The 105,129-nt window shown below is 35.5% G+C and overlaps 5 protein-coding genes across 14 annotated transcripts; 1 reads left to right on the top strand and 4 right to left on the bottom strand.

The window, feature by feature from the left end:
* Window positions 1-5,825: 5,825 nt before the first annotated feature.
* LOC128241737 (uncharacterized) lies at window positions 5,826-14,595 on the bottom strand. 6 transcript variants are annotated; one of them, XM_052958797.1, is made up of 5 exons: window positions 14,507-14,575; window positions 9,814-9,870; window positions 8,974-9,084; window positions 8,379-8,455; window positions 5,826-7,370 (listed from the first exon to the last, which is right to left on the bottom strand). In XM_052958797.1, exon 5 carries the CDS (start codon window positions 7,359-7,361, stop codon window positions 6,117-6,119), a length of 1,245 nt encoding a protein of 414 aa, XP_052814757.1. In that variant the 5' UTR covers window positions 7,362-7,370; window positions 8,379-8,455; window positions 8,974-9,084; window positions 9,814-9,870; window positions 14,507-14,575; the 3' UTR covers window positions 5,826-6,116. The 6 variants fall into 6 exon arrangements, with proteins under 6 accessions (XP_052814757.1, XP_052814756.1, XP_052814761.1 ...); XM_052958796.1 differs by lacking the exon at window positions 9,814-9,870 and having other exon boundaries at window positions 14,507-14,595; XM_052958801.1 differs by lacking the exon at window positions 8,379-8,455.
* Window positions 14,596-16,146: 1,551 nt separating this feature from the next.
* LOC128240566 (DNA-binding protein Ikaros-like) lies at window positions 16,147-44,598 on the top strand. 3 transcript variants are annotated; one of them, XM_052957254.1, is made up of 7 exons: window positions 16,147-16,245; window positions 22,966-23,181; window positions 24,087-24,198; window positions 24,883-25,308; window positions 26,472-26,735; window positions 30,116-31,136; window positions 33,238-44,598. In XM_052957254.1, the coding sequence occupies exons 2-7, from the start codon at window positions 23,026-23,028 to the stop codon at window positions 33,491-33,493; spliced, it is 2,235 nt and encodes a 744-aa protein (XP_052813214.1). In that variant the 5' UTR covers window positions 16,147-16,245; window positions 22,966-23,025; the 3' UTR covers window positions 33,494-44,598. The 3 variants fall into 3 exon arrangements, with proteins under 3 accessions (XP_052813214.1, XP_052813215.1, XP_052813213.1); XM_052957255.1 differs by having other exon boundaries at window positions 24,075-24,198; window positions 26,493-26,735; XM_052957253.1 differs by having other exon boundaries at window positions 24,075-24,198.
* Window positions 44,599-47,245: 2,647 nt separating this feature from the next.
* LOC128240890 (uncharacterized) lies at window positions 47,246-55,912 on the bottom strand. The gene is made up of 6 exons (XM_052957876.1): window positions 55,877-55,912; window positions 53,985-54,089; window positions 52,992-53,148; window positions 52,316-52,411; window positions 50,437-50,553; window positions 47,246-49,963 (listed from the first exon to the last, which is right to left on the bottom strand). Exons 2-6 carry the CDS (start codon window positions 54,057-54,059, stop codon window positions 48,228-48,230), a joined length of 2,181 nt encoding a protein of 726 aa, XP_052813836.1. The 5' UTR covers window positions 54,060-54,089; window positions 55,877-55,912; the 3' UTR covers window positions 47,246-48,227.
* A 4,112-nt stretch (window positions 55,913-60,024) lies between these two features.
* Window positions 60,025-84,902, bottom strand: LOC128240856 (uncharacterized). Of its 3 annotated transcripts, none has more exons than XM_052957804.1 (9): window positions 84,742-84,902; window positions 81,872-81,963; window positions 81,382-81,538; window positions 79,427-79,780; window positions 78,676-78,792; window positions 76,670-76,762; window positions 76,329-76,502; window positions 74,976-75,011; window positions 60,025-67,255 (listed from the first exon to the last, which is right to left on the bottom strand). In XM_052957804.1, exons 2-9 carry the CDS (start codon window positions 81,956-81,958, stop codon window positions 66,153-66,155), a joined length of 2,121 nt encoding a protein of 706 aa, XP_052813764.1. In that variant the 5' UTR covers window positions 81,959-81,963; window positions 84,742-84,902; the 3' UTR covers window positions 60,025-66,152. The 3 variants fall into 3 exon arrangements, with proteins under 3 accessions (XP_052813764.1, XP_052813765.1, XP_052813766.1); XM_052957806.1 differs by lacking the exon at window positions 60,025-67,255 and adding an exon at window positions 71,309-72,395; XM_052957805.1 differs by lacking the exon at window positions 76,670-76,762.
* A 3,409-nt stretch (window positions 84,903-88,311) lies between these two features.
* On the bottom strand, window positions 88,312-94,338 carry LOC128241897 (uncharacterized). Its single transcript, XM_052959018.1, has 3 exons — window positions 93,958-94,338; window positions 91,257-91,400; window positions 88,312-88,670 (listed from the first exon to the last, which is right to left on the bottom strand). Exons 1-3 carry the CDS (start codon window positions 94,019-94,021, stop codon window positions 88,465-88,467), a joined length of 414 nt encoding a protein of 137 aa, XP_052814978.1. The 5' UTR covers window positions 94,022-94,338; the 3' UTR covers window positions 88,312-88,464.
* Window positions 94,339-105,129: the final 10,791 nt, after the last annotated feature.

Raw genomic sequence — 105,129 nt, 5'->3', positions numbered from 1 at the left:
AGTGAATTGAATGACGGGTATAGGATTTATAAGTATAAAATGTTAACTTGTTATATATTTTTAACTGGACGTCGACACAAACGCCGGGGAGAGTAGTAAAGCCTCTATCCTTTGAATAGTAGAGCTTAAAATGGTTAAGGGGGATAACTTAATTAAGGTGGTAAAAGTAAGGTAGTGGAAACATTCATAACATAAAAGATATAGGCAGGTCTCCGAATTTAAGTTTAAACTTGATTTCAAGAAATGAAATAAAAAACGCAAATTGAAGTTCACAAATATTAAAAAAATCAGATAGGGGGAGTTTCAGGGGAGATAACTAGTTTGAAGGGCAGAATTATTTTTCTTGTGCGCTGCACTTCTCTCATTGCTATCTTTCAATATTTTACGATTCGCTCACCTGAGTAAAAGTGCTTGTCCTTTGTAATCAATATATGTTGTTCTCAAAGCTGTAAATATGGTCCAAATTTGAAACCTTAGCTTAAAAAAATAAAAAGTAGGTCAAAAGGTCACCTGACAATGTCAATATTGATATTTGTTTTCAAAACTGTACACCTGCCCGAAATTTCATAACAGAAACTTCAAAAATAAGAAAGTAGGTCAAAATGTTACAATAATGGTCATCCGAGGATAACAATAATATTTGTTTTAATACTGAAAGTAGGTCAAAAGATCACAGTCAATGTCATCCAATGACATTGATACACGTTTTCAAAAATCTACACATGACTAAGATTCCATTGCTGTAGCTTCAAAAATATGAAAGTAGGTCAATAACACAGTCAAAGTCATCCATGCACAACATTTATATTTGTTTTCAAAATAATAAGCAAGGTGCAAATTACTTTGCTGTAGATTTAAAAAAAGTAGGTCAAAAGGTCACGGTCAAGGTAAATTAAGGATAGCATTGATATTTGTTTTGAAAACAGCACACATGGTCCAAATTTCATTGCTGCACCTTAATGATAAACGAAGTAGGTCAAACGGTCACAGTCAATGTCATCAAAGGACAACATTGGTGTCGGTTTACAAAACTGTACGCATGATCAAAAAAAAAATGCTGTAGCTTTTAAGATAAGAAACTAAGTCAAAAGTTCACAGAAAAGGTCACCATAGGACATTGATATTTGTTTTCAAAAATCTACACAAAGTTTAAATATCATTTCTGTAGCTTAAATATATAGGAAATTATGTCAAAAGATTAGTCAAGATCATCCAAGCACAACATCGATATATGTTTAACAAACTGTACACAAGGTCCAAATTGCATTGCTTTAGCTTCAAAAAACAAGAAAGTATGTCATAAGGTCACAGTCAAGGTCATCCGAGGAAAGCATTGATGTGTTTTCAATACTCTACACATGGACCAAATTGCATTGCTGTAGCTCAAAAATCAAGAAAAACAGGTCAAAAGGATACAGTCAAGGTCATCCAAGGACATCATTGATATTTCATTTCAAAACTCGACTCATGGTCCAAACTTCATTACTGTAGCTTCAACAATAAGAAAGCAGGTCAAAAGTCACAGTCAAGGTCATCAGGGACGTGATTGACCTGGCAACTGGAGGGCTGAAACCATTTCCGCCATGGGTGCTTATGGGTACTATTGGGGTCAAAATCACACTGCCGTATTTAAGTAAAACTGGCTTTTTAGAAGCTCTTTTGTGGGTTCTTCTGATTTCACATTCGAAGCAAACTGGAACATCAATACTTACACAAGGGGCAGACGCAGCACAATATAGGGAGAGGACCACTATGTGATGCTTGTTACAAATTATTAAAGGTCTGGGCCTAGTGGTTTCAGACAAGAAGATAATCAAGAATTCCCTATATAAGTCCACAAAAAAAAACTCGGGGCGTGGCTAGTTTTGACCCGAAAGGCATAAATTGATGTTCACAAGCAATTGTGTTAAGAACAGACACACGAACGCCGGACAGTGCAACATTAAAAAGAATCAATAAATTCCCTTAATCTCTGAGGATAAGGTAGATATACACACCGATTTGTCACAAATAACAATGTCTCTGCTTCCAACTAACAAAACACATTGTTTCCTTTAATATACATCAATAAATTATTATGTATAAATGTATTTACTATCCACGCAAATTATAAAATTGTAGCTTACAATTGTCTAAATGTACTTCAATGGAAGTCTGATTATTGAATTCATTATTGAGTAATAAAGAAATTATGCCCTCCCTGAGCGTCAAAAATATTTGGACAATTGAATGAAAAATGCATGGACCGAAATGACAGCTGATTTGTCATAGGTTGCCTTTGAGGCAGTTTTAAGACTATGACCATTCACAGTGCGAGGATAGTAGGTACAGTTTTTTTTATTATGTTCAGATGATGACTGTATTTGCAGATAAACATGTATCCTCTTAGCAGCAGGGAATAAGTAAATATTAAGTAATTGTAATGACAAATATGAGTTGTGACTTTCACCTTTGACTAAATGTCCTCAAATCCAATAGTGGTAATTCTCTGGGCACTCCAAAACTAAATGTCAAGTTTTTGCGTTCAGGGTCACTGAAACCTTGACCTGATGACCCCTACAATTAATCGGGGTATTCTACTGGTCAGGCACAACTTCCAAGTCAAGATTGAGGGTCATGGGTGCAGGCATGGTCGAGTACTCATTCGGACAACCTCTTCGCATTCAAGGTCATGGTTACCTTGACCTTTGACCTCTTATATCAAAAGGGGTCATCTACTGGCCAGGCCAGCCTCCATGTAGCATTTGATGACCAAAGGTCTATGCATTCTTGAGTTATCACTAGAATAACCTTTGTGAACCGTTTCGCATCAAATGTCACTGTGACCTTATTCTTGACACGATGATCCCTATAAACAATAGAGGCCCAAATTTGATAAACGAAGGTCCAGGAATTGTCAAGTTTGCGTTCAAGGTCACTGTGACCTTGACCTTTGACCCTAAAATGAATAGGGGTCTTCTCCTGGTCAGGCCCAACCTCCAAGTCAAGTTTGAGGGCCACGGGTGCAGGCTTGGTCAAGTTATCACTCGGACAACCTTTTAGCATTCAAGGTCACCGTGACCTTAACCTTTGACCCGATGACCCCTTAAATCAATAGGGGTCATCTTCTGGTCAGACCAAGCCTCAAAGTCAAGTTTGATGACCGTATTGTTGAGTTAGCACTCGTACAAGCTTTGATTACCATTTTCCATTAAAAGTCACTGTGACATTGACCTTTGACCCCTTAAACAATCAGGGTCATCTACTGTTAGAAAGGCCCAACTTTTAGGTCAAATAATTGTCGAGTTATCACTTGGACAAGCTTTGGTCTACCAACGGACCAACATGTGCAAAGCACTATACCCCCTCTTCTTCAAATGGGGAAATAATAATTACTTTAACCTATCAAAAAAAATATGTTAGAAGAGACTATGCTGAAAAATCATTAAAAGTATAAAATATATTTCCCTGTATCTAAAAATTTCAATCTTCAACAGTATACGAGACAATGTAGCAAGACTTGCTGCCCTTGCTTCAAGAATCTTGAAGTATCAGATTTAAACAAAATATGTTTATAGTGAACTTGTGACCAACAGGGTGAGGCCAATTTTGACCCCAGGGGACTAATATGAATCAACTTGGTAGAAAACCACCAGACAAATATCTAATCTGTAGGCCTCATGGTATTTGTCAAGAAGTTTTGTAGTTTTTCCTTAAGGTAACCATGGCAACCAGAGTCCTTCATAGAGTTAATTTCTTTGAACAATTTTGAAAGAGCACCAACAAAGGAACATTCCAATAAAGTTTCATCAAAATTGTCTAAGCAGTTAAGATGTTTATTAGCAATTTTGATGCCGGACTACGAACAATGGACGCTAAAAAATGTAAGCTACTGAAAAGAGAAAGAAACAAGAAACGCCGCAATGCCACGAAACCAGGTTTTCAATGATTGACAGACAAACTTCATCCTGTGTCTGTTTTTCTATTTTAGTAACAGTGATCTTGACCATAGGGACCCCAAACGCAATCAAATAAAAGGTATCCATAAACTCTTCCTTTAAACCAAGTAAGGTCAAGATATGTCAACCCTAACTTAAGTTATTCAGTTTCAACTGTTTTTCTATTTTTAGTTACAGTGACCTTGATCCTAGGGACCCAAAACACAATCCCATGACAGGTCTCCATAAACTCATCATTTATACCAAGTTTGGTCAAGATATGTTGACCCTAACTAAAGTTATTCAGTTTCAACCATTTTTCTATTTTTAGTAAAAGTGACCTTGACCTTGACGCTAGGGACCCCAAGCGCAATTCCATGAAAGGTATCCTTAAACTCTTCCTATAGACCAAGTTTGGTCAAGATATGTCAAGCCTTACTAAAGTTATTCAGATTCAACCGTTTTCTACTTTTTAGTAACAGTAACCTTGACCCTAGGGATCCCAAACGCAATCCCATTAAAGGTATCCATAAACTATTCCTACAGACCAAGTTGGGTCAAGATATGTCAACCCTAACTAAAGTTATTTAGTTTCAACCGTTTTTCTTTTTTTAATAACAGTGACCTTGACCCTAGGGACCCCAAACACAATCCCATGAAAGGTATCCATACACTGTTCCTAGAGACCAAGTTTGGTCAAGATATGTCAACCCTAACTAAAGTTATTCAGTTTCAACTGTTTATCTATTTTTAGTAATAGTGACCTTGACCTTGACCCTAGGGATCCCAAACGCAATCACATTAAAGGTATCCATAAACTCTTTCTACAGACCATGTTGGTCAAGATATGTCAACCCTAACTAAAGTTATTCATTTTCAACTGTTTTTCTATTTTTAGTAACAGCGACCTTGACCCTAGGGCCTAAAAAAAATACATTTGGTTCGGGTTACCCGACCCTACCGTTTTTATAGTCAATTTAAAAAAAAAAAAAAATCTCGTTTTTTTTTAAATTGCTTTTTAATATTAAGTTTAAACCTTAAATGCTTATACAGAAGATAGCTTTAACACCATTCTCCAATGAGGAAAATTATTTTCTTATATAAAACCTAATAAAAAAAAAAAAAAAAAAAAAAAAAAGCCTACTTACCCTACCTATTTTTTTTAAGGATGTAACCCTAACCAAACAATTATTTTTTTTAGGCCTAGGGACCCCAAACGCAATCCCATAAAAGGTATCCATAAACTCTTTCTATAGACCATGTTGGTCAAGATATGTCAACCCTAACTAAAGTTATTCAGTTTCAACCGTTTTTCTATTTTTAGTAACAGCGACCTTGACCCTAGGGACCCCAAATGCAATCCCATAAAAGCTATCCATAAACTCTTTCTATAGACCATGTTGGTCAAGATATGTCAACTCTAACTAAAGTTATTCATTCTCAACCGTTTTTCTATTTTTAGTAACAGTGACCTTGACCCTAGGGACCCCAAATGCAATCCCATGAAAGGTATCCATAAACTCTTCCTATAGACCATGTTTGGGCAAGATATCTTAACACTTACTAAAGTTACTCAGTTTCATAGGTGAGTTTTGCGCTGCCCGGCCGCCCGCTCGAACAACGACGTCCCGTCATTCTAATAACCAGGTTTCACTTTGTAAATATTGAAATACACTTTATTAAAATTTTGACTTATAAAGAACATTCATACTGAGACTGTTATTAAACATGAAAGTAAAACATTTCAAAATAACTAAACTTTTCTTCGATCATTTAGGGTCTTCAGTCAGTTTTTCATAAAATGTTTAAAGCTGCGCTCTCACAGACTGATCGTTTCAACAACACTTTTTTGCCTTGGAATGAGCAATTTTTTGCAGGTTTGTGTGGAAATAAGAAATATAAGACTACTGAGAGATAAAAGATAAAATCACTGTTTTTAATATTAAAGATACAAAATTGATGTCAGTGTTCCAAACAATTAAGATAGTTTTACTGTGAGCTACCGGTATCTTACATGACTGAATTGAAGGCATTGTGCCAAAATAGCTGATTCTGAGATATTTAAAAAAATCAAAACTGTCAATGAAAGTGCACCATGAAACACACCAATGCAAATTTACAATATCAATAGATATTAACATCTTTACACCGTGTCATAAATCCTGTATTGTCTGTGGGATACAGATACATCCTCAATGTTTACATGTAATCTGGGCGCTTTTCCCATTCGAACAACTCTACACTTTCATCCCCAAGTCTTATAAGAAACTGACGCCACATAGACCAGTTTGACTCTACAAGCATTGCAAACAGGTCACTTGGTTCTTGCTGGAGTAAAGAATTTACTAACATGAAACCAGTATTTTGGTCTGTGATAAGAGGATATGGGTCAAGATTTTGCCTGGCTTTAACGAGAGCATCTATGTAGTCCTTCTCAGAAGATTTACTAAACACATTGTATATTGGTGTCATAAATGGTGAAAATGACAACATGCTGTAGCTTGCCAAAAGTCTCGCAAGACGACCATTGCCATCTGCAAAAGGATGAAGCTGTAGGAATGTAAACAGAAAACTACTTGCACATTTGAATAACATTTTAAGACGTTCTTCTTCAGAAATATTTGCCTTTTGTATTTCATCACGCATTGAGTTGTATCTATCAATTAAGTATTGTACAGTTTTTTCTGCAATGGATTCAGTTTGAAATTGAGGATATTCATGACCTTCACCATGATGTCTGGTTATGCGTCTCTGAGTGCTGTAGTGTCCAGGTAATGTTGTGTGTTCGCCCATTACCCCATCCATTAAAAGTTTATGTAATCCTTCTAACATTTCCCTTTGAAACAAACCGATATCAGATTCAAATTCCTGTTTAGTTGTTTGGTGTTTGGTTTCATTTATTTCAAAAGCTATCTCTCCAAAAGCCTCACACAAGTTTTCTGTTTCAGCTACTCTTTTTTTCAAACCTTCCTCTTCAGCATTAGATGTATGATCATCCTCTAAGCTTTGAAAAGGCCCTAAAATAGGTGGCGAGTATTCTTCTGTTTCAATATTCATTTCCATGCTTTCAGTGTCAGAGTTATCAAAAACATCAAAAAACAAATCATCATAATCGCAGAATGGTATTTCAAATTCACAAATTGTTTTATAGAGGGGTTTTAAAATCTCGAGTGTTTTTCCTTCATCTTTCACACCAATATCTTCCTCCTGCTGCACGTTTACTAAATACTTAAGCAGCAAATCCCTATTAGCGGTCTTGATCTTACTACGAAGATCCACTAACTTCTGATGGATGCCCTTAGCATGATCTTTTAATATGTTAAACCGTTCTGAATAGCTTAGAATGTCTGTTAGCATTACAGAAACTGTAGGACCAACGAAATTCTGCCTCCATTTAGGTTGCTCTGGGTATCCATACTTCAACACTTTCAGCTTGCCTTCCATATTAAATTCCTAGAAAAAGAAATGAAGTTGGAAACATTTATAAATAAAATTTTAAAAGTCATAAACTTACCAGTTGAATGTTCAATATCATTACAGATGCTCCACTAAGGCCAAACAAAAAAATACCTGTTTCAGTTAACCCAAACTGACCATATTATTTTCATGCCTATTTGCTGGCCTTAAAAACAAGAGCTGTCACAGACACAGCGTGCTCGACTATTCCACCACTTTTTAGTGTAAGGATTGAAAAGTTTTGGCAAACCTGCATGGATAAATGTATTAAGTCTCAATTCAATAATTCAAGTAGTTGGTGAGATATTAACCTATATGTGCTTACATGCAAACCCTTGACCAGAATTTCTAAGTCAAATAATAAAGGGGCAAAATTTATATTATATGCAAAATAGAGTTATCTAACTTGATTAATTAAGAAGGTTGGGTGGTTGAGAACCATTGTATAAAGTCTCATGCAATGAATCAAGTAGTTGCCGAGATATTAACCTATGTAAGCTAACAATCAAAACCTTAACCAGAATTTCTAAGTCAAATAATAAAGGGGCAACAATTATATAATATGCAAAATAAAGTTAAATCTTACTTGATTAATTAAGAAGGTTGAATGATTGGGTGCCTGTGTATAAATTTTAAATGCAATACATGATGTACCCAAAATTTCTATGTCAAATAAAAAAGGGTCATTATTTGAATTAAATGCAAAATAGAGTTATCTTACTTGGTTATTTAAGTAGAATGAATGGTTGAGTACCATTGTATAAAATTGCAATACAATACATCAAGTAGTTGGTGAGATATTAACCTACATGTATGTATGCTTACATGCAAAACCTTAACCAGAATTTCTAAGTCAAATAATAAAGACCCATTAATTTGCATTATATTCAAATAAGTGTTATCTAATTTCATTAAATGAGTATGTTAGATAGTTTGGAATACATATCCAAAGTTTCAATGCAATAAATGATGTATTTACTGAGATAATGACTTAAAGGTGCTTACATGCAAAACCTTAACCAAGGTGTGACGCCGACCCCAGGGTGAGTAATATAGTTTTCCTTATTCTTCGAATAGTCGAGCTAAAAATGTAAAAATAAATAAAATGTTTAAATATGTGCTGATTGTTAGTTTATATATATGACACATATAAGACCCAATCAAAATGTAAGTCTCTATTTTTCATAATTATAAGTTTGAATTAATGTCTTAAAGGTTGATTGTGAAGAAAGCTGGCAGCTTAAAGAATCATGCTTGAGTCCGTTTCCTGGGTAGAAACCAGTACTGATGCCGTGAGAAAGTATCTCTGGTGGAAATCGAACCCACAATCTCTTGGGTGAGAGACGGCCACCTATACCACTAGACCACTTTCACCCTTCATATACCGCACATTTAATGGTTTCTATGACAATATTTTCATGAAACATGATTCTAAGGATAAAAATTTATTGGCGATTTAATGCGATTCCTTTACGATCTTTTTACAGACTTGATCAAAATCAAAGGTGAGCAGTGTCAGCCTATAAGCAGATTTGTGTGGAAAGAACTACATACAAACTTGGTATCACATTGCAATTTGAGGTAAGCCAAATACACTTACCTGAACAGTCAACTGAGGAAGAGAACTCAAGAGACTGCATAACAGAAACTTCTGATGAAGAAAATTTTGAAAGCAGAGGTTTACAGGCAGGTTTTAACACCGAGCTGACACCTACAAGAAATTCAAAAATGGAGAAATTGATGCTTCCTGTGATTTTCAAAAAATACAGACAAATAACATGTGACCTGACAAATAAACAAGGTCACTATCAAGATTGACATATACTGTGCTCAGCAACGTGAATAGGCTATATCGAGAACAGCTTATGCTGGTCTGAGTGGCTCAAGGGTTAATTTAAATTTGTCACATTTTTTTTTGTTTACTTTCGAAATGTCGTATTCAGTCGAGTGTAGCTGTCGGAATGCATACCATGGTACCTATGATTTTAACACGCTAAAAAATAATCTTAACATATGCGATAAGCATTGCCAGGTTCTAAATGTCATTTCAAAATGTTTTAAACTCATATTCAAGTATTTATTAACAAATTAAAGACCAAGGAGTGAATAAATTAAAAAAAAAATGTTAATAACATTATAAATCATGGTCCGTAAGTTTCTGAAGATAGTCTGTAACGTCCCTAAATATGGTCCGTAATGTCCCTAAATCCGGGCCATAATGTCTGGTCCGTAATGTCCATGGTCCGTAATGTCCGTGACCCCTTGAGCCTGTGTGATGTAGCCATCATACGATGCCGCTTTGAAATGAAGATATAATCTTATTTTTGTGAGATTTGAATTTCCAGAAAATAAATCATTTAATGTCGCATAAATGTAAAAAATAATAATAGCAAGTTTTAAACATATAAGGTAAAACTTTTTTGAAACCAGAACTACGGACCACATACAGTATCCCGGAACAACCTATTTTTGACCACAACCTATTTTCGACCGCCTCCTGAAATGGGTAAAACACTTCTATTTTGCATCACTTCCTGTAAAAATAAGCTCCAATTGTTAACCATAACAGTAGAACTGTCAGAAAACTTCATTTGAAAAAGAATGGGAATGGTAGTGTGCCAAAATTTAATAAATGCCAAATTAGACCCTTCGTTTAAAATGATTACACATGTAAAATACTTCTTTAAAATCGCGTTGTTTTTGTTTGCCAGATCTTACATATCTACCAACATACATGCCATATTCCCCGGAGGGGGGAAAAATCCTCCGGAATTTCGACCCATCCCCCGGTCTCCCGGAGGGGGATGAAAATCCCCCGGAATTAAAAAAAGTGTGTTAAAAATTACGCAAATTTATCACAGGGTTTAATTATATATGCCTGTTTACAGTTATAATGCCCTTCCTGTCCTGAAGCTTAATTGGATTATCAACTGATGGTGTGTTTTAACAACACCTATTGGGTGACACTTAATAAATCAGCAGGGTTTTGATTGAAACTGACAGAATTTGCGTAAGAAATGTCAATTAGACTGGTCAGATAAATGGTCGATTTTCATTGGTTAAAACTATAATTTTTATCCAATCAGAGAGGATGTAACAAATTAAAGCGTTCTTCAAAACATGTGTCATTGTCATCAAAAGGATTAATAATTTAAAGGTGACAGTAAATTATTCAGTAAAGAAAGGGATTAAAATAACTAATAGACAATGCTGTTCTTTGTTATGCCTCACTAATATGTTTACATACATGACATTGACCTTCATCACAAATATCGGAAAATAACAGAACTTCCAGAAGAGAAACTGAAAGTAGACAATTCGGATGAAATTATTTATATTAATTTATTATGGTGGTGATGTTGTTTTTTTCGATAAATGCCAAAAGAAGATATGTTTATGAACTTAAACAATAAATTATGCATTTGCTTTTTATCACAAGCAAACAAATCTGACTATTTGGGAATTGAAATGAAAAATATGGATAATTCATTCCATTCTCTCTATTAGTCTGAAAGTAATCATTTATGATCATACAACATGTAAGCAGCAGATTTCATATCCAATTTTAGAGGAAGGTAAGCCCATTAAATTGTCTCTGAAACATATTTTTCTGTGAAGTATTCTATTTTGCAAGTGAGTGCTTTTCTTATGCAATATGGCTGTGTCTCATAAAAATATAGATGAAGTGCTGGAAATAGGGGTAAACAAGGTGAATTGGCATGTGTGTCATGCCGGTAATGCTACATGGCAATGATGAAAATCTCCTGGTATGTGACCCAAATCCCCTTAAATTCTGGACATAATCCCCTCAGGAGCCTTTCAAAATTATGGCAATTTGTTTTTTTGTACTTGCGTCTTAAAATACTTTGAAATTTTGCCGAATTAGATCTGCTAAAAAATCCCCCTGAATACTCCCAAAATCCCCCTGAATTTTCAGACATTTGAACAAATCCCCCTGAATGGTCTCCAGAAAATATGGCATGTATGTGCCAAAGCCTAAAACCTATGCCCTATTGTTTTCTAAGTATAGTGCACAACATTCAAAGCGCATCAAAAATGGTATGTTGCTTATTCTAAAATGAATGAAATTTATCTACAGGTAACTATTTTGAATTGCATTTGGGCGCTCAGTTACCATAAAATTATACATATTGCAGCCTAAGCAGGTCATATGAGGCTCATTCAGAGTTCACTCGCGGACCAGTGATAACAGGGTTCATGATGGGTGAATTTATCATTTTGTACTCATGTGAAAGCCATTAGAAGGGATGATGCCTCTCTTGTGGTGACGAGTACAGTACACTCAACGAGTTAGACCCACTTTCCTCGATCACTCCGAGGGATAAAGTCGTTGATCGCGGGTTTCCTCCGAGGGTAAAACTGTTGCCCTCGCTAAAATCCCCCCCGAGTTGCTGGTTTACCGCCGAGTTTAATATGAACGATAGCGTTGAATCCGATTTCATGATCCCGCGGCGGAACTCCGAGTTGAATCAGATAAGCAAAAAATCATTCTTGTTTAGAAGTTATTTATTTTTATGCTTATGCAAATTGTTAAGCATAAAAGATTCTTACATGTACCAACGTTTAATTTGTATTTATGTCCGTAAACGCCAATTGAATATTGTCTTGAATTATAAACATTGAATCATTTAAGTATATCCACTAAGTTATTGCATCTTTTATGACGCTAATTTCGGTGTCGGACTAACTACAACCCGAAGACGGCACAGTGAAGATTGCTAGAGGGGGTCGTCCCTGTGAATAAGATGACAAGTACCCAAATCAGACTTCCGATATTTATTGTCCAAGGTTAAATGACCAATTATAATAAACTAAATATTAAAGTATAAGCATAATTATGTAAATGCATGAATATGTGACAATTAAGAATATAAACAATATTTGGGGAATATTGATAATAACAACGCTTAGCAATGTGAAAGGTACCAATAAATACATGTATGAAAAATAGAGAAACAACTTGTATGACTAATATAAAGTACAAGTGAATTATAAAGTCAACAGTATGTATTTGCAACATAATTGTAACAACAATATACATAACTTATTTTAAACTATTTAAAGAACTTAATTTAATTCCAAGTTTTAAGTAAAAAATATAATAACAATCTAATAACAGAGTAAAACCACATACCTGTGAATAAGATGACAAGTACCCAAATCAGACTTCCGATATTTATTGTCCAAGGTTAAATGACAACCTGGACTGGGAAGTCATGGGTTTAAATACTAAATTTGAGGCTGAGATGCCAACAACTGACATTGTCATCTTAAAGAGTTTTACTCAGCTTAGAATTAAGAGTTTCCTTTAGATAATCTTTGTTTCTTTGATCTAATATATGCTTATCACAACATGTCTGGCTTGCATAGGTGTTTAAGCCTAATTCTTATGATTAGCAAAACCATAGAACAAAGAAGGTGCTAAAATGTAGTGACAACAGTAAAAAATAAGAATTAAGTCTTTGCTTAAGAAATTACTGAAGTTATGCAAGTTGCAAATATGATAACAAAAATACAAAATATAATATATAATGTTTATAATATCAAGTTATGATATTGTAAGTTATCTGAGTCAATTCTATATCAATAGACAATCATTTCTATACTAAATATGATAGGTCAATTTTAAGTTTAAATGTTTATTGTACTTAAAACATTATTATTTAATATTTTGCAACAAAATATAATGCAAAAAGAATGATCATAATACATCATAAAGCAGCAGACTATTAACACGATTCTGAACCATGACCTCTGATGTCAAGCGCGTGACCATTACAATGTAGAATATACTATTTATAATTGGTGGTCAAAAATAGCCAGGGCTTTTTCACCTTCTTTGCTAGGGGCCGAAACTAGGCTACTTCACAATTGGAAAAAATGGCATATTTTCCCAATTTCCAGATATTTTTTCACAATTCCCAGATATTTTTCCCAAAAAGGAAGATCTTACTTCAAAAATTTCCCATTTAGAGATGTTTACGCATTTAAATTTCCCAATTTGCAGAATTTCACATGTTTAAATTTCCCAAAATGAAAAGGCTAGGCCTCTTCACAATATTTGGTGAAAAAGCCCTGATAGCTATGACGTTTCATGGAATTTTCCACAGAAAATGAGACAAGAAGGCCTTCAAAACCATGCGCTGTGAACTTTGAACACGTGTTTGACCTTCTGATTTTCCGAAAATGTGTAACCTAGAATTTCTCGGAAGAAATGTGTTTATCAGTCATTAGCAAAAACATGTTTATAAGATGCATGTGCAGCAAGTGAAATACGACTGCATTCTTGTGGTAAGCCAACTTCATGCAAAATGGGCAGAGGAAAAAGAATAATAGCAATTTACTGGAGCCGTTGTAATCGGTTGAAAACAAATATAACTTTAGCGTAGATTCTTATCTAGTGTCCACAGAGTTTCGCGGAGTTAACCCCTCCAAGGAACGCTGAGTTCGTTATTCGGTCGACTGATCACCCTCCGAGGGCCTTAAATTTGAACTCCGAGGAACGCGGACAGTCGATAAAATCATTGTGTTGGCCGCGATAGCAAAAATCCGCGGAGGGAAATGGAAAGTGGGTCTAACTCGTTGGGTGTACTGTAACTAAAAAGTGACTGTATGGCAAACATGTAAATATTTAATTACTTTTTTTTTAAAACAAAATACATTTAACAGTTTAAACAAGTTATACAAATTAAAATATAAAATATTATGCACAAACTTTTGTTGCGAAGTATAGTTAAAGGTCATGGTCGAAAGCATGTTGTATCTAGGTCAAATACAACATGTGACAGCCGCCATTTTGGATTCAAAATGTAAACAACAGAGGCGAACAACAGACGATTGAAACAAATTTTATTTTTTTGTTTTTTGAAAGATGAATTATTGCTTTAAATGGAACACACAAACATTTATTTTTCATTATCATTTATTTATGATTAAAATGTAAATAATCCTTAGGCGTTCGAAAACCCGTTGTTCCGGGATACATTACAATCCACTTTCTGACCAAAATTCTTCACAAAAATGATAAAATTTCGACAACACACGTTACATAATATTGTGAAGCAAACATTTAAACTAACTAGTGCCAATAGATTAGAAATATTAGTTTTTACCACAAAAACTTAAAATAATGAATCGCTGGCTATTTCTCAACTTCCTCAAATATTTAAAATGGCAGTTCCGAAATGGTGCGTAACTCTTTCCGGGGGCGAGACAAATCGGCCACATACCAAATCGGCCACATACCAAATCGGCCGGTACGTGAAATCCACTCGAAAAGTGAAATCCACTCAGAACAGATTCATTTTAATTAATAAATAAAAGTTATTGTATACATATTGGAATATGATTCATAAAGAGTTTATATTTCAAATTTTATTGAAATTGATCAAAAATGAAAAAGTTATAGCAATTTTTCGAAAATTGATTAGAAATCGAAGTGAAATCAACTGTATGAGAATAGAAATCCACTAATAACTTTTTTAAACCTGCGCTGGCGGTCATTTTACCGTCTCCGTGGCCTAGTGGTTAAGCGTCCGACTACGGAGCTGGAGGTCGTGGGTTCGATCCCTGGCCGCGTCATACCAAAATACGTTAAAAATTGGTACAAGTAGCTCCCTTGCCTGGCGCTAGGCATTTAAAGGGTAGTGCTTGGAAAAGTGGTGTACTCAGTACTGGTTTAACCCAGGTAATTTGTACCCCGTGTATCGGTGCTTTACACCGAGCACGTAAAAGAACCAAGGGGTCTCTTCGAAAAAAAAAGCTAGGGTATCACACCCGGACTTCCTTGTATCCCGCCACTGTCTCTTCAGCGTGCTGTCCTCTCTGCAAAAACAAAGGGCCCCGTTGGAAATAAGTGCTTGCACTTTCACGGGTTATCCTTGACCGCAAGGTCTTAAGAAATACACATACATACATTTATTGACGATTTTCATTTAACGGCAGTGTTAACTCGCCGAACGTTTCAATGCCATTTTTTCTTATGATGGTTTTTGTTATCAAATTAAAGGTAATTTCTTCAGCTTTATATCGGTGTATATTTTGATAAAAACGAGATTTTTGTTAATAAAGAAATGAAGATTTTCGTGAAGGTACATCTGTATTCACTCAATACCGCTCCGCTGTAAATCATAAAGCGCGTTTATATCGATCAAATCATTGTTATCAGTGAACAAATCAACCGACGACAGCATATTTCGACTGACTCCTGTTTTATCGCTTGGTTTAGCGGAATCGTGTGCGTGTGTATTTTTTGTACAGCAGGGAAATGCTATCACTGTTTTTAGTGCTTTAATCCATCTTAATTTTTGTAATTGTATGCATGAACATATTAAGAAAAGGCTTTTGTGAATACTTGTTCCAATATTTGTACCTATTTAAAACTATATGTTTTAATTTCCAGGTCACAAGCTCATTGTTATGTTGTGATATGTTATGGATGTTCATGTCGGAAAAAGCTCAATGAGCCAAAAAATTGTTATCATATTTCCGACTTCTTCTATCATGTATCTACAATGTTTAAGTGTCGAGTCTATAATTGACTATCAGCCTATCCCTGTACTATAGAATAACTGCCCCTAATCCTCAAGTATTCGGACCTTGGACAAACAACGATATCAGTTCTACTCGCAATCAGAACGATAAAGCCCTACCACCGATTTTTTATTAAGACGAATTGACTGATAAATTTACTGTAGTGTAACCTTTTTACAGTTATTACATACGATTGATTTATTGCACCGGCTATAATTAACCGGAAATGAGGCGCCGTCTAGCGTAATTTTCTCGGAAATACGCGAAACTCACAAAGGACTAAATGGGGCAAATTTATCACATATTTCTCAGAGCTATGGTAAATTCTTATAGATAAACAACTTTTGCACCATATGTATGGGTTGTCAAAACCGAGCCAAATTCCTTTCCCCTCATGAAACACTGCAAATCTACCGGTGTTTTTGTTTGCAAGAACTGTTTAGTTGTCAACGTCAAAATAAAAAAAATGATGCACGGGAATGTTTCCACCTATGATTGAGTTGTTATAACTTATTTCATGAACTTTTATTTTGTTAGTACTAGTATGATGTTAATAATATTAGTTTATCGAAGAAAGTATACATAAATGTGCACCGAGACTTGCTTGTTCAGATACCTAGACGATTTTTTTTAAAGGTTTTTGATATGGCAAAACATTCACGTAAGAATTAATTTTTACCAATAGTGGGTAGTTACTCCGATCCTGATTCAGGGTAAAAGCATATTGCAGCTATAAACTAACATAAAAACAAGATATATTATCAGATAATGTTATTTTATATTAGTTCCGTTCACAAAAAATAAATATCCAACGAATAATTATGAGTTTGTTGTGTTTTTTTGTCACTTCATACTGTCAAAACATAACCATATAAACATGAAGGGCACCTGCAAGGCTGCGGTTCACAGTTTTACAAGAATTTGAACACCTTGGCCATGGCGAAGTTGTTACGATTGTATTAACTAGGCCTATCTCGGAGCTTGCCGGAGATGGCCGAGTTGTTACGATTGGCTGAGTTGTTACAATTGGCATAAATGTTGTCTATGTCTGTAAAGTTTAGTTTTATTGGAAAGGTAAATCCTGTGTTTAAGGGTATTTAATGCTTGTTTTGTGCAAAATATCTTTGCACTTACATGGTAAAATATGAATGTAAACCTATATTATCTATTTCAAACATAAATACTTAATACTTGTCTTAATACAATTTCAATATTTTTCAAACCCCCCCCCCCCCCCCCCCCCCGTTTATGCACAATTACGTTTAGATGTTAGAGATTAAAAGAATCCCATATGTTATTTATTTAGACTACGAGACTTACCACCCATGTGGTACATGATAGAATAGGCTTGTCCTCTGCTTTGGATATTAGTACTTACGTTCTGAAGTTAATTTTTCGCTCGACTTCAAACAATCAGGAGGGCTATTGTGTTCACCCTAGTATCTGATTCTTTTTGAAATTATTTTTCTGCCTGTTCCTTTTCAATTGGGAAAATGAGTGGATTCATGTAATAAAGTGGAGTCCAAAAATTGAGAAAATAAGAACATGTTCTTCACCTTATATAAATATATGAGCCGCATCGCGCGATTTTGGGCCTTCGGACATAATTTTTACAAATGAAATAATCATTAATAAAAAATGCCAAAAATAATGAGTTTTTCTATGTAAATCAATTTCTTCCCGATCTTCTTTCTTTGTAAGGTTTGTCATTGGTGCATCATTTTCTCGACAATTTATGACTATTGGTTTTCTCATGTTTCCATAGCAACCATGGATTTCGTCCCGACATATTTTGACTGGATTGATAGTCTGTGTTTAAAACGGCCAAATGTATTAAAAATACAAAAATGATTCATTATTTTTATCTTTATTTATGTTCCTTAAAGATTCTGTGATAAAGAAATAATTTAAATTATCAGCTAGTTTTAATATTGATACGATAATTTTGCACGTCATTTGAATAATGCACTTTCGTTACGACATCATTTGAATGACGTCAAATTTAGTATTCAAAATGCGCAATACATGGTCTCACTTGTAAACACGTAACTTACGCAATTTTAGTGATATCATCGTGAAATTTTCAGAATATCTTCCTAAAATATCATGTCATTCAAATACCTTAACACATTGTAATAGCAAAAATATGTCCGAAGGCCCAAAATCGTGCGACACGGCTCATATAAGGTTTAATTTAATTTTTATATATTATATTTGTAAAAAAAGACCATTGCAAGACAGCCAGGCTGTCCTTCTTTTCCTACTTTTTTGTTAGGCTCCTACTTTTCCCTACTTTTTATTGAAAAAGCCCTACTATCAGTACTTTTTTGTAAAAATTGTTCAAAAAATAATAAAAAAAAAACTTTTAATTAAATGCATGAATTGAAATAATCTAAGTCTTGATTTTAATAAGGAGCCATTTCTAGTATTTTTGAAGGATTAGTTTGATTCATAAGGTCTCCAGTGCTGCAAGAGAGGTTCTATGATGAGAATGAGTGGTGCATGTTGAAGTTAGAGACACCCATTTCAGGTTCATCTCCTCATCCTGGGAATAAATCCATCTTGAAGCACTGGTTTCTAAGCAAAGATAACTACTTGCATATTACAATTGATGAATCGGTTTAGTCGTCATTTATTTGCATCCAAAAAAATAAGTTTAAAAGAGCCCTACTATCCCTACTTTTCGCTCCTAATATCCCTATTTTACCCTACTTTTTCCAAAAGAACCTCCTACTTTTATCCCTACTTTTTTGTTATTGGTCACTTGAAAGCCTGGACAGCCATTGACAAACTTGTCAAGCTTTTTTGTTTGTGAATTAAAGAAAAAACTCACAACAACATGGGTACCCGGACATCATTTAAAGAAAGGTTGTCTCTGTTGTGTACTTGTATTTGAAGATGAGTTTTGCACTCAAAATCTGATTTAGTCATAATATAGAACCTGGGACCAATAACAAAGGGACTGGTAACGAGTCGTTACGGCTGAAAATGTTGTCCTGCACATGCACATTTTTTGCTCCATTGATGAATTGTAAAAACATTTGAAACGTATCGTGGTCATGATTCCATCCTAATGCCTCAGCATAGAATGTTTTAATTCATTAACATTCATCAAGTGTTTATGTTTATTTTTTTTAAAGTAGCTATCAAGTTTTTATTTGGTAATTAAACCATTTTTAGGAGGTCTAAGGCCAAGTCTTTAGATGGGTGATATTGACTGACGGCTTTTGCCAACCTTTCTGAGTTGGAACAGCTAGTTTGTAATTTTTTTTGTTCTTAAAGCTGCACTCTCACAGATTTACCATTTTTACAACTTCTTTATTTTTTGTCTTGGAAAGAGCAAATTTTTGCGTATATATCTGAAACCAATAATATAAGGTTGCTGACAAAACATCAGATCCAGGGTTCCGGCTGGCGATCGCCATTGTCGCCATTTGCGACAAAATCGCAAAAGTGGCGACAACTTTTCAAATTTGGCGAATTTATAGCGACAGCGATTTTTTCTTAAATATTTTCTTTAAATGACGTAAGTGGTGCCCATGCGGCCTGCATGATAATCGATTCTGTCACTGTCATAAATCAAGCGCATCTGCTGGTGTGACAACAAAAATTAATCCGATAATTAGGGCAAGCAGTTATGGCCCAGTCAACACCTCGCTAATTTTTGCAGAATTTTATTGCTTTCACGGGTAAACAATGACATCCTTTAACTGTTATGTCTCTTATTAGCAAACACTTAATATTTAGCTGAACAGCTTTGTTGTTGCATAATTATTGTGTTAGTTTTAAAAATGCAAATCATAGAATTTTTTGTCGGAAAGTCACGTGATATGCAAATTTCGTAATGACGTTTACGCGCTAAAAGTAGATTTGCTTTCGGTTTTGTCGCAATTTGTAATTGCTATAAATGCAGCATTCTAAGGGTTCAAATAGATTAACAGAAATCATTGGGTAAGCTTACAAATAAATAGAATTAACCCCATTTGATAAGGCTTGTAATAAGTTAAATGGAGTAAAGAGTAGGTAGACAAATTTCTATAAGGAAAGTTATGGCCCTAGTTTGACATTATATATTTATTTCTTTGAGTTTCCATTTATTTTAAATTTATCTCATAATTTCACAATTGTATTCTTTAATGCTATGACACTATTGTATGCAGGCATTAGACTGAAAACAACATATTGATGTTTATGTCACATTTTTTGCAATATTTTCATATTTTTTTATTTATATACTAGTCCATATATACAATGTATTCTGTCAATAAAATAACAATTTGCTAATATCTTGTGCTTCATCTACAACACAATGTTCTGTTTTTGCACGACAATGTGCTAATTAAATGTAATTTAAGGCTCTTAAAATGATTAAATCCCATGAGCTTCAGGGGGCTCCACCCCCTTTGCCCCCACAAGGGCGCTGCCCTGGACCCGTAAGGGGGCCTTTTGCCCCCTTAACCCCCGCGAAAAAGTGGCGACAACTTTTTAGAACCCAGGGGAAACCCTAAGATTGTATATTTTCATATGGAAATTAATTTTTATTGCATAAATGCAAAAAACTTCAATTTTTGAACTTAAATATAAAAAACGGTGATCTTATATTTTGTCAGCAGTCTTATATCACTGGTTTCCATAGATTTTTGCAAAAATGGGATCGTCCCAAGACAAAAAATAAAAAAGTTATCAAAACGTTGAATCTGTGAGAGTGCAGCTTTAAATGTTACAGCATCATAACAGTACGGTAATTATACTAAAAAGCTTCCAAACAATTCAAAAGTTGCTCTTAATGGATAAAATACCTTGATACTAAATATGTATCATGCTATATATACAATTAACTTTTTTAATTGTCTTTGCTGTTTAGCAGAAATAAAATGTAAATACTTTGTGAATCTTATGTTTAATTATACCCTTTTTGTAGTGGTATGCGCAAACATCAGTTTTATAATCATTCCAAGAAACGAAGAATAAAAGTAAGCCAAGCTGGCGAGACGTATATTAAATCGGCTACAATATATTTAAAACTATTATTTGGTTCAACACTTGTAAACATTTATACTAATTGATGAGTTTATATTAAATTTGGTTTTCATTCGAGCTGGGAGTAGGGCTATTAACTATAAATGTTCCCAGTTTTGAATAATTATGTTTGATTGAAATTGATTCGTATAAGGTGGGAATACTAATCATTTGTTGCTTTTCTGGCAATATAATCATACGGTAATCAAGTGTTAATTATATGTAATGAAAACAAACCCTTTAAATTCAACATTTAATCAAACGCAAGTGAAATTCTTTATCTTACAAATCATTCATGTTTCGTGAGGGATCTTGCAAACCATGGAGACAGTTATAATAATAATAAACATGATAATATTAATAATAATAATAATAATAATAGTATTAAAATAACTTTATTTCATGAAGATAACACATTAAGTTAAATAAGTTTCTTCTTTACAAACATATAAGTATTAATTTCCCATTAAGCAATAACAAAGTGAAACCTGACAACATTCAAACACAACATCTCGAATAAAAAGTGGTATAGAACTCCATACAGTTGAAGTTTTTTCAATCAACACCGTCCATATTTTCCATTAGAAGTTGATGTTATTTGTGATCCAATTTTTTTATAACTCACTTTATTTAAAATACAGGTATTAGTTACAGTTGTGTCTTAACTTTCAATTAAGTTTAGTAAACATATAAAGAAAAAATGTTAACGTTTATAGTCGTTTTTAATAGTGCAATCTATAGATATCTTCTTTTTTCCCCCATATACTTTGACCTTGCAAAAGACATAAATAAAAAAAATAATTCTCAAAATCAAATTTTGATTATTCAAAACAAAATTCTCTTATCTTTATATGGGTGCAAAAAACAAACGAACAAAAAACAGTTAATCATTTTGCTCTCTTTTTGTACTGTACTGGCATTCCATTTTCATCTCATTGCTTCCCTTCCAATCTATATTTTTTTACGATATTATATTTATATGGAAGATAATGTTCCTAGCTTTAAATTGGTGCCTTGATTACAATGATAACATTTTTGATAATAAAGTAATGATGCCTTTCGTAAGACCACTACTGTTTTTGGACCTGCACTGGCGGTCTTATATTGCTGATTTGTTAAATATGCATTCTTACTCCCAAAAAACATTTACCACAATTAATACAATTGTTTTAATATACGAAAAAAGATGAATAAATATGGAAAACAATGGTTCTTATGAAGGATACCGTGTTTAATTTTAAAGAAATGTGCAGAAAACACGGCATTTCTACCTTGTGAGACAATAGTAGATCATAGTAAATCTTTTAGCATTCACCAATCATTTAATATTTTTGCATTTTCTGCCTTTAAATACACGGTTACAATTCTTGCATAGGTAATTAATATTTTCAATAAATGCATTATTTAGTAAGTAGTTAAAGGTTTATCACTTGAAATTTATGTTTGTTATACATGTGTATGTATTGATTTTGAATAAGAATGTCACTTTAAGGGCTAACGATTATCCTATACATCTGATATTCATTAAATATACCAAAACATGCCATTAAAGTATTCCACTTATAAAAGCTTCAATGTTTAGGACACATATTGTAGTCTGGTTTATAGTACAATTGATGGCGACACACTCAGCATTACGTGTCTGCTATAGACTTAGGTATTGTATGGAAGGCATTACAAATCAGTATTGCTGAGTGCGTATAGATTTTTATTTTTTTACACATTTTAAATTTATGGTAATAGAAATAACTTTGTTGTTGACTTTGGGGGTTCACTAGCTACGGTAAAATCAATAACCTCGAAAGCCTAATACTGTATATATATGACACAGGCATTTTATTTTTAAGAATTCTGGGGGGGAGGGAGTGCGTCCTATACCCAATGATGTACGGTTATTCGCTGCGTTGATCCTGTCAATACATTGGGTGTCTTGGAATGTTGGGTCACAGGGTAATCATTAGTGTCAAGTCTGATTTTTCCTGTAATAATGGTTTCTTAACAAAGATGTTCTCTTTTACAGGCCCCATAAGTGTAAGTCCTCCGCGTTTGTGAGTTGCACGCTTTTAGCCCCTGCAAGAAGATGAACGATGCTGACCTGGTCTCGAGTGCATACGCTGGCTACGCAGGGAACTTGGCAGGGATTTCAGCAGGGGAAAGTCAGGGTCTTATAGAACAACTACAGTCACTGCTGAAGTCTAATGGTGTCCATGGTGGTCGCAAAATGTCCACTGACCAGGTACTGGCTAGCTATTTTTTGCAGTTAAAGCTCTGGGTACTGTTTCAATAAAAATACCATTCTGTGTCTGTACATGCATCAATATATCTAGGCTGTTTCTTGACCATGCATTACAGGATTTCCAAAAAAAATGCCATGATGGTTAAAGGCCTAGTTTAAGTCTTCTATGAGTGATCCCCCCCCCCCCCCCCAAACAGTGTATAGTATACAACCTCTGTTTATAGATCTTAATCTTCTTGCCTTGATCTCTCTTATCAGATCTTTGATCTGAAACTCCTGCTGTGCAGTTTTGGAAGTTTTATTATAAAATTGGATCCTTAATGGCCCTGAGCCATTAAACGAATATACAGGAAATTGGCCTCTACTGATGGGATTATCAAGCCAAACATTCCTTAAACTAGGCCTTTAACCATAATGAGGCAGGTATGTACCTAAAATGTCAAGGTTTGAGGTCAAGGATTGAATTAATCCTTGTCCGGGCTGTTTCTTGACCAAGCAAGATTTTCAAAAGACTTGGCATGAAGGTTCAAGACGAAGAGGCGGTGAATTGCGCACAAGACCTTGGTCTGAGGTAATATGTCAAAATGAATACTATCGATAGGACTGGTCTGGACTGAGCCTTATCTGAGCTGTTTCTTTACTATTAGGATTTTCAAAAAACTTTCCATGGAGGTTCACCATGCTCAGGTACACACCATTGTTTAACATGATGGTATTCTGTGTTACAATTGCATGGAACTGCATTATGTCTGTTCTGAATGGCTCTTTCAACGAGCTCTCAACATGTCGCCATAAGGCTTTTAGTTTTTAGTTCTGACCCAAGTAACTGTTGACCTGGGTAAAAATGTAATGGGAGCCTCCTAGTTATTTTTGTTTGGCCTAATTGATCTTAGATTTCATTTCAGTCTATGGATACCAGTAATGACAGAGACGATGGGGTTCGCCCGAGCTGTCGGTTTTGTGGGAAAACATTCGCCCAGGCCAGCTATATAAAGGCACATGAACGGTTACACACAGGTACTGGACCATATTTAGAATTGATTTAACTCCAGTTGGACTTTAACTCAACCTTCAAAATTTATCTAAGGGTAGTTTCAATGTGACTGGAAATTGAAGTCACTTATAAATAACTTTTGTCCTATTTATCCTTTAAATACTGCTTCTCTTCATGATCGGACACATTATAGGGTCAAGCAATGATGCAGCAAATGGGTGCGGGCAGACCTTTATAAACAGCTATAATGGTTTTAATAGGCTGTACATAGTGTTGAATTGCATTATATTTTGAAAAAAAGATTTATTTTATTGATGCTAGGAAAAAGAGTGCCATTCCTCTTCAAGATCTAATTCTTAGCTATTGTGATGTACATTTCATTGCAGTTTGGCAAAAGTACGAGTCAAGTCAAGTCAAGTCAATATTTATTTATTGTCGGGTACTATCATCAACAGTTTAACATAAGCTATGAATAGCTTTTGACCGAGATAAAATATTCTTTAAACTGCACACAGACATCACAATATTACGGAAGAAGTGTCAGTCGTATTCGAAATTTTGTCAGTCCAAAAAAATAATTCCAGTCTGACAAAAATATTCTTAAACTAATTCATTTCAGACCTAAGCTGAAGTCTGCAAAAGACAAAATAAAATGTCACTTGACTTGAGGTAGAATGACTGAACAACACATTTAATCTTTACTTCAGGAGAGAAGCCCTACGTTTGTTCAGTTTGCAATAAAGCATTCAGCGATGCAAGCAACTGGAAGAAACATGAGCGAATGCACTCCCGACAGATACAAGGCACATTTGAAGACGGCATTGTCTCCGTAGTTACAAGTTGCCCGCCCACTCCGGAGCCACTCACTCCGGCAACTCCACACTCTCCAACCGTCGTCTCAGCACCAGGCAACCAGACTTCGTCATCTTCAGTTACCATGGCAACCATGTCATTTTCACCGTCCCCTATTTCCGGTTTGATGTCCCCGATAAACATTGGAATGAACTCACATCTCTCCACATCCTTTGCGAGTGGTTTGTCTCAGCTGGCTGCAGTTTCTTCGGGTTCACCGGTTTTGCCGAGCTTTTCTGCTGAGTCTTCCCAGGCTAACAACCTCTTGTCCCAGGCACCAGGTAGAACAAGTTTCTTGCTGTTTTTCTACCAGGGCTTCCGTTTAAGGAAGTTTGGCAGGATATTACGCTCTAGAAATGGGTTAGAACTTCTAAAATTGATTCCTTGGAAGTGCAAAAAACTTAATTTTGAAGAAAACTTGAAACTTGGAAATTTAAAATATCAAAACCTGGTGCCAATATTACTTTTTATAGTCACAATTTGGCAAGTTATAGTTACAAATTATTTGATTTTTAACATACTAGTTGAAACATAGTGTAAAAAAAGTATTGTATTTGGGAGTTTTAAACTTCCAAATTTCAGTGAAAAACTTGATTGAAAAAAATGATGGACATGAAGTTCATGCTTCTAGTTTCAAATTCTTAATTGATGCCCTGGTCTACAAGAACTGTATTTGAAAGAAGATGCAAAACGGCAAAAGAAATGTGATACACAAAGTCTTGAATATAAAAAAATAAATTAAAACAGGTTAAAAATTGGTCACCTGTGTTACATAGAGATATGAAGGAAAAAAACTCGATATTGGTTGTGTAACATTGTATAGTGGTAAAATAAGGCCAAAATCCCTGCTGAGCAATTTAGGGCCATCATAACCCTCTTGTTTTATTTTCAAATGCTAAAGTGTTTGTATAGCAAATGTAATTTCCACGACCTTAAGTCTAAGAATAAACATTCAGCAAAAGGCCCCTATTTATAAACGAGATAATGGCCTCTGTAAGGCAGTTAATACTTAAATTGACACTTGTTATTAAAATTAATACATACACATGTATAACAGACATAAATTTTAAGTGATAAACCGTAAACTTACTAAATAATTCATTCATGGAAAATATGATTACTAATAACAAGATTGTAAGCTTGTATTAAATAGCTGAACACACACAAATATTAAATGAATGGTGGGTCCTTAACGATTAACAGTGATCAACTATTGTCTCGTAAGGTAGAAATACGGTGTTTTCTGCACTTATCTTTTTTTTTAAATTAAACATAGTATCCTACATAAGAACCATTGTTTTTAATATTTATTCATCTTTTCTGGTAAATTAAAAGTAATTGTATTAATTGTGGTACATCTTATTTGGGACTGAGTGCATCTTGAAATGTTTATTGACAGTACTGTTAAGTTAAAGAAAGCCAGTAATGGCTTTGGTGCTATAAGTATTCTACCATTTCTTTCCAGGCTTAAACTCCTCCTCGCTCTCCCAGCACTCGGAGGACAGTAACGACCTTTCCCCGCCCGCCGCGAAACGTAACAAAGACGACTCGCTGAGCTGCAACCTGTGCTCCAAGACGTTTTCCACGCCTGCATCACTCTCCATGCACAAGAAGATTCACTCGGGGGAGAAGCCACATATGTGTGGCACCTGCGGCAAGTCGTTTACGCAGATCGGCACTCTGCGGGCGCACGAGAGAGTACATACCGGTAGGTTGGTCACAATGGTTGGTAACGATTGTCGTTGGGCCTGTAAACAAAACATGGCTCATCGATCAAAAGATGCTGTGAAAAACATAGATGCTCTACACAGCGTCATGGCTGATACTGATAACACATTTATCTCCCTTTGGGATAAAAAGCTGCTCAATTTAAATTTCACAGTTAACAACATTAAAATCATCCTCGGCACCTCAGTGTATCATAACCTATATGAAATCCTGGGCAAATTGCACATGGAAACTTCGTAAATCTTGAATATTCATAAGCATTTTCCGACCAATGAAATAGCCGATAACAAAAGTGAAAGAATCTCCTTTGTGTAGAGCTATCGGCATATTTAACAATATCCTGCTTAAAACAATTTGTAAGACGTGATCTCATTGGATCATCCGTAACTTCTCGGCCATTTCCGCACCGCACGAGGTGTGTCTCGTGCGACCAATCAAGCGGCTGGATTTCACCTTATTAATTAATTTTGCGTACGAGACTTTTACAGCTGATTTGCCCAGGGTATCATATAGGTTATGTAACTGGGTTGCTGAGGATGCCTTTAAATGGAAATGTGAAATTTCAGATTCAGATGAGAACAATGGTTGAGTTATTTAAAATCCAGAATTTAATGCATTTAAGGCAATAACCAAAACAGAAAGTAATCAAGAGCTCGTACAGAAAATAAGTAATTTGAAAACAATAGGGTTCTATAAAGGGTAAATAGACTATAATTATACTATCAGTGTTCAGGGCAATTTTTGCCTGTATTTAGAGCCATTTACCCATCTTCTGACCCATTGTCCTGATTGAATTTGTTTTTAAATGTCCCAAAACAGCCAACGCTTCCCTTTTTTATCCCAAGAAATGAAACTGGTTTTGATTTATCCCAAGAAATGAAACTGGTTTTGATTGTGTCATTTTTTGTTTAGCTTAATGTCAGAATAAAGGTAGTTTCTACACTTAAATTGGTTGCAAGAGGAGTCGTTTTGGAATAAGAAGAAAATAGATTAGACAATTGTATTTTAGTGGTTGAAATAAGCACAAGCCCGCAAGCCCTGCACTGGAAAAATGATTTCCGGGCTTGCTCAAATTCTGGGTTTTATGGGGCAGGGCTTGTTCAAAAATGTAATTTCAAGCAGTAGTATAAGAATTCGGGCATGTTCATCCAAAAGACTAGTTTCGATGACCGAGTATATATAAAATGTTTTTTTGAATTTCAATATTCCCCGTAGAAGTCCAGAACTTATGAGCTTGAAACGGTCAAAAATTGTTTTTTCATTTTCAATAATAATAAGTCTAAACATTGTCAATCTGATAACAACATATCCTGAATATACCCTCCATATTAGGATCTGAGGTTCATGCAGAGGAGGTCATCTTCGGGCGACCTTTCCATCAGCCATTCTGGGGCTTCCCTCCACTATATTGTAAGTCAAGGAGGAAGTTGAATAAACCAGATATATAGCTGCGATTCATAAATCTTTTAACAGGCATACTTTTGAACTTTACAAACTTTTCTACAGTAATTGGTGTAAACCAATGTATAACAAGAAGTATAACAAATAAAGTTCTAAAATTTGTAACGCGGCAACCTTTTGTCAAAAAAAAAGCCACACACATGTAAAGAAAATACTTAAACCTAAGGTATGTGAACAATTCTCACGAAAATCCAGATTTTTACGTTGTCAACACTAACGTCTAGCAAGTTATGCAAGTTCTAGACGATCAGATATTAAATTTTATTCAGAACTTTTACCTTTAGAACAACTCATGGCCATTCCTATTTGGAACTACATTCTCTAATTTTTTTAATTTACTCGTATAAACCTCTAAAAATGAAAAATAAGAACCAAACTCACTGTTTACATCCATATTCCACATATAACAAAATGTTATGGCTCCAATGATTACCCGGCGTGTAATATAAGTCTTTGAATTTGGCTCGTTAAAATTGCAAAAAACTTTATATTTAACATACATTACTAGTTGAAAAGAGTGGGAAAAGATATTGTATTCTGGGAGACTACTATTATAAGCTGTTTAGTTAGAATCCCTGATGTAATCATTTCACAGTATCAGAGTTTATCAGTAGTTATGGAAAAATATATAGGAATAATGATGTGAGGTTGTGTAGTCAGTATAATAGTGTTTATTTTTGGATTTCTTACCATAAAAAGCCCAATGCGGACTTAGAAGACCAAAAATTAATACCAACTTTCTTAGTGTTTAGTCTGAAATGCCTCTACACTAGCTAGTTCAAATGTGCGAGCTTCTGAACAACCCACTTAATCAAACCAATTATAAACTTAAAGGAAGTTTGGTGGTTGATGTAGTAAGTGACTTTCTGATTGACTAATTGCAATCGATCTGCTTGTCAAAGGCATGAATGTAGACAATAATAATGTTTTATAAGCCTAAGTTATAATGATATTGTAAAAATACTGTTAATGAAGTTGGGTTTTTTCTTGAATTTTATTTTTGTGTTTTCTTGTCTAAATTATCTATAGGCATTTGAATATAGACAATGCAACATAATTATGTGTTTAGTTTTAAAGTGACACTCTTATTCAAAATCAATACATAGTATAACAAACATTAAATTATGCATTTATGGAAAATATTAATTACTGATAACAAGATTGAAACCGTGTTTTTAATAGCCGAAATTGCCAATTATTAAATGATTGGTGAATGCTAAATAATTACTTTGTTCTTTTATAGCCTCATAAGGTAGAAATTCTGTGTTTTATGCTCATTTCTTTGAAATCAAAATCAAGTATCCTTAATAAGAACCATTGTTTTCGACATTTATTTACCTTTTTGAATATTAAAACAACTTTATTAATTGTGGTAAATCTTATTTGGGAGTAAGAGTTCATCTTAAAATCCTGTTTAAAGTTAACTAAGTCAAACATCAATTAACATGAGGCTGAACCATCCTAATATAAATATTCAAAACTGTTTAAACAAATGGAGTTACCTTATTGTCTTGTGATAATCCTAGATAAATAAATGCACATTGACTTGAAATTAATACAGTCGAACCCTATTGGCTGGAACTCCCAGGGACCAGCGAAAATACATCAAGCCGCGGAAAGTTCTAGCTAAAACCAGAATGCTTACATTAATTTTAAAGAAATCTTTCCTTGAAATCCATTTCGAGCCAAGGACGAATTCGTGCCAATCGAGTTCGCGCCAACGGGATTCGACTGTATATTCTGTTGGTGAACAAATTGAGTAATTATTGAGGGCGGTAATTATTTGATTTGAGCATCATAATGATTATGACTAAATTATAAGGTATTGAACTTATTGACTCTAAAACAGTTGCCCAATTACACATTACAATTTACGTAAAACTTGATTTATATTTTCAGGGGAGAAACCATACGAGTGCACTATATGCGGGAAAACGTTCGCGCAGTGCGGCAGCTTCCGAATGCACGAAAGACGTCACCACAGAGATATGTTGGAAAACTTTCAGAAATGTTTTATATGTGGAGCCAGCTTTGGCAGTCTCGAAGATCTACAAAAACACATGATGTGTCACCCAGGGGCACTTAATTTGAACCTGCCTGGCCTACACCCAGGGCACCTGGGGTTTCCAGGCCCTTTACCCATGGGGATGGGTTTCCCGCCCGATTTTGATACTATGAATAGCATCAAAGCGGAAATGAAACCGGATGTCTCGGAAATGTCCGAAATTGAAAGAGCATTTAATCTCTTCACATCGCAGCCTAAATCCGCGCCAGTTGCCGTCTCAATTGCTGAACACTTTCAGTTGCCGCCCTTTGCGTCTACCGCCCATGCCCTTATTCAGCGTTCACTGTCCCAGGGCAATGATCCTAATACTGCTGTATCGATGCTGCTGGCCTCAAATGGGGGAGATAACCTGACTGGTTTGAACCTGCTTGGGCAGCCATTTAGTCGTCCAGGAGTTTTCTCCCCTGCAAAATTACCCATAATGCCCCCAGAAAGACCCCAGTCCATCACAGTAAGTGAGGCATTTAAAGAAGAAGTTGAACCAGTCAGCACTACAACACGAAGTAGAAAGTATTCATCAGACTCTCACACGTCCATGTCGCTACCAGACGGGCAACAAAATGACGGGAAAGAGAAGGGATCAAATGACGATGATAATGATAACTATAATGATGGAGAAAACGATGGTCCCAGTCAGAAAATGCCGTCAGAAGGTGAAGAGTCAAGTCTCACAGAGTCACGATCTACGGAAGATTTTCAGTCAGATGATGCCCAGAATAACGGCATTTCAGGAGGGATTAGTCGGAGAAACTTAAACAAGAGAATGATCACATCGTCAAATATGCGAAAGCAAAGACGACCAATGAGAAGACTGAGCACAACCGCAATAACAGACCAGACTGCCTACCAGCAAAGGTAACACATTGCTTGTTATGTCTCCACTTCACAGACCTGACTGCCAACCAGCAAAGGTAACACATTGCTTGTTATGTCTCCCCTTGCCCGACCAGACTGCCAACCAGCAAAGGTAACACATTGCTTATTATGTCTCCACTTCACAGACCAGACTGCCTACCTGCAAAGGTAACACATTGCTTGTTATGTCTCCACTTCACAGACCAGACTGCCAACCAGCAAAGGTAACACATTGCTTGTTATGTTTCCCCTTCCCCGACCAGACTGCCAACCAGCAAAGGTAACACATTGCTTATTATGTCTCCACTTCACAGACCAGACTGCCTACCAGCAAAGGTAACACATTGCTTATTATGTCTCCACTTCACAGACCAGACTGCCTTCCAGCAAAGGTAACACATTGCTTATTATGTCTCCACTTCACAGACCAGACTGCCAACCAGCAAAGGTAACACATTGCTTGTTATGTCTCCACTTCACAGACCAGACTGCCTACCAGCAAAGGTAACACATTGCTTGTTATGTCTCCACTTCACAGACCAGACTGCCTACCAGCAAAGGTAACACATTGCTTGTTATGTCTCCACTTCACAGACCAGACTGCCTACCAGCAAAGGTAACACATTGCTTATTATGTCTCCACTTCACAGACCAGACTGCCAACCAGCAAAGGTAACACATTGCTTATTATGTCTCCACTTCACAGACCAGACTGCCTACCAGCAAAGGTAACACATTGCTTATTATGTCTCCACTTCACAGACCAGACTGCCAACCAGCAAAGGTAACACATTGCTTGTTGTGTCTCCACTTCACAGACCAGACTGCCTTCCAGCAAAGGTAACACATTGCTTGTTATGTCTCCACTTCACAGACCAGACTGCCAACCAGCAAAGGTAACACATTGCTTGTTATGTCTCCACTTCACAGACCAGACTGCCTACCTGCAAAGGTAACACATTGCTTATTATGTCTCCACTTCACAGACCAGACTGCCTTCCAGCAAAGGTAACACATTGCTTGTTATGTCTCCACTTCACAGACCAGACTGCCTACCAGCAAAGGTAACACATTGCTTATTATGTCTCCACTTCACAGACCAGACTGCCTTCCAGCAAAGGTAACACATTGCTTGTTATGTCTCCACTTCACAGACCAGACTGCCAACCAGCAAAGGTAACACATTGCTTATTATGTCTCCACTTCACAGACCAGACTGCCAACCAGCAAAGGTAACACATTGCTTATTATGTCTCCACTTCACAGACCAGACTGCCAACCAGCAAAGGTAACACATTGCTTGTTATGTCTCCACTTCACAGACCAGACTGCCAACCAGCAAAGGTAACACATTGCTTGTTACGTCTCCCCTTCCCCGACCAGACTGCCTACCAGCAAAGGTAACACATTGCTTATTATGTCTCCACTTCACAGACCAGACTGCCAACCAGCAAAGGTAACACATTGCTTGTTATGTCTCCACTTCACAGACCAGACTGCCAACCAGCAAAGGTAACACATTGCTTATTATGTCTCCACTTCACAGACCAGACTGCCAACCAGCAAAGGTAACACATTGCTTGTTATGTCTCCACTTCACAGACCAGACTGCCAACCAGCAAAGGTAACACATTGCTTGTTATGTCTCCACTTCACAGACCAGACTGCCAACCAGCAAAGGTAACACATTGCTTGTTATGTCTCCACTTCACAGACCAGACTGCCAACCAGCAAAGGTAACACATTGCTTGTTACGTCTCCCCTTCCCCGACCAGACTGCCAACCAGCAAAGGTAACACATTGCTTATTATCATATGTCTCCCCTTCCCCGACCAGACTGCCAACCAGCAAAGGTAACACATTGCTTGTTATGTCTCCACTTCACAGACCAGACTGCCTACCAGCAAAGGTACAATGAAACTACCGAAGATCAATAATGTTGACAATGACAATTATATTTTGATAGACAGTGAAAATGGCGATGAAACTTATTGAAGATCAATAATGTTAAAAATGACATTTTATATTTTTATAGACATGAAAATGGTGATAAAACTTACCAAAAATCAATAATGTTAAATATGACAATTATGTTTTTCAGGTACAATGAAAATGGAGAAGAAATAAATGAGGAAGAACTTACCAAAGATCAGCTGATGGTATCTTTTCTCTTGTCAAAAGGCGAAGTGTACAAATGTGAGCATTGCCACATAATCTTCGAAGATTGTACCCTATATCTGCTACACAATGGCTTTCATGCCAATGATAGGGATCCCTTCAAGTGCGTCATCTGCAAAAAGTCCTGCGAGGGGAGAGTCGAGTTCAATTGCCATCTAACCAGCCATATAAAGTCATAGACCAATATGTTTGGTATGGTCAGATGAGCATTAGGGCAGTGGTTTTTTAAGAAAGGAGCTTTTGGGGGAATGAATAAGTTTGTAAATTGAGTGTTGGAGTGTGGTAATGAACAACTTTCATATTGATACAGGAAAGCAATAAGGTGAAATGCAATGTTTTTGTTACGTTCTTCACTTAAAAGTGATGTAAAACTTCGCTTTTCGTAAGATCTAATCTTACTTCAAAGAAATTCATAACGCTTTCAGCTTTGGAAGAATTTCTGTTTTTGAAAAAAAATTATTGATACTGTATTGAAAGAGTTATTTTGAAGCATTTAGAAAGGTTAGTAAAGGTGTGATTTTTATTCATACAATTTTTTTTTTTTCTGAAATTTCTATGAGGGTCCAAGAGTGAAATTTTGTTTACTTTTGAAGCAAATCTATGTTATATTCATGGTCCAAAGTTTTTACTTTCAATGGTATAGTTATAAACTATACTTGTATATTTATTTTTTTCATGCCATTACTTTGTCTAAATGACATCATTTGTGTTATGTATCGACAACTTTAGCCATATGATATATACTGCTGAGCTGAGGCTTGATAATAATCAGGCTATTTATTTATTGTATTGTGTGTTATTTACAAATTTAGGCAACATGGCTTCTAGATTGTAGATAATGCAGCGTAGAATGTTTTTTTTATAATTCCTGTAGATTACTTCAATTTTGTGAGGCTTGTATTTTCGCCAATATTTCCGATTCCATCAAATCGTGAATTCTAATTTTCCGAAAGAAAAAAAAAATTAAATTGTATATGGAATCGGTTTTATATATAATGGCATAGAGATGGCATAAACGATTCAGAAGTTTCAATAACACAAAAATCACAAGAAAAAAAGCCTCTCATTGTTGAAGTGGTTTACAGTGTAGAAATAATTAAATCTAAAATTTAAGGATATTTTGCTTAAAAAGTTGTGAAAATATTTCTTCAGTTTTATCAGGGTAATATATGATTGTGAAATTTGGAGTATTATGTAGATTGTAAAGCTAGTATGCCAGTTTTAACCATATAATTGGTGCACTGTTGGTGTTTGTAAGTTATTAGAATTTGCAGATAATTGTTCAGTAGATAATGTGCTAGGCTCAGTGTAATACAGGGAAAATAGGAAACTAATTCATATTATTGTCAGTATTTCTCCAGTTAATCTGGTGTGAATAACTTTGTACTATATGTGGTAAAATTTGGTATATGAAAAGACAGACACACATCCTGTGACAGATAAAATAAAAACAGCAAATTCTAGAAGAAAAATGACAACAGCAACAACAGCAACAACAGATGAAAGAAAGAGTTGGGATACTACGTTGAACATCTGTGAGATCATCAATACACCAGCATTTATTATAACTGGTTGGTAATATGAAAGACTGAAATATTTACTTGTTAAGTATACTTACAATTAGATCTGCAAAATCTTTAGATACAGCAATTTGCCAAAGACAGCTCTGCATATGTTGGTATTATCTTTTAAAAAAGAAGTTGTTTGTGTTTGACTGATGTCAATCATGTGATAAACATTTGACTATACTGCTGTTAAACTTAAAGCTGACCACACTTTATGATTGTATGGCATATCTACATATACATAAATGATACAATATCTGCCCATTTTCCGAACTAAATATCTCTTATTTTTATATCTACTGGTTTTCCACTCATAATGCACTCTGTGTACTGTAACGTATTTATTTTCAAAAAAATGGCCATGATAGTTCATCATTTTCTTCAAATGTGAAATTATTTTTCACTATATTTCATACAATAGTGTTCATTTTATCGTTTCTGTTTCTTCTACTTTCTTGGAATGTGATCTTCAGTTGTGTTCAAAATTTTCAGTGATTTGATGGGAATAATGCATCCCGTTTGTAAATTTTACTAACCAATTTAAAAATAAAAGGTAGAAAATAATTTAACACCAGTATCCAAACAAATTCAAGAAGTCTTAAGACTTTAATCTAGTTAAACGATTCTCTTTCTGAGATAGCTTCCTCCTGTTCAAGATTGTATTTAACAAACCAGACGTATTTTTAGCCATCTATAGTTTTATATACAATATCCTGTTCAGCATTATTATTTAAACATTTACATATACTGCAAAGATTTAAGCTTTAGTGCCATAGAATTGTTTTTCTCTTGTTGCCATTATTACAAAAAGTTTTAAAGTTGCCATACTTACAAAAAGTTGAAATGTTGCTATAGTTACCAAAAAAAATTGTTTTGCCATAATGACCAAAATAAAATGTTCGCCATAATGACCTAAGGTTAATGTGCCATAATATATAAATGTGCTAAAAGGCGCTTATATGTTTATATTATATTGTTTGCGATCAAGTTTGACTTTTGGAATATGTTATGTAATATCTGCTAATTGCATGTAAAACAGTCAAAAGGCGATATAAACCAGTCTGATAATGATTAAACTGCTGTTACTAAGATTACTAAGTGCAGCCTACTAATTATGTAAAAAAAATCTTGGTGTATTTTCTACAAAAAACTGTCTTTAACCAAGGTTTAGTCAGTAAGAATTTCAAACACACAACTTTTTTTCCAATGTTATGTTTGCTAATGATATACATTTTGTGCTCTTAAAGTTATGCACCATTTTGAATGTTTTCAACCAAGGACAAGAACTGTGACATCTGCTGTATGATCTCAACATTTATAAGTGTCTGTGTTTCAACAATAATATGTTCCGCATACCCTGTTTACTGTACACACTTCTTAAAACATAACCTGCCCTCTTTTCCCATAAACCAAAACAGAAATAGCCTTAATGCCTGTTTTCTGGACAATGCAATGTGCAGGACACACAACACAATATTTAACAGTAAAGTTTTTTTAATATCATATGACATTTTTATGCTTTTATCCATGGTTTTAGTGTTTTATTTTATTTATACAGCTAATGGTTGATTAATTGATTGATTGATTGATTAATTGATTGATTGATATCAATCATTGATTGTTTTGTTGGCTGACAAGTGATTTTTCCTAAAACCGATATGTTTTTGTTTTGTTAAAAATTTTCTATGACTAATAATTGTGTAGTCTTTTACAAAGATCTGATCAACATAAGTGTTATACACCATAATGGCAATTACGTATTGGATGTTATTTTCCATGACTTATAAATTAATCTGTGTACTTTTATTTAATGTTTGTAAGAAACTGTTTTCTTTCAAGATTATCTGCTTTTAAAGTGTTATTACTTTTAATATGAATTTGGTGCTTATGACTTTCTTTATATGGTTGAATATGCATGGTTCTTTACATTATGTTTGTTTTATTTTGTTGTTTTGAAATAATGGTGCAATCTTTGCTTTTAAAACCACTTTTAATTCTAATTGTTAGTATATAAACCAGCCAGCTAAAGTGCTTTTATATTCACATCATGTTTTTTGTCTGTTTATTCAGAATTATGCCTTTTCTCGGATAAAATACCAAACCAAGTTACAGAAATATCGATGGCCCTACTTCAAAATGCTGAAGCTGTATTTGTTCTGTTTTGAAATTTTGATAAAGGCAATTAGAAAATAGTGTTGCATCATGTGATCAAAATGTCGAGCAATGATTGGACATCTCACAGAGAAACAAAAATGCCGAACCTTCAGAAATGGTAACTACAAAAATTGTAACTATGGCAAAGAAACGTGTGATCAAATTACCAAGATTAAATACTTAAAATGTTGCGACTGAAAACATGTGATTTTGTAGCTTCGACATTTGGAAGTGAGGCCTTTGATATATATAGTATATAAAAAATGGTGCATTATGATTTAACTAAATCTTGGGTTAGTTAATGGGAAATATTATTTATAAAAAAAAATGTTTATTTATAAGACAAAGGAATCGTGATCAAAACTGGTTGTTATTTTTAACATGTTTGTTTTAAAATGAAGACAAAGTTCTTTTTAGCTTGTATGTTTTTTTCACTGAAAAGAAGTTGAGGTATTGTCAAAGAATTGGTGTCGTTTTAGGTGTTGTTGTGACAAAAAACATAACATTGGTCATGGCTCTGAAAACCTTCAAGATTTACAAATGAAACTTAGTACCCATGTTTCCAGAGACTCATATATGGCAAGACCGATTTATCCTACTTAAAAAACTATCGGGTTATGCCCATTTCTTGATTAGAAAATAACAGAAGAGCTTTGGTGTTTGCTGAGGGCCACTCTTATTTTAAATATCTATAATTAGCAATATTAAGGCTTGTGTTGTTTTGTATATAGCATTTATGCTGGTGCATTAACTATTATAGCATATAACCGCCGTCCCGATAGAAATGTCTCATTTATGTGTGAAATATTTTTTATAAATCCTGTTTTAAAATGTACAGAATGGCACATCTTTGTTAAGATCTTTTTTATCCATTTTTGTTTTGATACAATTTGCTGGAATTTGTCTGGTTTTATAAACTGTTGAGATATAATTCAAGCCTTCTTGTACTTCGGCTTTTTTTAATACTTGTCTAAAAATACTAATTGATAAGCAATTTATTTGATGTGTATACTCTTTAATTCAAACTATTATTATTTAAATTATTGTTAACAAAAATAAGTAATATTTTCTGAGTTTACATATAAGTCTCATGTTTTAAAGGAATATTTCCAGTTAAAAAAAATCTCTGACTGTGACTATAAGTATATATCGTATTATATTCTAATTAGGATTTAACAATGATCAAGTATTGTTGAAAATCAAACTTATACAATTATCGTTTTGTGACAGTATTTTCTAAAAATAGACACATACAATTTAAGTTAAAGCACTTTATAAACTTTTTAGTTTGATTACATTATTGAAAAATTGAAATTGCTTTACCAAATTTTTCCAATGTTCAGTAATGATTTTTAGACTGGTTTTCAATCCCGGATTCTTTTGTTATGCTATCTTTCATCACCAAAAGCAAATCATATTAACTGCCTCAAAATGTTAAAGGAGTTGAAACAGTTTTGCTTGTAGTACTCAGAAATCATTTATCTACTTGTTAGGGGCCAAAGATTCTGAATTGTGTGTTTCTTGAAGTGTGTTCATTGGCATATCAAATAATTTGCAAAACATTTTAACATAGAGGAAAAACATCAATATTTTTCTATTCTTGCATGAAATAATTATATTCTCACAATCTTAAAATGTAATAAGGAATTTGTAAAGATGTGATTATATGTAAAGGCTTAATCCATAATTGTGTCAAAAAATTTATTTAATTCTTAAAAAACTGTGCAACAATGCGAAAATAATGGTTTGAAATTGTCTTATTTTTACAGAAATATTAAAATAAATGTAGGAACTTTTCATTCTGCAAAAAGGAAATAATCTTTGAAGTATAGAATATAGTCTATAATAACTGATCAAAAGGGCTTTGGAAGGATCTTAAATTTAAAAAAAATAATGTACCTTTGAAAATTTTATACATGTATCCGGCTGTAAATTTTGTGAGAATATTTAGAGGTTTGACGGCAAAACGGCATAAATCTCATGAAAATATTGTGGAGATAGTGCAGTTTTGTTTTCACGTCTCATATCGGTGTTGTGCTCTGTCATCAGTATTAAAATACAGTTGTAATTAAGTAGCGTAGTTGTATTACATACATAATATACATTGGATGCATGAACGATTTATCTCTTATTGCGTGTTCATAAGAGATAATACATTGTTCTGCGGAAATGCATGATAAATATGTGTATGATAGTTATTATTTTTTGATGATTAGTTTTTGAAAAATATAATTTAAGATTATATATGAAACAATACAATATGATTATGCACTGTTGTGATTTCTGTGTGTAAATATGCCTGGTTACTTTGTAAAAGCCTTGAAGAAACACCGTAAATAAGGTAACATATGACCTTCTTTAAGAAATCCTTCTCAAATTAAACATATTTTTGTGCTTTCTCTTTAAAATGGACATAGCTAGAGCTATTCCATGTTCTTGCCGCTGAAAGTACATCTTAATTACGTTACTGGTCATATTTACACATAGAATGTTGTTATATTATATTAATACATAAAACTATTCGTGCTATGTTGTTTTAGACTGTAGAAGCAGTAGATAGCTTATATTTGCCATGATTATGCTGCGGCATTTGTCTCTAAAATTTCTGGACTGGTTTCTTAATTTTTCAGACTGGTCTCTTAATTTTAGACTGGTTCCCAAAGTTTTTTACATGTCTCCAAATGTTCTGACTGGTTTTTATTCTTCATATGCAATGTCTATTTTTTTACTGAAAGTCATGACATTTGGTCTCCTTGGTGCAGGTTTATTATTATTATTACAGCATTCTCATTTTTAGCTTGTCGTTTTTTTTAAAGTAAATAATTGAGGTATTGACATAGCATTCGGCCTTTAAGTGTCGTTTTCGACGTTATGTTGAACCTTGACCCTTGACTCTATTTAAATCTATATCTAATTTGGTACACGTGATAATACACACATGTACATCAATGTCAGTAACTCTGGCTTAAATAACTGTAAACTCAAGTAAAGCATTTATTGAAGGCATTTAAAACAGTACAGTGTTGATGTTTAGTCTGCGGAGCACTTGTTACCTTACACAAAATTTATCAAAATAGCGTCCCTTGTATGCCTTAGACATAGAACAGTTACTAGCATTGAATTTTTCTCTAAAAGGGTTGACACCAAGAACCTTCAGAATGTATAGTGGTTTAATACCTGCTGGGAGTAACCCCACACTTTATTGTTAAACACCTATTTAAACCCTTCTGTAAGTGACCTTTCCCCTCAATTGTGGGTATTACACTTAATTGTTAATGGTTCTAATTTCAATGCCTTCTAGTGTCTGTTATCATTGACCAGATCTCATGATATTTGAATATTGATCAGTCAACATATGATAGGTGAAACATTGTTTGTATGTGACTTGAGTATTTTACATTAGGATAAGTTAACTGTGACTTTCAGAGCCAAAGAATTTGTTATGTTATAACCTGCCTATTTAAGTATTACGTGTAGTTAATAATTTTAGGGCTCAATGCAAGATGGTTGTGACTCTGCGTAAAATTAAAAGGAGTTAGATCGTTCTTGCGTGCTAAGCCCTCTATTTATGTAAGAACAAATTGATTTTCTGAAATATTCATATGATTTTATATTTTGTACATTTTCTGCTTTGCTATGAGCTTTTGCTTATTTTTGTTCTTTTAAATTGTCGTTTATAAGTTGTCCCGATTAAGTATAGATCTGATTTTATTTAATTGCAATAATATGGAAGTCTTGATATAACACTAAATGTTCTTTCAATTTGTTTTTTTTTAAAGATTCATATAAGAAATTTTTATTTCAGTAAATGTTGAACTTTTTTTTATTCTTATGAAAATCACAGTAAAAAATATCAATTCTTCTGTTAAAAATCATTGTAAAAAAATCGAACTCTTTCGGCAGATAGTTAATCGAGCTCAGATTTATTTTTCTTCAAAATATCACAGTTAAAATCGAGCTCATTGTGATTTCTTCCTAATATTACAACAAGATCGAGCTCCTGTTGTTAGAAAAGATCAAGTCCATTTTTTTTAGTTTTGAGGCATTCGATCATTTGTCACCCGAAGACATGTTGTTTTCTATAGCATTTTGGAAAACAAAAAGACATAGGTTGTATAAGACTTCCATTGTTTTCTGTTTGTCCATGCCATTGAAACTGCACTCTCACAGATTTACTGTTTTGACAATAAAAAAATTGTTGTCTTGGAATGAGCAAATTTTTGCGTCATTATCTGAAAACCAGTGATATAAGACTGCTGACAAAAGATCAAATTACAGTTTTTCATATTTATGTTCAAACTTTCGTTTTATGGCTTGAAGCCTTACTAACGCTTGAAAAAAATTGCATAAAACATCAATTTTTGAACATATATATGAAAAACTGTGATGATTTTTTGTCAGCAGTCTTATGTCACTGGTTTCAATGCATTTTTGCAAAAATTAGCTCATTCTAAAGCAAGAAATAAAAAAAAGTTGTCAAAACGTTCAATCCGTGAAATTGCAGCTTTAACATTGCACCCCATTTTGGTTTGTCATTTTTGTTGCACCATTGTTGTGAAAACAACTGTTCAAAATTTGTTTTGTTTCTTCAAAAGAACTATTAAATACTGCATTTGATTTATTTGTTCATGTGTTTTTTTGTGTTATTTTTGATAGACTTTCTGCACTTGTTTTCGCTTTTTTATGCACTGTTATATTTATTTGACTTTACAGTATTCTTTGTCACATATTTGGCTATACATTATGTCACAATGAGTTTTTTTTGTGAAAAACTGAAAAAGGATTTTCATATATACAAAGAGGTGTTTGTTACATGCACAAAGGTGTTTTTGCTGTTTTGAATTTAATAGAAGTCATTTTGCTTTATGAAACTTTCAATTATGTAATTCTCTTTATGTTTTGTTGTATTCACTTTTTAATCTCAAACACTCCTTGATATGTTGCAAAATGATTATTTTTGTTTCTGCATTGGAGAGTAGAAGTCAAACTGTTCTAAGTGCCATAAGATAAAGAAGCAGTTGGAACTTTTTCACTTGTACTTCTCCGTATATTTTTGGTAGATGTTTAGTTGAGGGTTTCGGAGGGTGGTGCTTGCGCTTTATCCATTACAATACATGGAAATCAATAATATCAGATGGGTGATGCAATTAAGCCTAAGAACTTTTTACCTGCCTTAACAGTCTGTATCAAAGAAGACACTCGCACTGCTTGCATATCCACATTATGGCCCAGTAGTGCGTTACTTGATTTCATTTAAATGCTTGGGCCGTTAAATTTTGATGGCGTGAAATTACTGATTTCCATGTGTCAAATTTTTACATGACTTGAAACTCCTGTTTCTATCCTTCGTGCAGTTTGGTGCTATACTTTATCGCTGTTTTGTTTTCTTTCTTATTCTCATTTTCTTCATGTTTAATCCCATTTGAAATAATTATGTTTTAAAAACTCTACAAAAATGTACACATGTGATTCAATTTCATAGCAATATTTGTCATTGTGAACATATTTTCTCATAGAAATCGTGCTTGTTATTTCGTCTTATTTTGTCACATCGTTGTTTACATAAGTTTACTTTCAACAGGGTTTCAACCCTTCTTGTTTTGTTTCTATGCTACGGCGATAGATTTTCAAACGGTTCAGATCAGATCTTGAAACACGTCCGAGCTCTCTACAATAAGAAAGGGGTCATTCTTAAGTTACTGATGGTAAAAATAATATCATAACATATTTTAACTGCATTATTACCTATTAAGAATCGACTTGCCGCTTAAGATGAGACCAGTGTATCGTATGCTGAAACTGATAGTCAAAATAATACAGTCTTGTGACTGTGTGCGTGAAAGTCTTGGCCAGCCATCAGCTATACACACTATTTACATGTTTAGGGAACAAATGCATTTGTTAATATTCACACAATTCCTATAATTCATAACCATTCTTGTAAAGATAGAAAGTCTGGACATTTGACAATGTAATATTTTGTATAAAAAAAGTGTTTAATGGCTATCAATTACACTTATTTACATTTAAATCTTATTCCTAAGTTTATTTAGTTATGAACTTTATCTCTCGTTTTACCAGTTCTTGCGACACAAATGATCCATTTACTGTATTTTGATTTTTAACCAAAGATTTTATGTAAAGCAAAAGACACATGGCAAATATTGTGATAGAATATATATCAGTTTATGTTTGTTCTTTTAATTTATGTGTTATCAACCGGAATCTCAAATTTTATTTCTTTTAATTATTTTATAAAAAGGTGATAAAGTGTATTTTTGTATAACAAACTCTGCTGATAACAGATCAGACTGATTTTAACATAACATCTGGATTTCAATGATCATATTGTTACATTTTTCTTTGAAGGCATTTGTGCTATATATTAAAATATATATATACAAAGTCATTTTCTTATTTATTATGTCAAAGTCTTAACAGCATTTGAAATGATAGTATTTAGAAATTATGTTGTTCATTATTATTATGTTAACTTATGGTTTATCGATGGTAGCTGGGCTTTAGAATGTACCTTCAGTTGACTTTTCAAATGCCAAACACAAGCCATCTAATATTGCATATGGAACAGAAGTATGGGGATTTTCAAATTCGACGTATTTGGAAAAGATTCACTTTTTTCAAATTCATTGTTAAGACGAATTGGAAACGAAACATTTTTGGGGGAGGGTCTTAGTTGGATTATAAAGTGACATGTAATTCATTAAAATCCACTCTTAATGGGCATATGAATTAAATTTGACCCCAGTTCATCAGATGATTGTATATATATGTATTAACATGTAATATAATCTGGATGTTGTAAGGATAATATGGTAAACTAGAGGCACTGACACATAATCTGCTAGATATGAATAATGCAGCTTGTCATCTTTCCAGAATCTATTTATATACTTTCTCAAACTCAAGGTTCATGATAAGCCCAGTTTCCAACTTGACCATTTATACTGCTGTAATGTTATATACATTCATTGATGTCATGTAAACATACTGCGATAGTTGATACTTGTTACATAGCAAGAATAGTCGGCCTTTGGGAGGATAGGAGATAAATGCATATACTTGAGATAAATGCTTATTCTTGAGATAAATGGTAATACTTGAGATAAATTGTAATACTTCTTTTTTGACTTCTGGGCTTGTTCCTGTAGTTTTCATTCTATAATGGAGATAAATGATAAGACTTGAGATATATGATAAGACTTTCACATTCATTTTGCAAGAGAAATAAAGAACATTAAAATCATCTAGTTAACTATGAATGTTATAACTCAAGGTTAAGGAATATTTTTCTTTTAACTGAAACTTGCAATTAATATTTAATTTTGCTTGACTTTGTATTTATAGGTAATTCAAAGATATGACTTATGTGCATTGAAGTAAACCAGTGTTGAAATTAAAACTATGTGGTGTTGTATCTCTTTATATGATGGAAGAAACTGAGGAAAGTGGAGGCCGACTAACCTTGCTATACATAAACTATTGTGTGCTTTCTTCGCTCTGTGCTATTGGAATTATTTAGAGAACAATAAAAGCTTTGAATGGGACTTTGTTTATGCTCAAAATATCTTCCCAGCTTAATAAAAAGGTCCAGGTACATGTATTGCCATCAAATGCCATTGCCACTGTGTAAACTGCCCATAATTTAACACACCATTGAAGGTTATCACGTTCAATATTCAGTAAATCTGTGTTATATGTTCTGCCTGATGGATGTCTGTCCTCCACAATTGCTTAAAACCAATCAACTTCTGATAACAGCTTCACGAAAATCTGATCCTCAAAGAATGGACCCCAAACCATTCAAAACATTTCTCAACAGCTTGTATTCCAACTTAAAGTCAAAATTACTCGGTTTACCAATACATACTGGCCGAGATTACACAAAAGTTTCTTAAAAAATCCAGAGATATGAGCTGTACAATGTGTTAAGAAAAATGTTGATATGTCAACTTATGCATATTAATTAGAGAGGTTATGACCCAAACACTTCAAATGCCGAGCGCTCCTTTAGAGATACTAATAATTCCTATAACCATGGGCGGCTCCTTTAGAGATACTAATAATTCCTATAACCATGGGCGGCTCGAGGTGTTTGACCTTATAGGGGGCGCAACTTGGGGGCACAACCTTTTGCTATTTGCCCCTCCATCAGAACCGAAATTCATATGGTTTATAAAGTTGGCAGAGCAGTTTGGGTGTTCTTCCCTGAAGTTTTTTAACAATTTCTAGTCCGAAATGGTGCATTTTGAGCATATTTTATCTTTGTTCTCCAATATTCGCTCTAGCCCCCCCCTCTCCCCCCCCCCCCTGAATCTGCTACTAATATTTAATTTGTTTCATTTCGAATGATATGTAGTAGAGGAAAATTATATTCTTTGTGACAACTCAAAAAGAATATCATTCACCTGCAAACAAACAGCATAGCACTTTATTCAGACGTCTACATAAATGGGACTTTTTGATATTTTGTTACTTACTCAATTCAACAAAGGCTGTAGCATGAATGGCTGGTTGACATCACGTGATGTACAGATGTTTTCAATAAAACTAAATATCTGACAGTTTAGTACGAGTCCCTGTGGGCAAGTGGATAAGATATCAGTTTTTAAATATTTTATTGACTGTACTGGCGTGGGTTCGCTCTCCACTTCAACTAGGTTGTTGTTTATATTTTAATTGTATTTTTTTCTGCTATTTCGGTTTAGAAGAGTTAAATAATCATAATAAATTTTTGGTGCCAAAACATGAGCGAGTCTTTTTAAAGTGACAGTCTTATTCAAAATCAATACATACACATGTATAACAAACATCAACTTTGACTGAGAAACCCTTATCTACTAACTAAATTATGCATTTATGGAAAATATCAATTACTGATAAACAAGACTGTAACCGTGTTTTTTTATAGCAGAAAGCGCAAAAAATATTAAATGATTGGTGAATGCTAAAAGATTTACTGTGGTCTACTACAGTCTCATGGGATAGAAATACCGTGTTTTATGCTAATTTTTTTCAAATTTAACTCTGTATCCTTCATCAAAACCATTGTTTACGACATCTATCCATCCTTTTTGGAAAATTAAAACAATATTATTAATTGTGGTAAATCTTATTTGGGAGTAAGATTGCATCTTTAAATAAAATTATATTTGATTAGACATTGCCCGTAATAAAACTTGACCAGGATAACGGGAATAAACATTCTGACAAAGTGTTAAATTCTGACAAAGTGTTAAATTCTGACGATGTGTTTTGAGTCAAACTGAACATTACATGTAGCTGCTTCTGTGTTTAGCAAAACGCGGCTAACAACTTATACTGCTTCCGTGTTTAGCAAAACGCGGCTAACAACTTATACTGCTTCTGTGTTTAGCAAAACGCGGCTAACAACTTATAACCAAGACCAATTTTAATTTAAGAGAACTAAGATGAGCTAAAAATATTTAACATCTGATAGTTCCAACAGCAAAAAAGTCGCAACCCGGAAAATTATTTTTGAGGATGAGGGACTGGGCCCTAGTTACGGTAAAGGGGCTTAAAACTGCGGTAAAAATTATTTTCCATTCCTACAATTCTTATTGAATTTATCCAGCAAAAATTGAGTAGTGGTTCAACACAATCAATTGAACATTTGACCTAGTGAGCTCCTCTTTAAAACTGACTCGCATATATATTTTAAGTTTTTATTTCTTCGAGACAACCGTTTTGGCCGGTAAGAGAAACTTGTTTTTTATTTGTCCTAGTTGATTGTATACTCACTTTTGATAAACCATCAGGTCATACAAGATCATTGTCTTAGATTCAGAAGAGATGCCATTCGGAACCAATGAAACTGCATAATTATTATTATTGACGACGAGATTTTCATAGAGAAATGACCCTTGATAATAAAAGCGTAATTGTGTACTGTAACTATCTCATGATGTATAACCATTGAATACAAACAATTTTATTCTTTATCATTTATACAGTACTTCTTTTTGAAACTGCATTACTAGATTCAGTATACACTTCTCCTGATGAAGTTTCATGAAAATTGGGAACAAGATGTATGTCTCCGCTACTGCCAGACTGTGAAGGAAAACCCGGTACATGGACTTTATTCCTTTTGAAGAGACTTGTAATATAACCAGTATTATTTAACAGAACATCCAATATCAATAAAAAAGTCATATGTACATGATTATTTTTTATTACTTATTATTAAAGCAATACACCACTTGAATCAATAAACTGAACAATTATGCTGAACCTGTTCACTGTCAAACTGGATACAGTAACAGGATAATAAATACCAACTTAATACTGTACACATTTTAAATTTATAAATAGTTAAATATTTGGGAAGTTTATATTTGCCTACTGGCATATTAGGCAGATTGCTCACAATATCATTGTGGACTCTCGAGGCTGAAATATTTTTAATTGATTATGTGCTCCCATGTTTAAATGAAAAAATACAGCTGAAACATTCCCTTAAATCTTGTTAAAAATACAACAGATCACAAGTTGTTTTATACTGGGCCTGAGTCTCCAGAAGGAGTTCGAGACTCAGATTCAGAAAAGCTATATTTTAATTTTGATCTAAATTTGTTATGATTGGAGCTAAGATGCGTTACAATGACCTGTTCTACAATCAGGTTTGCCTTTTATTTTCATTTCTTCATTAGTTATATTAAAGATATTTTGAAACATTTTAAATTTTTTTTTACCCCAAGTCTGAACTCAGACTCAATATGTTAGTGAAAACAGACCCTGAACAATTGGCTCACTGTCAGCATAAGCAGGTTCAGCACGATGAGAAGATGTTTGACATACAGTCAATCCCCGTTAGCTCAACTTGCTTAGGACGATTTCATCGTTGGCTCGACAAATTTCTTTACACTAAACATAAGCATTCCCGCTTGGCTCGATTTCTCCGAGACTCAAAGTATTTATGCTGGTCCCTTCGAGCCAACGGGGTTCGACTGTACATGGAAAATAAATGATCGTTTATTTGTTTGTTGAGAGTGCAGAGGGTAGAAACACAACCTGTGCGTGATAGCGTCACTTGACAACTAGGTCAAAAGGACACATATTATTCTTGGAAATTCAGTCGTGAATAATAAATAATTTTAAATATATAAATAAAAGACAGTTTTCGATCTGAATTGGCCAATGTGTGACCTTTTGATCAGATGTTCATGTCCTGTTTAATATCAAATAAACCATGAAAGTTTCTGGTCTCCACATCCTTCGGGCTCTCTTCATGATCCGAGGCCAAATACCCTCCGATCTCTGTATCATTAGAGTCTCCATTGTCATTTGTATCTGAATCTTCCGCACACGATTTCTCATCAGGATCTTTTGATTGAAGCTTCTCTGTGTACGAAGGATCAGGTTCCAAATCTGCACTGTTTGAATTTAAGTTCTCATCACTGAAAGTACTCGGAACTGTTGTTAATGCTGTTTGTTTTTTTGTTGATTGGTTGTCAGTTTCATTTCCCTCATTATCACTCTCACTTTCTTCATCAGATAAATCATGTCGCTCATCTTCATTGTCATCATTTTCTGGGTACAAATCTGACTCAGTTTTTGTAGTTTTCGACACGTCTTTACCATTGTTTTCAACTAATAGATCCAACCCAGTTTTACCCTCTTGAATACCCTTCAAAAGCATGGCAACAAACTTACTGTATGATTCATCATTTGACAGAGTCGGAAGTGACTTTGTATAAGATCTATAAGCATGTGCGTCCGAGCATCCGTGTTTCTGAAGGAGATGGTTTTCGAAATCCCATCTTCTGGTGAACTTCCTATCACACAGTACACATTGGTATGGTTTCTCCTTTGAATGAGTTCGAAGATGTCTCTTAAGATCGTGTCTATCTCTTGTGGTTAAATAACAAACAGGACATTGGTACCTTCCTACTGCTAGTTTGGTAATATCTAAAAGGGCTGTTTCATGGGATGGCTCATCTACTGCTGGAGATTTAAACAGTTTTCCAGGGGGTCGAACATACGATTGTGAGCTTGGCTCATCTTTAATGTCAGCATTGAAGTTTTTTAGTGATTTTGGAGTCACAGGTCTTCGAGATTTGGAATGTTTCGATTTGGAAGGCGATTGCTTAACACTTGAATTTGATTGTGAAGTAAGAGTACCGGTTTCCATTTCATCATTGTTATTTGTGTAACTGTCCATGTCATCAAATTCTTGCTTTACATGGACAGCATTGGAATCAAGTTCTGATTCTTGCTTAACCACTCGACTACTCTTAAAAGGGGATAACTGCTTTGATCTCTTTCTCAATTTCGATTTCTTTTGGGACTTCTTTTTTGGTGTTTTATAGCCTTTACCTACAGGCGAATCACCACTTGAGTCCAATTTAATTTTCATATGTAAATTAGGCTTGAGAACTGATATCAAAGATTTCGTATTTTGACATGTTTTCGGAATATCACTTATTTCTGAGGTTTGAATAAGCGACATAAAATCTGACAGGGAGCTAATACCATGTTCATCTCTGTTAGTTAATAAAGACAAACTCTCTCCAGAGCTACAGGCCATAGCTGTATTGTCATTATTAGAACATGCCTTCATATCTTGGCTTGTGTGAACAATACCGAAAGATTCAACATCATTTTCGTTCAATCCTTTACACTCTCCTTCACAAATTGAGGTAGCATTCGTTCGGCAAGTAGCATTACTCCGGCAAGTAGCATTCCTATGGGTCGAGCCCTGATCATCAGAATAAGAATTTTCACCAGGAAAATTTAGTTTCAAAAACTTCTCTCTAAAGCTGTTATAAATTAATTCATTTTCAACCCCACTTTCTTCATTTTCCAAGCAATTTTCTTGCTCAAAATTTAAGTCCTCAGATTCAAATTGTGGTTCACACTTGACTGGAATACCTTTTCTTCTTGTGATTTCTGTAAACGAGAAATATATTTTTGTAAAACCATGAATATTATACTTAAACAGAAGAAACTTTTGTTGTTGTCACAATATTTTTTTATAATAATTTATTACATTCCATGTATATCACAATATACTTTCAGACGTTAAGGTCGTTCTGATTTTTAATGACTTAACAATCATAAAAAAGATAACACTTCTATAAAAGTAGGCAACAATGGATAAATAGCTTATTATCCTGACAAACTCACAAAAGTAGTCAAAACACAATTTTTTTTAGCCTTTGTAGTGGTCATAAGTGTTGTTTTTCCCTTTTTTCAGGTTGGGAGTATAAAAACAAGAAACTGTTTATTCATTGTGGCACTACTTAAAGGGTTTGCTTACTAACATGCCAAACTAAGTAGTGGGATTCAGTGTGGGTATTTAAACTAGTTTCTATGGACAGAGGTTCACACTTGCCAAAACATGTATCAAAAGATAGCCCTACCTTGGGCATTATCACCATGTCCGTGGTTACGGCCTGTTAACTGATGGGAAAGTCTGTGCTGAGGTGCCAACTTCTTTCTCTTAGCTGACCCTTGTATGCTGTTTCTCTTCCTTTTGACTGAAATAATAGCACAGATTTTTTGTCATAATTTACTTTCATTTTATCATAATTTTACTATCAATTAAAAGTAAATTGTAACTGTATCCAATTGTTGCATTGCATAATTGGTTACTTATGGTTTCCATTTATTAGGCCAAGACAACCACCAGTTTCAGAGGGTTTTCAATAAAACTTTGTTCATGTTACCAAAGTATAAAAACTAGAAAAACCACAATGCAAGGAAACCATGATTTTAATATGGGCAATCAGAATTTATAGCCAATTAATTTCTTGTATGAGGCAAAAGTAGCAGCCATTATCTTTACTTTCATCAAAAATTGACATCACTGAAAACTACTGTAGTTAACTTACGGTAGGTTTCTTATGTGTTTAGTTCTCATAAATTCTAACTTAAGTTGTTGGGCGGAAACCATTTTTCTATTTTTAGTAACTGTGACCTTTGACCCTACCCACCTCAAAAGCATTCCCAAACTTGCTCTTAAGCTACCTACACATCAACTTTCATCAATATCCACCAATTCTAAATTAAGTTATTGGGTAGAAACCATTTATCTTCTTTTTTTTCGTAACTTTGACCTTTGACCCCACTCCCTCAAAAGCAATCCCAAGCTAGCTCTTCACATAAGCTACCTACATGTACAAACCAACAGTCCCAAGCTAGCTCCTTACATAAGCTACCAACACACCAACTTCCATCACTATCCATCAATGCTAGCTTAAGTTATTGGGCAGAAACCCATGTTAGATGCCAGCCCGTACACCCAACAACATCCCCATACTAATAACCTAGTTTTCGTTAATAATTATACTGGTAAAGAACTCTCAGGGCTTGTTCAAATTCTGGACTAGCACATGTATTTTTAAAATTTGATGCCAGAACTTTTCATGCAAACAAATTTTCATTTTTTTTACAGTGTTAAGAAAAATGCAGGAAGACAGTTTTTCATGGATTTGAGTCGATCTTGCTTGATAAGAAATTTTCAGACTAAATTGACATAAGCTCTATTTATCTAGAACAAGAGCACCATGCATGATCCAGCAATTATCAGAGCCAGAGTCATGGGCCTTGGTATACAGGAGTGTATTGTGTTTATGGCAACATGTGTACCAAGTTTCATTTCAATATCTTTAAAGGGACTGTACACCAGATTGGCACCAAAAAAAAGTTTTTTTTCTGTAATGAATCTCAGGACAATTCTTTAATAGAATGTGTTATGCTTTGTTATCATAATTGTAAAAAAAAGTACCAAAATGTAAAAATAATTGTGTTTGAGACCGGGTTCGAACCCGTGTCGCCAAAATTACAGTCGAGCGCTGTATCCACTGAGCTACGAAGGATAACTCTAAACAAGTGGTATATTATAAGCTTTATACCTAACTTGGTAATATTACGTGACAACATCGACTAGCCAATCACACATAAGGAATGAATTCTACTAGGTAGACATACCCAGTAAACTATTTTAATGGAAAAATACGAAATAACTGCTAAACTTAAATAAATTGTAAACTATGTGGTACTTCAGTTAGTAAATTTCAATGCATTGTACAAATAAATACCAAGTTTATGTCAGTTTTCGACAATTTTCTTTTTTTCTTGCAAATTGGTCATCTGGTGCACAGTTGCTTTAAGGGAAGAGTTATAGCCAAGGTGTTGAAGTGTTTGCACGATGGTTATGATACCAAGACTGTGACGTTGCCTTGACCTTTTTCTTCCCAAAACAGACAGGCTAAATTTAATTATCATTGACCAACTTACTAGACTTGAGGTAGGTATTTCGCGCTGTAGCAACATCACAACTTGCCCACTGGAAATACTTCAATGGGAAACTGTCATCACTGTCATCACCACAGGCTATAAAATAACCATTCAAAATATAATAAGATTAAGAGTTACAACCTAAAAGATCCTTTAAGAAGTGTTAAAGGCAAAGATCCCTTTAATAGATATTATTTCTGGTTTCCTTCTATATAGCTAATGAAACAGTGGACAGTGTGTACATAGCATTCACTGTAAGATACACAAGTTCCATGACCATCATTGCGGCATAATTTGAGAGGCCCAGATAAAATCTTTGCAAGTCATCCGCAATATGCTAACACACTTTTTACTGCTCTTTCAAGGCAGCTACATGTAGTTCTGACATAGTTTTCACTAACCATGTCGGGGCCACTACCCAAATATTCATCAATTATAATATCTGATATTTGTGAAATGTTTCTTTGTTTGTACTTGTACTATGTAATATACCAGAATGAAGATTGTGAAAGATGAATGTTCTGAGCCTGATTCAAGTCATAGTCGTAGCATAGCTGACCGCCACAGACTCTAGAGGTTGTGCAAACCCAGAAACAGACTGGAGATAAGCCTTAAGTAGCAAAACATTTCAAGCAGACCCTGTTTAAATTAACTTCCAGTCTCAAATCATAATCACCTGTACAGAAGCTGAGAAACTTGGACTTGATTTCAGCAACATTGGTCGAGTTCAGGAATTCACAACCTTTCTCTGACCCCAGACCAGCTACGTGGAATTCCCGAGTGTTGGCAGTCAGAAGAAGAGTTTCCTCCCCTGTTTCTGATAGCCGGTGAAGCTGAAGTGTTTTTGTTAAAAAATTTATGGTTAGTGAGTAGTGACCTCATATAATATTTTGTATTGTTTAATGGGTTTACAGTCGAAACCTGTTAGCTTCATATCCCAGGGACCCGTATAAATACTTCGAGCCTCGCGAATATCAAGCCAAGCGGGAATGCTTAGATACAGTAAAACAAAATCAGTCCTTTACATCCAGTTTGAGCCAACGAGAACATCAATCCAAGTGATATCAAGCCAAGGGATTTCAACTGTACACATAATTATGTATATAGTGAAGGTTTGAAAAACAATTTGAAGGGTATTGCATATATATGTAAAGTAAAGTTTGGAAAAACAATTATTAGTAAAGTTATTGAAGTCTGAATTCTTGTTCTTTTTAAGTTAAAAAGTTTTTGCATGAAACAGACAATGCCACTTTTTTTCTCCAAAAAAACAGACATGCTACAAAAAGTTTCTTAGTTTCCTGTTTTTTTTGGAAGTGAAATCAGATTTTTGTTTACTTTGACCTTATCACTTTCAATTACTTCTTATTGACACACTGATGTCAGATAAATTTGGAATACTGAATATTACTGTGGATAGTATGCTGTAATACTCCACGAAAAATCATTCAAATTATTGCCTGCATAACATAATTATTAAACCATACACATTAAGTTCTTCATATAAAATAATTCCAAGTCCATTTCTGGCTGATTTTAGAAAGATCATTTAAGAAATTTATACTTTGAAAAGGATATCAGATTTTACCTGATTTTTCTCATTATTTCCCCCCTAAATTTTGTATATCCCAGCTTTTTATCTACAGCAAAATATGGTCCATTAATGATTTACCAAATGCTGTATTTCCCATTTGAGGACAGTTCTCAGAGATTTTTGGCTTTCCGAATTACTCCAGTTAACATCCATTTCATCTACAATCAAATCAGAGGGGCATGTCTGAAATAGAAAGGATTAATAATGCATTATTAGGAATATATGGTATTAATATTAAGATCAAAAATTGACAAAAATCTGTTGATTTTCTTGGAATTCGTCGAGAATCGAGTCTGGTTTTCACTATCAGTGTAAAGATATATATAATTATATTATTAGAATGAAATACCTTTCATTGGGACATTTACTTTTAAAGCAAAAACATTGCAATTAACAGCTCTCTGATAACCTTTATTAAATGTGAATGTCATCAGCATTTAAATCTATATTGTTTTAACAAATAAATAATTCTTAGTAGGAACTGTTATGACAGGGTAATATAAATGTACAATTGTTTGAAAACTGATACAAAATTAAACTGATACAAAATTTATAAAAACAAATAGTGAAATACTACAATTTTGTGGAACTTCATTCTATAATATTATACCATTATAATAGGTCTGCATATCCAAATAAAAATTTATTAGTGTGTCACTGGTTTTATTTCGAAAATATCAAGTATTTCTCAAGTACATGTTACTGTGTTACTCAAGTCTAGAATGTAGAAAAACCTTCACTTCAGAGCTAAAAGGGGTCCCTAACCAGAAAAACAGTATCCATTATGGTATCGCCCAATATTGGTACCCAGATTGTCCAAGTGACAAAACCGGAAACCAGAGCCTAGCTAGAGATGAGACCGTACCAAGACATCAGGCTAGGAGCATGCTTGCAGTGAAACACACTGGAAAGCAGATTATCTTTTTTTTTCAACCTTGCTGTGAAGGATATCCTGCGAAAGTGCAAGCACTTATTTCCAATGGGGTCCTCTGTTTTTGCTGAAGGGATAGCATCGGAAGAGATAGTGGTTGGATACAAGAAGTCCGGGTGTGATACCCTAGCTCTTTTTCGAAGAGACTCCTTGGTTCTTTTATGTGCTAGGTGTAAAGCACCAATACACGGGTACAACTTTCCTGGGTTAAACCAGTACTGGGTACACCACTTTTCCAAGCACTACCCTTTAAATACCAAGTGCCAGGGAAGGGAGCTACTTGTTCCAATTTTTTAAGTCTTTCGTAATGACACGGCAAGGGATCAAACCCACAACCTTCCGCTCCATAGGCTGTTGCCTTAACCACTAGGCCACGGAGACGGTTAACATTCTAAGGAGTTGTGCTGATTTCTTATAAAGGGTTATTATCCTTAAACAACCACATAACTTTTCCAGATTTATAAGCAAGATTTTACCACATATTTAACGCTTTATTAGACCTGGCCTTGCCTTTAAAAAGGACTCATATAAAATGCACTTTTTAATGACGACATAAAGTGTTGCAAAATCACTAATAGTGTTAGATACTGGAAGCAGGACAAATGTTGGTATATGCTGAAATATTGTCTTTGTAGTCCATAATTTTGAATAGCATTAGTAATGCAACTCAGTAAAAAGGCTTAGAGGTTAACTTCCATGAGAATCAGTCCTTGTGGGCGAGCGGATTTTATTAACTTTTAGTGTCAGTTTTCTAAAAACAAACCTGTACCAGTTTGGGTTCCCTCCCCTCTATATCCAGGTTTTTTTTAATACCTGAATTGGATTTTCTGGAATTCCGGTATCAAAGAGTAAATTAATTATAATATCAGTGTTTCAGATGCAAAAAACAAAACAAAAAAATAGTGTCCAAAAACACGAGCGATTCCCTTAAATACCCGCGAGTGGTAAGAAACTAGCAATTAAAGAGGTGGAAATGTGAAATTTAAAGGTTTTATTTCAAGGGTCCATTAAAAAAAAGTTTTTTTCGTACGTTACAAACCTTTTATCTGGTTAGTTTTGTATTTTCACGTAAAACACTATACCTTCTATTTGAAGAGTATTTCTTAATGATTCTAAAATGCGGAACGGAAAACGGTCGAACTGGATTGCTCTAAACCATTAGTTCAATTATGGCTTGATCTCGTCGTGAATCCATCGCCAAATTTGACGAATTAATGCGCGCACGGGCGTATCACATTAACATTTACATCGAAAATATCTAGTAAGCAATCTGTTTCAATCGCTATGTTATGGCGATCTGCCGATGCGATTTCCGAGATACGGTTATAAAAGTCTGCAGGCCTAGCGGCCTACAGCCTTAAAACTGCTGTGACTGGTTTATGCTGACCGCTGTCCTCAGGTGTAACAATTGGTCTGACAGTTTTTATTCTGACACTGATAACAGGTGTATTAACTGCTGTGCGACACGGTTTAAACCTGACCGCTGTCCACAACTGGTGTTACAGGGTATTTTAAACTAATATGTTCTGCTGTCCATGGGTGCATCGGGCGGAACGACAGTGTTTAAGCTATTCGCTGTCCACAGGTGAATTAATAAATGTGACAGTGTTTAACCTCGACGCTGTCTACATGTGTAACAACTGGTAGGACAGACAATAGGTGTTACTACAGGTTTGACCGGGTTTTAACAAAAACACTGTCCACAGGTGTATCAAATGGTGTGACAGGGTTTTAAACTGACCACTATACACAGGTGCAATAACTGGTGTGACAAGGTTTTAACCTGACCGCTCTACACAGGTGCAATAAATGGTGTGACAAGGTTTTAACCTGACCGCTCTACACAGGTGTAAGAACTGGTGTGACAAGGTTTTAAACTGACCGCTCTACACAGGTGTAAGAACTGGTGTGACAAGGTTTTAAACTGACCGCTCTACACAGGTGTAATAACTGGTGTGACAAGGTTTTAACCCGACCGCTCTACACAGGTGCAATAACTGGTGTGACAGGGTTTTAACCCGACCGCTCTACACAGGTGCAATAACTGGTGTGACAGGGTTTTAAACTGACCGCTCTACACAGGTGTAATAACTGGTGTGACAAAGTTTTAAACTGACCGCTCTACACAGGTGTAATAACTGGTGTGACAAAGTTTTAAACTGACCGCTCTACACAGGTGTAGTAACTGGTGTGACAAGGTTTTAAACTGACCGCTCTTCACAGGTGTAATAACTGGTGTGACAAGGTTTTAAACTGACCGCTCTACACACGAGTAATAACTGGTGTGACAGGGTTTTAAACTGACTGCTCTACACAGGTGTTATAACTGGTGTGACAAGGTTTTAAACTGACCGCTCTACACAGGAGTAATAACTGGTGTGACAAGGTTTTAAACTGACCGCTCTACACAGGTGTAAAAACTGGTGCGACAAGGTTTTAACTTGACTTCTGCCCACAAGTGTAACGACTGGTGTGACAAGGTTTTAACCTGACTTCTGCCCACAAGTGTAACGACTGGTGTGACAAGGTTTTAACTTGACTTCTGCCCACAAGTGTAACGACTGGTGTGACAAGGTTTTAACTTGACTTCTGCCCACAAGTGTAACGACTGGTGTGACAAGGTTTTAACTTGACTTCTGCCCACAAGTTTAACGACTGGTGTGACAAGGTTTTAACTTGACTTCTGCCCACAAGTGTAATTACTGGTTTGATAGTGCTTAAACCTGACAAGTGCCCATAGGTGCACCTACTGGTGTGGTATGGTTTAACCTGACCGCTGTCCACATGTGTATCAACTTCTGATACAGAGTTTACCTGACCGCTGTCCACAGGTGTAAGAACTGCTGTGACAGGGTTTAACCTGTCCACTGTCAGCAAATGCAACGTGTTTTTAGCTGCATGATCACTGACCACAGGTATAACAACTAGTGCGAAAGGGTTTTAACCTGACCACTGTCCACATGTGCAACGACTGGTGTGATGTGGTTTTAAGTTTTTCACCTAACCACTGTCCACATGTGCAACGACTGGTGTGATGTGGTAATAAGTTTTTAACCTAACCACTGTCCACATGTGCAACGACTGGTGTGATAATGTTTTTACCTAATCACTGCCCAGAGGAATAACAACTGGTGTTACAGCTTTTTTACCTGACCACTGTCCACAGATGCATCGAGAGGTAAGACTGGGTTTTAACGTGACCGCTGTTCACATGTGTAGCATTTGGTATGGCAGGGTTAAACCTGACAGCTGCCCTCAGGTAAAACGACCTGTTTAACAAAATTTTAAACTGACTACTGTCCACAGGTGTTACGACTGGTGTGGTATGGTTTTAACCTGACGGCTTTCCTTATGTGTTACCTTTGGTTTGACAGCGTTTTAACCTGACCGCTGTACACAGGTGTAATAACTGCTGTTACAGAGTTTTATCCTGTCCACAGGTGTAACAATTGCTGTTACAGAGTTCTACCCTGACATCTGTCTACAGGTGTAACAACTGCTGTTACAGAGTTCTACCCTGACATATGTGCTGCCACACGAAATCGTAGGACCTTGCAGCAAGTGTCAACCAACAAAGACCATTTTCTGCTTCTGCATAATGCTTAAAAGGTTGACCGACACCATGTTAAATGACAAGGTCAACAGAGTATTGTCCCTTGGTATTTAAAAATGAGAAAAAACCTATTATCCTAACAGAATAACATATGTCCACAGGTGTAACAACAGCTGTTACAGAGTTCTACCCTGACAACTGTCCATATGTGTTCCACCTGCATGTGAATCGGCTGGTGTGACATATATATATAAAAACGATGCGATGAAGAAGAGTAAGGACTTATGTTTTCTGCCCGCTATTCTTTCGCCCCGCGACTAGCACTTTCGCTCTAATATATCTTGAAAAATGAGCATAAAATCGTTTATAGTAGAAGTTACAACATTCAAAAGTTTTTTTAAGCTGTAACAAATGTCGAAATGACAATTTTGGAATATTGCCAAACCAGGGGGTCCAACGTGAAATGTGTTCGCCGAATTTTAAATGAGGGAAATTGTGTGAAGCCGAAAAAAATGGCGGCGTGGAAAGGAATTTCGGTGTTTCAAGGATGTATTTTCACCTGGTAAGTAAGTTATATCACCTTTCTCGCAATATAAATACGCCTACCCGGAGACCACACGTGTAAGCGTCTCTCGGTTTTTTTAACCTATGTTTCTAGATGCCTTTACAAAAAAGTTATTGAATGTATAAGCTGAACGATTGATTGTTTACAAAGTGAAAATAGAAAATTGCGTGACTGTGTTTTCGGCCCAAGTTTACCATTCTTGTACCTGTTTTAGCTATTTGTTATTGAATATTTGCATTATTTATCTTTTCGACCGCTACTGCACTTACATGGTATTATACGGCCGATTTTTTCATGTTTAAACACCTTTTATGTTGGGCGACGAAGTTTATGCAGATTTTGTGTTTAAAATATGAAACTGTGTTTTCCGTAAAGTATCATCACCCATACACGGCACTACATTCCCCGATTTTTGAAAATATCCATATTCAATTGTATTTTTAAAACAAATCAGCGCGTCCGCTTTAGCCCGGAAGTGGCTTTCGCTCGTTTTGCCATGTTCTCTTTTTGGCTTCGGAGCTAATGTTTACAGGGCATGCGTAGGGTCGTTTATCTGGGTCATACTGCTCTCTTAATCTAAGCCGAAAGGTCTTTTAGTCATGGTTAAATTGATGTGTGCCTTTTCTGTTGGTGGAGGTTCAAGTTGGCCAAGTTTTCAGTTTCGGATAATTGCGATTTTCTCGTAAGTGGTTAAGTATACATCGAAAATGCAATGTTCGTGAATTTGTTGTTCAATTTAAGGTGTGGAAGACTTTTGGCAACGTATAGTTTAATGTTTGACAAGAGAGCCGCAAAGATGCCAACACTTGTCCGTTGTTATTTTTTCAGCTATAAATATGGGCAAGGTTAAAGTTTGTCCCGATGTCGACACCAATGCTATGACAAAACCTGGAGTTTTTTCTTCAAAAAACAGACATGTTAAAAGCGACCAAAAACTTACACGGTATTCCTAAGCACACACTTCAATTAATCTGTAGCATATGTGGTGCTAGGAGGAGTACATTGAGCAGGCGTGAATAGCAGCATGAACATTAATATAATTATTTATACATATCAGTAACCAACAAACAAATGTTAATATTTATTCACCAATGATATAAAGTTGCAGATTTGTGTCAATCAAAAATAATAAAACATGCTTCATGATACATGGAATCAATACACACCAGTATATACATTGTATCGCAAACACTGTAACGTAAAATATCGTTGTTTATCAATGTACAATTGCCCAAACTATTTTCAGACGCTATTTCATCAGGGGTGGAGAAGAGAGGTGGGGTGAGGTGTGGGGAGAGGAGTGGGGGAGGGAAGGGGGTGAGACTATTGGGGAGAGGGTTGATGATGGATAGGGGTGGAGAGAGGGTTGGGAGAGGGGTAGGGGTGGGGATATGGGTGGTTGTGGTTGTTTCATCAAAATTCCTGAGAGCGAGTTGATTTAAGAATTTAATAATGCTCCAGCCTAGGTAGTAAATCGCTCCTATGAACCTTGATAAAGCAACTCCCCAATCATCACATAGGCACTTACATGTATTAACTTCCCTGACAGAGCCACAGCTCACAGTAAATATCATCATTATCTTAATGTATAAAAAGGTAACGATTCTTACATAACAGTTCCAGTCTAGATTGTACAAATCAACAGTAGCGCCAAGAGTGACTGCTTCTCTGCTATTTAAAAGTCACTAAGGGGCATACAAGCACCTCTAGACGTATTAAATCTACAGTTAAGGGCCTTGCAGTACATGTATGTATTGTATATGGCAATATTTGAACTTAGTTTCATTTGCATATCTTTCTTTTTTTTTCTTTAGTTATTGGCAAGTTTTTTTTAATTTACAACTATGCAAACATTGATACATTGAGGCAATTACAATAAAATACATCTTTTTTTCGAAAAAAAAAACATTCAAACTCAAAACTGACAGAAATAAGTCCATAAAAGCAACACCAAAAGTATACATAAACATTTTCCAAATTCAAGTTACTCTTATGCTAATCTAGAATTGTTATCATTGAATATATATATGCCTTGCAATCATCTGTGTTTTTCTACTGATAAGCCCATAAAGAGGCATTACTTCACAATGATTTAAAGTGACACTCTTATTCAAAATCAATACATACACATGTACAACAAACATAAAGTTTGAGTGATAACCTTTAACTACTTACTAAAGAATGCATATATATGTAGAATATTAATTACTGATAGAACGTTTATAACCGTGTATTTAATAGCTGAAAACGCAAATTATAAAATGATTGGTGATTGCTAAAAGATTTACCAGGATCTTCTATCCTCTCACAAGATAGAAATACCACGTTTTCTGCACATTAATTTTAAATTAAACACTGTATCCTTCATAAGAACCATTGTTTTCGACATTTATCAATCTTTTTTGGCAAATTAATACAATTGTATTAAATATGGTAAATCTTATTTATGAGTAATAGTGCATCTTTAAGCAAGAGTTATGAGCCTTTATACATGTGTGTGTGTGTGTGCGTGTGTGTCGTATCTTGCAAACAGAACTAAGGTTTGTGTGAACACATTTCATTTTTTTTCTCAGTTATGGCCAAGGTTAAAGATCTGAAATGATGGTGTCATACCAAGGACACAAAGGCTATCAATATTCTTTCACTAGCTAAAAGTTATATCACAAGCAGTAACAGCACAGTTGAATGGCAAATCAGGCTCTCATATGTAATAAAGGCTACATAACAACCATGATTTAACATGTATAAGCAAAATTAAAGCTACACAACTATTTAAAATAACAAACAAATCATGAAAAAAGCCAAGTAAAATGATAACCATATAAGGTACCCTATATACAGTTATGTCATTATGGATCCTGGGTGAAGCCATGTTATTTTGTTATCATTTGAAAGGGCTTATGTGTAACGAAATAATATGTAACATACATATATTTATATATATTATACCCCCAAAACAGCCAATGTTATTAATAAATTGAAAAGCTTTTTTTTTTATTTCATATACCATAAGCAGAACAAAACAACCAATGTTTAAACATGATGTAAAAATCATGGCTTGGAAAAAAATTCTGTTAAAACATACACTTAAGCAAAGCAAAACAACTAATCACGTTTAAAAAACTAATCACGTTTAAACAACTTTCAAACAACTAATCACGTTTAAACAACTAATCACGTTTGAACAACTAATCACGTTTTATTGTGATGTGGAAAATAAAGCTAGAAAAAAAGTCATGTTCAAACATACTTAAGCAAGGCAAAAAAGACAGTTAATCATGTTTAATTGTGGTGTCGAAAAACATGGCTAGAATAAATGATGTTTAAACATACATTTAAGCAAAGCATAACAACTAATCATGTTTAAAAATAAGCTTATTTAAGCACAGAAGAACATCTCTGCATGTCTTATCACGTTCAAGTGTATCAATGTAGATTATTGAATATTGCAAGTAATCAAACTTACCATACATTTAAAACCCCTACCACAAGTTAACATTATCAAACATCATATACAGGTTCATTTCAACATATCACTACCATTCATTTGGTAGAAAACTTAAAGGGACTTGTACACAGACTTCATTTTTGCAACAATTTTTTCAAACTTTGTTCAAATATGAGTTATTTTGCTTACTCTTATGAATGGAACACGAACAGAAACGGGAAATATTCAATTGTACAGATTTTTGTAAATCGATGCCTAAAGCTATTCCATTTTCAAAAGTATTTTTTGTTAATGCTTTTTTGTTAAGTAGAGCATTTTCTGCTATATTTTTAAATAATGGTTCTTATTATAAATTTTGTTTTATCATTATTTTTATATTTCACACAAAATTACTTTAATTCAATGCCTGACACAATCAAGGTCAAGGTCAAGGTCAAGTCCCTTTAAACAATTAGTGTTCATATAAAATGTACAACATACAAAAAAATTATAATCAAAAATATATACAAAATACCACCAAAATATACCTTATGTTCTATAACAAACATGATTCGCATAGATATATAAACAATCACAGTCACTTTGATTATTTTTGGGTATAAATTAACATTGCTTTTTGGTGAGTAAATACCGGGTAATGGTGTCAAAAAATGTGATATCTTATGAAATTACCTAAACAAACAGAATATTTTTTTAATTTTAGCTTGATAGTGATGAAAGCTGACAAGATCACTCGTGAGTCCGTTTCCTTGACAGTAACCAGTACGGTTTCCTTTTTGAGAGGTCATGAGAAAGTACCCCTGGTGGGGATCAAAACCACAACCTCTTGGGTGAGAGGCGGACACCACTAGACCACTCTCGCCCTTTTCAACTTGAAAAGAAATAATTGGAATGTAAAGTTATCACGTTCTCCCCATTTTCATGTTTTTATTAAACCAAACACGATGCTTTCTCACTTAAAAGACAAATTGCACCAATAACAATCTTTTTTACAACGATTGTGAAACAAGTTATTACAACATTATATTAATCACTCTCGTTGGCACGATTATCTGCGAGAGTCTGGTTTGTGTTAAGGGGCAAACCTGAGTAGCCTAAGGAAATCCACTTGTCCGGCTTGGTGACCACTAACCAAACTCCCTGATATTGGTTCATCTTCTTTATCTAATGAAAGCAGTGTATACATTAGTCTTCACTGTACAAGGCACAATTAGCTCCATAATCAAAATTCCAGCAATATAGTTGTTATTGAGTGTATAAAGGTTGGCATGCAGACTATAATGGCTGCATTATGATTAGTAATTAAAGATAAGTGATGGAACAAGTGTGTGGATTATAAGTATCTTTCATGTGCTTCTGGTACGGGTAGAAAAATCTGACCCGAGGGCACGTGCGTAAGCCTGTAACGAGGCTGGCATATCTAAATTTATCAATTTGTGGAAAAATTACATAGAAAACAAACTTTTGTACAATTACATCAAAAAATGCGTGCGACATTGTTTACTGACGTCATAGAGCGCAGTAACTTTAAATAACTAAAAATAGCGTTTTTTACATTTATTTTCAATTTTAATTAAAAGTCTTGCTAACATATTTATTTGATTGCCCTTAATTGAAATGGCATAATATACTTTTCATAAATCTTACAATAAAAGAAATAAGAAGTGGCGCGTTGTTGCGCGTGACTCCAGCACATGACCAGAAACACACGTCCGGTATGCAAGAAATAGCCATGCTAACTAGTTTAAGCCCCCAGCAGACTGGTGTTGCAGTGGACTCACGGTTCACTGACCGTTCCAAGGCGGCAATCCAATCATTTATCGGTAAAGCAATTTTGATTAGAGTGTGGTTTGTTTTTGGTGTTTGTATTTGTGTATGTAGTGTTAGTACTGTATGTTTGTGTCTCTAGTTCATTGTTGATTGGGCCTTTTGCCTTGTGCCTCTAAAACAAGGTTTATTTTTAGCAAAATTACCGGTAGTTAGTCCTCATTGAAGTTCTTTTATTGCTATACTTATTTAAAATCAAACAATTGATTACATTGACAGATACAATAAATCTGAACAAAACAACAAATAGGGCTTCAAACACAAGTCAGAGGATGTAAAACTGCAGCTATCCATCAAGATGGCTAAATTGTCTTTTATAAAAACAATCTATATTTTCATGTTCAGTTCAGCTACATTGATGGGTCATATTAAATATGGTTAATTATGTATAAGTACAGAAATAAATGTCATATAGAAACACATAAGAAAAACAAAAGTGTTGGCATCAACATCATTAAATAGTAAAGCTTGTTGAAGAAAATCTTACAAATGCATTGAACATAATTATAGCTTTCAAGCTCGTTGAAAAAAATCAGACTTGTTCAAGGAAATCTTAAAAATACAGTAAACATAATTATAATTTTTAGGCTTGTTCAAGAAAATCTCACAAATACATTATAAACATTATTATTGTTTTCAGGCTCGTTGAAGAAAAACCCACAAATTAAATTAATCGTAATTATAATTTTTAGGCTTGTTCAAGAAAACTCACAAAATACAGTTAACATAATTATAGGTTTCAGGCTTGTTCAAGAAAATCTCACAAATACAGTTAACATAATTATAGGTTTCAGGCTTGTTCAAGAAAATCTCACAAATACAGTTAACATAATTATAGGTTTCAGGCTTGTTCAAGAAAATCTCACAAATACAGTTAACATAATTATAGGTTTCAGGCTTGTTCAAGAAAATCTCACAAATACAGTTAACATAATTATAGATTTCAAGCTTGTTTAAGAAATTTTCACAAAATACAGTTTAACATAATTATAGTTTTCAAGCTTGTTCAAGAAATTCTCACAAATACAGTTAACATAATTATAGATTTCAAGCTTGTTTAAGAAATTCTCACAAAATACATTAAACATAATTATAGTTTTCAAGCTCGTTCAAGGAAATCTCACAAAATACATTTAAACAAAATTATAGTTTTCAAGCTCGTTAAAGAAAATCTAACATTGAACATAATTATAGTTTTCAGGCTTGTTCAAGAAAAACTCACAAATACATCATAAACATAATTATAGTTTTCAGGCTTGTTCAAGAAAATCTCACAAAATACATTGAACATATTTATAGGTTTCTGTCTTGTTGAAGAATTTCTCACAAATACATTGAACATAATTATAGTTTTCAGGCTCGTTGAAGATATTCTCACAAAATACATTGATCATAATTATAGTTTTAAAGCCTTGTTCAAGGAAATCTCACAAATACTTTGATCATAGTCGTAGCTTTAAGACTTGTTCAGGAAAAACTCACAAAAACATTGAACATAATTATAGTTTTAAGGCATTTTGTTCTATTATCAAAATGATAAAAAAATCAAGTAAAGAAAATATGACTGACTTCTTAACCAAATATAAATGTAATTAGTGGGAATTTTGAAAAATACTGCCATCCTAGTGGAAGACATATAATTTTGAACACTAATAGATTTTAATATTCACAATGATGATAAAGAATAAATGTAAAGCAAAATATTACATCATCATTTATTGCAAATAGTGATGAAAATTATAATCTATGCAAGAGATTCAATCTAATTTACAAAGCTACCGGTATATTTGTATAAGTCTATACAATCTCCAAACAAAATTGCAAGCATGTAATTGTATGTACACACCATGCTAACCTGTATTACCAGTACATGTAATAAAAAAACAATTTCAAAAATATACCATTTCAACCAATCACATTCCTCAATCATACTCTGGTTTGACGAGAGGCTTGAAAAGACCTGAGTAGGCATCTGGATCACCCTGATCAGCAGTAAATCCACCATTATTGTTATTCTGGTTTTTAAAGCTTGTCTCAACATAAGAGGCACTGGAGCCACCCTGATTATCAGAGCTGTACATAGCACCATTCTGAGTATTGTCATCAGCATTACCACCAGAACCACTTCCCCATAATCCCTTGCGAATGTCAGAAAGATCATCTTTACCATGCACTGGAAGCTCCTGATTATTCTCATACGCAGATCCGTTAGGCTCTTCAAACTCCATGTTAACATTGTCTGCTCCCCTTCCATCATTAAAACCTTCATATGGTGACAAACTTTTACTCTTTCCCTTCCCACCTCTATTATCATCATTCTCATCTCCGAAACTTCCAAAATCATCATCAACATCATTATCACTCTTGACAATCCCATCCCTCCTACGTCGCTTAACAGAAAACCCTGAAGGTTTCTTATTGGAGAAACCTGGAGAATATGCACAATATTGTTTCCTGTGTCTCGCCATGTTACTTGTGCGACACACCTTACTGCATAACTCACATTTGATCAGTTTTTCATACCTTCCTTCCCCTCGCGACACAAGCAACCCATCAATTTGTGGAGTTTGGCTTTTACCCTTAGAAGACCCTGCATTGCTGCTACTAAGTGGCTGGGTACCTAAGGGGGTTTCGGTCTGATCATTCTGAGCTCCATAAATACCACTATTTGGAGTCCCTTGTCTTGAGCGAGGGTTCGAACCACTTTGATCATTTAAAATTCCAAGCTGGTCACTCTTTGGAGTTTTGAGAGGCGTGGGACTAACATTTCTTCCTAAAGCAGGCGTTCCATAAGGGGTATTAAACCCAGCAGTAGAGTTGTATGCAGAAAAGCCACCTGATGCATCAAACAAACTCTTTCGGTTTCTTGGTGTGCTACATTCTAGCTTAATCTCGCTTGTGGATGGGCCAAGATACCCACCTTTCTGCTGTGTGGCATACACACTTTTGATGCCCAAACCTTCGTCAATGATACTATGAGATGATGACTCAAATATTTCCTTGATGACTCCAATCTGTAATCCACCTGAAAATTTAACAAAAAAATAATGACTGTGTCAACAAAATGATTAAATAAAAGCACACATTGATAGTTAACTGCACCAAGCAGTAAATAGGTCTTCTAGAAAATAAGGATTGTTTTACATGAAAAAAATTAAAATAGCCTTGGAAGTATAAATATATATAGGCGTCAAAAACTATGATGACATATTTCCCATTTACACCATTTTTTATAAAACAGTCCAACCTGTATGAGCAAACACCTTCAAAAAGGCTGTTAAAGATTGGTGGCCATGGGGCCATTTAAGTGAGTTGGCTGGTTAAGAAAAGATGATCACTTAACACAGGGGGCCACTTAAATGAGGTGGCCAGTTAAACAGATGGTGACTTAAAACAGGGGGCCACTTAAGTGAGGTGGACAGTTAAACAGATGGTGACTTAACACAGGAGGCTACTTAAGTGAGGTGGCCAGTTAAACAAATGGCCACTTAACACTGGGGGCCACTTAAGTGAGGTGGCCAGTTAAACAGATGGTGACTTAACACAGGAGGCTACTTAAGTGAGGTGGCCAGTTAAACAGATGGCCACTTAACACAGAGGGCCACTTAGGTGAGGTGGCCAGTTAAAACAGATGGGTCACTTAACACAGGGTGTCACTTAAGTGAGGTGGCTGGTTCAGACAGATGGTCACTTAACACAGGGGGCTGCTTAGGTGAGGTGACCAGTTATGACAGATTGTCACTTAACACAGGGTGCCACTTAAGTGAGGTGGCTGGTTCAGACAGATGGTCACTTAACACAGGGGGCTGCTTAGGTGAGGTGCCCAGTTATGACAGATTGTCACTTAACACAGGGTGCCACTTAAGTGAGGTGGCTGGTTCAGACAGATGGTGACTTAACACAGGGGACCACTTAAGTGAGGTGGCCAGTTAAGACAGATTGTCACTTAACACAGGGGGACACTTAAGTGAGGTGGCCAGTTAAGACAGATGGTCACTTAACACAGGGGGCTGCTTAGGTGAGGTGACCAGTTATGACAGATTGTCACTTAACACAGGGGGGCGCTTAAGTGAGGTGGCTAGTTATAAAAGATGGTTAATTAAGACAGGGGGGAGGCACTAAAGTGGGGCAGCCACTTAAGATAAATGGTCACTTAAGACAGGGCATGTCCATAACATAGGATTATAACGAGGGTTCAAAGGTAAAAGGTGCCATTTTCCAATTTCAACATTGGGAGCAAAACGAAAAAAAACGAAAATATTGAAATCCCTTCGTTTTCCGTTTAGTCTATGGTCTTATTTTGCCTAGTCTAACTAGAAATACTATTGCTTATTTTATCATGTTGTGAACATCAGAAGACAATGTATACTGTATAACACATTATTTTGATAGTTTATTAATGTTTTAAGTATGCAATATTGTGCACATGAATGTTTTCAGTAATTTATTTTGTTTGATTTAACTATGTTTTAAAAAAAAGATTAGCATTGGTTTCTAGTTTCTTACTTGTAAATAGATAATGGTATCCAATATGTGTGCAACACTATGTGTTGTGTATATGTATCGATTTTAGATGTTGTATAAGCAATGTATAGTTTTAGTTTTTTTGTGTACTATAGTCTCTTATAACTCATATACTGAGTGGCAATACATGTTTTAAGTTATATTTATTATGTGAGGTACATATGTTGTATTGATGAGACTTTAATTAACTATCAAAATAATAATAAATAAAACACATTATTTTTGGCATTTTTGTAAAGAGACAAATGCCATTAGATATAAATGTGTAGGGGTCAAAGGTGTTAAATGTAGTTGGCACTGATCAAATTCATTTCTGCAAGAAGTAAAAGGTGCCAAGTGCAGATAGCACCTTTTGTTGCTATAATATTTCATCGAATTTGAGTATTTCTAAAAGCAAAAGGGGCCAATTGCAGTTAAACCGTGTAAACAATTCAGGAAAACCAGGTAAATTACTGAAATGCTGATCAAAAATACTATTATACATGTATCTTTAGATAAAATAACAACCAATATATTCATGCAGTCCCTTTATTTAGACCATTAATGCATTTTGTAACACAGTAAGAAATGAGTTATACTTTAACAGTAAAGTCTTTTACATTTTTCTTTGTAGTGTCTGTAAAACTTGAAGTTCTACATTGTACACAGATTTACTTAAATATTGAAAAATTGATGACTCAATATCAGATAGTAAGCAAAACTGGATATGTATGTGTATTGGTAATCAAAACATTACCTATGTCTCATATCTTTTGTTAGACAATGAAATAGTGTATATCATACAGTAATAATGATGTACACAATTAAACAGATATGCTGTTTCCCAATAAACAATTTCCATCAGATAGAATGTGCTTTTTCTCCAGCATTTCACAATGTTCACATCTCCTATTTTGTCCGTTTCATATCTACTGCTCATAATCTCTTAATATGTTTTCCACGTTGTTTCCATCCCTTGTACCTGGTTTACTTTCATCGACAAGAAATTCTGCAGAAATCAATAAAAAAACTTTTAATACATTGCCCGGTAATCTAATCCATATCTGTGTTAATTTGAAGCTTTAAACCCCTGTTGGCGTTTCGTCTTGTACATTGATTTGTTACACCTTCAATCAAATTTGCATAATGAAATAAAAACCCGTTCGAAGGCACTATTATATTATTGGTCAGTTTTGGTACTCATTTCAGAATCGATGGACGTTTTTCTTCCATGACCGTTCATATTATGATATGTTTATAGCATAAAACACTTTACGATTATTTCAATATGTTTATTGCATGAAACATATTTAATTAAAGAGCATTGCTGTTATGATGAGTTATGACATAGGTATCAACTTATTCTTCAGTACTGACTGACCAGTGAGACCACTCGTTCTCTACTATCTACACAAGTTAAAGACATTTTATTTGTTTTGAAAATTGTTTAGAGACGTGCACTTAAAGAACATATAGTTTTAAGAAAACAAAAAATCTATTATTTTGAGACCAATAAGTATATAATAACTAATCATGAAAGAATGATAAAACAATTCTTATCAAATAATTAAAGATCAGGAGCATGCCAATTTACACATTTATAAGTACTGGTATAACTTTATATAAATTATTATTGCCTTAGAATATTAGAGGAAAATGATAACAAAATGATTGAGATAATCAACGATCAATGCAAGTAAAGAACAATTTTAACCCTGTATTACAACTTCATTTTTTTTAATGTAATTAGTAGCCTTTTTCTGCATTTGTATTATATAATAAACGATACCTTAAATCTAATAAATTTTAAATATTATTGCGGTATTAATAAGTATGATTATAAAATATGAGTCCACCACAACATTCGTTCAAGTAATATAGAAAAGTTAAATAAAATAGACATTTGAATATTAACTAAGTTAATACCATAACACAAAAATATTTTTTCACCTTAGTAGTCAAAAAGGTCAAATCAAGCATCCCAACATTCATAAACATGAAGACAATTGTAATGATAATTATCATTCATTTTCTAGAAGTTAACCCCAACTTGACCGGTAAGGTAAACAATCAGCCAGAAAAGTTCCTGGGAAAAGGAGATAACTGATTGAAGCACCTCTGTTGTTGAATAAATACAGCCTAACTTTATTGGTAAAAGGTTACAAGTAAAGTTAGCATCTTTTGCCACTGTAAATAGTTTACATTTGGTTGGGATGAATGTACCAACTGCACTTGAAACCTTTTACCTGAACAAATTTTCCCTGAAAGAAGTTAGCTGAATATAATTCTATCAATTTTGCCCATATAAGGAATGAACTTGAACTAGAAAATTTACCCACATATAAAAGGTAACTTGTATGCTTGAAAAAACACAAAATGTCATATTTGACCAAAATTGATGTTGGCCCCTTTTACCTTTGAACCCTCGATAATATGTTCATGTTTGTTAACTAGTGAAGCTATTTCACCACCACCACCACCACCACCACCACCACCACCATCATCGTCATCAACAACATCATCATTGTCATGTTCAGCAGTGTCATTTACAGTGTATCAGGTATATAAAGGACTAAGAGTTTATTCTGTGATAAATTTTATTAAATTCTAAACAAGACAAGTCATGTTCTTTATTTCACAAAATATATCATGTAATGAAATACATACATTTATATACATCAGGATCTGTATCAATATCGATCATTTGGTTGGGCTCAATTCAAAGCGCTCATTATTTTCAACGGGCTTACCAATTTCATCCGGTCTACCATTTTCAACAGGCTCGACACTTTCACCTGGCTTGACACTTTCACTGGGCTCGAAATTTTCACTGACCTCACCACTTTCATCCGGTACACCACTTTCACCGGGCTCGACACTTTTTCTGGGCTTGACATTTTCACTGGGCTTGACATATTCACTGACCTCACCACTTTCACCGGGCTCGACACTTTCACCAGACTCGACACTTTCTCTGGGCTTGACATTTTCACTGGGCTTGACATATTCACTGACCTCACCACTTTCACCGGGCTCGACACTTTCACCAGACTCGACACTTTCTCTGGGCTTGACATTTTCACTGGGCTTGACATATTCACTGACCTCACCACTTTCATCCGGTCCACCACTTTCATCAGGCTCAACATTTTCACTGACCACACCACTTTCACTGGGCTCCACACTTTCACTGGGCTCACCACTTTCACCGGGCTCCACACTTTCACTGGGCTCGACACGTTTTTTTTTTTTTAAGACAATGTTATGGCGAGTCTGGAAATAATGCAGCCACCCGTTGCTGGCCTTAAATTTTGTGAGACCTAAATAAGTAGCAAACTTCTTGGCCTTGTTCTGAATTATGGGTCCGGTAACAGGCGCATTACCAGTACAAGCGTCCAAATACCATGAATGCACAAGTTCATTTAGTTCTGCATTTCCAGTGTGGCCTCGTCTTCTCATTGCACTTTGGTTACCCTTTTCCTCGTATTCCTTTAGAATCTCACGCTTACGCTTAAGCAAGGCAGTTATCTGGGTCTTCCCACATTTAAATTCCTTGGCAAGGCTTCTCCTAGTTCGACCTTTCTCTAGCAGCTTAATGCAGTCCACTCGCTCTTTAAGAGTTAAACGGTTGCGATTTCCCCGTAGCTTACTGTCGCTCAAGACTGAAATATAATGGTAACAAATTTTACTGTTTAGGTTATCCACACATCATTTGAAAAAAATCACTGCATACTATAGATTGTATGACGATAATTTCAGACTGATTTTGATACTAACAAGAGCCGTCATAAGACAGCGCGCTCAACTACGCCGCTTTGACTTAGAAGTGAATACAATAACGATGTAATATTACCAAGTTTGGTCTCTTTATGACAAACCTAACTAAAATTATTTGATACATTATGAAGGTGACTTTGGTGCTGCCCTCCCACCAGCCCACCCAAACAATGATGCAAGTCATTCAAATAACTTGATTTCCCATTATTGAAATGTGGTTAAGAATTATATTACAAATATGCCTTTCAAAAGAAATCAAAAAAAAATAAAGGGCCATAGTTTGTATATAGGGTTGAAATGGAGTTACGTTGCTTGTTGTAAGATGGTCGTAAATAATTTTGAATTTTATTAAGTGCATTGAATGAACAGTATAGAAGTTTTTTTTATTAAAATCCCAATTTGCCCTTAACTTTTACTTGCCTAAAACTTTAAGTTAATCAGGGACCATAACTTATATTAAGGATATGGAGTTATGTTACCTCATTGGGTGATCGTCCTGAACAATTGTGTGAAGAATTAAGTCAATTGAATGAAGGGTATAGAAGTTATTAATAAATATCCCAACCTGCCCTAAAACTTTAACCTAAGTTCCATAGTCAATCAGGGCCCATAATTTGTATAAAATAAAGAGTTATCTAACCTCATTATGTGATGGCCCTGAACAACTGTGTGAAGTATAAAGTCAATTGAATGAATGATATTGGAGTTTTTAGTGAAAATCTCAACATGCCCTAAAACTTTAACCTGCCCTAAAACTTTAACCTAAGTCGATCAGGGGTCATAACTTGTATTAAGGATAAAATGGAGTTATGTTAACTCATTGTGTGATGGTCCTGAACAACTGTGTGAAGTATTAAGTCAATTGAACAAAGGGTATAGAAGTTATAAATAAATATCCCAACCTTCCCTAAAACTTTAACCTAAGTTCCATAGACAATCAGGGGCCATAATCTGTGTAAAGAAAAATACGGAGTTATCTAACCTCATCATGTGATGGCCCTGAACAACTGTGTGAAGTATTAAGTTAATTGAATGTAGGGTATTGGACTTATAAGTGAAAATCCCAACTTGCCCTAAAACTTAAACCAGACGCCGACACTGACGTCGACACCGACACTGGGGCGAGTAGTATAGCCCACCTATTCTTCGAATAGTCGAGCTAATAACAAGAGAGCAGTTGAGCAAATACTCATAAGGGGCATAACTCAATAATTATTAAAGTGAGAGTTAAGGGTTTTGAATTAGATGTGTGTTTTGTCTCTGTCCATCAAGGGGTAAAGCGAAAAGGTAAATCTATCTTCTTCCTTATTGAATGTCACTAAGAACCTTTTCGCATTCACCCCTTGACATGTATACTAGGTTTATATCATTCCTAAACACTGAGACAGTAATACATTTCTGTATCCTTCTTCCTTTCTTTGAATTTTTGTTGAAAATTCATAACAATGATTTCATCTTATGATGGAGCAAATGATATTTTATCCTTATAGGTTATGTTTCATAGGTAAAATAATTACGGTCTATGAAAATGATTTGCCAATCTTTATATTCAATTATGGCCAATACTTATTTCTAATCAAGATAATTTTATAATGTTCAGTCTTTGAGCCATCATCAGTGGGGAAAGAATCGCATTGCAAGCTTATTTTGACTTGAAATGATTAGCAAGTGTGCCAACTGTCACAAAATCTGCCCGTCTTATTTTAAAGATAAAAAGTTTGGTGATAATTGGACGTTAACAAAATTTAGAGAGCGGACACTGTAAATACAGTTTTTGCCAATTTGAGGGTTAAAACACTGGAGTGACTGTAACAAGGTGGGCGTTTATTAAACCTTGACAAAAATATTCTGCCTATAAACATAATTGACTGAATTTGGTGATGATTCGACTTACTTAGCTTCAAAAGTTAATTAAAAAACAAGACAGAGTGATACGATATTTCATCATTTATTAAGCATGGTCAAGATCTAGTATATCATTATGCACTCTATTCATATGTTCATAAATTCATAATATTTCAGATGAAAGCAAATCTGCATGAACTAGATTTTGACCTTTCAAGCATCCAAAATAAGGATGAAAATGTCAAAAGATGCAGTCAATGAAACCCCTGTTGCATACCCGTACTCAATGTGTTTCATACACATGGTTCGTACTCAAACCATTTCATCCATATGATTAGAATTCAAAGAATTTTTGCTATTTTTTTTAAATATTGTATATAAGACACTATAAATACTAACCTGGAGAGTGTCAGAGCCCTTTTACACCATTCGTCACGCGAAATTCTTTGGCAAAAACTGCTATAAAGGCCGAAATGAGCAAATAGAATTCAGAAAAAAAAAAAACAAAGAAAAAGACAAGTTTGCAATGGGACTCTTAACCATGAAGCAACACTTCAGTTCACTGGGAAATATAGATTATATTCATATATTATCATTACTCTATCATATATTGAACAAACCTTCACTGCTTTGAGTGTCGACACTGAAGGGTGACTCTGAAAACAGATATAGAAACAACATAAGTCTTCGTTTAGAAATTGTGTCCCTGTGCTGTTCAAAACAGTTGTTTATCAATTTAATTTCTCTGATAAATCTATCAACAACCTGTCAGAAAGCATATAATAAAATGAAACTATTTGTGAAATAGGAGATACAGTACGTTTTAATAATACATGTACTTTCTATTGTATGACAATTTCAGTTTTTATAGGCTGCTGCAGTGGAATATATGCTGTTGGAAGTGCCTATCCTTGTTTTAGTAAATGTCACCATGACCTTGATCTTTGACCTTCTGACCTAAAAATCAATACAGGTCATCTGCTGACCACGACCATTTCACTCAAAATATTTTTTTATCAGAAATGAAGTGTTGTCCTGTAATTTCTTACCACTTTTAAGGAAATGATGACGGGCTCTTCGAAAGGCGAAAAATAGCATTTTGGCAAAAAAGGGAAAATACTATTTAAACATGATTCATATAATTTTCAACTTGCTGTCATACCCTTCATTTAAGAAACTTAAGACATATCCATAAATGTCACTAAAGTGCTACATTTGCTAAATGATAAGAGGTAAGTGCTACTCAAAAAGTAAACTAATAAAAAATAATGTGTTTTTTTGTTCAGTTTTTATTCAAGAGGAATTTTTTTACCTAGGTGGGGGGGAATTTTTTTTTGTTCATAGAGGAATGGGGCCAAATTAAGGCCTCCAAAAAGGTCCTTAAAAACACTTTTAAACATGACACATTCACAGAGGATGACAACACACAAAGTGGTCCCTATGTTTCTGCCATGCTTTAAATATAGTTGCTGACCAGACTAGACAAATAGAATACTCCTTATAACAACAGTATACAGTGATTTCTTTGGAATAATTTTTACCCCTTGTGTCTTGCAAATGGGAAAAAAAAGTTGACATTGAGAAAAATACAAAATCAGGCCAAAATAGCTAATATAATGGTAAATATACATGTTTTAACTTTTTTATGCATACATTATACATTAACATAATCTGCATTAACCAAATAGGGAATTTTTTATGGGGGAAAATGGACATTTATTTTTTCGCAAGGGGAAACAGCCTTTAAAAGGCAGTAAATTGCATAAAAAATCACTGGTATATTAATCACTCTTCGTTGTACAATGTTCAGTCTAAAACTCGGACTCAAGTCGTCAGTAAATATGACATCTGAGAGAAATGTTTTTTACTCACTGGCACATATGATGGAAAACACTCACATAAACATTCAAGAATCCAAGTCTACATACATATATTATGGTCAAACTACACCCCATTAAATACTGAACCCTCACCCTTGGGGTAGAAAGCCGTCCCTCCAGGGGGCCTCCGTGTGGGTACAGCCTTCTTGCGTTTGTTCACCACGCTGTTCAATCCTGTGTCTGACTTAGGGCTAGCAGATCTAGCATGTTGACTTCTGGGACTGTTAACACTGGCTGGGGTGCCCGACTCTGGTGCTAAAGTGTAGTCTGAAACAGGATATGTGTAAAATATGATAGGGTTTCGAACTGGTAGTCTTGGGACTTGTTGATTAGGTGTTGAACCCTGGGGCTTGGAACACTTGCTGGGATGCCTACCTCTAAATCTAAAATGAAGTCTGAAAAAGGATATGTGGAATTATTAATTTGTTGTTCACCTGTGTCAGACTTGGTGCTCGTAGGACGGGCTTGTTGAACCCTCGAACTGGTCACACTGGCTGGAGTGCCCACCTCTGGTGCTATAGTGTAGTCTGAAACAGGATATGTGTAAAATATGATAGGGTTTCTAACTGGTAGTCTTGGGACTTGTTGATTAGGTGTTGAACCCTGGGGCTTGGAACACTTGCTGGGATGCCTACCTCTAAATAAAAAATGAAGTCTGAAACAGAATGTGGAATTATTAATTTGTTGTTCACCTGTGTCAGACTTGGTGCTCGTAGGACAGGCTAGTTGAACCCTCGAACTGGTTACACTGGCTGGGCTGTTTACCTCTGGTGCTGTAGTGTAGTCTGAAACAGAATATGTGGAAATTATGATATGGTTTCCGACCGGTGTTAATTTTTTGACTTGTTGCTGGAGGATTTTAAACCCTGGGGCTTGGGACACTTGCTTGGGCTGTCTGTCTCTGACATTAAAGTGTGTTCTGAAACAGAATATATGGAATTATGACTTTATCTGCCTTTCATGTCAGACTTGGTGCTCGTAGGTCGGGCATGTTGAACACTCAGGCTGGTTACACTAGCTGGGGTTATGAGGAAACGATGATATAATTTCCAACTGCTGAACATTACTCTTGGGACTCGTTGAGCCCTTCATCTTGGGAACAAATTGAGTAAAATATCAATAATGCTGTACATATCTCTTGAAACAACATAAAATGAGTCGTGAGATTCTCATTAGATAGTTTCAAGAAGGATAGAAGGATTAAACTAGGCTTTTAAGTCTCTTGTAACAGAATTAAGCTAAGCTCAGTATTTTTGTTTTTCTATATTTTGCGTTATATTTTCTTTTTATGATTTTTCAGACTATAAATAGGAATTATCTTTAATTACAAAATTATAATTGATAATTACAAAAAGAACATTTTTTCATTGTATTTTACCTTATTGAAAGAAGCTACTTAAGCCTGTCAACCTTAAGAAGTTTTGTTAAATTGGGGCCAGAGGTTCTTATCTAAATCTAATCTCTGCCGTATGCATTGCATCATTGCTCTGGTGTACAAGAATGCCACTACGGCAATAAAGGGTAAAAGGGCTCTGAATTAAAAAACTTCCAACCAAGACCAATAATAAATACCACACATATCAATGACCTATTGCAAATGCATTAAAATCAGTTTAAAGAATTTCAGGATCATCTTCAGAAACTTAGGTACCATAATGATTCAGTCCCATTCTATCAGACAAGTTTGCTTCTTCTGGAAATAGAGCAGTGATGATTGTGGTCAAGAGTCTGATACACGTTGTTATACTGCGGACTTTCCATTAAAACAGACCCATTATGTAACATCATACATTTTCCTGAATTTTACTCTATATATAGTATGCACTTATTTGGTTTTAGTTATTGCCTGCATACTTTCCAACATAATTAGATTTTAACATGTTTTCTAAGTCCATTTTAAGCTGATTAAGAAAGATCTTATTATTCAGATTTTGGAGCTATCTACTACTCATATCCAGACAATTAACACTCCTTTGTAGTAAATTACTGTTCTAATCCAGTTAAAAACAATTCATACCCACTAAATTCCCATTCAAATATCTAGTAAATTTCCATTCAAATATCAAGTAAATTCTCATTCAAATATCTAGTAAATTCCCATTCAAATATCTAGCAAATTCCCATTCAAATATCTAGTAAATTCCCAACTAAATTTCCACTCAAATATCTAGTAAATAACCATTTGTATCCAGTGAGTTCCCATTTAAATATCTAGTAAATTAACATTCAAATACCTAGTAAATTCCCATTCAAATATCTAGTAAATTCCCACGTAAATTCCCATTAAAATGTCTAGTAAATTACCATTTGTATCCAGTGAATTCCCATTCAAATATCTAGTAAATTAACATTCAAATATCTAATAAATTAACATTCAAATATCTAGTAAATTACCATTCAAATATCAAGTAAATTCCCATTAAAGTATCTAGTAAATTACCATTTGTATCCAGTAAATTATCGTCCACACAACCATCCAGTCGTTCAACCTTTACAATCACGCTGTTCCCTGCTTCTACCGCATTGACATTATCATCTCCTTCAACTTCATTGGTACCTTAAAGTAGACACAAACTTTTAACACAAATATTCTAAAAATAACTGTGTTTAAAATAAGGGATTTAGCTAAAGAGATAAGGAAGGGTGCAGCACCCTATGTATTTTTGGTAGCCCCCTTCTGCTCTCATGTTGACCAGCATTTGCACCCTCCTACCTTCATAGAATTAAATGCTTACGATAATCAAATTGATGTCTTGATTTGATTAAAACTGAAAATATGATTTAAAATTCGTACAAACTCGCCATATATTACAGTTGAAACCCAATACTTCTCCAATTAAGCACACTTATTTACATTTCTGTGAAATTTATAATAATCAAATTCTTTATAGCCGTAAACAATGTGCCCTTTTTCTCCCTTTATAGCACCTTGTCCTGTTTCATGTTATTTTAAGATTAAATACTTCCCAATGATGTCACCTGTTTATAATTAGTAAATATATGCTGAAATGTCTTTGTTTATGTTAAAAACAAGGCTTTCAAGTGGGAAACTAGTCTTTCATGACAACTGGTTTTAATAAAGTGAGTTGTGACGCACTAGGCAGGATGAGGATTAAGGGTGTTTACCCAATTTTCCCACTATTTTCCCTCTGTGTATTACCTATAGTCAAATTTGGTATAAACATTCTTACCAGAAATCATGGGATCATACTCCTGGTCTTCAGCAATGTTTGCACCATCAACGTCTTCCCTCTCTATTGGACCATCGATCAACTTGTTCACATTTGGCTCAATAATGGAACCGCTCTGTGTCTCAAAAGTAAACTCAGCATTCTTCGCACTCTGAGATCGTATCGTAAATGGAGCACAATCCTTCGAGTTTAGAGACTTTTGGGACCTGTATGATTTTCGGTGTGTTCTTCTTTCGTATGGGGATTTCCTGCTGCCAGAGTTGAAGCCAGAAAACCCCAGTCTCATTCGCCAGTTGCTGGAGTCTCTTTTACTGCTTGGTGACGTTACGATTGGAAGTTTTTTAGTTGAACCATCTAAAATGGGTAATAAATCAATGAATACACAGCTCAGTGGGAAGAAGCTGCTGTTGATTTCTGAGCAGTAAATTATGATACACAGAAATGTTTAAATGCAATCTTAGGCTTTTTAATTGCTTCAAACCAAGGAGTTTTGCCCCGTTATCCTCACTAAGGCGTCGCCCTGGACCGGTCAAGGGGCCTTACTTGTCCCTTTACATTTCCGCTTTCAGTCATTATCACCCCTGATACAAACAACAACTTTACTCAATTACTTATCATTTCTGAAACACTAAAAATGAGTTATATGGAATGTTTATTATTTATGATATCATATATGGCCTCCGGCACAATCATTTACACAAAGCATATACCACTATAACAGGTACATTTGTGTATATCAGGTCCGACCTTTTCAAAAGTATGTACAAAAATACATACACATTATGCAATAATATAATATTGTACTTTGTTATATATATGTTTGAGTACATTTCTTATGTAATGGTAATTCATTTACTGTAGAATATGAGTCAGATATGTAATCATTTCGCAAATTAAATGCATGGTATAAAAAATAAAGATGTGTCTTTTATAATCAATCACATAAAATTATGTGAAACACAACTTAAGAAAGATATAATAAGATTATTAGTACTGCGTTTGGATCCGGGAGGTTGTATTCAAATCGAGTGGATTTTTGCAGATTCACGAGGCGCAAGCCGAGTGAAATCAAAATCTGCAAAAATCCACTCAAGTCGAATACGATATTCTGGATCAAAACGCAGAACTAATAACCCTTTTATTATATACATTACTGGTTAGATCACTTAAAAGCCACATGTTTTCATAATAAATGTCATTTAATGACGCACTTTTTTGTTTTATGACGTCATTTTAACATCCCGCAATGATACTTGTTATGACGTGACGTCACAAGAGTAAAATACGGCCGTATGGATTTATGATGGGTATATAATAAAAAACAATACTTGATCAGATACACAAGTGGCATATATCAATAAGTTTTCGGCTACAGTTCTAGAAATATGGAAATGTCTATTGTCATCAATAACACATTAGTTGACTTTCATGTGTCAGTGAATGTTTTGACAAGATTCCCAGTGAAGGCTAGAGGTTTTTACTTTTTGCACAGCTCTGATGCAGTCAACCACTGCCAGGAAGCAGTAGAAAACACCAGTGTAATGACAAACCAATGTTTTATTTAAAATACAGATAAGCTAACAAGAATGCCCAGGGCTTTTTCGGTCCATTTTGGGAAAAAGAACCTAGACTAATTGGGAAAAATGGAGCCTTTTTTGTCAAATTTGGGATACCTGCAAAAATTGAGATTTTCATGTAACAATTGGCGATATCATGAATAAAAATTATATACCAAATATTCACTTAAAGTCTTTGGGAAACATTTCTCTGTGAAACTAGTGTATTTAACGATGAATGTCACTGAAAAGTCCTGATGAATGAAGAAATGCGTTCCAATTCCAATTTGAATATTAGTTTTTGAGTTATGGCCAACAACAACCCCGATGATAACGACACCTAGGCTTTGAATATACTTCCAAGATTTTTTTAAACAGATAAGCTCAAAATAAACCTACCTCTGGCAACGTGGTTGAGAAATTTCAGTCGTACATCCTCGTTGCGCTCCAGAAAGTTTGAGCCACGCTTTGATGAGAGGTGACTGAACGAGCCATCTTCAATACATGAGGTAAGGAGAAGTGATTCCTCTCCGCCATGAGTCGACAACTGCTGTACCTGGATGGATAAAGAAACAAGAGTACAACAAATGACCCTATATGCTAGCCTGTTATTGATAATCTAATTTATGAGCAATCTTTAATGCATAATGGATGCACAAATGTGTAAAGCAGATGGCTTCCAATGCTATTCCATTATAGATAATCTATTAATAACAAGACGATGAGTAGTAGCCATTCCTCCCAACGTGTGAAGACAATGGTTTCAGAATACTTAACCAATTATCATTCAACATATGAAATCTGTGAAATCACTTCATTTTTTTCTCCTTTTTTTAACTAAGAAATGCACAGAATAATAAAGGGCAAATCAATTAAAAAAATATATTACCAAGAGTTGAATCTGGTCTTTGAGAACAGCCCTGAGGATGACCTTGAACCCGGGTGTGTCCTTGTGTAAACTGATACCAGCGGACATGATGTCTGAAAGTGGGAAACAGGAATGTCAATGAAATCATTAACCACATTTCATGATTGATCATACCCTAGAATAAGGTTTAAGTTTAAGATTTCTGGAAGGGTGCTGCTCCTTTTTGCCCTCATGGCGACCAGCATGGGCACCCTTCAGCCCTCATGGCGACCAGCATGTGCACCCTTTTGCCCTCATGGCGACCAGCATGTGCACCCTTGAGCCCTCATGGAGACCAGCATGTGCACCCTTCAGCCCTCATGGAGACCGGCATGTGCACCCTTCAGCCCTCATGGAAACCAGCATGTGCACCCTTCAGCCCTCATGGAGACCAGCATGTGCACCCTTCAGCCCTCATGGAGACCGGCATGTGCACCCTTCAGCCCTCATGGAAACCAGCATGTGCACCCTTCAGCCCTCATGGAGACCAGCATGTGCACCCCTCAGCCCTCATGGAAACCAGCATGTGCACCCTTCAGCCCTCATTTGCGACCAGCATGTGCACCCTTCAGCACTCATGGAGACCAGCATATGCACCCTTTAGCCCTCATGGAGACCAGCATGGGCACCCTTTTGCCCTCATTTGCAACCAGCATGGGCACCCTTTTGCCCTCATGGAGACCAGCATATGCACCCTTTAGCCCTCATGGAGACCAGCATGGGCACCCTTTTGCCCTCATTTGCAACCAGCATGGGCACCCTTTTGCCCTCATGGAAACCAGCATGGGCACCCTTTAGCCCTCATGGAGACCAGCAAGGGCACCCTTTTGCCCTCATGGAAACCAGCATGGGCACCCTTTTGCCCTCATGGAAACCAGCATGGGCACCTTTTTGCCCTCATGGAGACCAGCATGGGCACCCTTTAGCCCTCATGTAGACCAGCATGTGCACCCTTTAGCGCTAATGGAGACCAGCATGGGCACCCTTTAGCCCTCATTTGCGACCAGCATGGGCACCCTTTAGCCTTCATGGAGACCAGCATGGGCACCCTTTAGCCTTCATGGAGACCAGCAAGGGCACCCTTTAGCCTTCATGGAAACCAGCATGGGCACCCTTTAGCATTCATGGAAACCAGCAAGGGCACCCTTTAGCCCTCATGGAGACCAGCATGGGCACCCTTAAGTCCTCATGGAGACCAGCATGGGCACCCATTAGCCCTCATAGAGACCGGCATGGGCACCCTTAAGTCCTCATGGAGACCAGCAAGAGCACCCATTAGCCCTCATAGAGACCGGCATGGGCACCCTTAAGTCCTCATGGAGACCAGCATGGGCACCCTTAAGTCCTCATGGAAACCAGCATGGGCACCCTTAAGTCCTCATGGAGACCAGCATGGGCACCCTTAAGTCCTCATGGAGACCAGCATGGGCACCCTTAAGTCCTCATGGAGACCAGCATGGGCACCCTTAAGTCCTCATGGAGACCAGCATGGGCACCCTTTAGCCTTCATGGCAACCAGCATGGGCACCCTTAAATAGCCCTCATGGCAACCAGCATGGGCACCCTTAAGCCCTCATGGCGGCCAGCATGGGCACCCGTTAGCCCTCGTTTAGTTTTGTTATGGATGAGAATGGCCAATTGTTCAGAACTTTATTAAAGTAAACAATGTGATCAACAAGGTCATTGTTAAATTTTAAACATGAAATATGTGAAGAAGATTAAAAATAATGATTACAAAACACATTAATGTTAGAAAGATATGACCAATGGTCTGCTTCTATATTTTTTCATCAAAGTGGTTTTTCTTGGACCAGGACTTTCTGTTACTAGGCCTTTTTGACTAGACACCAAAGTACTTGATTTTGGAAGTTCCCCATTTAATCATAGAAATGTAAGTATGAGTTTTTATATAATTTTCGTATGGCTTTACTTATGATTTATCTTTATTAAAGTAGCTCCTCATGAAAATTCAACTTGTCAATTTTTCGGCTTCGAGCTCATTTACACACTCTCGGCTGATCAGTTAACTAAATCATCGCGAACACCAGCACAGCGAAACTCCGTGAAACACGATAAGAATCTCCTTCTGTTTTTAAATCTGTTTGATTTATTTGAGTACTTTTCTCTCATGCTGTTTTTTCAATATTTTTATAATAAGTGTTCTGATTGTTGTAAAACTGTGAACTGCAGCCTTGCAGGTGCCCTTCATGTATATATCATAATGTTTTGACAGTATGAAATGAAGAAAAACACATCAAACTCTTAATACTTTGTTGGATATTTTATTTTTTGTGTACGGAACTAATATAAAATAACATTATCTGGTAATATTTCTTGTTTTAATGATATTATATAGACACAATATGCTTAAACCCGGAATCCCGATCGGAATAACTACCCACTTTTGGTACAAAACAATTTGTATGTGAAGGATTTGCCATATATCAAATATCATAAAAAGATCCGTCAACGTACTTGTAACTATTTTGACTATTTCAATAGTATGACACAGGCATAGATTAAACAGTTTAATCCATAGATCTTTATATCCATTCATCCATAAATAGATTTAAGGCATATGTAAGCTTAATCTAACTGACTTTTAAAAGGGTGGCTACAACTTAGTACTTACAGCTCTGAGCTCAACAGAAAAATAAAATGATAGGGAAGTTATTTCCACACATTAAGTTGAAAATTATAACAATAGCTTTTCTTGGCAGTTCTCGAAAAAATAATGAAAATTAGAACATGTTGACTCAATGTTATATTGAATTGATAAAGCTGGTACAGAAACTTTTTTGAAACTTTCATACTTTGAAGAAGTTTTGAAAGTCTACGGTTAAGTGTTTTACCTTTAGACTAACTTTACCTCCTTGTTTACAGAAACTGTTTTCTGTATTTTAAGGATTATATCAAATTAGGTACAATGTCTAATACCATAAACTAATTGAACTGAATAACACAATATATGACGTTTTTTTGTACGAAATAACTTCCTGGAAAATAAACAATAATCAAGGGAGGCAACTTTGTTTACATTTTAACCCAAAGTAAATATGGTGAAAGGAGAAAATATTCCTACGAAGTGCTCTCCCATGTCATTAGTACTGTAACGTTTCTTTCCTAGTTAGCCCAGCCACGCTACCTTAAATCAAACCACATATATTCACCTTTTCTCTGACTGCATTGTCCCCAAAATAAGTATGTAATCAGTAAAATTTTAACTTGATTAACAATGATTACTGAAAAAAATCAAAGAATTGGAAATAATTATTATGGTTCAAGAATCAATTTAATTATCCAAATCCACGTGCAGATGGTTCTAACGGGAGCAACTAAACACCCATGATATATCTTCAGCAGGACCATTAAAAATGTTCATAAACCAATCTCACAATATATCACCTAAACCCACAGTCCTTATTGAGTGTTTGTGTAACGTGCGACGTCAAACAAACACCAACAGATCCCTTCAGAGAAAAGCATGCTCGACCCAGAAGGGGTCCGCTGGTCTTTATATACAGTAAATTCTCAATCCACACAGAACCCAGGCTTTGCTAATTTGCATATTTCCAACCAAGTTAACATACGTACTATGAACATACTTCCGTCTATAACGGAATGTTATACTATGGACGCACATCCGCCGCCTACAGCGGACCGTTACACTTGCATAACGGGAATCAAACCATTGGCACCGCTCCGTCTGTATCGTAATGGTCAAGGCTTACCAAGAGGCCAAATAGAAACCACAAGGGTGTCCGAACCTGAAAACTAGAAGCTGAAGCGCAGTGCTCCACTTTAAATCTCCTAGTCTCCAATAGTTAAGAATCCGTTATAAAAAGTACAAAAATAAATTTTAAAGTGTCCTTATATATTTACGTGATAATTCTTAGGGCATACTTTGAAAATATACCTGTACATAAAAACGTAAAAAAACAACACACACGAGCAAAATGAAAAGCGTCGCAGCTTTCGCTGAACTTTCAGGTACGTTGTGTTATTATTTTAGTGATTCCTTCATTGACTCTTAAATGTATTGAAAATCAACAAGTCATTACCACTTTAATTGCTGTCACGTTGAGTTATTTTCATTATTCTATTTCTACACAAAATGCGAATAATTTCATTACATTTAAAGTCTCTTAAAATTCGTGGTAAGGAAAAGTGCCAAGTTAAGAAATACGTACGCTGTAAAACTCGTAAGAATTTTGGTAATAATGCTTCTGTTGATCCCGATGAGTTTTCAGCTATAAACCTTAACCATAATCATAACGAGGTAAGGCTTAAAAGTTTTACGAAAGGACTACAGGCTTAACACTGGGAACACCTTGGCCATTCTCTATCGAAAATTACCTCGGACGTATATGGGCGGTTTACAGTGTCAGAAATCTTGACATTTAACTACGCTGCAGGTAGATTGCGTAGCAATTTCGATTTAGCATTTAAATTTTATGACTTTACTGATGGGAATCTTAATTATTTAAGAAATAATTCACTTCACTGGCAATCAATTTAAACTTACTTATACAAAAAAAAACACGCCAAAATACTACAATTAATAAATACTATTATTTAAAATGTACCGGCAAACATCGGAGGTTGTTTTCGATGCAAAATGGCCGAGGTGTTCCGAATGCAAGCTAAAAACAAAAGAGGTAGCTCAGCATTTTGGTAGCGGGCCTAGCTTATGAACCAAAGGTTGTTGACTCGAGTCCAACATCCAACAGACAGATGTTTTCCAAAGAGGTTAATTGATATTCTATACTAAGGAAGTTGTATGTTTATGAGCTGGAACAATACTTGACCCCAAGCAGAGACAATGGAAAGTGAAGTCTTCTACTGGTGGTGTAATTGTACATATAAAAGCAGGTTTCATGAGGAAGATATCCAGGAACACATGAATCCTATTTCTTAAGTCCTTTTTCTAACGTATATTGTATATCGTCGGGATAAATGGCTAGGCGCATCAAACCACATGAGTTACCCTATTAATCACTCAAAGACATCACGAAACTAACATAGAGCGAAACTATTATCACTTTTATCCATTTTCTTCTTGTATTTACTTCCAACAATAAGCAACGACCTTAACCTTAAGAACAATATCAAATTTGTGTGTAGTGTATCGGGGGAACCCGACATTGTAGTGTATCCGACATTGTAGTGTATCGAGGGTATCCGACATTGTCGTGTATCGGGGGTATCCGACATTGTAGTGTATCGAGGGTATCCGACATTGTAGTGTATCGAGGGTATCCGACATTGTAGTGTATCGAGGGTATCCGACATTGTAGTGTATCGAGGGTATCCGACATTGTAGTGTATCGAGGGTATCCGACATTGTAGTGTATCGAGGTTATCCGACATTGTAGTGTATCGGGGGATAACCGACATTGTAGTGTATCGAGGTTATCCTACGTTGTAGTGTATCGGGGGTATTCGACAATGTAGTGTATCGGGGGTATTCGACGATGTAGTGTATCGGGGGTATTCGACAATGTAGTGTATCGGGGGTATTCGACTATGCAACGTAACGGGGGTATTCAACGATGTAGTGTTTCGGGTGTATTCGGCGATGTAATGTATCGGGATATCCGACGATGTAGTGTTTCGGAGGTATTCGGCGATGTAGTGTTTCGGAGGTATTCGGCGATGTAACGTATCGGGGGTATTCGACGATGTAATGTATCGGGGTATTATACGATGTAGTGTATCGGGGGTTTTCGACGATGTAATGTATCGGGGTATTATACGATGTAGTGTATCGGAGTATCCAAAGATGTTGTGTATCGGGGGTATTCGACGATGTAGTGTATCGGGGGTATCCAAAGATGTTGTGTATCGGGGGTATTCGACGATGTAGTGTATCGGGGGTATTCGACGATGTAATGTATCGGGGGTATTCGACGATGTAGTGTATCGGGGTATTCGACGATGTAGTGTATCGGGGGTATTCGACGATGTAATGTATCGGGGTATCCGACAATGTAATGTATCGGGGTATCCGACGATGTAGTGTATCGGGGGTATTCGACGATGTAGTGTATCGGGGGTTCGACGATGTAGTGTATCGGGGGTATCCGACATTGTAGTGTATCGGGGGTATTCGACGATGTAATGTATCGGGGGTATTCGACGATGTAATGTATCGGGGGTATCCGACGATGTAGTGTATCGGGGTATCCGACGATGTAGTGTATCGGGGTATCCGACGATGTAGTGTATCGGGGGTATTCGACGATGTAATGTCTCGGGGACATTCGACATTGTAGAGTATCGGGGATATTTGACGATGTAGTATATCGGGGGTATTCGACATTGTAGAGTATCGGGGGTATTCGACGATGTAGTGTTTCGAGGTGAAGCATTTCATAAATTTTAAATTATAATTCATTTTTTATTTAAATAATAACATCACGTAAGTAAATATAAATTTATTAACATATTGCATTCTAACGTGTAAAAAACTTAAAAAACAACAACATAAACAACAACAACTTATATACATATAATACACCGCTGTACTAACTACGTATGAGATATGTTAAGTTTGTGCCTAAGATCGTGAGTAGCTACTGCATTACAAAATGTTGAATTGCAATAAATGCCGATAGTATCATCACGGACGCACTAGCTTCTACAGAATAGCCTGCCCCCTCAGCGACCAAAGTGTTTCGGCCGTTACATCCGGCTGCATCGGAGCACAGGCACTCCCAGTTTGTAGCGTTACGCTCACATCCGTCGTCTGACTTTGAATGCAGACATTTTCGCTGTATATCTGAAAGTTGGAATCGATGAATACACTGCAAACATAAATACATAATAACAGTATATACAGAGATGGAGGTCATGACATTTGTCCAGAGATAGAGGCCATGACAGTATGTACAGAGATAGAGGCCATGACAGTATGTACAGAGATAGAGGCCATGACAGTATGAACAGAGATAGAGGCCATGACAGTATGTACAGAGATAGAGCCCATGACACTATGTACAGAGATAGAGGCCATGACAGTATGTACAGAGATTGAGGCCATGGCAGTATGTACAGAGATAGAGGCCATGACGGTATGTACAGACATAGAGGTCATGACAGTATGTACAGAGATTGAGGTCAAGGCAGTATGAACAGAGATAGAGGCCATGACGGTATGTACAGAGGCAGAAGCTTTGGTAAATGTAAAGAGATAGAGACCATGACAGTATGTACATAGATACAAGTCATGACAGTATGAACAGAGATAGAGGACATGGCAGTACGTACAGAGATAGAGGCCATGGCAGTATGTACAGAGATAGAGGCCATGACAGTATGTACAGAGATAGAGGCCATGACAGTATGTACAAAGATAGAGGCCATGACAGTATGTACAGAGATAGAGGCCATGACGGTATGTACAGAGATTGAGGTCATGGCAGTATGTACAGAGATAGAGTCCATGGCAGTATGAACAGAGATAGAGGCCATGACAGTATGTACAGAGATAGAGGCCATGACAGTATGTACAGAGATTGAGGTCATGGCAGTATGTACAGAGATAGAGGCCATGACAGTATGTACAGAGATAGAGGCCATGACAGTATGTACAGAGATAGAGGCCATGACAGTATGTACAGAGATAGAGGCCATGGCAGTATGTACAGAGATAGAGGCCATGGCAGTATGAACGGAGATAGAGGCCATGGCAGTATGTACAGAGATTGAGGCCATGGCAGTATGTACAGAGATAGAGCCCATGACACTATGTACAGAGATAGAGGCCATGACAGTATGTACATAGATAGAGTCCATGGCAGTATGTACAGAGATAGAGGCCATGGCAGTATGTACAGAGATAGAGGCCATGGCAGTATGTACAGAGATAGAGGCCATGGCAGTATGTACAGAGATAGAGGCCATGGCAATATGTACAGAAATAGAGGCCATGGCAGTATGTACAGAGATAGAGGCCATGGCAGTATGTACATAGATAGAGGCCATGACAGTATGTACAGAGATAGAGGCCATTACAGTATCTACAGAGATAGAGGCCATTACAGTATCTACAGAGATAGAGGCCATTACAGTATCTACAGAGATAGAGGCCATTACAGTATCTACAGAGATAGAAGCCATTATAGTATCTACAGAGATAGAGGCCATTACAGTATCTACGGAGATAGAGACCATTATAGTATCTACAGAGATAGAGGCCATTACAGTATCTACAGAGATAGAGGCCATGACAGTATGTACAGAGATAGAGACCATGACAGTATCTACAGAGATAGAGGCCATTACAGTATCTACAGAGATAGAGGTCATGACAGTTTGTACAGAGATAGATCAACGAGCGCATCTTGCGATCGACCTTTTGAACCTGTTTTTCTTAGTATAGATCGATGAAGTTTATAAATGCAGCGCATGGGCTTACCTGCATTTGCACGTTATTTGAAATATAATTCTCACACTCTTGTGATATTTTGATATTGTGTCTTATTGGGTTTGTCCATTATCCACAGTTTATCAATAAACAAATGTTTTGCCCCATCAGGTTTGGTTGGGAGGGGGTAAACCAAGGGGTGAGGTGGGAAGGGGATAACGCAAGGGGTGAGGTGGAGAGGGGCTAAACCAAGGGGTGAGGTAGAGACGGAGAAAACCAAGGGGTGAGGTGGAGAGGGGCTAAACCAAGGGTTGAGGTAGAGACGGAGTAAACCAAGGGGTGAGGTAGAAAGAGGATAAACTAAAGGGTGAGGTGGAGAGGGGTAATCCTATGGGTAAGGTGGTGAGGGGTGAAACAAGGGTGAGGTAGAGAGAGAGGATGCCAAGGGATGATATGGAGAGGGGGTATGCCAAGGGGTGATGTGGAGAGGGGGTATGCAAAGGGGTGAGTTAGAGAGGAGGAAAAGCAAGGGTTGAGGTGGAGAGGTGGTATACCAAGGGTCGGGGTGGGCAGGGGGTAAACCAAAAGCTGAGGTGGAGGGACGGTATACCAAGGGGATTTAGACAAACTGCATATTCTGTTGTATTATAAGCTTTTTTTTCAAAATCGACAAAAACATTGACCTAGGTATATTTGTATTTATATAATTAATGCATTTCATCTTTAAATCGTATGTTTTCGCCAAAACACGTTCCACGAACAAACCTGTTTGAAAAGGGCTAACCGTTTTATTTATGATTCTTTTCATCTTCTTTGAGATGGATTTTGTTGCTTTTTTATTATCTGCTTGAGGTACTTGAACTTAATGGTCTGCAGAAATTAATTCTAAATCTCTACTATGTTTTTGAAATTAGACATTGTTTTGTATGAGGAGATAAAATGCCTACTGTAAAACATTAATGCATTGACAAAGAATATTTTGTATACCCTGATACTTACACGTTTGTCCGTCCACTTGAACGGATCCCTTGGAACACTGGGCACAGAAAGGCACCAACGTCATCGTACTATTGTCGAAAGGATCCCCACAGTCACGTGTATAATACGCAGAACATTCATAGCAATGCAGGCTGTTTTGGGTTCCTGTAAAACAACATCATCATTTACTTAGGATCACTTAAAGAAACTTGCTATTATCACAAACATAATGTATATACAGTCGAACCCCGGTGGCTCAAGCTCGTATGGCTCGATTTCCTCGTTGGCTCGAACTACGGGTAAAAGACCATTTTTCATTTCCAATGAGAATAAGCATTTCCACTTGGCTCGAAATTGCTGAGTCTCGAGGTATATCACCGGCCCCTGGGGGTTCGAACCAACGTTGTTCGACTGTATGTGTTTATAAACTTATTATGTCTTATAAACGGTAATCATGGGTAATACGTTACATTTATACGATGTCCATGATTAACTTCACAAGAGCTGATAGTTTGGATAGTGTATTACAAATGTATATAGGTCAATGAGCATTAGAGATATAGGTCAATGAGCATTAGAGATATAGGTCAATGAGCATTAGAGATATAGGTCAATAATGAGCATTAGAGATATAGGTCAATGAGCATCAGAGATATAGGTCAATGAGCATTAGAGATATACAAAAGTTCATTAACTGTAACATTATACATGATGTGAATACTTTTTCGTAGAACCATTCTAAATATGTAAAAGGGCGTATACTAGAACTGTTAACAATAGGCCTATTGTTCAGACCTTTGTTTAAGTTAATAACGTTGTTAACGGCATCGTCGTTTACTTCAAGTTTAACAAGAGATGTTTGTCAAACATTATGCCCCCCTGAGCGCCATGTTGTCAGGATTATATGGACAATTGAATGAAATATGCATGAACCGAAATGACAGCTGGTTTGTCACTGACATTGGATGCCGTTGAGGCAGTTTTAAGATTATGACCATTCAAAGTGTGAGGAAAGAGTGTGTTATGACCATGACCTTTGACCTCAAAATCCATAGGAGTCATCAGCTGGTCACAAAAAATCTAAATGTCGAGTTTGAGGGCCAGGCTATGTCGAGTTATCACAAGAACAACCATTTACCATTCAAGATCACTGTGACCTTGACCCTTGGCCCAATGACCCCCAAAGCCATAGGGGTCATCGACTGGTCAGGCACAACCTCCATGTCAAGTATGAGGGCCATGGGTGCAGGCATTGTCGAGTTATCACACGGACAACTGTTTACCATTCAAGGTCACTGTGACCTTGACCTTTGGCCCCCAAAAACAATAGGGGTCATCTACTGGTCAGGCCCAACTTCCATATTAAGTTTGATGACCATAGGTCTAGGCATTGTTGAGTTATCACTCAGACAAGCTTTAAAATTATTTACCATTAAAGGTCACTGTGACCTTGACCTTTGACCCGATGAGCCCTTAAATCAATAGGGGTCATCTACTGGTCAGGCCCAACCTTCATGTCAAGATTGATGACCGTACGTCCAGGAATTGTTGAGTTATCACTCGGACAAGCTTTGGTCTACCGACGGACCGACCGACCGACCGACATACCGACATGCCTGTGCAAAGCAATATACCCCTCTTCTACTCTAGATGTTTCATGGTAACACTTCTGAACTGCTGTTTTTCTAACAAAATTTTAGTTTGACGGTTATCAGCTATACTTACTATTATTGATATATGTCGGCACATCATTAAACATGCAACGTTTAAAACATTACAAAACACTGGCTATCAATATTCCAGTGCGTTTTCCACGTGGCAAGTTGCATCATAAATGCTACGTCGGAAGGCAGCATTTTGAATGAAGACTTTGAACAAAAATAACATCAATTTTTCTTCACAATTATAAATGAAACATAGCGCAGTCTATGCCGCTCACAGTACGCCACCTTCGGTCGTTTACCCGAGTTCGATAGTTAAGGATCTTAAAAGACTTCGACACACATTTTCACAAAACCGCCGCCCGATGTCAAAGCATTATTTTATTTTTTAAACAGGTTTGTCGAAGTCTTTGATAGAATTAATCACCTAGTTAAACTCCGGTAAAAACGAAGGCGGGGCTCTTTAAGCGGCATAGACTGCCATTTGTTTCATTTAAAATGATGTAATAACAGAACAGTATCTTTGTTTTATGTCTTCATTTTAAGCAAAATGTTGCTTTCCGACATAGCCTTTATGACGTAATTTATCACGTGGTATACACATATGACCTAATTTATCACGTGGTATACACACTGTAATTGGTAGCCAGTGAATTCGAGCTTGTACTGCTACACATCACATGTGTTAAAACACTGTCAATTGTTAACATATCATTTAAATTTAACGAACTACTTTTACTATGGTAACCCCATACATCCGCGGTTGTTTTCGATGAAAAGAGGCCGAGCTGATGCTTTGAAACAAAGGGGGTTGTCACGGTGCCAGGACACTATATTAGGGTCAGTTGTGACCAAAACTAGGTCCAGACCCAAAATATTTGTGACCACCCACAATATATAAGGGTGGTCACAATTTTTTTGGGTCTGGACCTAGTTTTGGTCACAACTGACCCTAATATAAAGTCCTGGCACCGTGACAACCCCCTTTGTTTTGAAACATATCCTTACCGTACAATAACCTGTATTCGTGGAGAAAAATTGTAAAACAATGTAATGCTTACCTCCAACGAATATCCCTGAAGCCAATAATACAAAAGAAACACATGAAAAGAACAACGCTTTCATTTTGTCACTGTAAAAGCACCCACCATTAAACAACCTTGAACAAAACGTTAAAACACTATAAGTGTTCTGGATGCAGTAGGTAAGAACTGTTCTCTTCTCTGAAAATTACAATAATGCATAAACCAGCTTCCTACTTCAGAAAGTTGGGCGTTCAGCACGTAATGCGATTGAAGCACATTCTTGATACAAAGTTGAGGTAGTCACTTCCAATTTCTACAAAGTCATATAACGAAGCGATTTTACAGTTGGACCGCAACTGTTCGGATGCTTCAAAATTAATAGAACAGAGCAGTGCAGAAGTTTTTTTCCTCATATGCAACAAAGTTTCTAGACGAATAAATGTATAAGATATATAATATGTACGTAACAGAATGTTCATGCATGCGATCATCGTTACAAGGTAGCAAATACCAATAACGGTTCAAGTGTAGTTTAAGAAATATGTAAAATGTTCATGCGGTGGCGTAGCTACATATAAACCTTGTTGGCCTGGGCCTGCAACTTTTTTTGAAAAATTGATAAAACTTAAATAACCATAAAATGCATTAAAAACTAATAGCTACTCGTACACTGAAAAACTCAAAAGTTTGTTGTTTTTTAACCAAAGTTTGGTGTTTATTTAAACAACGTATAGGGTGTATTGCTTGATTTTATTGTAATAATTGCAAATATAATTAAGTGAGTGAAATGCACATATAAAAGTCCCCAAACTCACATAGAACCATCGGGCATTCAATTTTTTGTATGCCTAGCTACGCCCCTGCCATGTATAGCAATATTGTGAATTATAACATATATAAAAGCTGTATGATCAGTGATGTAGATATATCATGGAAACGCGAGAGGTTAATGGTAACAATAAGGAATATACGATAAAAACTTAATCAATATCATCAATTTACAAATCTCTTCTAGTATTAGCCTGTTCCGAAAATTCATATAAATTTATAATAGTTGATTTGTTATTACTACTAACATATTGTGTAAGTTTAAGCATTCTAGGTTCTACACTAACATACATTGTCAATAAAATTTGATCGGAGGTCATCGAAACAACTACATATTATAACACAAATGAAATTCATCCTCAATTTCTTGTGTATCATCGGGCATACAATATGCATAATCTTTCATTTCTTGGCAGTCTATTCTGCCCCTTCCTGTCTAGTTTCACTGATAACCTATGCGCTGATACACGTTATTCAGAAAGCTAGATAAAACTATTTAGATAGTCAGCAATATTCAAAACGTACTATGGAAATGCAGGTATATAGCAATAAGTTTCGCGCTGCACGCCACTTTGAAGGAAACTATGAATTACACGTTGCTTATAAACTGGAGCAAATATTTTGAGAGTATAATTTCCCGAAATAGCCCAGACATCTAAAAATCTATACATCTCAGGTAAACATGTAACGTTAGATGGCACAGTTTTGAGGCGTAGCTCGCATAACTTTAAGATTTAAGGCACATAATTTAAGAAAAAAAAAACAGATTAAGAATTAGACTGTAAACCTAAGGCGTACCCATTGATTTAAACCTTACTAACATTAAACAATAACGCATCTTAACTTAAACCTAGGCCTTTAATAATAATTTAAAATTTTCTACAATATGTTGAGCAATGAGCGGTAAATAATTATTGTTGTTCCATTAAATATTATATCCGAACGATTATATCCCCTTGATATGTTGTATACATGAACACCACGCCATAAATGCAACCCCCATCTTAAAGTCACCAAAGTCCCATGTTAAGTCCCATCTAAAGTCACAAAAGTCCCATATCTAAAGTCACAAAAGTCCCATCTAAAGTCACAAAAGTCCCATATCTAAAGTCACAAAAGTTCCATCTAAAGTCACAAAAGTTCCATCTAAAGTCACAAAAGTTCCATCTAAAGTCACAAAAGTCCCATATCTAAAGTCACAAAAGTTCCATCTAAAGTCACAAAAGTCCCATATCTAAAGTCACAAAAGTTCCATCTAAAGTCACAAAAGTTCCATATCTAAAGTCACAAAAGTTCCATATCTAAAGTCACAAAAGTCCCATATCTAAAGTCACAAAAGTCCCATCTAAAGTCACAAAAGTCCCATATCTAAAGTCACAAAAGTCCCATCTAAAGTCACAAAAGTTCCATCTAAAGTCACCAAAGTTCCATCTAAAGTCACAAAAGTCCCATATCTAAAGTCACAAAAGTTCCATCTAAAGTCACAAAAGTCCCATATCTAAAGTCACAAAAGTTCCATCTAAAGTCACAAAAGATATGACAAAAGATATGTGTGAAATTTTGTCAAAACTTGAAAACAGGCTTAATGAAGAAGGCATCACGCTCGACGATTTTAATGAGAAAATACGACAGAAAATCATTACAGCATTGTCAGACGTTTCTGATGCAGAAAATACTTCGCAACATGCATCCCAAATTATCCAGAATAATACTGAATCGAACGACTCAATACTGAATGAACTTGATCCAGATGAACTTATAATACTGGAAGAAACTGGCGCGGATAACTCGTGTGACGAGAGTACATTAAACAAAACTGTAGACACATGTACGGAACCTAACAATGAAACACGTCTACTGAAAAATTTACAGGCAGACATGGCCGATCTGAAAGACATATTATTATGTCATATTGAGAATACAAACTCTAATTTTCAAAGATTGAGTGATGAAGTTATTAGTTTGAAAAGGCTAAATTCTCAAAGAGCGTCTAGTACTGACAGCAAAATTGAGTATGTACAGCAAAATGTAAACAATTCTCAGCTAGACAAGTTCAATGGCATGTTACAGAAACGAATGCAGTCAATTATGGATATACTGAAATCTCGTCAAGGAAAATCAGAGAGTCGGCGTGAAATAAAAGGTCCCGAATTTACAATAGACAACAATAACGAGGCAAGTTGCAATGAAGATGTACAATTGCTTCCAGAGACAACATTGTTGATAGGAGATTCTATTCTCAAGAATGTAAATTCAAGAGGATTAGGAAATGTTGAAATTCGAATGATAAGAGGGGGTAAAGTTAACCATGTTGGTTTAAGGTTGGAAAAATGGGAAGTAGACGACTTGAAAAACGTTATTCTGTATATCGGTGGGAACGATGTATCTGATGGCCAGGATCTTCACGAAATGTATAAACAACTGAAAGATGGAATAGAATCAGTACAACGTAGAAATCCGTACTGCGAAATGTACGTTTGCACCATTTGTCCCCGAGCGGACTGTGAGGTAAGCCAGGCTAATAAAATGCTGGCAGCGCTGTGCGAAGAAACGGGAGCCAAACTTATTAATACATTTAATAAGTTTGTATTCGGTGACGGTTCCTCAATTCCGGAGTATTACAACCACGACGGTATTCATTTGAACAAAAAAGGAACAAGTGCTTTGGTTCGTGCAATTAACACGTCGGTGAAAATAATTCGAAGGTCAACAGACGCAGGAAGTTATCACTCCGAAATCGGCGGTGCAGTGCGAAACACACATAAACCCGAAGCAGCTTATAGGACGGGTCGTGAAAGAAAATCTGCGGGACAACGCGGTGAAAGAACAAGGAGGCACTCGGACAATATAAACAATAAATCCCCTCGGCAAAATGTTGCCGGCATTGACATAGAACGAGATAAACCCGTAGATCGTAATAAATGGTGTACACACTGCAGAATGCAGAACCACAATACCAGCGAGTGTGGACGAAGGCGGCATGCTGGAAATACACATTTCAGTTCTAGCTCTTACCGGAAATACTAGGAATCCGCCGACAAACACAATCAAAGTAATGAAACTGTTTTTCAAATTATTCCACGTAATACGTTTATAATGATACCATTACAATTATTGTATATATATAGTAAATTCTGTAATATTATGAACAAGTATAATGAAGGAATTTCAATCAGGAATCGCAATCAAAAATGTGCGAATACAAATGCATGTAACTCTGACTATTTGTTACAACCTACGGGTCAGCCTCAAAATATATATCCATTTATTTCATGTACGGTGAATACCCAAACTGATTTGATAAGAAATACAGGCTTTAATAATAATATTTCGACTTTGCCAATTAAACATGACAAAAAGAATCATAAAGGCTTACACATAGTCAGTTTAAATATTCAACACATTTCAAACAAGCGAGATGAGTTGAAATTTCATTTATTTCAGTCATTTCACATTGATATAATTGGTTTATGCGAAACGTTTTTGACACCCAGTGTACATGATAATGAATTAGTTATTCCTGGATATAGCTTCGTGCGCAAAGATCGCCTCGACAAAGGGGGCGGGGGTATAATTGTCTACATTTCAAATAAACTCTCATATGTTAGGCGATATGATTTAGAGTCTGACACTTTAGAATCCGTCTGGGTTCAAATCGCTTTACCCAGAAGTAAATCGTTTTTAGTAAACTTTGTATATAGACCTCCTGATTCTTCACAAAACTGGATAGATCTATTTGAAACTCAATACAACAAATTAGGAAGCAAGGATAGTGAAGTATATGCTCTAGGGGACTTTAACATCAATTATTTTCCAGACAAAACAAATAAATTCAATAATGCAAAATGGGAAAATTTTCTTTCAAAGTTTGGACTTTCTCAAATCATTGAAACGCCAACTAGGATTCATACAAATGGTTCGTCTATTATAGACCATATATATACAACAAGAAAAGATCTCATCTCAGATATTGCTGTATATAATTATACCATAAGCGACCACTTGCCTATCGCTTTCACGAGATCAGTAAAAAAGAAACAAGTGAAAAACAGTCACGATTCAATAACATATCGATGTTATAAAGGCTTCGATGAAGATCTTTTTAAAGCAGATTTAGTTAACTCGAATCTGATCCTTATCGATTCAATAGCAGATCCAAACTTTGCTTTGGACATTTTTTATGATACAATTCATACTGCTCTTTCTGACCATACGACAATCAAGCAAAAGAGAATTAAACATGCGAGTCAACCGTTTTGGTTCTCGGATCAAATAAAACAAACAATTTTTTTGAGGGATTATTATTTTTTGCACAAAGATTTTGAAAATTACAAAAAAAACACGAAACAAAATTTCATCTATGATACGCAAAAGCAAGAAATCCTTCTATAACGATGCTATCAAAAATAATAAATCTTCAAAGTTTCTTTGGCAAAACCTGAATGATATCACAAATAACAACAAAGCACACCAATTTAGTATTCCAAATAAACTTATAATAAATGAAAAAGATATTGAGGGTACAGTGGAAATATTGGAAGCCTTAAATTCTCACTTCACCAATATATCTAATATAATTAAGAGAAAACCATTTGCTAAGGAACATTTTTCTACTCTGCAGAAATATCTGGATGAAAAATTGCGACATCATCAATTTAATGTGGAAAATATTACAGCCCTTGATGTAAAGCACATCATTGATAAACTTGACATTTCAAAGTCCACTGGTCCTGATGGAATAGGACCAAACATTTTACGCTATTGTGGCGATTACATAACATCTACAATAGCTTCCATCATCAATAACAGTATAGAAAGCGGTATATTTCCTGACAAATTGAAAGAAGCTTCTGTTGTCCCGATACACAAATCAGGAAATAAATACGAACCGGGAAACTATCGCCCTATATCCATTCTCAATACTTTATCAAAGATATTTGAACGACATATTGCGTCACAGTTGCAAATGTTTTTTAAGAGAACGGATATTATACACAAAAATCAGTCGGGTTTCCGTCCAAATCACTCTTGTCAGACTGCATTAACCCATCTTATAGATACTTGGTTGAAGGGTTTAGACAGTGGTGATTATGTAGGGGTCATTTATCTCGATCTCCGAAAAGCATTTGACTTAGTCGACCATGAAATACTCTTACACAAACTTAAACTTTATCACTTCACAGAAAGGTCTATGAAGTTATTTAGGTCCTATCTGACTAACAGGATGCAATTTGTGAAAGGGAACAACATAAATTCAGAGAAAATGAAAACTATGTCGGGTGTCCCTCAAGGATCAATACTCGGTCCCTTACTTTTTCTAATATACATCAATGATATGCCTTTAATTTCTTCCAATTCATGTATTGACTTATATGCAGATGATTCCACGTTATACAAAATAGGTCCAAGTATATTGAGCATTCAGTCAGATCTACAAAAAAGTCTTAATAGTGTGAGCTGTTGGTGTGAGACAAATAATATGTCAATCCATCCATCAAAAACCAAATGTATGATTCTATGTACTAATTATAAGGCAAAACATGCATTGCAACTTGAACTATCAATAGATGGATTGTCAGTAGAAAACGTGAAATGTCAAAAGGTCCTCGGGGTGCATGTTGATCAGACATTGTCATGGCATACACATGTTAAGACTGTAGTGAATAAGCTTAATTCAAAATTGGCACTTTTAAGAAGAATAGCATATTATTTAACAGACGAGATGAAATCATTGTATTATAATGCATATATCATGTCAAACATGGAGTACTGTTGTAGTGTCTGGGGACTTACACATTCCTCAGATACCACTAAAATCACTAACATTCAGAAAAGAGCGATTAAGCTAATAATGAAGTCGGGAACTAGCCACTGTGGAAACATGTTCAAACAGTCTGGGTTGCTATCTTTTGAAGACAGGTGCTATTATCATCTCTCATTACTTGTTTTCAAAAGCATGAATTGTTTGACTCCTTCGTACTTCACAGAATTGTTAACATTGCCAAAAATGAGCACTATAACTTGCGTTCTTCAGAAAACAAGGATCTTTTTGTTGTAAAACCTAGAACAAACTATATCAAAAATACATTTGCCTATAAAGCAATGAAAATTTGGAATAATCTTCCTACATACATAAAATGTCAAGATAAGCTACCAGCCTTTAAACATGCATTAAAAGGCTACTTATTGGCAAAATAATTTTATCACATGAACAAAAAATCTTGACACTTTATTTAAATCACATTATAATAAATAGTTCATTGTTTACATGAATTGTGTTAATGTACGTATATGACATTCTTGCAACAACTTGTAATGGATACTACCAAATATGTAAATATATTGATTGAATGTGGTTTTACTGAATATATCTACATTATTTACAGTATGAAATTATTGTAATTTATAATCATCATATTAAACTGAGTTGTCTTTGTCGAAGAAATGTATGATAGTGATAGTGTGATTGTATGTTTTGTATGTTGCTTAATATGTATAGTACATGTGTTTTTGTAATACTTTTTGTGTGAAGGCCATGCTGGAAATAAGTAGTATGTCTGTAATGATTGTACACTTAGTATGTTACCTTCGTTAAATAAAGTTGTTATTATTATTATTATTATTATTATAAAAGTCCCATATCTAAAGTCACAAAAGTTCCATATCTAAAGTCACAAAAGTTCCATCTAAAGTCACAAAAGTTCCATCTAAAGTCACAAAAGTCCCATATCTAAAGTCACAAAAGTTCCATCTAAAGTCACAAAAGTTCCATCTAAAGTCACAAAAGTTCCATCTAAAGTCACAAAAGTCCCATCTAAAGCTACTGAAGATCCATCTAAAATCCAATAGAAACCTTCCAAAGTCCAATCTTTTGTCCTATCTTAGCCCACCAAAGTCCAATCTTAAGCCATCAAAGTCCCCTCTAAAGCTTATTAAGTCCCATCTAAAGCCATCAACGTCCCATCTAAAGCTTATTAAGTCCCATCTTAAGCCATCAAAGTCCCATCTAAAGCTTATAAAGTCCCATCTTAAGCCATCAAAGTCCCATCTAAAGCTTATTAAGTCCCATCTAAAGCCATCAAAGTCCCATCTAAAGCTTATTACAAGCGGTCGTTCGAGAACCGGCGTTCCCTCGAGGTCGGAGCTTGGTCCCGAACTTTTTTCCTTCTATTTTCATATAAAATATACCCACGCTGCATCGAAACCTAATTGTGTCGAGCAATACCCTCGGTCCCAAGTACACAAATTGTGCACAAAACCTTATGGCTCCCTCGAGGACATAATTTCACACGTTTTCCCGAACGCGTGTTCCAAAATAAACACACAAATTTTCGCAAGTTGTAAAACTTGCAATGACAGTTGAAAGGCAATTTGATAAGGTGTGAACAACCTTTTTTCACTGATGGGCATTTGAGATGCTAATTATGAGAAGTTAATGACGAGAAGTTTCTTTGAATTCACTGCCGATGCTGACCGTGATCTTCAGAGGCTCTGTACGCTGTCACGTCACATTACGATTGAACAGTTTCGCGAAACCGACAATATGCGCCAATCAACAATCCTTGTTTTTGCGAAACATAAATCTGACTAATGTCACAATATTTACATTCAAATGTTGCTTGTTACGAAAATGTGCTTTTTTGTTAAAATAAACATTTCTATTTATTGTTTTTTTCTTTTGCGTTTTACATTTAGTTTACGTCAACCTTTGAACACATTAGCGATTTCCACAACGCAACACATAATCGTTGTCTTAGTAAACAGTCTGTTTGACGACTTCAAACTTAAAATACACTGAAAGATATTTCATATCTAACTGGAAAATTGAAAATCGGGTTGTTCGAAACATCGGTTCCCTCGAGGTTTTGGCTCGGTCCCTGGTGACCTCGAGCGATCGCAGTTTGACTGTATATCTTATTAAGTCCCATCTAAAGCCATCATAGTCTCATCTTAAGCCACCGCAATGTCTGCAGGTTTGGTTCAAGGCGTTGTGACAAATAAGAATCATATCTTGAAATCTAGGTCGTTAATTCAAAGAGGCATGAAGACACATACAAACTTGTAAGGTTTTAGTACATTCTGGTATTTACCCAATGAATTATATACGATTTGTTTTCAATATCTGCCGAGACAAGCAAAACATCCTGCATCCAGATTGCGATCACTTCTTTGCTAGCGCATACGGATAAAGCCTCGGATGGAAATGAAAGGTTTGCGATGTCCGAAACCTATACATGTACATTCAGTTATGCTGCAAGTAGATCGTGGAGTGAATTTTGTTCAGTAGTTAAACATAATTACTTTCCTATTGGAAAATATTGTTTGCAATAATACACTTCACTGGCTATCAATTTAAACTCAATTATACAAAATACGCGTTAAAACACTATAATAAATTAATATCATTATTTAAAATTTTACGAACTATTTCTACGGCATACATTTGAAGTTGTTTTCAATGAAAAATGGCCGAGGTGTCCAGATTGGTGCTCACTGTACTACTTATAATTCCAATCATTGCTTACAAACGATAGATCAAACACTGTTTAGTAGATTTTCAACATTACCTGGTTTAAATATAGAAACTACGTTAGAAAAATAACATGGGGAATATTTTTCTTTTTATTAAGATTGTTATTATCAACGGTTCATGATCGATATGTATTGCGTATTAAGCCATCAATAGATTAAAATATATCACAAATTGATAACATATGTATAGTTCAGCACATAGCATGAACATTTAGATGGATACGCTAGGCTATGACGTACTAAAAGCACTTTCAATCTCATAACTTGTAATCATATGCGCTTTCAATCTAATAATATGTTCTCATATGCGCTGTTCATCTCATAATATGTACTCATATGCGCTGTTTATATCATAATATGTACTCATATGCGCTGTTTATCTCATAATATGTACTCATATGCGCTGTTTATCTCACAATATGTACTCATATGCGCTGTTTATCACATAATATGTATTCATATGCGCTTTAAATCTCATAACTTGTACTCAATATGCGCTGTTTACCTCAAAGTATGTACTCAATATGCGCTGTTTATCTCATAATATGTACTCATATGCGCTGTTTATCACATAATATGTACTCATATGTGCTTTTAATCATATATCTTGTACTCATATGCGCTTTCAATCTCATAATATGTACTCATATGCGCTGTTTATCTCATAGTATGTGCCCATATGCGCTGTTTATCTCATAGTGTGAACTCATATGCGCTGGTTACCTCCTTATATTACTTCATTTGCGCTGTTCTCCTCATAGGCGATGTTTATCTCATTATCGGTCCTCATTTGCGCTGTCTTGTTATATGTCATCATGTGAGCTGTTTATCCCATTATAAGTCCTTATTTGCGCTGTCACATATGTCCTCATATGCGCTGATAATCACATTAAATGTCCTCATATGCGCTGCTTTTCTCATAGTTTGTCCTCATAGTTTATATCATTATATGTCCTCATGTGCGCTGTTTATCTCATTATATGTCATCATAAGCACTGTTTTATTTCAAATGTGTCCTCATATGCGCTGTTAACACTTCCAGTTCTTCTAAATTTCTCCAGCAGCTGACGGATTCTCGAGTGTCGCCTATTGAACATTCGCACAACCTTAAATCTAATGATTAAATTGCGCGATTGGTTAAAACAGTACAGAATATTATTTCCCACATTATATCGGAATGTATTTCTTTTACAAAATCGGTATACCTGCTTAATCGGGGTATCTGCATTAATCATGCCGACGGCCCTTGCTTGCTCTTTAATAGTTGTTCTAACCATTTTTTTCTGATTTGTTTCGAGTAAGATATTCAACATCTATTGCGTAAAAATGAAATTTAGCGTTAACTTCATAATCCCCGAAATTTTCGTGCCAAAAAGTCAGAAATCGCACCTATCGTCTCGCATGATTAACATCGACAGTAAGTATGATCTTTTAAACAAATCGAGTTCTAGGCAATTCGATGTTGTTTTAAACCTTAAGTCAATACAGTAAGAAGTATTCGTAAAAAAACAATTTCATAAAATGGACGATAAAAAATTTTGATCGGGGGTATCCGACGATGAAGTGTATCGGGGTATCCGACGATGAAGTGTATCGGGGTATCCGACAATGTAGTGTATCTGGGTATCCGACATTGAAGAATATCGGGGTATTCGACGATGAAGTGTATCGATGGTATCCGACATTGTAGTATATCGGGGTATCCGGCATTGTAGTATATGAGGTATTCGACGATTTGGTGTATCGGAGGTATCTGACAGTTTAGTGCATCTGTGTATCCGACGATGGAGTGTATCGGGGGTATCCGACATTTAAGTATATCGGGGATATTCGACGATGTGAGTAATG

This window comes from Mya arenaria, chromosome 7 (assembly GCF_026914265.1).
Source record: "Mya arenaria isolate MELC-2E11 chromosome 7, ASM2691426v1".
In the NCBI taxonomy this organism is placed as follows: Eukaryota; Metazoa; Mollusca; class Bivalvia; order Myida; family Myidae; genus Mya; species Mya arenaria.
This window is presented reverse-complemented; position numbering and strand designations above follow the sequence as displayed.

Excerpts from the sequence above, each read along its gene's own strand:
- LOC128240890 (XM_052957876.1), bottom strand. The coding sequence starts at position 54,059 with ATGGATGTTAACTGGAGTAATTCGGAAAGCCAAAAATCTCTGAGAACT. Across the intron at positions 53,149-53,984 it reads AATGGGAAATACAGCATTTG|CTTCACCGGCTATCAGAAAC; the intron begins GTAAATCATTAA and ends AAAACACTTCAG. Across the intron at positions 52,412-52,991 it reads GTTTCTCAGCTTCTGTACAG|CCTGTGGTGATGACAGTGAT; the intron begins GTGATTATGATT and ends GTTATTTTATAG.
- LOC128240566 (XM_052957253.1), top strand. The coding sequence starts at position 23,026 with ATGAACGATGCTGACCTGGTCTCGAGTGCATACGCTGGCTACGCAGGG. Across the intron at positions 23,182-24,074 it reads GCAAAATGTCCACTGACCAG|ATTTCATTTCAGTCTATGGA; the intron begins GTACTGGCTAGC and ends AATTGATCTTAG. Across the intron at positions 24,199-24,882 it reads ACATGAACGGTTACACACAG|GAGAGAAGCCCTACGTTTGT; the intron begins GTACTGGACCAT and ends TCTTTACTTCAG.
- LOC128240856 (XM_052957804.1), bottom strand. The coding sequence starts at position 81,958 with ATGTCCGCTGGTATCAGTTTACACAAGGACACACCCGGGTTCAAGGTC. Across the intron at positions 75,012-76,328 it reads GACGGCTTTCTACCCCAAGG|AGTCACCCTTCAGTGTCGAC; the intron begins GTGAGGGTTCAG and ends ATCTGTTTTCAG. Across the intron at positions 67,256-74,975 it reads CGACACTCAAAGCAGTGAAG|GTGGATTACAGATTGGAGTC; the intron begins GTTTGTTCAATA and ends TTAAATTTTCAG.
- LOC128241897 (XM_052959018.1), bottom strand. The coding sequence starts at position 94,021 with ATGAAAGCGTTGTTCTTTTCATGTGTTTCTTTTGTATTATTGGCTTCA. Across the intron at positions 91,401-93,957 it reads TTCAGGGATATTCGTTGGAG|GAACCCAAAACAGCCTGCAT; the intron begins GTAAGCATTACA and ends GTTGTTTTACAG. Across the intron at positions 88,671-91,256 it reads TCAAGTGGACGGACAAACGT|ATATACAGCGAAAATGTCTG; the intron begins GTAAGTATCAGG and ends TCCAACTTTCAG.
- LOC128241737 (XM_052958796.1), bottom strand. The coding sequence starts at position 7,361 with ATGGAAGGCAAGCTGAAAGTGTTGAAGTATGGATACCCAGAGCAACCT.